Consider the following 144179-nt stretch of genomic DNA (forward strand, 5'->3'; position numbering starts at 1 on the left):
GAGACTGGTGGAGGCTTAACCTCTTCCCAGCCATGACCTTGGGCAGGTAATTTTACCTTTCTGAGACCCCTTTCCTCGTACATAAATAATAGTATTTACTTCTCAGATTTGTTGAACAGATTTAATGAGAAAACATATTAAATACCATATAGTAGAACCTGAAAATCCTTCCCTTCCCTTCTTTCTTACTCAGAGGTCAACCATTCTATCCTTGGTAGAAAGGAAGATATTACTTATCATGCTCAATATAATATGTTCTTACAGGAATATGATGTTCATCGTTACCCTTCCCATCTGCCAGCCCAGTTCCTCAGACCTCAATATCACCTGACCCTCACCCCAACATCCAACTCACCCTGCCCCCCAATCTCACCATGTCCTTGGTCAAAGCCACTGTCATTGTTTATGTGGGCACTGCTGGACCCTCATGACTCCTCACTTCCACTTGGGCCCCCTCAAACTAGTTTGCTACACAAATTGGATCATTTTGCACCACTGCTTAAAACCTTCCCTTTGCTCTTGGAATTCAGACCAAATCTTCTAAAGACACCCACAAGTTCAAGTGCTATCAGCTGGCCCACTTCCCAACCTCGTTCTCACCACACTCCCCTCTGTTGTGGCACTCCAGCCACTCTGGCCTTCACCCAGACCCTCCACCACAGGACCTTTGCATGTGCAGTTCCCTCTGTTTGGATCATCTTCTCCCCCTTCTTGCCCTGGTTACTTCCTATTTATTCTTCAAGTCTTTCTCAGAGAAGACACCCTGACCTCCGTGACTAGGTCAGGCCCCTTAGAACCACAAACCTCTTCTTCAAAGCCCTATAACTCAGCACAATTTTCCATTTGATCTGTGTGGTGATGATTTGAGTGTTGCCTGTCTCCCCGACCAACGGCAGGCCCCATAAGAGCAGGTCCCTGGCTGCTTCTGCTCACTGGCACTAGGCACGGTGCCTGGCACATAGTAGTTGCTCAATACATATTTGCCGAGTGAATGCACACAGGCGTGAATGGGTGCATGGATGAATGAGTGAGTCAATTCAGGCGTCACTCCTTATTGGAGTCTTTGCAGCCCATCTCCACCCCTGTCTCCACTCCCACTTAGCCCTGGGAGAACTGTCTACCCCCTTCTCTGAGCCCTCCTCCAACCATGGCAGACAGGCAAGACTCTTGCTAGGGCCAGATGCATCTCAGGGCCCACGCTTGTCTCCTCCCTCATCTGGTCTGTCAGCTCCTCATTCATTGGCCACTCCCTGCCCCGTCTTGGGCCAGCAACCTGTGAGCCCACCTGGAGGCTTGGCAAACAAATGCATGCATGGACGGTAAGTGTTCATAGGTTAATTCATTCAGGCATCCCTGTACAGGGTCTTCAGGGGAATCCTGGGTGCCCATCTTTGGGCTCAAGGGCGCTCTGAGCCGTCAGCACTTCCCTCTTTCTCTCTAGAGACCTGCCCCCCAGGGCGTTGGTCTGGACAGTGTGGACTTCCCATTGCAGTGACCTACAGCCAACCCTACTAGGCCTGGGCTGATGGCCAAGGGGCAAGAGTGGGAAGCCAAGTACCGAGGGAGGGCTGCAACTTGGGCATGGTGACAGAGGGAGCAGCAGCCCCTGAGGGTGACTGAGAGTGAGAAGTATGTGCTTCCAGTCTCCCTTCATCAGGGCTAGAATTTGCCAAGGAAAGCAATCCCTGTTGTACCCCTGAAGGCTGGCACCCAGGGGTCATGCATCCCCTTGCAACAAGTTTCACTCTGTAGGACCTGAAGCCCTCTCCCACCTTTGCAGCAAAAAGACACATAAGCCTGATTGGCCTAATCTCTACTCCAAACAAAGAAAGAGGCCCTGCCTGGCCCATCGTGGCCTTTTCCTGTTTGCTTTGGACACAGTCCGTGGGCCCAGCTGGCTGGGATCTTTACCCTTTTGGAAAGGGCCTCTGGTCTTCAAAGCTGGCACAGCAGGCAGCCCATTGCCCTGTAATGAGAGGTCCCTGTTCTGGGTACTGTGCCAGCCCAGGCTGGGGGCACATAGAGGGGCATGCTCCACAGCCCCCACATTCTCTAATAATAAAAAGGGATCCCTCTTCCAGCCCCCTGCCAAGGCCCAGGCATGGCCATCTCTACACCCCACTGGGTAGCAGTAACCATGTTCTTCTCCCCTGTCACCCAACGTGCCCACACACCTTGGCAGAGGGATCGTCCTCTCCTGCTTGAACCTGGTCTCTGGCTCCTCACTGCTTGTGGAATGAAACCTCAGCTCTGGCTTGAGCCTGAAAACCTTCTGTGGACTTGACTCTCTGGCCTCTCCTCTTTCCAATGCCCAATGTGGCTCCAGTTGTGGGTATTTCCCCAAACTCCCTGGACTTTTTCATACCTCTGTGCCTTTACCCATCCTGTTTCCACTGCCGGGAATGCCTTTCCTCTCCCTCCTGTCAAACTCCTACTCATCTTTCAAAACCCAGCTCAAACATCACTGCCTTCTCATGAACAGGCAGCCCCTTTCCCCCGGGTGCTTCCCTGGCCTCTGGTTCACACCTCTATCACAGCACTTAAGGCCATCTATGTGTTCAAAAGCTTCTCACTAGACCTAGGCACCTCAAGGGAAGCCTCTGTGACTTTGTACACCCCTCCATGCCTAGCACAGGGCAGAAGCTCAACGCTGGCTAAATGAATGACAATGTCCACAATCCCTGCCTTGGCTTATAGGTCTAGTGTGATCTAGCCTCCAATGATTCTCTGGTCTCATCCCAAGCCTTCTCCCCCTGTTGCTCTGCCCCACTGGCCTCTTTTGGTTTCTCAAGCCCACCATCTCTTCCTTCCTCCACCCCCCACTCCACCCTCACCCTCACCCTCACCCTCACCCCCACCTCACCCTCACCCCAAGCTTCTCTTTGGGCCTGGACAGCTTCTGTCTTTCCTTCACACACCACCCACTCATCCTGGAAGCTCACTTCAGCGATGCTATCCCGGGGCAGCTCTCCCAGCACCCCCAAGACTCAGCGCCATGAGGATGGTATCCTCCATACCAGGCAAGCACCTAGTACACAGCAGGCAGGTAACACATGCTCGCGAAATGGAGCAGCCATAAGAAAGCGAGAGGCAGTGGTTAAAGACCGAACTCGGCGTTAATTCAGACCCTGGATCCTCGGCACAGATTTCCCCTCTATGCCTCACGTTCCTTCTTGGGCTCCTAGATTGTGCATACAAACCACTTTTGTGAGTTTTGCCATATCTGTGATCCTCCTGTACATTATTTAGTTAACATTTTTCTTTAAATAAATTCACTGTTTACTCTCCTTCTGAGCAATAACGACCAAGAAGTCATGGTTGGATGTATTACGTTATATTTTTTCTGATACACATTTCAATTTATGACTATTGATTTTAAAACTATTCATCTAGGTAGCCACTACAATCATCTTGTTTAGCTGCACTCACTTGGGGAATCACTGCTCCACCTTGTATGATTCTGGGGTGGCATCACCTGCAGACTGTCTTTGGAGTGGAAGATTTCTGCAGGCGAGCAGAATGTGTGCATTCCTTTTACCATTCATTTCTTGATGGGGGAGAAGCTGAGTACCCAGCCCCGGTCTCAACCAAAGCAGCCTTCCCATCTATGGGTTTATTTATTTCTGCCCTGCCTATGTTTTGGTCCGGGAACAAAAGTTCTAAATTAAAAAAAAAAAAAAATTAAGGTTGACAACAATCATGTTAGAGAATATTTGAGGCATAGCCACTCGTGTAGAAGACATTAATTGAATGGGAAAAGTCAGCTTTATCTCAGATATGGGGGTACAAGTTGCCTTGAATTCAAACATGACAACGCCAGGAGCCTGGGAGGGGCTGTAGTGGGGAAAGCCAGGACCAGCAGTCAGGCAAACAACTGTGCAGTCCCAGCTCCCTCACAGATCGCTGGGTCTTGGGGTAAGCTGCTGCTCATGCTGCTCAACACCTCCCCGCCCTATCCTCCTCAGCTGCAGGGCTGTGCAGGCTGGGAGCTATGGAACAATCTGAAGCCCATCTGTCTGCTCTGAAGGAGCAGCGAGTTAGGAGCAGGGATGAGGCTGGGGCCCCAGTGCAGGGCACATTCTGGCCCCTCCAGCCCCTGGCCTTCTCCCAGACTTCTGAGGTCTCCACCCACAGCTGCGTGAGGCTGGGCCTGGGCCAGCCCCCAGGGTGCTTCCTCTGGGAGCCTTGGACATTGTCCATCCTGTGAGAACCGCAGAAGGCCCTAATGGGAAGTCAGCTCCTGTTTTGGCCTTTGGAGCCCAATGCAAGGGCACTCAGGAGCAAAGGAGCAGAAGGGGCCCTCTTGGAGCTGGGGAAGTACACCAGCCTCGGAAGGGCCATTCTGGGCTGTGGATCCTGTCTGGAAACTCCCATCTGTGTAACTGAACAGATAATCACCATCAGGATAATCACCACCATTTGGCTGTTGAGAAAACCAAGGCACAGAGAAGTTAAGTGACTTGCCCAAGGTCACACAGCTAGTTAGTGGCAGGTTCTATTGCTTAACTATATGTGCCTCCCAAAGCATCCTCTCATACAGCTCCCCACATTTCCTACTAGGCAGTGCCCAGGAGGGTTAAAAGACCACAGGAGGAGACACACACCTTTTAGCATAACAACACATGACAACAAGTTAAGGAAGGCCAATCTGGGCAGGATGAGAGACCTGATCATCTTTTAGGGGAACTGTGTGTCCCTTCTTCTGAATTTTAGAGGCACACTAAGGGACATGGGGCAGGAGTGGCTGCTGCAAGGAATAGCTGAGAGACTGGCAACCTGGTGGAAGTCAGCTTGGGGGCTCTACAAAGGGACCATGAACTCCCTGCCCCCAGACCAGGACTGGGAGCAGGGGCTGGTTCTAGGAAGTGGAACTTCTTATCAGAGGGGGAGCACTGTGCTACCAGACACAGGTCTCTGTGGAGGACCCTGGCTTGCCTTCAAGGGTGCACCCGAACCACTGTAGCGTCTCCAATGATGGACACCCAGGGTTGGGCCCAGGCTGGAAGTGACGGCTGTTGGCCTGTGTGAAGGAAGGCACCCAGGGTACTCAGTGTGAACAGCTGGCCTACTGTCCCTGCCATCCCTCCTAGACTCTCGAATAGCCCCCAGCATGGGGTCCTGGATTTTCCACCAGAGCCAGAGGCCCAGGAACTAGGCCCCATTCCAATACCCTGATTGATGCCTTCCCACGTGGGGACCCCCCACCTGTCTTCTCAGAATGCTTAGCAATAAAACTCTTGAAGCAAAGTGGCTGGAGGACTTGGCTTAAGGGTTGTGGAAATGGGAAGGAGCTTATGCCCCACTCCCTAGAAGGCTCTGGGGGAATCACAGGGCAGGTGGCCGGTCTGCCTCACACAGTTGAGCCTGTTTCTCCATCTGTGAAGTGGGAGCAGCTCTCTGGGGTAAGCTTTCTTCCACTGATAGTCTAGCTTTACTCTAGGGCTTTTTAGGGAGGTGGACTAGTGGAGGATGCCAGTCCACTGCCAGAGAGGGGCGAGGCACCCTGCCTTCCCCACCTCCCCTGCCCCCAATGTGTCCAAAAGGGATCTTTGGTGGATTGGAGGCCCATTTCCTCTTCCGTGTGACCATGCCCTCATTTCTCCCCTCCCCCACCTCACATATCTACAGCCAGCTCCTCAAACACAGACAACCAACGGAAGGGCCCATCTAGTCCAAGACTCTGCTTTTACAGGTGAATAAGGCAAGGCCCAGAGAGGTCCAGGTCAGTTAGAGACTCAGAGACTAAGCCACAATCATACCTTAGGCCTGACTGAGAACAGTACTCTGACAATTCAACCACACTGCCTGGTTGGTGCAGTCCCTGGGCTGGGTTGGAGGGAGAAGGCGGATTCAAGTTACAAAACCCAAGGCATGATCCAACTGGGGCACCCGTGCCCACTGCACTGCTGGGGGTTTGGAGGTGCAGAGTTAGGGCCCCACTGGCTCATCTGGAGGACCCCTCCGCAGAGCAAGTGCGGGCTGCAGTAGGAGCATTGCTCTTCTCGGCTTCCAGGGAGTGCTGGAGCGGGCGCTCCGTTCCTGCCTCAGGAGAACCCGCGAACTATGGGGTTGTAAGGAGCAAGGGAGACGACGCTTGTTCAGCGGGAATTCCCTTTAAGCGGTCGGGGGGAGGGCTTTGGACGGAGGCAAAACGTCCAAGGTTAGCTAAGGGGGACTCCTACTGCGGCCTTGACCCTGGACCCCCCCCCCCCGCTCCTCCTCTGGGGGCTGTATAGACCCCAAAGGCTGGCCGGGATTCCGTTCATTTTTGGCTCCGCCCCACCCACTACGAGTCTGAGCTGCGGTGCCTCACAGTCACCACGCTCGCACCTCTGTCCCCACACCACCCTGCCTCAGACCACAGCGGGGTAGAGTCCGCTGCACCAGCGGGGTCTCTCCATCTGCCCTCCCCCAGAGGCGCCGGCAGCTGCCCTCCCCGCCCTGGGGACCACCTCCCCAGGTGGACGGCCCCCTGCCCGGCTGATAGGCCCGCTGCGGAGCCAACTCGGCCGCGAGATCATAGCGGGATCTCAGCCAAAAGAATTCTTCGCTCTCCTTGGACCTCAGTGTACCGGTCTGAGAAGGGGGCGTCGGCAGGGACGTCGGGGTCTCTGCGCGCGCTTGCGTCGATGTCCCTTCCTCACTGTGGCTGCCGCCCCGCAGCTGCCCCGCAGCCCCTCCGCGCCCCGCAGACCCTCTCCACCGCGCTCCACTTGCCTGTGGCCGCCAGGGCGCCCGACACTGACCTGCTCGGAGCCTCCTCTCCCGAACGACGAGCCGGACCAGCCACGGCCACTGCCCACTAGGACCTGACTCCTCCTTTCCCCTTCTTTGTAAAGGGAAGTAATCTGACCCGACCACTACTCCCGGGTTAACCTCTGCCCCCCCACAGCTCCGCCCGGACTCCTCCCCGGCCTGCCCGCAGCCTCCCAGGAGCACCCCTGATAGGGAGCCGGTCCAACAACGGCCGGCCCGCAGGCCCTGGAATTGCTCTTTGGTTCCAGGTCTCCCGCTTCCACACCCCACCCCACTACGCCCCCCAGCCCCGCTGTGGCCGGAGCCCCAGGGCCCCGCCCCCCCATCTGGACAGCATCTGCCCTTGGGGGAGGAACACAAAGCCTCGCCCTTCGAGTTGGGGCGCGGGGGGTGGGGGGAGCCCCACTCATTCAAAAAAATAAACTGGGCATCCCCCGGAGATGGCTGTTCCCGATAATTGAATGTCGGCAGCACAGAATTTAACTTTTGTGATACCTGGGGCTCATCATTAAGAAGGCAGAGAAGCAGCAGGACCTAGCAAAAAAAAAAAAAAAAAAAAAAGACCAGAGCCAGGAGTATGTTGCTTCCAGAGGCTGTGCAGCCAGGGGCAGGGCACTCCTCTTCTCTGGGTATCTTTTTTACTGGGCAGTACCAGATGATATTTGTATTCCCTTCCTATGGCTGCTGTAACAAATTAACACAAACTTAAAACAACGCGCTTATTATCTTACAGTGTTGTAAGTCAGGTCCAAGATGGATCTCACTAGGCTATATTCAAGGGTGTCCACAGGGCTTCCTTCTAGAGGCTCTACAGAACATCCATTTCTTTGCCTTTTCTGGCTGCCCACATTCCTTGGCTTGTGGTCCCCTACCATTTTCAAAGCCAGCAGTGGCCTATCCAGTCTTTCTGACATTGTATCACTCTGACATTAACTCTTCTTTGGCCTGCTGCATCTGCTTTTAAGGATCCTTGTGATTACATTGTGTCCACCCTGATAATCCAAGATAATCTCCCTATTTTAAGGTTAGCTGATAGCAATTTTAATTACTCTTTGCCACAAAGCAAAGCATCTTCACAGAATCCAGGGATTAGGACAAGGGCATCTTCAGGGAGGGGGCGTTAGTCTGCCTACCATAAAGTTCAAGATACCTTCCAGAATCTCAGGTTTAGAAGCAAATTTCGAGATCACCCAGTCTAATTGACTCTCCCGCATCCATTACTGGGATCTGTGGGACAGTTTAGCACTGCATCACCATGGTCCAAAGTGGTTGCTTTTTGACTGACATGCACTTTCTCTTCCTTTAGAAACAGCACAAGTGGGCTAGGGTGCTCTTAGTAGCAGCCTTGCTTCCCCTTTCTCATTTGTTCCTGTGCTCTGAAAAGACAGGTCACAAGTTTACTGGAGTATAGAATTGTATGTAAAGTAAAAGTTGGCTCTGAGTGATACCCTAGCAGCTACTCTGGGCCTCCAGTCTCATGCTGCCTGGTCCCCTCCTCTAGCATATTTGACATAATCCTCTCTATGGCTGACAAGTCAAAGAAAGGCTCAATCAGGCCAGGAGAGAATCTTCCATTCTGGGTCCCTGCCTTTCTGCTTTAGGCTCTGAGGGCATTTTGATAGTAATACACAAGCCACTGTGGGAGAAATGCAGCCCGACTTTCTGGAGAGCAGTTTGGGGATGGAAATGAAGTTCACTTTCAGGAATTTAGCCTGATGAACTAGAATATTCATGGACAAGGCTTTTACTGCCTTGTATTATTTATAATTCAGGAAAAATCAGAAATAGCCCAAATATGCAGCTATAGGTGATTGCTTGAGTAAATTATGGTCTTCCCATATAATGAAATACTATCCCACCATGAAAAACAAATCATGTTTTATAACTACTGAATGAAACCATGGGAGAATTTTTTTTTAAATCCCAGAGTGGGGAAGTCCTTTATAAATATTATGCAAAACCTGAAGCCTCAAAAGAAAAGACTGATAAATTTGACTACAAAAAAAATTTTTTTTTCTGCAAAACAAACCACCACAAGCAACGTCCATAGGAAAACTTCATACTGGGGGGAAAATTAGCCTTATCTTGATCACTGTTGGAGCTCAGAGGTAGGTACACTGGGAGTTCCTTATATCGTTCTCATTAATTTTGAGTATGTTTTCAAATTCCTGTAATAAGGAGTTAAAAATCATTTAAGCATATATAAACTGCTGTATGGCAAAAGACGATTATTACATGGGATTATAATATTTGCAACACATACAACAAAGAATTAATATCGATAATGTTTAAAAAGTTCCTACAAGGTGATTTTTTAATTGAAAACTGGCAAAAACTCACAGAAGAGGAAATAGAAAAGGCCAGTCAGGGCTTCCCTGGTGGCGCAGTGGTTGAGAGTCCGCCTGCCGACAGGGGACATGGGTTCGTGCCCCGGTCTGGGAAGATCCCATATGCTGCGGAGCAGCTGGGCCCGTGAGCCATGGCCGCTGAGCCTGCGCGTCCGGAGCCTGTGCTCCGCAACGAGAGAGGCCGCGGCAGTGAGAGGCCCGTGTACCGGAAAAAAAAAAAAAAAGGCCAACCATTGCATGAAGAGATGTTCCACCTTAGCTGTATTCAGGAAATGCAATTTCAAAACAATGAGATGTCATTTTTTGCCCATGATACAGGCAAAGGTTTAGACTATTGATAACATCTAGAATTGGCCAGGGTATGGGGAACTCACGTTTTCATACACTCCTGGAGTCTTGTGAATTGCTCCGACTGTTTGAGAAAGTAAAATGGCAAGACCTATTAAAAATTCACATGCATATCCCCTTTGACCCAGTGACTGCTTTGGGGGCTTTATCCTAAACCCTGGAGAAACCCAACCAGAACTCAAAGATGTGTAGAAGGAGGCTTATTGCAGCATTCCTTGTTACAGAAAAAAAAAAAAAAAGGCCAAAGTGTCCATAGAGTACCATTTAAACAAAGTATTAAACATCCACAGGGAACATTACACAGCAGTTGGAGAGATCAAGTTAATTCTATTTATATGACCTTGGAATGATGTCCCTAGCATATTTTTAAGTTAAAAAAGCAAGAGCCGAAGTAATATATTTACTATTATTCATCTTCATAAGAACTTTCTTGGTGCATGTAGACTTATATAGAGTCATGAGTGTTGGGGTGGTGGAAATGCACCTGCCAAATGATTAACCTCATTGGCTTCAGTGAGGTCAACTTGATGCAGGGGGCTGGGGGGAGCAGGGCCGGGAGAGACTACCAGTTTTTCCTTGTACACCTGTGCATTCTTTGAATTGTTAGAACAAACATACATCTGTACTATTTTTGGAGCAACCACCACCAAAACCATTAAAATACTACTTTAAAAAGAAAAGGAGATAGAAAAGCTTTGGGGAAGGGGGAGCTGGAAGGGGTTAAGGTTATTCACTCACTCATCCGGTTGGTCATTCAGTCAACAAACATTTAAGGAGCACACACTGTCTGTGGGCACCAAGCTCATCTCTGTGCAGGCAGGTGGCACCTGTCCTGGGGGACTCACGGTCTACCTGGGCAACAGCAGCAGGGATAGTAATGTCCACCGGGGCAGAGGCTGGGCCGGTACTGTTTTCTGCTCTGTCCCAGTGCCTAGCATGGGAATGGACACATATCAGATGAATGAATGAACCAGGTTCCACCCAGTTGTCATGACAGTGGGGAAGAAGGCCACTCTGTTGCCTGGGGAGGGCAGGAGAGGGCTATCAAAAGAGGGAACTAATTGGGTTGAGTCTTGAGGATTGAGTTGAATTATCCTGACGGACAGGTGGAAGAAGGGTGTCCCAAGCAGAGAGAGGGACCAGCATATGCAAAGGCAGGGGGTCAGGTGCCTGGTGGGGTATGAAGCTGGGGCAAGCAGGGACTGGACATTGAAGCCTTGAATGCCGTGGTAAGGAGTTAAGACTCTATGAACTCTGAGTAAAGGACACTGATGGGGTCAGATTTGTCTTTCAGAGTGAGCCTCTGGGGAGAGCATGCACAGAGGGGACCAGCATGGAGGGGAATCAGACTGGAGGCTGGAAGAGCAGATGGGAGGCGTAGAGCCTCTCCAGAGGTGAAGGATCTCAGCAGCAGGCAGAGACAAAGGGGCTAAGGGATATTTAGGAGGCTTGGTACCAGGAATTGTGCATGGGTGGGTGGAGGTAGGGTTTTGGGGGAGAGAGGGAAGGGAACCAGTGCTGCAGCTTGGGCTAGAGAGGATGGTGCTGGAGTCAGCACTTCCTGGAGCTGAGAGTTTTTTCTTTTTTTATTTCTCATTGCTGTTGTTTTCAAGAATTCAGTTTGGGTTTTATTATAAAATTGATCAAAAACACATTTTTTGAAAAAAAAAGAAAAAGGACAAAGAGCAGTTTTAGAGCTGACTCTCTTGGCAAGGCCGGAAGTGGGAAAGAGCCTGTTGTTGATGCGAAGTTGAGCCCAGCGGGGTCCCAGGCATGGAAGGGACAGAATGGACTGGGAGCCTAGCGGGAGGGACAGCGGTCCCTGAGGCAGGGTGAGAGGGAGGGACAGGCCAGGCGGGGCAAGAAGGCAGGGTGAGCGCCGCTCCCCTGGGCTGGCTCCCATCCTAGTGCTGGCTCCACACCCCAGTCAACCACGCACTGGCCACAGGCTGCCCCCAGAGCCTCCCGAGGGCAGAGCAGGATGCTCAGGAGGCCAGCTTTGCAGGCAGACACGTGGCTTCCAGTCAGGGTCTGACACTTACAAGCTGGGCAACTACCTTACCCCTCGCCTTCGCCTTCCTCGCCTGTAAAATGGGAACAAGCCCTCCTCGAACTGTTGTGAGAGTTACACGAGAAAAGCTGTGCACGGCGTTTCCCAACGGACGGCCCACAGGAGCCCTCAGTAATGATTCCTTCGTGGATGATATCGGTGCAGTGCTCGTCTTTGACCCACTTGGCATAGCCCATGCCTCCTCTGGGCATGCCTCTCCCTGGGCATGTCAGCCTCTTTGTCTAGAAAGTCTCAGCTCTGGGGGTTTCCCCATCTGCCTTCTCGGCCACCCCTCCCGCGTCTCTTCCCAGGACCTGCCATCTCCTGAAAGTGCCCTTTTCCTGACCCCCCTCCTGGACCCTGGCTCTCCCATCCCCCTGAGAGCTCCAAGCTTCTCCCCACCTCCCACCCATCCGTCCCCCTCTGCAGGCCTTCCTTCTGCCCACCCAGCCTGAGCCCACCACACTCCACCTGCCAGTCTGTGAGCCTCCTTTCCCGCCTGGCACTGCCCCATGCAGTGGAGGAATCTCTGTAACATGCCCGGTTTCACCCCCACCGATGGGTTTCCTAGGGCTTCCACAAACTGGGTGGTCAAAAACAACAGAAACGTATTCTCACACTGGTATGGAGAGTCACCAGTCTGAAATCACAGTGTCAGTAGGGCCATACTCCCTCCAAAGGTGCTGGGGAGGATGGTTCAGTGGCTTTTCCAGCCTCTGGTGGCTCCAGGTGGTCCTTGGCTTGTGGCTGCATCACTCCAGTCTCTGCCTGGAGTCACGTGGCCTTCATCTCTGTGTATCTCCTATAAGGACACTTGTCATTGGATTTAGGGCTCACCTGAATAATCCAAGATGTTCTCATCTCCAGATCCCTAACTTAATCACATCAAACACCATTTTTCCAAATAAGGTCACATTCACAGGTTCCAGAGATTAGAACTTGGACATGTCTTTTTAGGGGACACCATTCAACCCACTACACTCAGCAGGGCCCTGGGGCCCTCCTCAGCTCCCCCAGTCTCTTCCAGGCCAGCCTTGGTCCACTCCCCATGTGGCTCACCTGAAGCACACCCACCTGTCACCCCCAACCCTGCACTGCAGCCTCCCTCACCTCCAGCATCGGAAAGAAAATCACAGGCATCCTTCCCACCAGCCCTCGGGGCACTGCCTTCATGGCACCTGGGAGACCTGCTCCAACCTTCTGGCCTCCCAGGGCTTCCTCCTCTTGCTCTGGCAGCCTGAGACCTTTTCCAAGACTCTCTTCTCTGAAACTCGACTCTGGACAGTCAGCCCCGTCTCAGTCTCAGGGACATTTGCACTCCCAAGCCTTCACTTTCCTCACATATGAACAGGAAGATCTGAGAGGAGGATCTGAGAGGCCCCTCAGGCTGCAGCATTCTGGAATTTCTCCTCTTCAGAGCCCTCAGGAGGCTTCAGGGCTTCTACCAGCCCAGCTTGTCCCCTAGTGCTCCAGGGCCCCTGAGAGGCGCAAACTGTTCTGGAAAGGGGTCAGCCTGCCCTTGGCCTCGGTCGTGGGAAACGGGTCAGTCCTCTCTCTGGTACTCAGTTCTGCACAAAACGTGGCCCCCAAGACAGGCTGCCCACAGGAGAACTGGGGCCATGGGCCCAGTGGTCACTGAAGCCTACTCCAGGCTCCTAGGGACCTGGAGCCTGTGCCTGGCTGGAGGTTTCAGGAAAAGGTGGGACCAGACCCTGAGTCCAACACTGCTACTTTCAGGGGGCAGAGGGTGTGTGGACAGTAGCAGTTAAGGGTCAGGCTTTGTAATCCTGCCTGTGACACTTACTAGCTGAGCAACTCTGGGCAAGTATTATATCTTCTCGGCTTCCTCATCTGCAGGTAGTAATAGCATTTTACCTCTCAGGGTTGTGGTGAGGATTAAGGGAGGGAATTCACAAAAAACTTGTCAGGCAGCTAGGGTCGAATCAGGCTAGCCATTTCATCACCGCCATTATAGGCGGCCCCGGGGCCTCCAGCCTCTGTCTGTACTTGCCTCTCCCTTCAGCCCCAGACCTGAGCCTCCTGTCCAAGACCCTAGGGCTCAGTGATGTGATGATTAAATGTTTAACAATCCGCAGGGGGTGGGCTTGAGGGGTTAGCACTGATTTAGCATTTTTCCCATGTCCATGGGGTAAATAATCCCACCAGTCCAAATTCAAGCTATCACAGGAGGCAGAGCTGGGAAGAGACCATCTCCCCCTAATAGACACAATGGTGTGCAGAACCATAAGAGCATAAACACCAGCCAGAGTGGGAACATAATTAGGAGGCCATGAGTTTTGAGTATTATAATCTTTGTTTTTCACATATTTTGTTTAATTGTAAGCATATATGATTTAATTTTTAATAACGGCTATGTTTAACAACTGATTCGTGAAATTCCTGAAATTTTAACAGCCGGCTCTCCCATGTGGGTACCAGCTGGCTCCAGAACCCCACTGCTGCCATGCTGTGCCTACTCTTCCAGGAGACATGGGGCTGCTCTGAAAACTGTGGGGCCTGGCATCTGCCCACCTCCTCTCCCCCCACAAGGTGACTCTTGGGGAACACTGTATTTAAGCTGGGGCTGTCTCTGGGGTTCCATATGTAGCCCATATTCATGCCTGGGGGCTCTCACCCCTGGACCCTTGGCCTGCCACTCAAACTCCTTTAGGGTTAAAAGGTACAGGTTTTGAATTCAGGCACACCTGGTTCAGATTCTGGATCCAGCCTTTAAGAGCTGAGTGACCCTCAGCAAGTAATTTAATCCCAAAGAGGTTCATTTTCCTCACCTGTAAAATAAGGATAAGAATTTTATTAGAATTCTAGTCCAACAGAGTTGAGTTTTCTATAAAAACAGTTTATTGAGGTATACTTGACATACAATAAACTGTACATATTTAAAGTCTGTAAGATCTGACATGTATATACAGTCACGTAACCATCTCCACACTTAAGATAGTGAACATATCTGTCACCTCAAAACTTTTCTCATGCCCTTTGTAATCCCTCCCTCTTGCCCCCCTCTTTCCCAGCCGGTTCCCAGGCAGCCACTGATCTGCTTTTTGTCACTATAGATAAGTTTATGTTTTCTAGAATTTTATAAAAATGGAATCATTTGTGCCTGGTGCAGAGTATACACTCCAAATCCACGAGCTGCTGTAGCAGTCAGCTGAGGCTATGTTATACTGCAGCAACAAACAGCCCCCAGATTTTAGCATCTTACAACAAGGTTTATTTCTGACTCACATTACATGTCCGTCATGGGTTGGTTGCCGCTCTGCACTAAGCCAGCTCCACTCCAAGACCCAGGTTGAAGGAGCAGCCTTTATCTGGGACACTGCAGGTCTCCTGGCAGAGATAAGAATGAACGTGGCAGCACCATGACTCCTGAAGTTTCTTTTTAGAAGTGGCACACCTCACTTATGCTCAGGTTATTGACCAAAGCAAGTCAGGTAGCCAAGCCTGATGTCAAATTATGGGAAGTGTCATGCTCCCCCAGGGAGAGGCAATAGATACTTTGAACAGTAATAATGTCTACCAGAGCCACTTTCACTATTACCATTGATATTGTTCTAGCTGGAGACCATGCAGAGGCTCCACACACGCGATCTAGCCTGATGTCCCCTGATGCACCACCACCCTGGGCTGGGTGCTCTCCTCAAGGGTCAGGGTCCTCCCATTCACCAGTGCCCACCTCATTAATTTGGAAATTTAGAGACTAGCTAAGCCCACCAGGCCCCACATCTCTGTCATCCTTGGCCCCGGCTCACTCTGTGCACCCATCCCATCCCCCTGTCAGCCCTTCCCCCCCTTCTCACTGAGCCCCAGAAACCCTGATTCCATGGCCCACACTCTCCTAATCTGGGCCTCTCCTCTGAGCTGGCTGCCTAAACTGGGCAGTGTCCCTGTAAGCCAGGGGTTCTCTATGCACACAGCTTCCCTTCCCTCCCACAAGCCCACCCTCCACAGGCATTGCCCCCTGCGTCTCAGTCTCTTCTGACTCTGCTCCCCAAATCTAACTTACACTCACCCCAAATCCAGCTCCTCCATGGTGCCAGATAGAGCAAGACCTATCATCTGTGGGGCTACTCAAGCCCCTGGTCATCGCCTGCCTCGCCCATCCCCATGCTTCTCTCTACGCTGGATGACGATCCCCAAGTCCTATCAGTTCTAATCCTAGAATGCCCCATGAATCCTCCAATTCTCTCCACCTCCATGGTCTCACCCTGACCTGGTCACCACCAAAGGCTTCCTAACTGGACTCCTGGAATGTTTTTTGCTCCCTTTTCATCCATTCTCCTCACTAAAGCCACAGCCAAACTGGACACATACACCTCTCCTATGCCCAACACAGGCACACACAGACTACTCCTACCCTGGCTTCCTACTGTCCTCAGGATGGGCTCCAACACATTCCCTGCCTCCGAGGCCCCAGCTCCCCATCACCTCCCTGATCTGTCTCCACTCCTGTCCTCAGCTACTTGCAGGCCCTTTGTTTGCCCAGTTCTCACTCCCTCTGGCCTCCCAGCCTCTGCAGGAAGTGGCTAATTCCTTGAGGAGTGAATGGGTTGTGCTGAGCCAGGAGGTTTTCCCCACCACTCACAAATGAGCTCAGAACCCCTGTGCTTGCAGCACCAGCTCTGCCTACTGAATGCATTTGAGGGTTGAGAACACAGGGGTCTCTTCCAGCCTGGGAGGACAGTGTGTGTGAGGATGGGGTGTGTGGGGTGGGAGAGAGACCAACCAGTGACAAGGACGATGGTAACAACAATGACCTAACATTTATTCATCTCATACCATAGGCACTATCCCCAGTGCTTCCCAGAGACAAATTCTTTCTTTCTTTCTTTTTTTCTTAAACCCATATTATTATTATTATTATTTTTGCGGTATGCGGGCCTCTCACTGTTGTGGCCTCTCCCGTTGCGGAGCACAGGCTCCGGACGCGCAGGCTCAGCGGCCATGGCTCACGGGCCTTGCCGCTCCGTGGCATGTGGGATCTTCCCGGACCGGAGCACGAACCCGTGTCCCCTGCATCGGCAGGCGGACTCTCAACCACTGCGCCACCAGGGAAACCCCGTATGTGATTTTTTAATTGAAGTATAACAAGCCTAGAGAAAAATACAAAATCATAAATGAAGAACTCAATGAAGGTTCACAAAGTGAACACACTGTGAAACCAGCACCCAGATCAAGAAAGTGAGCTTTCTCAGCACAAGGAGCCCCACTCCTGCCCCTTCTTCTCTTGTCGTTCTAGGACACCCACTATCCCAGCTTCTAAAATCATGCATTCACTTTGCCTGTGTTTGAAGTGCAAATAAATGAAACCATACAACCTACATGGTTTTCTGCCTGGCTTCTTATGCCTGGTGTTGTGTTTTAGATTTATCCACATTGTTACATATAGTTGTAGTTTGCTCTTTCTTGTGGCTGTGTAGTAGTCCAGGGTACTTATTTATTCATGTGTTCCATTCTCGATGGGCATCTGGCTGTTCCCAGTTTTTGGTGATTACACAGAGTGCTGTTAACATTTTTGTCCCCGTCTTCCAGACACGCACACTAGTTTGACATCACTGAGTCATAGGATAAGCGTGTTCTAAATCCAGCAGATTCCACCAGGTTTCCCACTAGCTGTGTTCGAGGTTCTGGATTAACTCTAATCCTCAGGACAACCCTCTGCATGTGATGTGGTGGACAGGCGTCTCTTCCCTGCTTGGCAAGCTCCTCACTGTGTGATGCTGGGGCCAGCCTCCTCTACTTGCTGCCCTGACCCCTGGATCTGAGTTTCACAAATCAGAGGCACTGCCTAGGAGTCGGTCTATTCAGGGAAGGCCAGCAGGGTCTGTGGCCCTGGGGTCCAGTGTTGGCAGTGCTGGTGGCATGCTTCAGAGAATATTTTTCCTTGTGTCCTGGACAGCTTTGTTTTGGGCTTTCCACCTTTCCGTTGAGCCTGTGAGAGCTTCCCTATAGCCCTTTAGTAAGCTTCTGGGTTGGTGCTATTGTTTGCAACCAAGAACCTTGACTGATTCAAGGAAGCTGTTTTACTCCCATTTCACAGATGAGGAAACAGAAGCACAGAGAGGTTAGGTATGTTGCCCAAGGCCACACAGCTAGCAGGTGGTGGAGCCGGGATTCAAACCAAGTTTATATCCCATTCAGGGCTTTATGTCTCTATGATAAGTGCGTTCTCATACACTATTCCTACAACTGGAAGTAGGCAGCTAAACGACTCACTCAAGCTCACGCAGTGAATTGAGAAGCCAGGCCCCATGACTCCCACCCCACAGAGCTTCCTGCCCTCAAGCCTGGAGTAGGTGTGGAGCTCCATGCATGTTGACAGGGGAACAGCAGAAGTGTTCATTCATTCATTCATGAACAGTCACTTATTTAACTGACAGCTAAAGTGGGTCAGGCACCGTGCTAGGCACAGCAAAATAGCAGCAAAAAATAGTGAAAAGAATAGAATTTGACATCACAAACACTATGACGTCAGGTGATAAGTGCCATGAGAAACAGGAAAGGGCAGGGAAGTCCTCTGACAGCAACATTTGTGCAGAGACTCTCCTGAAGTGAGCGAGTGAGAAAGACCTGAAGACAGGCAGAGGGGTTGGCCAGGGCCAGGGCCTGGCACAGCCTGGAGTCTGAGGCCTTTCTGGGGCCACAGGAGCCAAGAGCAGCTCATCAGGTCTGGGCTGGAGCTGGGAGTGGGTGACCTGATAGGAAAGGGTTGTAACCCTGAGCACTGCGGCTCAGGGAGAGGCCTGAAAGGATGGCCCACTGCGGGCCACCAACCTGTGCCAGGCACAGCACGATGCCAGGTAGCATCACTGTATCACTTGCCTGTTTGGCACAGACCTTGGATCCAGGGATTTCCTTCCAATCTTGTAACATCATCGTGCACAATAAACAGCTGGTGGGTTGGTTGGCACTTCATAGGGCCCAGGTAGGCCCCAGTTGGTGGAGAAGAGGCAGGTAGAGGCTGGGAAACTCAGCAAAAAACGAGAAGGAATATCAGCAGAAAACACCCCAGAGTGCACAGTCCAGCATCTGAATGGGAGCCACCTCCTCATGGACCAGCTGTACCTCCCAGACACACAAAAGAAGTTCCAGAAAAGCTGGCTTAGCAATTAGCAGTTCAAATCCTAGCTTGCCTCAGTTAGATAAGCACTTTCCTAGCAAGAAAGGATTACCTTCCAGGCTGTGCATATTGCCATCTTTGGCATGCAGCGACCTCAGGCCTGCCAGCCAGAGTAAGATTCGTGTAGCCTGCGGCCAGCTGGGGAGCCACTGGGAGGCTTGGAGAGGGGTCAAGGGAACGGTGCCCAGTGCCAAGGACTCAGAACTGGGAGGCTGGAGGAAAGCTTCAGTGCCAGGCTGCCCAGGGCAAAGACGGTGATCTTCTGCGGTGGGCGTGCCCTGGGCTTGTGTCTCTTGGCCTCCAGTTTCACTTGCAGCTTGGAAGGGTCTAGGGGTGGGGTACGAGGAGGCTCCTTGCCCCTCCCACCTCAGGGCCCCAGCGGGAAGGGGCACACTGACTCACCAAGCCACAGTTGCCATCAACAGGGCCCCACGCAGGCCAGCAGAGGAGCTAACTGCAGCAGCTGCAGGTGTGACAACCTCCTGGGTTCTCCTCTCTGTTACCACAGGAGAGGTAGGGCCTAGTGGCAGAAGCATCATGGACCACCAGTAACACCCCCAAGCGCCCATCTGGTACCTCCACTTGTCGGTGCCTGAGACAGGCCTGTTGGTAAGTATTTTGAATATCACCTGAGCCTGGGGAGTCAGTGGATCCCAGTCTTTGAAAAATTCACCTGGCTCCCTCTCCTCAGCTGCCGCTAAGGTGCTCAGTCCCTCTGAGGAAGCTTGGGTCGCACTGGGGTGAGGCCCTCACTTCATCCGGCGACTAGCACCACGCCCGCCTCGCATTCGCTTGTACCATGGCCTCCATCTCGGAGCTCACCTGCATCTACTCGGCCCTCATCCTGCACAACTATGAGGTGATGGTCACGGAGGATCAATGCCCTCATTAAACAGCTGCTGTAAATGCTGACCTTTTCTGGCCAGGATTGTTTGCAAAGGCTCTGGCCAATGTCGACATCGGGTGCCTCATCTGCAAGGAAGGGGCTGGTGGGCCTGCCTGTCAGCTGGGGTGGCACCAGCAGGAGGTCCTGCCACCTCCACCACTGCTGCCCCAGCTGAGAAGACAGTGGCAGTGAAGAAAGAAGAGTCTGAGGAGTCTGATGATGACATGGGCTTTGGGCTTTTTGACTGAACCTCTTTTGTAACATGTTCAATAGCTGAACTCTTAAAATAATAAATGAATATTTACCTGTACCTCCTTTCTGTCATTTCAGCTGTGCCTTTATCCCATGGGTTTGTAAAGGGCATTCATCATCACCAATACAGAAAATAACCCCCAACCTGCCCTCTTGAAAGTGTGGTCCAATCCTAGGTGGGAGGGGAGGGCACCCCTATACCCAAGCACTCTCAGGCCAGGCTGATATCAGAGCTGGAAAAAAATGTAAGGTTTGCTCTTGAGAAAGCCTAAAGATCCCATTTCTCACAGGAAGCGTGGAGTCCCTATAGGAACCCAACCCTCGGCCAGGCCTGCTTGGCCAGAGGCCCTCACCCCCGTCCTGGCCAAATGCTGACTCCTCCCACTATGTCTTTGGGACTTCTCCGTTTCCCCCTGACTCTGGGGGAAGGGAATTCCAGGCTCTGTCCCCCACCCTTCCGGTCCTACCAATCCCAAGCTCGCTCTTCTATGTCTTCAACCTCCTCACTGTAAGGGAAGCTTCACTGTCCAGAGATTCCACCACTTCCCCTACAGCTTTATCCACCAGCGGCCTATAGATATGGGCCACTGGTGGGGCCAGGCCAGTATCCACTGTCCCCATCATCCCTCTGCAGCCCCACCTTTGAGGTCTTCTGCCAGGACTTGAGCACCGCAGACATCCATCTCTCCTTCCCAGCACCACCAAACCTCTCCCAGCTAATTGCATCTACTTCAGCTCCCATTTCCTCTGCAAAAATCCCAATGATGACAGCAGCCAGTGTTTATGGAGTCCTTTGTGGTCTTCATCAATTCTCAGTTAACCCTCAAACAGCCCCCTAAGGCAGGAGTTATTGGTACCCTTTTATGGATGTGGTCACTGACCTTCCGAAGGCTCTGTACGTCACAGAGCTAGCTTGTGACGCACACTCTTATACAACCACCTTGTGGGTGAGACCCACCCCACCACTAGGCTAGAGCCACCCCTTCCAAGTTCCCTCATTTCGCTGCCTCACTTAGAGGGCTTGGGGTGGAGGGGCAGTGGCAAGACCAAGAAAGGTCATCTCTTCTAAGTCCCACCCCTTGGCCTCTCAGCAGGGGCCCTTCCCACTCAAAGTCCTCCATCGACTTAAAGTTGCTCCTCTGTCTAGACTCTCATCTCCCTTTCTCTGCCCACAGGCTGAGTCCTCTTGGCCACATCGCTCGCCCACATGGCTTCAACCACCATCTCTCTGGGCTGGACGTTCATTTCCTCTCTGCCCACTCCCAGGTTCCCAGCTGGCTGGTGGACATCTGCCCCAGATACTCTCAGGCAACGCCAGTGTCACATGTCCACATCCAAACTCTGGTCTTTCTCCCTCGCTGGTCCTCTGGTCATGTGGGCTCCACTGTCATCAACTTTGCCTTTCTCCTCTCCCTCATCCTCCACAGGCCATCACCTGGTCCCTCTCTATAGGCTGTTCCCAATGCCATTATCCAGGTTCTTTCCCCAAATGCTGACTGAGCACGGGGCCCTGGAGAGCATAAGCTACAAGTTGCTGTTAGAATGAGTTACCATTTGTCTCAAGTATTCACTCATTCAATAGTTATTTATTGAGAAGTACATACCAGGCACTGGTCATAGCAGCTGGGACACAGCACTGAACAGGAGAGACAAATCCCTGCCTTTGAGGGGCGTACGTCCTAGTGGGGGAGATAAAAACTACAACTCAAACACACAGGACATCAGAGTGCCATGGAAAATGGAGAGGCAGAGCAAGGATGGGGTGGTCTGGGAGGCCTCTCCCTCTACAGAGGATGGCAGGATTGTAGTGGGCTGTCAACCAAGGTCAAATGGAACAGAACTCTTTGAGGAAAGTACACTCAGTTTCAGTAATAAAAATCCAGGGGCTTTGTTTCTTAATCTTTTAAATTGGAAACACTTGTTGCTTCCAGGGATGGGGGTGGGTGCTCCGTGGTTTGGGGGAACAGGGTGAGAGTCTGGCTGAACAGCCTTTTGTCACCTTAAATTTTGAACCACGTGAATTTCCTTTTCAAAACATTAATTCATTGAAATAGGAAAGAACTTGGACAGTCTTCTGGAAAAGATTAATCATTTCCATGGAGCTACTGCCTTATAGGAGGCCTGTTTGTCTATCTGCCAACTGCTGCCAGACATCGCAGATGTAGCATCCTCCAGTGCTCCCTAGTGGGCAACATCTTAACCATGAGATCAGCCATTTGTCCACCTGCAGGCACTGGCCACGTGTACACACAGGTATGTGGACACCAGGCTCACGATGACCACAAGGAGATGGGTAGGGCAGGAGACTCGGGAAGCTGAAGACCAGGATATTTGCTAGGAGCCGACACCCCCACCCCACCCCAGGTGACTCCCCTACCTCACTGGCTCTTGTCATGGCCATCACACTCTCTCTTGACCTTTATCGTCAGGCACTGATCACAGCTGTATCCTATTTGGAAACCCATGGTCCACACTAAGGATTTAATCCCCTACTAAAGACTGGTCCACCAGACAGGACTTGGCCAGCAGCCTGGTTTCAGCCATACTTCCCTGGTTTCTTTCCTGGTGAAGCTGGGGCCCGAGAGGTCTTCCCTAGGTTGGCTCCATGGAGGTGGAGGTGGTGGGGAGGAAAGGCTGGCTCTGTAAGTGGCAGAGGCCTGAATAACAGGGACTTGAGAACACTCAAGATAGCTGACTTAATCCTTAATGTGACAAGCACAGGGCCATGATCTGTGCAGAAAGGTGGGTACACATGGACTGAATGTTTGTGTCCTCTCCCAAATTCATATGTTGACATCCAATCCCCAATGTGATGGTATTTGGAGATGGGGCCTTTGAGAGGTAATTAGGTTTGGATGAGGTCACAGGGGTGGAGACCCCATGGTGGGATTGGCACCCTTATAAGGGGATGAAGAGCCCAGAGCTTTCTCTTCATTATTTCCGGACAGAGCAAGAATATGGCCCTCTGTGAAACAGGAAGTAGGCCCACACTAGGCACCAAATCTGCTGGCACCTTGATCTTGACCAGCCTGCAGAACTGTGAGAAATGTTTGTTATTTAAGCCACCCAGTCTATGGTATTTTTGTTCTAGCAGCTTGAAGACAGGCTGTTTGGAGCACAGACAGCAGAGCATGATGGGGTCAGCTGGGGTTGGGAAATGGGTTACTGTCCTTTAAATATTCCATAAAACACAAAGTCACTGACTCTAGCCTCCACAAATTCAGGCTGCCAGTCAGATGCAACCTGAGCACTCAGAGATGCACAGCAGAGACAGCTGCAGGAGGCAGGGCCTCACTGCTCGCAACCTTCAGTGCCCAGAACTGAGCCTAGCATCCACCAGGCACTGAGAAATTGCAGAATGGAGGAATATTAGATTTTTGTCAGTGGCAGTGAACACTGAAAACCCAGTATTCTGTACCACTTCAGGAAATCCTCATTGTAAACCATCCAGGGCCAAGGGCTCCCAAATTCAAACCTGGTCCCTATTTTCATTAACCAACATCTCTCAGCAGCAGTATTTGTATCCCTCTCCAAAAAAAGGCCAATGAGGATTTCCTCTTATTTTTCAAAAACGTTTATGGCTTTGCTGATAACAAGCAAGAAAGGTACCTGGATTTGCAGGCAACCTCAAGTAGTTAATGAACAATTACTGTGGCTCATCCAAAGGGATCAAGTGTTCCAAACAAAAGACCAGGCTCAAGTTTTATGTCATTTTTAGAAGCAGTATGAGGGATGATGTTGCGATGCCCACTGCTGGAGTCTCTAGGACCGGTCAGTGGCTTTTGGGAATCACTGGTTTCTGGCAGGCAAAACATTCAAAGACTATTCCAGGAAATCCAGAACATGTGGCAGCAATGCGATAAGCCATGAAACAAACTCAAGAAAAACAACTTGATATGTATACGTATAACTGATTCACTTTGCTGCACACCTGAAACTCACACAACATTGTAAATCAACTCTACACCAATAAAAAGTTTAAAAAAAGAAAAAAGAAAACTGACTTGGTTCTAGCTCTGTGACCCTGGACACAACACTAAACACTTTGGGCTTCTGCTTCCTAACCAGTTCAATGGAGGCATGTGGAGGACCCCCCAGCTCACACTCTTTGATGCTCTCACTGGCTACCAAGCCAGTTTTTAATCACAGTTTCTGAGAAGCTACCTATACTTTTTGAGGTTTCCTTATCCATAAGAAAGAAAATAATATTGGGAGAAGCCATTTGAGCAGTGAAAAAAAATGAACTGTGGATTTAGGCAAACAGACAGTCTCAATTCTTAGCCCTTGTGACCTAAAGCAGGTTACTTGACCTCTCTGAGTCTTACTTTCTTGACTTGCAAAATGGAGATGATAGTGTCTGTTGTAAGGATTGTGGAAGGATCTCGCTCATGCCACCTTACAGGAGGTGCAAAATAAATATCGTTTTCCTTCTTTGTTCCCTATATCACTTTCAGCAAATGTGAGAGGGATGTGAATATACTGAAATGTCTGTTAAAAATAAAAATTAAACTCTTTAAAAGAATATCAGAGGTTTTAACATCAGACAGATATATAAACCTACATTTCCCTCTTCCAACATAAGAGGGCCTACATTCTGATCAACACTGCCCATCTCTGAGGTTATCAGAGATGTTCCAAAAGACTGAGGTTAAGAGGCTACAGGGAGCAAAAGGCACCAAGCACAGGAAGCATTATTCAAAGTGGGAAAAGATGTGGTCCTGACCATGGTCCTGCCGGGCACCATCTCAGATGGGCTCTGCGACAGCATCAGGAGGCCTGAGGAAACAGTTTGAGCCACTGGCCGGCAGGCACGGAAAGTCCCCACGCCGGGAGACTTTACCATGATGGTGCGGCGAGCTCCCTAATCTCAAGGCAGCTCAACATCATACCCGAGACCTGGCCCCAAGGCAGCACAGGAGTAAGAGGCACTACTTCAAGGAGCAGCTTCAGCTCTTAAGTTAACCATAGGAAGAAAGGCTCTTACCGAATGTAAACATTTACAGGTTTCCACAGCTAGCTCTAGGGGACTGTCATCTGAGGGGAACAGGGCGTGCCCAGAGTGAGCACAGGCAGGGACCCCTCGCACACTGGGGAGAAGATGCTGCACTGCCACCGGTTTCAGCCAGCAGGATGCCCGTGTCCCCAGCCTTCCCCTGTGCCAGGTCCAGAACACATGACCCCAGCTCAGGCTCTCATGCTCCAGAAGCTGGTGTAGACAGCAGCAGGTTTCCTGTACAAAGAAGACTCATCATTCATAACACAGCAACTGACCCGTCTGCTACTCGGAAGGAGAATGTATTTTAAACCTGGAAGAGTCATAATTCTTAGATGTTCCACATGTTGTCAGCTTTGCTTTCTACAGACACAGGGCCCCTCCCCTTTGAGGGGGACCCCTCTGGCTGTGGGGGGTGCCCTCCCTATTGGCAGAAATGTGGGGGGCAGGCAAACAACAGGCTTATGATTTGGATCGTGTCCTGCACATAAACACCTGGGAGAGCAGGGCCAGGACTGTGGCAGTGGGGAGTGTATGCTGCAGGAGGTGGTGATGAGACAGCGTGGCTATACAAAAGGATTCTGGGTGTGCCAACTCTAGTAGAGTCAGTAGGCAACTCTGGATCTCATAACATCCTGCCCTTGTTTGCCACTCACCACATCCCCACATCTAGAGGGTCAGCCTTTTTCTAGCTATGGCACCTCACCAGGAAAGTCAATGCTACAGGACCTCAGGGAGCCTCGTGGTGCTAAAGTTGAAGACTCACGTCAGAGAACATCCTCGTGGTGGGGTTCTGGGAGCAGGGGGGCCTCTCACTACAGTCTGCAATCCCTGGGAGTGGCTGCACGTGGCAGGTAAAGGGGGCGAGTGGCTTGGGCACCTGACCCCTACTGAGGAAGCCAGGGCCCCTCACATCTGCAGTGGCTGTGTGTACAAGAGACAGGCAAGGCCGCACATGTGAGAAGCAAGCACACAGGCTGCCAGTGGACATAGGACTCCTTCCCACTTCGGGACAGCAGGGGCCACGGCCCGAGGCAGGACTCCTCTAGGGCGCAGAGCGGGCTTTGCTGCAGAACTGGCTCAGCTTTGCTGGTTCCAAGGACTCAGTTCAGCCATCTTCCACTCTCAGACAAACTGGGACAGGTTTGGGACTTTGATGTTGAGATCACCAATGTTGATATTCCGAGGCATCTCCGGCAGGTTGATGTTTTTCACAGCGGACACGGCCCGGGCGGGCGCTGCTGAAAGGCCACCCTGGGGAGACGAGAAGGTGGGTATGAGAGAAACCCTCAGTGTCATCTGCTTAAGGCTTAAATAAAAACAAGTGAAAGAGGGCTAGAAAATGTCCAAACCGAGCACATGCAATGCACATTTTGATTTTTCCCTCCTTATGCCTCAAAGGTGGCCAACACAACAATCTTTAGGTTAGTAGGTTCTATAGTACAGGGACCCAATCTGCACTCCTAAAGGTGGGTTGTGTCTTATGCAGTTTTATAGCCCCCGTGCCAACAGTGCCTGGCACACAGTAGGTGTTCAGTAGATGCCTGTTGAAATAACCAAGGAAGTTTAACCAAGTCATGTTCAGCAACAGGTTTATGAAACAAAATTAAACAAAACCCTCTCCTCAAGAGACTGAAGACTCTTACAGAGGAGTGCAGTCACAGGGAAATTCTTAAAGGGAAAAGGAATGTCACAGCTTAGGACAACCGCTTGCCAACTAATACCATGGAATGGACAAGAGCTGGCTTTGGAAATGTCATGTGGCCACAAGACGGGAAGAAGGACACGTAGGAGGTGGAATGTACCCACAGACACAGAAGGTCTGGGAGCAACAGAGAGGAAAGGTGCCTGCGGTCAGCCCTCACTCTCCAGGCTCGGCCCCGGTGTGCGGAGAGGGGGAGAAGTCGACGAGGATGTTCTCAAAACCATTTCGTCCTTCTTGACTACTTTTCAAGATCCTGACTCCAATTCCACCCTCGCCCAGCAAGTCTCCATTGCTTCTAGTTTCCAAACCCCTTGCCTCTGACTCACTTACTATTCCTGGAAGCTTCCCAGCCTACATTTCTAAGAGAACTATAGTTGCCACAATAGCTGTGGTCTGGAAAAGCTTCTTCAGCAGGACTGCCAGTCCTCACAGGAAGCATTCCTGGTTTCGCAAGATCAAGTTCCGTTACACAAAGCAATGAAGCTCTTTAAGACACTCAGATAATTGAAGAGGTAATTTGTTCTGCTTGTTCTGCCACGTGTGAAGGTGTATGCCTGTAACCTCTACTCCCTGGTAAGGCTGATGAAGGTGACGGAGAGACCTCAGGGGAAAAGGATGGAAATTTACTGTGAGCATTTGTATCAAACTCAGCACTATGTGGGGGTGGACCTGGGGTATGCTATTTTCAAACTCAGCCCAAACTCTACTGTAGCTTTTTATAAGGCTAACTGGAAATAAGGAAATTGGCAACTCTGAGGTCTGAAACCACGAGAAGTGCCTGCTGGGAGACCACTCATAGGCACACAAACTTAAGAAACCACACTGGAATCAGAGAAGGGGATTCTGGGTCCCTCCAGGGAACACGTGGCTTTGAAGGAGGAATTAGAAACCACAAACATTGGCCATAACCTCCCAAGCCAGAAGCTGTTTGCCTTCCCGTGCCACCTGGCTTTTACATTCACACTTTTAGCCTTTTTCTTACCTTTTTAATCTTCATGGCTGGCCTTCAAACCAATGAGTTTCGACAGACTCAAGGAAGAAAGAGGATGAGTAGAAAACCCTGCTAAGGATCCACAGCAACCCAAACCCACACATTAGCCATTCCTCCTTCTGCCCACGTCTTCTCTAACCAGCCAGGGCAAAATTACAGCTGCATCTCACCTCAGATTTCTCCAGCCTGTTCTGAGCTTCAATCTGAGCCACAATTTCATTCATGTTTGTTTCCAACACCATCCCACCCATCACCACCTCCTGAAGAATGTAGTGCACCTGAAGGGGAAACAAAAATAAGAAGGGTTAGAGCCCTTTGTGGGAGTGACAGTGTGGACCCAAAGGAAACCTTGTGGGCTTTCTTGTAGCAGCAGGGTGGTCATACTTGACACTGGCACCTGATTCACAACAAATGTCTCAGAGACCACAGGGGATTCCCCCCCACATCCCGGCATATCAAGACACAAATCTCTTTCAAAAGCAGTGCAGAAGGGCCTGGCTACACACAAGGTGGTGGCTGAGAGCACAGGCTTCATTTGAAGTTAGACTGTGTTTAAATTTCAGCTCTGCTCTTTGTTATTAGCTGGGTGACCTTGGGCAAATCATCCTTTCAGTGCTTCAGCTTCCTTCCAGGATTGTGGTGAGAGCTGAAGGAGACAACCTGTGTGAAGCACCTACCCGGTGCCTCGCACACATTGGGTTCTAAAAAAATAATGATGCCTTTCATTACTAGTGTTATCATCATAAACACCGACTGGCATTAAGTCAGTCCAGCTATGACAGAACAATTCCTGTCCACGCACATTTCCATGTGAAATATGTTATCCCCCAGGCTTCATAAGATCCTCCAGTCTGTGCTCTGCTGGAGGCAAAACAGGCCCGTTTCTTGGCACCCGTCCTCATCCCATATCTTCCAGCTTTAGATAAGAAACCATGTTCAGGGTGAATACTTTTTTGGTCATGAGGCTCACACGTGGGCCTTCCATCTAGCTAGTACTTCTCCCAACAAAGCTGAGTCTCAGACTGCTGTGACAGCCGACTATTGCGCTGACTAAACCACTCTATCCCACAGTGGCAGGAAAGCTGCCATGGGAAGCCCCAGGTGGGTCAAGGTGCCCACTGGGGTATGTAAGGGGTGGTACTTCATATTTCAAATCAAGTCCTATCGACATGGCCTTCAAAGCACTTTCAATTAAGTTGGAAAGAGAGCAAGTACCACTTTGTATTGTTAACCAATTGCCAGATTAGTGGGATAGTCCTACAGGAGGTCAGAGAAGGAAGAGAGCAGTGGCTAGAGAGACCAGAGCCAGTTTCACCGAGACAGTGAGAGAACTGAAGCTGGGTCCGCCATCAGAGAAGCAGGGAGGAGGATTTCAGGTGAAAGGCACTGGAGGAAGCAATTCAGCTGGTGTATGGTCTGAGGAGCACCTGGGTCTGGCTAGAAGGTCAGGTTTATGCAAAAGAGAGGCTGAGGATGATGCTGAGAAGGTAGTTTGGGTCTAAGGCAAGGTCTCTCAACTTGGGCACTATTGCCATCTGGGGCTGGAGGGTTTTCTATTGTGGGGAGCTGTCCCGTGCATCGCAGCATGTTTAGCAGTATCCCTGGCTCTGCGCACTAGATTCCAGTAGCACTCCTTCACCTGTGACAACAAAAACGTCTCCACACATGATCAAATATCTCTGGGGGAAAAAACTGTCTTCAGCTGAGACCCTATTGGCGTAAAGTCCAGACTAAACTATGGAGGATTTGAGGGCCAATATACTCCACAGGCTATGGACAGTCAAGAAAAAAGACATCTCTGCAAGTTTGTGCACGTGTATTTTTGACACATGAAGTTTTCTGACACATCAGTTCTCCATATTTTGCCCATAGTAAGTGAGGGAAATACACTAACAGATGTAACTAGGGTATTTCTTCTGACCTCGAGGAGGGAGTGTAATAAAGCATACATTCAAATACAAATAAAATATGTTTGCTTACATTAATTAAGCCTTATTAACCACTTTTATGTCTACATATACACTCACATGAGGTGTTTTAAAATTTTACACAATATGAACTATTTCATTATCTATATGCAATGGCAATTTAATAGTGAAACTCTCATATACAGATAATTTACAAAATGTTAAACAAGACTGGTCTTAAAATTATGCCCTGGGGGACTACACTGTTTATACTTCCCCATCAAGAAATAGGCTTCCAAAAATAGTATTGTGTTTCCTTAAAAAATTAAAAATAGAATTACCATATTACTTCTGGGTTTATACCCAAAAGAATTGAAAAGAAGGATTCAAAGAGATATTTTTATACCTATCTTCATAGCAGCATTATTCACAATAGCCAAAAGTAGGAAGCAACCCAAGTGTCCATCAATGGATGAACAGATAAACAAAATGTGGAATATACATGCGATGGAATATTATTCAGAAAATTCTGAAACATGCTACAACATGGATGAACCTTGAGGATATTATGCTAAGTGAAATAAGCCAGACATAAAAGGACAAATATAGTATAATTCCATTTATATAAGGTACCTAGTAGTCAAAATCATAGAGGCAGAAAGTAGAACGGTGGTTGCCAGGGACTGAGGGGAGGAGGGAACGGAGAGTGCTGTTTAATGGGTATAGAGTTTCAGTTTTGCAAGATGAAGAGCTCTGGAGATGGGCTGCACAAAAATGTGAACACATTTAACACTACTGAACAGTACATTTAAAAATGAAGACAGTAAACTTTGTTATGTAAATGTTACCACAATTTTAAAAAATAGGTCTCTATACCAGTACTCCTAGTATTTATTCCCTTTGTTTAATGAACCCCTTTTTCATGGGGGAAGTAGTACTTGTTGAGCATCTACTATGTGCTGAGCACTTTATACGTAACTTATTTTAATTTTATAACATCCATCTGAGGTAAAACGATACATGGAAAAGTCAATAAACTATCCCAATGTCACATATTTAGTAGCAGAACTGATCACTGAATCTAGGTCTGTCTGACTCCAGAGCTCATGTTCTACCCTTTCCACCATACTCCCTCCTCAAAATCCCAAACTAAGTCTTCCACCCTCTTCATCTGAACAGGGTGTGTCAAAGGTCTAGTAGAAAGTCTTCCATGCTTTATCCCCAAGGCCTAGAACAATGCCCAGTGTGGAGTAGGCATGTTGAATGAATAAAAGGTTGTTTTTTTTTTTTTTTGCTGTACGCGGGCCTCTCACTGTTGTGGCCTCTCCCGTTGCAGAGCACAGGCTCTGGATGCGCAGGCTCAGCAGCCATGGCTCACGGGCCTAGCCATTCCGTGGCATGTGGGATCTTCCTGGACCGGGGCACAAACCCGCATCCCCTGCATCAGCAGGCGGACTCTCAACCACTGCGCCACCAGGGAAGCCCAATAAAAGGCTTTTCATAAGTCTGAAAAGCATCTTCAGTGAAGCATCTTCCGTGGGCTTCAGGTGCTTAAAAGATGGATGACAGTGTGGTGGTGGAGGCTTTATGGAGAAGGTGTAGTAAAAGGCCTAACAGAGGATATCATGGGGACCAGCAGTTGGTTAATAGATAATGTCAGTTAAGACTTTTGATTTGAACACTGCATCATGAAGTCATAATTTTTAAATGCTATTCAAAATGTGTTTCAAGTGCAAAAAAGGAGAAATAAATAAAAATGCAAACTCCATTTTCAACAAAATTAGAAGATAACCACAGGGCTTCCCTGGTGGCACAGTGGTTAAGAATCCGCCTGCCAATGCAGGGGACACGGGTTCGAGCTCTGGTCCGGGAAGATCCCACATGCCGAGGAGCAACTAAGCCCATGTGCCACAACTACTTAGCCTGCGCTCTAGAGCCCGCATGCCACAACTGCTGAAGCCCATGCGCCTAGAACCTGTGCTCTGCAACAAGAGAAGCCACGACAATGAGAAGTCCGCACACTACAACGAAGAGTAGCCCCCGCTCGCCGCAACTAGAGAAAGCTTGCGCACAGCAACAAAGATCCAACACAGCCAAAAATTAAAAAATAAATAAATACATTAAAAAAAAAAGGAGATAACCACAATCCCAGGCACCAATAGGTGTAAAAGCTGTCAAAAGCAGGGAGCTCAAGCAAGGGCTCTTTTCCTTTTGAGAAGAAGAAAGGATGCTACTGAGAGAGGACACGGGAGCTGGAGAGCTCAGGAAGATCTGCAAAAATATACTTTTTGTAGGTAAAGAACACACCCTCTGGGACCAAACAGATTCCTTGTTTTTGGAAGACAGGAACTTCCTTGGACCTGGAGTTGGGGCTAAATGAGAAACCACCCAAACAAGCTCTATTTGCCTCACAGAGCCAGTCTCTGTGGCAGCGGAGAAGATAGCCTTTGCATGGTGGAAAAATTGCAGACACCCACCTCTCTTGGCTAGGTAGAAATAAAGGGTAAAGGAACTCACCCGGAACCTGAAATCATGAGAACAACTGCAGCCAGCCTGGAACACAGACTTGGGACCTCCCCTAAACAAGCATCCTGCAAATAGCTGGTTCCTGAAAAACTCACCTATTTAAAGATGAGTTATAAAAATGAAATCTGCACAGGATCTATATAAAGATGAAACAAGAAAAAAATAGGAAACCCAAAGGGAAGACTAAGACTACACACCAGAAAAATGCTGTGATACAGCAGATAAAATGTAATAAAATACTTTACAAAACTGAAAAAAAAAAAAACTATGAAGCAAGAGCTCAAAGCAGAAGTGCAAGAGTTTATGGGAGAGGCAGGGAGACAAGAAGAAGAGAAGACATAAGTGGAAGGGAAAAAACATACAGAAAAGAAGATGAAACTGGAAGGAAGAAAAGGCAGGAGAGACTGCTGAAAATATAGGGAGGAACAAAAAGGGGAGAAATTTTTAAGAAGCAACTAAAATGAAATGAAAAAAGAATTAAAAGGAATAAGGAGAAAATGAGTTACAGAAGACAGCAAAGGAGATATAACATATGCATAAAAGAAAACTGTAACATAGAAACAGAACAAATATGTAAAGACTCAGTTCATAAAGATGATGTAAAAATATAATTCAAGATGTTCTTGAAAGGGCACATTGTATCGCAGGGAAAAACTGACCCAGAACAGTCAGTGCCAAGACAGACTTTGAAGGTAAGATTTCTCAATTTCTGCAACCAGGCAAAAAGATCAAATCACTTAAAAGAGGGACAAAATCTTGAAAATTTCAACGGTAAAATTCAATGCTAGCAGAAAAAGGAGCAATACTTACAAAACTTCCCAAGGAGACAAAGGGTAACCCAAGAATTTTACACCTAGGTGACTGTCAATCAAGAGTAACAGAATAGGAAATATTGTTCCCATGAGTCTTTTTTGAGGAATCTACAGAAGAAAACACTTCTGCTAAACAAGAGGTGACTGGAAAAATCGTGGCAGAAAGACTGGCGGTTAGCACTGAATCCCCTTAATGGTAGGACTAAGACAAATGGGATTAGAGTGACAACAGAATGCCCATGCTATATGTTTTGACAATGTAGAAAGCTACAGCTAGCCAAAAATTAGGAAGACGGGGGGAAAAAAAGAGGGAGGCAGAATAATAACACTGTTTTCCTTACCCTCAATGGATAGCATTTAAAACCGACAACTCATGTAATAAAGATAAGTTATTTTGACTTTTATTGTGACTTTTTCCCCAATGTCCAAGCCCATAATCATCTGCTACAAACACTACCTTGAGAGCCATCAAATTTTTGATGTAGAGCCCAAAAGATCTTTTCTGCTAGCGAGAGATCTATGCCTTTTTTCTTGTATAAAATTCACTCATAATGTATCATCCACAATTTCCAGTTTCTCTAAAGGAGAGGGAGAACTCAGACTCCTGTGAAACAGGAAGCACAGAATTTTTCTAGATTTTAAGAGTCCTCCACCTCTAGTCTCCTACAGTTATCCTGTCCAAACCTAATTCAACTTCATTTCCTTTTTTAAGTAACTTGCCTTTCCAATGCAAGTTACTTTGCCTTTCCAAAGCAAGTTAAGTTTTCATAGAACAAGTCTCTTTCCTCACTCATGGTTTAGTTGTATATTATTAATTAAGTTACTTATTTACAATACCAATATAACTAGCATCAACAGGTCTGAAACAATCACAACTGACCTTTGGTAAGCACAGTGACTCGTGCAGTGTAAATGAGCAAAGGATGAGCAACTAGGGATTAGCTCACCAGCTGCCCATGTTAACCTGACAAGTCAGTGAAGACTTCCTTCCACTGACTATGAAGTGGACCATGTAAGATGGGTGACATTTCTTTGAGTGGAGATAGAGGGGCCTTGAGAAAGCTGGAGGTTGCCAAGCATGAGTGTGGGGAGAAGGCAGCCAAGAATCAATACCAAACTCATGTACTTAAAAAACTAGAAAAAAGGGCTTCCCTGGTGGCGCAGTGGTTGAGAGTCTGCCTGCCGATGCAGAGGACACGGGCTCGTGCCCCGGTCCAGGAGGATCCCACATGCTGCGGAGCGGCTGGGCCCGTGAGCCATGGCCGCTGAGCCTGCGCGTCCGGAGCCTGTGCTCCGCAACGGGAGAGACCACAACAGTGACAGGCCCGCGTACTGAAAAAAAAAAACAACCTAGAAAAAAGAGATCACAAAGAATGGTTCTGTTAAATGACAGGAGCTGACTGATGGACTGATCTTAAGGATGCTAGCAGAAATGTAGGTAAGTACCTCAGAGAACACTGAGGGTTAAAGGATCAAACCAACAAACCAACTGATATGGGGGAAAAAGAAATCTGAAACCTGAGTCATGTAGGTAGCAATAAAAACCACAAGAATAGAAGATAGCAAAGAGGTAAAGGTCCTCAAGAGCCCTAAACCCAGCTTAACGCAGTGTGCACTGAACAAATATCAATTATCAAGTAATAGTAATTCATAGCTCTCTAGCAAAATTCATTCAGAAGTGTTTAAACAAAAGTGCTACTGATTTCTTAGTTCCTGGCAAATCCCCTGGTAATTTGACCCAAGAGTAATCACAACAGGGAAGAGTTTAATCTGAATAAAAAGATTAAGATAACCCTAATAAACAAATAAGTTATCTTGATGTGAGGGGAAGGCAACAGAGGAAATACTTTGGGTGATGAATCTGAAATGTTAACAGGTAAAATGCTGGTTGGAAACTGTGTTTTACAAGATCAAGATACATAAATTTATGGCCACACTTTAATGAGTGAAAGTTGGTATTTATAATTCTGTCTCTTAAAACCCCTTAAAGGGACTTCCCTGGTGGTCCAGTGGGTAAAACTCTGCACTCCCAATGCAGGGGGCCTGGATTCGATCCCTGATCGGGGAATTAGATCCCACATGCATGCCACAACTAAGAAGTCCGCATGCCACAAGAAAGATCCCACATGCCGCAACTAAGACCTGGCGCAGCCAAAATTTAAAAAGTAAATTAATTAAAGAGAAAAACAACAACCCTCAAAACAGTCCAAAAGTAGGAATGATTACCAGTCAAGATGTCTATTCCTCTGAAGGCAATCTAACCTGCTATCGAGACTCTATTCTCTCCTCCCCACACATCTGGACATCTGTCTCCTTCATTTTTCTTTTCCAGGAAGCTGTCACATCATCCTCCCTCTGTTGAAGGTACTTGCTTCTATAACTGGATCCACTGGGCATCCAATGTGGCCCCTGTATTCTTTTTTGTCAGTATAAGCTAACTGTTTGAGACCTTCCCCATCTCATTCCCTAGAGGCAATATGAAATGTCCTGATCAGGATAGAGACCTATAAGTTTGTACCCTGGGCTCCCTCAGGAAGTGTTCCTGTGACCCAGTTTACTAACAGATGAAATAAGAATAAATCTGGTGCATGTTGAGCATTCAATAGAGCTTAGGTACAGCTTTGGGACTCCTGGAAGGTGTGACTCTCCTGTTCTGAAGAGCTTGAATCAGAGGTTCTGTGCCAACAAAGGCTTGGTAAGCAGTTCCACTGTGAAAATGCACAGAAAGGTGAAAATAACACTGGGAAGCATCGAAGGAGAGAGTTAAATGACTGTTTAACCTGCTGGGACTTCCTGATGGAAAGAAAGCACTTCTCTAATTGAACAAGGGCTTGTAATGCTGATGACTCTGCTGAGAATTGCTAATACTAACCCTCACTACCTTCTACCATTCTTCATGCTGATCCTGTTAAGCAGTTCTGTAAAAATCAGAGACTGCAAAACCATTCTTCCAAGATTTGAGGTGATGAATACTTAAGACTTGGGCCGAGTAAATTCAAGAAAGACTAAGGACCTCTCTAGGCTAAGATAATCACCCTCTTCTCAGTGATACTGCTGTGCCTAGTATGCATCTCTCCTGAGGCACTCAATTCAGTGCACTGTCATATTTTTCACTTGTCTGTTCTTCTCCTCCACCATGATTTTCCTTGAAGGCAAAATCTGTCATATTCTTCTCTGGGTCTCCAGTGCCAAGCACTGTGCTTCGTAACAGCGGTACTTCATAAATCTGGCTGCATGGATGAAAGAGGCTCATCTGGTTCACAAGTTCTGATTTTGAGGAGACACAGGCCTTTTGAGTTGGCCTGGCTTCCCATTCTGGCACTGAGAAGAACACTCTAACTGCCTGGGACACAAGAGTTAACCTCCACAGATAAAAGTGGGTTAAAATGAGCTTGCTCGTTTCGTGTCAGGATTGATACAGTCTAAAAGGGAAAATAAAAGTGTCACTTCAAGGACAGAGGTGCTCCTTAGGGACACAGCTCTGGAACTACAGGGGGTGGAGACAAGTCAGTTTCAACAAACCTGTCCAAGAATAGAGGATTCCAGGATCTTCAAAAGTTCATCCTTGGTTATGTTTCTCACTGAAGATAAAAAAGTTCTGAATCCAATCCCAGGTCAACAGAAGCCATCACTGTCTATGGCTGTTAGCATAACTGATGCCATCTTGGGCACATACAGTTCCTCCTGTCCTTCTGCTGATCCTACCCGGGACTGTACTGTGCAGTAATCACTTCTCTGTTGTCAGGGGATTGGTATGTAATAGATATTGTTTAATAATCATTCTGACCAGGTGGCCTCTATGCTCTGTTAGTTCCCAAACAACGATGAAGACCTTTGCTGACATATACCTGGTTACCCATTAGACTAGTAACCCATTCATAAATCTTGACTTAGGAATGCATGTCCCATTTCCAAGCACATACCCCCCTACACTAGGTTAACTATGAAACTGTCCCAAGGGCCCCTCGGTAGTGTGGAGTGTAGCTGCAAATGCTTCCAGATCACTGCCTGATCCCACCCTGTGAGTGAATTACCCTATAATAAACTGATCCATCGATTATATAGAGCTGCCTGTCTTGTCTTTCAGTCTCAAGATAGCTTCTCAGTTCACTGGGCACTTTTCGTTCCCTCTGTCCTCCAGCAATCACTAAAAGCAAACTGACCTGGAGCCTGAAGATAACAAACATCACTCTTTTTCCTCCAGTAAAAATACAGTCTCCAGACATTGCTGGCTATGTTCCAAAAGTTTATTTTTAAATATTAAAGTTACAGTGTATTTTTCTATATTTATAATAAATAAGGTTCTCATGCAAGCAGGACACAAAAGCTGACTCAAATCCATGTTACCTAGAATGTGATACCATAAAGCACCCCTGCATCTACAACTAAGTACCATGAATAATACTGTTTCTATAGTAAAATGCAGTTCTATATTGGGATGGCAGGAACCCATCTAGCGGAACTCCACGGGCAGAAAGGATAGTGACATGTCAACACTCACCACACTCCAAGCTCAATCATATCCACAGAAATCTCTAAACTAGATCAATCCCTCTCCAGGTATTCTGCATTGGAGGATGAAAGCCTGCTGTATCACACAAGACAAGGGCTCACATTCCCACTTCGTATCCATACTCTCATATCTTTTTTTATTTTTATTATTTTTATTTTTTATTTTTATTTGGCTGCGTTGGGTCTTCATTGCTATGCACGGGCTTTTTTTTTTTTTTTCTAGTTGTGGCGAGTGGGGGCTACTCTTGGTTGCAGTGTGCGGGCTTCTCATTGTGGTGGCTTCTCTTGTTGCAGAGCAGACTCTAGGCACGCGGGCTTCAGCAGCTGTGGCACACGGGCTCAGTAGTTGCGGCTCGTGGCTCTAGAGTGCAGGCTCAGTAGTTGTGGCACATGGGCTTCATTGCTCCGTAGCATGTGGGATCTTCCCGGACCAGGGCTCGAACCCGTGTCCCCTGCATTGGCAGGCAGATTCTTAACCACTGCGCCACCAGGGAAGTCCCTCATATCTTTCTTAAAGCAACTATTACGGGGCTTCCCTTGTGGCGCAGTGGTTGAGAGTCCGCCTGCCGATGCAGGGGACACAGGTTCGTGCCCCGGTCCGGGAAGATCCCACATGCCGCGGAGCTGCTGGGCCCGTGAGCCATGGCCGCTGAGCCTGCGCTCCGCAGCGGGAGAGGCCACAGCAGTGAGAGGCCCACATACCGCAAAAAAAAAAAAAAAAAAACAACTATTACCACAGAGAAGACAATAAAATGCTCATCAAATACAAAAGAGCATGGTCACAGTGCTTGTACTGGAACAGGAGGATGCCAATATTGCAACATTCAAGTTTTAAAAAAGAACTGTTAATCACTAATAAAATATCTAGTCTACTATATAAAATCTAAGTGCTAATAACTTTTTCTACCCCAAGTCAAAAAGCTTGGTTGGTTTCATCAGTTCCGAGGAAAGGCCTCCAGAGAGTAAGGAGGGAAGAGATTCTTGGTGGGATGGGGTATGCATCATCTCTTTGTCTATGCTAGAGGGTGTGGTGGCTATTAATAGGCCAAAGGATAGGAGGATGCTCCAAGTGGACTCAGTACTGATAGGGGAAGAGAAAATCATCTGAGAGTCATTTTTTCCAAAGTAAGTCTCTAGTTCCCATATTACCCATTTTAGAAAGAAATGAAAAGGGGAAGAGGGCATAAAAATGCCTTCCAGAAACCTGGTATGCTCTGCTAAAGTAAAGAGAGCAGGCAAAGAAAGCAATCTGCTTTGTAAAGTTCTGTTTTTCTCTTTTCCTTGCTATTAGTGTCTCCTGAACCACTTTCATGACCTTCCTTGGTTTTTAGACTAGACGTTTTCCACAGTTTTCTCCAGACGTCTTGTCATGAAATTCCATAAGACCCAATCCCTAGCCCTTGATTTTCTGTCTTTCTCTTTCACTCACATGATCACACAATGAAAAAATGAGAAAATAGTGGAATCTCATCTTATATAAGGTTTAAGTTCTAAAGTCACCAAGTAAGATGGAAACTATGCATAGCCAAAATCCCTTAAATCACCAATGCAGTCCAACCTGGCTAGTCTTTCCTCTTGATTACTTTTTTTTGTCCTCAGTTAAGTACTAGATAAAGTGGCTGGCTTGTTGTTTAGGGACCACACAGATTGAAAATCTGTATTGTATCTTTAAGGATTAAAATCACTCTAAACACAGTAAGATGCTCATGGGAGGCACATGACAGGCACATGAGAGGAGAGGCAAAGAAGAGAGGATTCAAATCTTCCCTCTCACACTCATTCCAGGCACAGACTAAGGGAGTAGAATTGTGGACAGAATCATTCTGTATTTAGAATTTAATTCTCTTTCTTCTTGCCAAATGGTTAGAGATGAATCTGTATATACTAAGTATGTATATGTGAGCCCACTGTACCCCCACAAACAAGATAATGTATTACGTTCAAGTATTCACTCATTTTCACTAAAAGAATGTGATCTGTAACAATGTCTATTTTTATTTTATTTTTATTTTTTTTAATATTTCCTTGGCCGCGCAGCACGGCATGTGGATTTTAGCTCCCTGACCAGGGACAGAACCCGTGACCCCTGCACTGGAAGTGCTGAATCATAACCACTGGACTACCAGCAAAGTCCCATCAATATCTGTCTTTAAATATGCTTAACATCACAGAATGTTAAAGCCGGAAGGAAGAAATGAAGATAAGATTTGGACCCTGGCCTCAAAGGGCTTAGTCAAGGAGGGAAGATAAAACATGCATGGAATTAACTATAATAAAAGGAAGACTGTGACCCAAGTACAAAATGCTGTGGAATTTTAGACAAGGCTGGGCCTTAAACTAACCAGTAAATGGAAGAGAAGCTATCCAGGCAAGGGAAATGGCAAATCACTCAGTAACTCATTAACTATTCTTCAGGGAATTCCCTGGTGGTGCAGTGGTTAAGAATCTGCTTGACAATGCAGGGGACATGGGTTTTATCCCTGGTCCAGGCAGATCCCACATGCCGTGGAGCAACCAAGGCCATGCGCCACAACTACTGAGCCTGAGCCCTAGAGCCCACACACCTCAACTACTGAGCCTGCACACCACAACTACTGAAGCCCGTGTGCCCTAGAGCTTGCACGCTGCAACTACTGAGCCCACATGCTGCAACTACTGAAGCCCACGTGCCTAGGGCCCATGCTCTGCAACAAGAGAAGCCTCTGCAATGAGAAGCCCACGCAGCGCAATGAAGAGTAGCCCCCACTTGCTACAACTAGAGAAAGCCCATGCACAGCAACGAAGACCAATGTAGCCAAAAAATAAATAAAATTAAAAAAGAAAAAAGAAAAAAATCATGGTAAAGTCTCCAAACAAAACAAAACAAAAAACTATTCTTTATGCTCTCCGAATAATTCTTCTTCTTTAAAAAGGATTACTCACTTGCTGGTTTTATGTTTTGTGCTCTTTTAAAAAATAAATTTATTTATTTATTTATTTTTGGCTGCATTGGGTCTTTGTTGCTGCGTGTGGGCTTTCTCTAGTTGCGGCGAGCGGGGGCTACTCTTCGTTGTGGTGTGCGGGCTTCTCATTGTGGTGGCTTCTCTTGTTGTGGAGCATGGGCTCTAGGCACACAGGATTCAGTAGTTGTGGCACACGGGCTCAGCAGTTGTGGCTCACGGGCTCTAGAGCACAGGCTCAGTAGTTGTGGTGCATGGACATGCTCCGTGGCATGTGGGATCCTCCAAGACCAGGGCTCAAACCCGTGTCCCCTGCATTGGCAGGCAGATTCTTAACCACTGCGCCACCAGGGAAGTCCTGTTTTGTGCTCTTGAGTATGTATTGTTGACTGTAGCCAAGTATACTCATTGCATTTTACTCCTTCCTTAAAAAAAAAAATTCCTATAATGAGTCAGAGTTCTCTGTGAAGTAATTTTTTAAAAATGTTCTAGCAGGACTTTCTTTTTTGTCTACTGTTTCATCCTCCCTCATTTCCTGCCTGTTTGCAATATTGGTCCCAAATGCTAAGCACAACACTTTTTAAAGAAAATGGTCCAGGCTTTGTTCTCTTGAATTTTATCCTCTCTCTGGCTGGTTATCTGTTAACAAAACATGAGCTTAATACATTCTTACCACATTGAGGATGCTAAAGCAGGAGAGGACACTAAGGGAGTATAGCTGTGTGGAGAGTGCAGGCTCTGAAATCAGAGTCCAGGGTCTGAATTCTGTCTCTGCCACTTACTAGTTGTGAGACTTTGGAGAAACTGAGGCATCCTAGCTCTAAAGCTCAGTTTCTCCATCTGTAAAATGGGGAGAACAAGAGTTCTTACCTGACATACCTATTTAAAGATAAAATAAAATGATGCAGGAAATAGGGCTTCCCTGGTGGCGCAGTGGTTGAGAGTCCGCCTGCCGATGCAGGGGACACGGGTTCATGCCCCGGTCCGGGAAGATCCCACATGCCGCGGAGCAGCTGGGCCCGTGAGCCATGGCCGCTGAGCCTGCGCGTCCGGAGCCTGTGCTCCGCAACAGGAGAGGCCACAACAGTGAGAGGCCCGCGTACCGCAAAAAAGAAAAAAAAAAAAAAGAAGAAGAAGAATCACTGCTATGGGGGGATACAGAGCCACTGAAAAATTCAAATGAGGGAGTTAGTCAAAAACACACTTTTAATATGTCATTAGGCAGGTGTGTAAAGGGTGAAGTTAAGGGGGTAATATTGAAGGCAGAGAGAACTGTAGGAAAAAAGTAAAAATAAAGACAAAAATCATCATTTATTGAGCTAAGCAGTTACCCATTAACTCCAATCCTCAAAATAACCGTGAATGCATGCCGCGGAGCGGCTGGGCCCGTGAGCCAAGGCCGCTGAGCCTGCGCGTCCAGAGCCTGTGCTCCGCAGTGGGAGGGGCCACAGCGGTGAGAGGCCCGCATACTGCAAAAAAAATAAAAAATAAAAAAATAACCGTGAATGGTAGATGCCAAGACTCTTTGATTATAAATCACACCATTATTTTATGTATCACTAAAAAGGAAAATGTTGAAATGCTAATTAAACTGTGAAATGCCATTGACTGTAAGACAAATCTGGATTTGATATGTAAAGTTATAAATATTACCAAAAAAGGGAGTCTAAGAATCAATTAAATATGGTATCATCCCTGTTTTACAACTGAAGAAACTGAGGCACAAGGAGGTCTTTAGGAGGGATGACTAAGTCACAAAGTTAGAATCTAGTAGAGCCAGAACCCATGAAGCCAATTCAGGCAGAATCCCACTCAAGGAACACAGGGCTCCTCCTGAGTCCACCCAGATGTTATCTCCCAAGGGAGCAAAGGCAAAGCTAAGTGATAGACTGATGTATGCCCTGAAACTAGTGGGTGTACACAGCTCATAACCTTGAAAGTTGAGGTCTAATTAGAATCTAGTTTTTAAAAATAGGCCTCTAGGGCTTCCCTGGTGGCGCAGTGGTTGAGAGTCCGCCTGCCTGCTGATGCAGGGGACACGGGTTCGTGCTCCGGTCCAGGAAGATCCCACATGCCGCGGAGTGGCTGGGCCCGTGAGCCATGGCCGCTGAGCCTGCGCTCCACAACGGGAGAGGCCACAACTGTGAGAGGCCCGCATACGGCAAAAAAAAAAAAAAAAAAAAAGGCCTCTAGCTGTGTTAATCAGACATTATATCTGAAAAGTGCTTTGAAAATTAAAAAAATTTAAAAACCACACAAAATTTGGACAACCAATCAACTGCAACAATTAACTACCAACTATATTTGAGTGCCCTGTACTGTTCAGATAACTAACAAACTATTACATATTGACACTATTCCAAGAGTTTAAAACCTATTGGAAACAATTAGGAATAAAAACTTTAAAGCAAGAGTAAGAAGACAAATAACTTGGAGACCTACAATACTGGAGTTCAGAGAAGACTTCATCAAATGTAAAACTTGAGCTGGGTGCTGAAATCTTGAAAGCTTGTTAGGGAGAAGATGAGGGTATTTCAGGGTGGAGACAAGGCATAGGCAAAGGCAAAGAAGTGGGAATTGACAAGGTATGTATGAAAAACAGAGGAAGACTGTCTGATTGGCCTGAGGGGTCTCCGTTCCAAAGCAGAGACAGCCTGAGGGACAAGAGGATCCACAATCCAGAGATCCTTTGAGGTCAGAAGGAAGAATGTAGACTGAAGGGAAAATGGGAGAAATGTTTTCTATGGAAGATTAGACTGAGTGAAAAAGGTTGGGAGAAATACTGGATATAGCTGCTGTAGTTACCTAGAGCTGATATATTAGTTACCCAGGAAGGAAAAGGAAAGGAAAGGGGAAAGGAAAAGAGAAGGAAAGGCAGAGGTGGGACTGAAGCGGACCCTGAAAGAAGAACCAATACCATTTTGCGACCACTTGGAAATAGAAAGCAAAGTACACATCCGAGATTTCATGCCTTGAAGAAAGATGATATCGCTGACGGAATAAGGAAAGTTAAGAAGAGAAGACCACAGCTGAGTGGGTAAGTGGGTGAGGGGTAGGCAAGAGAGGAGGTGAGGAAAGTAGGAGAAAATGAGCGGTTTGGTGTACACTAAGTTGGAAGTGATGGCAGGTCATCCAGATGGAAAGGTGCTGTACACTCCCATAAACACAAGCCTTTAGCCTGGGTCAGAATGAGATGTAGATCTGTCGCCCATCTGTATCAAAGCAGACGAGTGCCCAAGGATGAATGTAAAAAGAGAAAGCCAGCAGGGTGCCAGGGACAGACCTGTGTGGAATGTGCCCATTTCTCTCATTCTGTAGGTAGGAAAAGAAGCAGCAGTCTTAAAGCCCAAGGGGGTCAGGCCCAGTCAGCAAGGAACCTTCCATTCCTTCCCTGAGGTTTCTAAACAACATTAACATGATTCTTCTAGGGTAAATTCAGATATATTGATTCTGAAAATCTAAAGGGATGCACTTTATAGTGACTGGGCAAAAAAACAGGAAGTGCTCAACTCCAGGCTTTGACAGGATGACTTCCCTTCAGTGCTATCAGGAGTTCAACTGCAGGCGGATGGGTCTGGGCATCCCTCTGCCCTAACCTGCTAAAAATGTCTCACGGTACAGACCTGGCTAACTTCAGAAACAGATGGAGCAACTTGTTCTCTACAGAATATGGACCTTAATTCTTGGGGTCATAAGCAGATAAGGCCACAAAGATTCATCAATGACCAAGATGTCAATGTAGCAAATTGTTTTCCCCAATCTAGATGGATGTGCTTTCAGACTCATAAATGTGTCCTGAGGTGTACTCTGGGCCATTACCACTACTGTGCACACACTCCCTTGGCCCTCCCACTTGTACTCCGGAGTTAATCACAGTTCCTAGGCTAAGGTGAAGGGATAATGTGTAGACAATCTACAACTTATCTAGCTTCAAGCTCAGACTTTGCCTCAGAGCAGGAGACAGCAATTTAAACTGTTTACTGTATAAAGCTTACATTAAGAGAGGGCTGTACTCTTTCTTTAGTGCACTGGACCTAGAAGACCCAGGGTGATAAAGAAGCTATATATGTATATGCACATGGTACAACATTTTTGAAAAGTTAGTCCCCACACTTACCTAGCTCCCCTCTCCAGAGGCAGTGATGACTTTTCCGCTCCTCTTTCCCCATCCCTACCTCATCTCCTATTATTCCCCCCGCTTTCTCACTTCCATTCGGCTATACCAGCCCCAAGGCCTTTGTACTTGTTCCATTTACCTGGAATGTTCTTCTCCAGGGAAGAATCTATCTCTCTTCTCTTACTTTCTTCTGGTTTTTGCTCAAATGCCATCTTATCAGGGATGCGTTTCCTAAGCACCCTATATAAAATATCAAGCCATACCTACCCACCCCTCAACCTGCTTTATTTTCTCTCCTGCACTTATTACCACCTAACATTTGTTTTATTTTGTCTCCCTCTAGTAGATATAAGATTCATGAAGAAAGGAATTTTTGATTAACTATTTCGCTGGTAGTAGATGGACAAACGAATTCAACAATGAATAACCAGTATGTGCCAAGTATTGTGCTAATATCTGGAAATACAGTAGTGAGCGAGACAGTCTGATCCTTACCTTAACAGTATCTGGAGGTGGCGGGGGGGGGGGTAAACAAACAAAAGAATGAAATAAATATTTACTATGTCCTAAGCACTTTCCATATATTTAATGCTCAAATCCACCATATAAGCTAGGTGCTATCACGATTTCCTGTCCACACATAAATTCCTAAGGCACAAGCCATATGGTTCTTAAGCGGCAGAGCCGGGAATCAAGCCGAGACATGCAGGCTCTGGAGTGTGTGCTCTTAAACAGGCAAATAAGCAAAAACAACACACTGTGTTAAATGTCACGGCAAAAGTAATTGAAGGTGCTCGGGTGGAAACAAGACAAGTACATCTATTTCAGTCTATGGGCAGTGAGGGGAATGCCAAGAAGTTTTCCTAAAACCTTTCCAGAACTGTCAGTCTGGAAATACAGGGGGATAGAGATTCAGTTTTGGACATAACTGAGTTTGAAGTGAAGTGAGTTCGGATGGTACTTTAGGAATCACTAGCAGAAAGATAACTGAAGTCATGGGATTGTGTGAGATTTCCTAAGAAAAGAGTGTCTAAAAGAAAAGAGAAGAGGGATCATTTAAGAGGTAAGAAGCTCAAAATGCCAGATGAAATGGCCAGAAAGGTAGATAAAACCTAAAACTAGAAACAAAGAATGCTTTAAGAATGAGGAAGTATCAAAACTGCTTGGTGAAAAGGGCACTGGGGAGTGTACATTGGACTTAGAAACAGAGGACAAGGTTCTCCACAGTCTGACCATTATCTACTTCTTCAAACTTCTCTCGGCCTAATCCCATACACACACCCTACTCTAACTCAGTGCTCTTCATCTAGGATAGCACTGCTCCCACCCCAGAGGGCATTTGGAAATGTATCAGGCAGAGGACCTACTAGCATTTAGTAGAGGGGGTCAGGGATATCCACAGTTCAATGAACAACTGCACTGCCCAAAATGCCACTAATGCCTCAGCTGGCAGACCCTTTGTCTAGCGGCAGTTTATGCAAAGTTCCCAATCTTCGGTGGCCTTCACCCCTAATGTTCCCATTCCTCCCTACCCCCTGCCATACCTTTAGCCTTTGTTCCTACTGTGTGGTTTCCTGGAATTCTGGTTTTGGAATCAGAAGTCAACAAATTCTGTAAATTTTTACATATCATATTTATTATAATATTCATGCATTTAAATTCTCAAATTCTGTAGTAGAGTGGAAAGAACATGTTTTGTGTTTTTTTTGGTTTGTTTGTTTGTTTAAGTTTTAGGCACTTTAAGCCTCAGCTTGCTGATCTGTTACACAGGGATGTTACTATCTACTGTATTAAAGATGACTGGGCTTAAAGTACCTAGCACAATGCCCGGCACTTGGCAGCTGCCCAATCAACATTAATTTCCCTTTCTATGATTACCCTCCCCTTGAATGATTACAGTCCACCCATGGTATCTGTTGGGGGCTGATTCCAGGACCCTGCCACCAAATACTGAAACCCGTGAATGCTTAAGCCCCTTATATAAAACGGCACACTATCTGCATATAACCTACGTACATCTTCCCATATACTTTCAATCATCTCTAGATTACTTATAATACTTAATACAATGTAAATGTTACATAAATAGTTACAAATACAATGTGAACGCTATATAAATAGTTGGCAGCATGGCAAATTCAAGTTTTGCTTTTTAGAACTTTCTGGAATATTTTTATCCCCCAAGTATTTTCAGTCTGCTGAATCTGCAGATGTGGAACCTTCAGATCCAGAGGGCTAACTGTATTCTACTCAGGAATTCATACAGACCTCACTGCTCTTCTCACTTGGCAGTGATCTTCTACCTCAAGTTGCTAATGGTTTTCTCCAGCTACCTGACTTGGGGCCGTCACACCTGCTGCCCAACATGCTCCATATCTAGGACCTAGGCTCTCAGGCAAAAGCTATAGATGGGCCACCATCTATCCTGCCCCTCCTCCATTTCAGAGACTTGCCCCAGAAACAGCTATTTCTTTAAAGTTCCATTCTTCTTTCTCTACCTCTGATTAAATATCATTAAATAAAAGAGCTCACGATTAGGCACTATGTTATTCTGTATAAATAATGTATATACATTTTAGTTTTATGAAGTACAATATGCAGATATACTATATATATTTGACTAAATGCAGTGCTTGTGATCACTGCTATAAAAAGTAGTACAAAATGAGAGCTCCCTCATATAACAACATGCCTCCTAAAAAATTGCATTCAACTTAAGGCTCCTTCTCCAAAAATGTTGCTTTAGTCCAAGACCCAGGAATGTCTCTATGTGACCCATCTTTATAGTTGCACCATGAACCTCTTGAGGACAGAATATTTGTCTTTTCCATCTTTGTATCTCCATATCTAACACAGTGGCCTCCTCATTAATAAATGTTTGCTATTTGATAATCAGAGAAAAAAAGACAAAAACATTCTCAACAGACATCAGTACTTTACCAAGGTCAGAAAGCCATCAAGGTAAGGATAGGTAACTGGAAGCCTCTGTAAGGAGAGAGGAACCTGCCTCTCAGATATGGAAGCAATTTATTCTATTAGGGAATTTTAATTTTGTAAACCACCTTAAATTCATATGGGAAGCATATAAGACATAAATGCCAAGTATTTCATTAGAGAAACTGAAAAGCTGCTACATGAGATGCCTTTTCCTAAGATTCAATCATGTTTCCTTTTTACAAGTGTTCCTCGATTTTTCTGATACTAAAATTTCTAAGTTTCCACCTATAAATTGATACTGAAGCATACGTCGGATTTGTTTTGCCTCTAAGAAAATAAATGAAAACAAAACAAAACAAAACTGTGGTAGTCATTAGTAATATTCAAAACTATTTCAGGTTTTCCCCCATCTTGGGCACACTGTAGGACTGCACTTTCCTAGGCCTTTAAGTGAGAGCATGTGACTTGCTTTTGGCCAATGAAATGTGAGTGCAATGGATGCGTCACTTTAAGAGCCAACACACTTTAAGCGCCCAGGTGGAAAAGTACACGTTGATGAAGATTTCCATCAGCCTGGACCCCCGAGTGACTATAGTTAGCAGACACACACCACGGCCACACAGCCTGAGTGAGAAATTAACCTTTCTGCTACTGAAAATTTGGAGTTATGTTATTACCTAGTCTACCTAGATTGATACAAACACCAAGTCTGGCAAAGGGTTTTCAATTGGGGATCAAGAAATTCTGTTTTTTATCTCAGAGCAGGCCAATCCTCTTTTGCATCATAAATAATAATAGCAAGAAGTGAATCTCAATTCCAGCCTTTTAGGGCACCTACACATCAGCAATCCAGGTGATACACAATTTGTTTTATCTGCAACACAACCAAGTAACATCATTGGTAATAAGCTTTGCTATCACTACAGTCTTGACAAACACTAGGTTTTATTGAAAAGGCCGGATAACAAACAGCTCTAAAGGTCAAATTTTGCTGTTCTGTGTACAGTATCATCCTAATACCCTAAACCAGTAATAAGGAACGATTAAACAAACCAAAAAGGTTCTCTGTAATTTCAAGTGGCAATCAATGAGACTGTACATTGAAGCAGTGCAAAGTTCAAGCGCAAAGGAAAGTGAGAGTGTATACTGTAGCAGATATTACGTATAGTTTGGAGCAGTCTGAGCTTTTCTTTCCTTTTTTTAAAACAAAGTATAGCAATGTTAGAAATTTAAGAAATCATTATTGCTAATCTCTGAGCTGTCCTGAGGGAATAAGATACTGGCCTCTGAAAAATATTCTGCTACAAAATTCTTCTCAAGTCTCAGCAGAGAAGGGCTTGGAACGCGATGGGACAAAAGGCAGGCCTCGGCTCCCCTCCACTTTCTCGGGAGCATTCAGAGAGAAACACAGGTAGCCAGAGACGGTTAGACATGCCAACTATCACCTTTCACAAGAACTAAAACTCAAACAGAATGTCTTGTTCTTTTAGGCCCAAACAGCTCCTCCCTCCTCACTAAAAACACACAAAACGTGTGTCCTTTACTCTTCCTCCATTCTCTGAAACAGAAATCAGGGTATCTGCTTCAAACATCACTGGGGTGTGGAGGGCATTAATGAGCTTTCTTATCACAACCTCTGTTCCCAGAAGGGACACTTAACAAGCACCATCATTTATTTATGATCCTTTCATCTTAGGTCTCAACAGTTCATTTCAATTTTGAGCCCTCAGCATTTTCCCATTTCAGCAGCTTATACTTAGCAGAGATTTAAATTCCATACTACAGGGTTTCTTGGGCTCAGACCTGCCCCAAAGCATACGTTCCAAATTTCCTGAGACAGCCCATTGCAGATTGAAATCTATAAAAAGGCTGGATGAATTCCCTTGACACAGGCACTAAACCATGACTCTGATGACCAAATCTTGAAAGCCCAATTGAGTTCCAAATCCAGCTTTGCTGTTGAGGCACTGGTAGAACAGAATGTTAGGCTACTCACGTGACTGTCTTTGAACAAAACTCAATTCACCAAAATCAACACCAATACCCACCTCAGCCATGAAATTGAGCTGTGTTTGGGGGATTTCTGAAAACAGAAGGGAACCAACTGCCCCAGGCAAGATAAGCTCCAAATGGCACAGTCTGGAGAGTTGAGGACTATGCCAGAGCCTATGAAATCAAACTTTATTCCAACCTGCAGCATTTTAAATCATGAAGAAGCTTATGAGGCTAGAGACGTGAGAACTCTTTAGTGACACTCACCTGTAGACAGCTCACTCAGTAAAAGGGGCCATGCTAGATCCAGGGAGGGAGACAAGGGCAAACACAAAGAAAAGAACAGTCTAGTCAAGTAGGGAAACCATACAAACTCACATAAACTAAGGTACATAAGGTCAGAAATAGCACTACATATTGTCCACAGAGATGATGACAGGCCAGGGTAACCAGGACAAGCTTTAGGGTGGTAGGATTTGAGCTGAGCTTGAATGACAGACTGGATTACAAAGAGATGTTGAAAGGCAATTCAGGCAGAGGCTCTGAAGCACGAATTACAAAGAGATGAAGACTGGTCCACTCTGGCTAGAGCAGAAGGTATCTGGCTAGAAATAATGGTAAGTGAGGACAAGACAGAATAGGGACAAACTGTGAACAGCCTTGAATGCCTGGCCAGGGGGTCAAAGCTTGATAATGGGGGACCAAAACAGGTCTGTGATCAAGGGACCTAGTCTAAAGGGTGCTTTGGAAAATGAATCTAATTCCAGTGTGCAGGATCAACAAGAATGAAGAGAAAACAAGGTTAGAAAACCCAACAGACACAACTGAAATCAAGAGACACCATAAATGAAGACAGTGGCTCTCCTTGACTCATAATTGAAACTAGGATTATAAAATTTATATATATATAAAGGACATTACTGGGTCAAATGGGGAAAATTAAATATGAACTATATATTGGATAACAGTATATATTAATGTTAAATTTCCTGAATGTTATGTTGTGGTTAATAATTAATTATACTGTAATTAAGTATATTAGAGAATTATGCACAACATATTATATAAGACAATGTCTTTGTTCTTAGGAGAGGTCTGCTGAAGTATTTAGGGTTGAAAAGTTATGATGTCTGCAACTAACTCTCAAATGGTTCAGGAAAAAAGTATGTATCTAGAGAGATATAAAAGCAAGTGTGACCAATGTCAATAACTAGTGAATCTAAACACAAGATATAAGAAGGACTCTATGGAAAGAAGCACAGGTTTTAGTGACTGACTGGCTGTTGGGGGCAAGGAAGAAGGAGGAAAGGTTTTGCGTGTACATGACACAGAATACTGGTAGCACCACCGGAAAAGGGAAGCTAAGGGAAGAAACAGTTTTCAGGAGACATGTGCTGAATCTGGCTACGGATAAGAAGTGGCAAGAAGAAACAAGATACTAGAATGAAATGAGAAAGAAATGTCTTCGAGCAGTTGGGAAAAATAAGACTCAGGCCACACATCAGGACTAGAAATACCAATTCACGAACTACCTAAGTGGATAATAGTTTAAGTATGAGAAACAGATGAGATCTAAGATAGAAGCAGGACAGGGAAAAGAGTGAAGTGAGAGATGACTGACATCATAATTTACTGGTAGAAGGTGGGAAGAGAATAAGAGAACCAGGAGGGTTCTATGTGACAGAAACAAAGGTAGGAAAAGGATTAAGGCAGTGCTTCATGGAATGATCAACGGCATCAAATACTGCAGAAACACTAAAGAAGGTGAAGATTGGCAAATAGAATTAGGAAATAATCAGTGAATTTGGGGTAGAAGTGAAAACCAGGCTATAGGCTCCAGAAAAGGAACAGACGAAGTAGAAATGCAAGACTGGGTATAAATCACTCACACATGAGGAGGTTTACCTTAAATGAAATGGAAATGAAACGACAGTTAAAAGGAGCACTAGAAGCATGGGGAGAGCTGTATTCTGTAAGAGATTGGGACAATCTGGCGAAATTTGTAGTTATAGGAGAAGGAGCAAATAAAGACACCTCGGAGACGAGTTGAAGAACCGAGATTATGCTGCATATTAGGGAGAGATAGGAAGAGGACTTAGTTCTAGAAATGGAATGGAATAAACCTTCCTTTAAGACAGGAAGAAAGGGTGAGTGAAGAGGTGAAGAGAGCAGCGGTAATAAAAAGAGGACATTGACAAAAATAATTTAGAAGCTGAGAAAGAAATCTCAAGATTAGAAAAAAACTGCCAGGGCAGCAGGAATTGAGTCATTTCTGGACCTTACACAGGCCTGCTACTCCAGCCACAACTGCTTAGGGGAATGGGGCAGCTATCCATGACAACCCAACGCAGAGTGTAACCGCCTGATGGGAATTCCTGACTTAAGGTGGAGACTAATTAAGAAGGACTGTGTTCAAGGTGACATTCCTCCTGTATTATGACTGGTCCTTTGCCTATATGAGTAAAAGACCATTTTCTACTATCAATAGAAGATATGCCTGAATTAGCAACTGCTCTACATGAGGGCAAAGGTAAGCTTGAAATCCCACTGAAAGAAAGTCCGCTGTTGGAAGACACCTTTAGACATTCTACAGGCGAGTACAGTGAGATTTGGTCCTTGCATCGTCACTTTTCAAAAACCTTAGGAGATATGGACAGCAATTTCCTGACATCATAGAGCAACTAAAAATAAACAGTTCTATAAACTGTAAAAGAAATGTGCAGCAGCAGCAAAACACTTCATAGAACTCATGTGAAGATAAGACATATGAGAAAGAACAATATTTTTATGGCCTTTTATTTCCTTTAAAAGACACGTGCAATAAAATAGTTGGGACTGGAATTACTTTACTGCTTTAGCAGGTATCCTCACAAATATTTAAAGAACAATATTAGAATGATAAGGCAAAAAATCATGATTACCCCAGGAGATGGAGAAAAAGCTTTTGATACATTTTAACACCCTTTCATGACTAAAAACTCTTTGCAACTAGAAAAAGAAGAAACTTCCTTTAACTTGATAAAGAATATTTACCCAAAAACTTGCTATACTTCAAATACTATATATACAGCAAATACTGACAAGATGAAGACTTCGCTTTGAAATTATGAACAAAATGAGATGCCCACTATCACCACTTCTATTCAGCATTACACTGGAGTTCCTAGTCAGTAAAGCAAGGAACAGAAAGAAAGCTACAGGATTGAAAAGAAATGGGCAAAATGTTTACAGATAAAATATCAGAATTAGTAAGTGTTTAACACAATCTCTGAATTCAACATCAACTTGCAGAAATAAAGTGATGGATATATTATATAGCAACAATAAACAAAAAATGAATATTTAAAACATCATTACATAAAAAAACAGGTATCTAGGAATAAATTTAATAAAAGATATGTAAAACCTCTATGGGAAAAATTGTAAAAGTTCACTGAGAAACCTCAAAGAAGACCTGAAGAAATGGCTATACCATAACATGGATAAAACTTGATATTGTAAAAGTGTAAATTCTCCTGAAATGTTTTATAGATTCAATGCAATTCCAATCAAAATCCCAACAGGTGTGCGTGTGTGTGCATGTGCGCATGTGTAACTTACAAATTGACCCTAAATTGCACAGGACCAAGCTCAACTTCCCATAGGACCCGCAACTGCCTCCTCCAGGTGTATCATCCTATAGGCCCCCCAAGTTTTCAGGTGTTAGGCATCTGGCATCCTGAGACAACTTCTAGAGACAGCTGGCACCCAAATAACAGACTACCTGGTATCCAGGCAGTTTGTCTATCTCCTCACTGGTAAGTCTGCTCCTGCAGTTGTCTGATAAATACAGAGGGCAGGGCTTCCCTGGTGGTGCAGTGGTTGGGAGTCTGCCTGCCAATGCAGGGGACACGGGTTCGAGCCCTGGTCTGGGAGGATCCCACGTGCCACAGAGCAACTAAGCCCATGCGCCACAACTACTGAAGCCCGCGTGCCTGGAGCCCGTGCTCCTCAACGGGAGAGGCCACCGTGATGAGAGGCCCGCACACTGTAACGAAGAGTAGCCCCTGCTCGCCTCAACTGGAGAAAGACCACGTGCAGCAATGAACACCCGATGCAGCCAAAAATAAAAAAAAAATTTAAATAAAAAAGAATATAGAGTTTCTTTTAAAAAAAAAAAAGAAAGGGCATTGGGAGAAGGGGGCGGGAAGCCACTCTACCAGAGACAGGCCCTGACACACCTTGCCATGGTGACAATGGGAGGATGGGAAACCTGTGCCTCCTCTTCTCTTGCTTGGGAATTCCCAAGCAAAGCCTATCCCTTAATCCATGAGCTGAGAATGTCTTGGTAAGCAACAGGTGGCATCCCCAAAGGAATCCACTTTGAAACCAGGTGTTAACCCCAAGGTTAACACCTTGTATTTCACAATTTTAAAAAAATTGTTTTAAAATAATAATAGGGCCTATAGAAAGCATTCCTCTGTTCCCTCCATATTCTCAAGTCTCTTTAAGTCTTAACTTTTTTTCCCCACTAGTACAGAAGGAAACTAGAGCTATGGCTCTCCTTGACAGAAATTACCAGATAGCAGCACCTTTAACAACTGACAAGCCTAAAACCACTCTAATTGCCTGCAAAGAGGAGGTTGAGAGGTCTCTGAAGTTTCTAAAGTCCTTTCATATGAAAAGGGAGAGTAACCACCTCAAAAGTATCAGTCAGTCCCGGAAGTCTTGTGAGGCTATCAGGGAGCCCCAAGTCAAGTATCTATAAAAGGAATGGGGTTCTGTGATTCTCTTGCACCAAGCTGCTCAGGGAGCCACACAGCCAAGCCACATGTTGAGAGAGAAAACTGTACTCCATTCCAACACCCATTGCATTAGCCCAGAAAATGCTATCTGAGAACCCTGGGAGAGTTAACTGAGACTGAAGATCCTACTGGAAAATGAAAGTGCTCTAGATGGCAATGATGGATCTAAAAATAACCTATCTCGTCATGATGAAAACAGATTAATAAAGGATCACGGCATAGCAATGGGTAGTAGTCTCCTAAACATCATTATCTCCCTCTAAGGGCCATGGATCATTGTGACAATAATCAGTGGAAGAAAAACCAGGACCAAGCAAACCTAAGATGCACCAACCTCCACCAATGAACAGCACTGGGTAGAGCATGTGCCCAGCTGGATAAAATAAATGTGGCAGCTCCTATCCCCTTGCTGGCTATCTCCCATATTTAATTTGGCACATGAGGACATAAGCCATGTCACAGTTATGGTAGCAACACAAAACTGAAAACGTGTACTTCGGACCACTTCAGTTCTGCCTGGCAGGCTTCCCTACAGAGTATCACCTGACCTCAAACTATGTTACTGATGTCTTAGTCACTATATTACTCTTTAGAAAAAGGGTACATTTTACTAGCTAAGTTCAAAACCATGATGTGTTTATTTCAAAGCTTCACTGTCACTGGACTATGCCTGAGAAACTCATTTCAAAATCAATACAAAACTATTTGTCTCACCATTGGCCTGGTAGCCATCATTGCCCTAAACCAAGAAGTCCGTCTGTGAAAACATGAACCATAATATAGGCCCAGTAATTATCCTGTGTGTGTTAAAACTGGTAACAAATCTCAGCAAAATACTCCCAAAACTATTAAACTTATGTTATTAAGTTTAATAACTTAGGTTCTAGGACTATCCCTAGAGTAAAAAAACCAAAAGAAAGAACATGAAGGTGTACAGATGGCTAGAGATGTCCAAAGTTCTTAGTTTCCTAGTAACCCTGGTTTGGGAGAGAAGGTTACCTTATCCATATGGAAGATCAAATCCAATTCACAAACATTTTCGAAACACTTATCCAGAGTCTCCACAAAAACCTAGGAAACAAGGAGAAATAGATACACAAGTCACATCTTCATAAATGTCACATCTGAAAGTAAAGGGGGCAGTCAAGATACTATTTACCTTATGATAAATCTCAAACCCCCGCCCCCCCCCCAAAAAAAAAACCCACCGCAAACCTCCCAGCACTAGCTGATCACCCTACTTATCCCAATTTGAAGGGGACAATTGAGGACAGGACAATCTTGTTTTCAGTATAGCAATACAACCAGCAGACACATGAGGCTTTCTTTCCCCCTTTATAAGATGCCAGCTGATATAAAAGAATAACGATCAATAAGAATCTGTTCCCCTTGTAACAGGACACAATTGGAAACATTGGTGGTTATATTATCAAGGCTTTGACTGGAATGTCATATTTGAGAATGATGTGCATGGAATCAGATATGACCTGAGAGCTTTAAGGAACTAAAGTTGACTTTATGAAGCCAATGTTAATAAAAATGTTTTGGAAAAAAAAAAAAAAAAAAAAGAATAACGAAGTAACAGCTACTTATAATACTATGTCCTTTCCCCAAGCCTCCACATATACATATAAAAACATTTTTCATTATCATGGTGCTAACATAGCTCTGTCCTGCTAATTTCAATGAACATTAACTTCAAAACACTTTTCCATGAATCAACTTAATTAACATGCTTACGATTTTAATTTACTTTAAATATAACATTTAAACAGAAAATTTATATACAAATTTATAATTTGTATATTATAAATACTTTATAATTAAGCTATAAGGGTATAGCTTAATGAATTTTCAGAATGAGCATATCATGTAACCACCATCCAAATATTGAAATGGAGCACTACCAGTTCCCTAGAAGCCCCCTTCATGCCCCCTCAGACCGTATCCTCTCCAAAGGTAACCACCATCCTGACTCCTACCATCACAGTTTAGTTTTGCCTGTCCTTGAATTTACATAGAAGGCGTCACACATCATGTACTCTTTTCGTTTGGCTTCTTTCACTCAACAATGTTTGTGAATTCTTCCATGTTGTTGCATGTCATAAAATCTTGTACATATTCACTGCTGTATAGTATTTCATTCTTGAATTTATTTATCCATTCTCCTATAGACATTTGAGTTTTTTGTTTTTGACTGGGTACAAATTGATATAAATGGAAACTATACTTCCAACCACTCTGGAAAACTATTTGACATTATTTACTAATACTCTGTGATCCAGCAATTCTACTCCTAGGTACATACTCAAAAGAAATGCATACAAATGTATGCCAAAAAACACATATAATAATTTCATAATAGCATTATTTATAACCCTATACATTTTTAACAATGACTGAAAATCCACTGTAAGGATAACATACATAAATATGGGTTTTCAGTCACTGTACTGGGCAGTGAGCCCTTAGAATCCGGCAACTCAAGTCCTTCAGTTTGAGGAAATTTCATCAAATAATTTTGTTGAGAATTTCCTCCCTTCCATATTCCTCATCTTTCTTTTTTTGGAGCTGTTTATATTGGGGTATTCGACCTCCCATTTTCTTATCTTTTCTGTCTCATTTTCCTCTCATGTTTTTAATTTTTAAGAGATCATTCTGCTCTGTGTTTCCTGTTTATGAGCCCATTTTTGTTTGTCTTCCTTTATTTCTCTGTGGCTTAGAGATAGGGGGCTGTTTGCTTTATTGTTAAAATGAGTTGAATTTTACTGTTGGTTTTAGTCTCCATTTTCCATGTCAGAGCCTTTCCTCAGATGTCTGATTATCCTTGTTTTTTATTCATAAGAATTAAAGGCTGATTGGAAGCTCTGTAATAATGGCTATTTGCTGGGAATCCTACCCTCCACCACGGCCCTGGGCTTTTAAATTTCATTTTCCTTAGATTGGTCAGATTTCCCAGAGGAATTTTACAATCTCCTGCCTAAAGAGTAAAAGACTAGCTGTCAGAAATTTGGGAGCTGAGTGGCAGGAAAAGGGTTGGAAAGTTAGTATACAACATTCACAAGGCATATGTTCACTTAATCCCCCCGACTTGTACCATCGACTATGTCTAGAATTGGAGAAAGGACTCAGGGATCTAACTGGTTCTCAGCTTTCCTTGACCACTCCACACCCACACCACAGTGAGACTCTGTACAGCTAGCTTTGTGCCTTTTGAGGGTTCCACAGTGTGTAGCAGGTTGGCTGTCAGCTTTCTCTACTGCTGGCCTGGGGTGTGACCTCCTTGGACTAGCCAAGTGAATACCAGGCATTCATACTCTTCCCTTCTTTCAAACAATTCCTTGCTACTGTCTTCTCTCCTGTTCTCTCTGTCCTTGTGGGTATGTATGTTCTTTTAAAATTCATGTTCTATAGTTTTAAAGGAAGAAAATGAACTTAGAAGTGTGGGAGCTCCCAAGAGGACTTTTTAAAACATGAAACTGACAAAATCTAAAATTCTTAAGAAAATAAAATGTGAAAGAATACCAAGAACATTTGGACAAACAATGATAATAAGAAATGACTGGTCTTACTAGGTATCAAAATTCATTGTAAAGCTTTGGTAATTAAAGGAGTGTAATACTAAGATAGAAATGAAAGTATGGATCAGTGGGACAGAATATAAAATACTGAAACATATACATGTTTATAAGAAAACAATTTTTTTTTCTGGATGGGATAAATCATTTTCATTACTATCAAAGGCATAAACACGAGTTGGAAATTTGTTAAAAGGTCAAAGTTCATTAAAAAAAACCTACTGTAAATTAAGGTAATGTAGATTAAAATGATGTAGATTAAAATGCATCATCTGTCTCTTAAATAAAGTAATACTTCCCATAAAAAGCAAAGGTGGGCTTTTGCCTTAATGCTGAATAACGCTGGTTCTAGAATCCTGTGCAAGTCTGAGCAAAAATGCATTCTCTGAAAATTGTTTTCCACTTATTGTGAATGTCAATAGATCAAGTTCAAAGACAAGGCATGATTAAAAACTGCCATTGTCTTAAATTCTACAGGCTATGAATTTCAGATAAGTTTCACCAAAAAGTCACAGTTGACAAAACCAGTGAAGCACAGGGACACAGCACAGACACTTTGGGTTTTGAAGTTTGAGAAAATTGAAGTAGAAAGTTGATTTTGTGCAGAATACTTTTACATGCTCTAGGAAGACCCAGAATCACGACAGCTGTAGCAGTCTGTGAAAAAGTCACTATAGCCTGCTGTCACCAAGTTGCCTCCATATCTGTAGCTCCCATACCGGGTGCCAGCATTCATGTAGCCTCCAATGGTTGGCACCACCAAATCCTCTTCCTCTCCCTCTATTGCAGATGTCCCCTCCTCTGCCCTGCCCTGGTAGGTCTGGGAGTAGAGGCACTTCATTTTGCATGGAGCCTCCCATGCCAAGAAAATACAATTTTTGATAAAGATGGGAAAACTGATGGGAAAAAGATGATCTAGACAATAAATAGTGTCAGGACAAATGGCTATCCTTTGGGGTAAAAAATATTGTACCTGGGCTTCCCTGGTAGTGCAGTGGTTGAAAGCCGACCTGCCGATTCAGGGGACACAGGTTCGTGTCCCGGTCCGGGAAGGTCCCACATGCCGCGGAGCAGCTGGGCCCATGAGCCATGGCCGCTGAGCCTGCGCGTCCGGAGCCTGTGCTCCACAACGGGAGAGGCCACAACAGTGAGAGGCCCGCGTACCGCAAAAAAAATATATATATATAGTACCTATCTCAATACAGATATATAAATACCTTAAAGATATTGAGCTAAATGTAAAAAAAACAAAAAAAACTAACAAAGCAATGGCAGATCCATTTTATGCCATCTGGGTCTCTCTTGGAAATGATTTAGTCATTCTGTGGGATGCTTCTGGTTAGCTGACACTGTTCAAAGCAGCAAGTGGAGATGCTGCCTAGCACCAGGACACGTGAGGAGAAGCAGCCCATATTTCTCAGCAGCACTGTGCCAAGGGGCTGTTTTCATTAAAGAGGGTTAATGAAATTAAGATTGGTGTATTAGGGGCTTCCCTGGTGGCGCAGTGGTTGAGAGTCCGCCTGCCGATGCAGGGGACACGGGTTCGTGTCCTGGTCCGGGAAGATCCCACATGCCGCAGAGCGGCTGGGCCCATGAGCCATGGCCGCTGAGCCTGTGCGTCCAGAGCCTGTGCTCCGCAACAGGAGAGGCCCCAGCAGTGAGAGGCCCACGTACCGCAAAAAAAAAAAAAAAAAAGATTGGTGTATTAGTCTGCTTGGGCTGCCACAACAAAATACCACATGGTAGTAACTAAGTCTGTGTGGCTTAAACAACAGACATTTTCTCACAGTGTTGGAGGTTAGAAGTCCTAGATCAAGGTTTGGCAGGAGCAGTTTCTCCTCCTGGCTTGCAGACAGCTGCCTTCTCCCTGTGTCCTTGAATGGCCTCTCCTTGGTTTGTGCATGTGGAAAGAAAGAGATCTCTGGTGTCTCTTCCTCTTCATAATTATAAGAACACCAGCTGCATGAGATCAGAATCCCACCCTTAGGCCTAGTTTAACTTACTTCCTTAAAGGCCCCGTCTCCAAATACAGTCACATCGGGGGTTAAAGGCTTCAACATACAAATTTTGGGGGGACACAATTTAGTCCATAACAATTGGGTTCTCAGTAGGCTAGTGATCCAGAATAAGATGGAACAGCTCCAGAAAAGACATCCCCAGATAGAGATCAAAATGAACAGTCAGATGTATCTGTTTCTCCTAAAGCTTTCTCAAAACATCATTATTCAAGATCATAATCAAGGTCAAGAGAAAGGAAACAAAAGTCACATAATGTAGGAAGAAACCGCAGGAGCCAGAACATAATAAGCAAACAGCATGCTAATGCATGAAGGGACTGAAACGAAGGTGCTACAGACTCAGATGGCAAAATAACATGACATGAATCTAAAACTAAATTAAGAAACAAATCTGGGGAATAAAATGACAAGGAACATTCTTCTCACAAAGGAAAAGAGCAACTAAATTCATCTGCAAATGGTGAGAACAGACACAAATACAAAGAATGAAAGTCACCAAGAGGCAAAAGTCATTCAACATCTAAGTCTCATAAAAGGCATCACCTTAGTAGAAGCAAGGAATGGAAAAGGTCTTGATCCTACAAGGTTGGAAAGGGCAGACAAATTACAAGAAAAGGAAATGGTGTAAAAACAAAAACAAGAAGAAACAGCTGCAGCTACTGGAGATTCTGTTCTCAATGTTGCTGCCCTGTTGCCATCAAGAACACAAGTAACTCCTCAGGTAGCTACAGAGGCTCAAAGGGCAGCCCCACAAGCTAAACCTTTGGCAGAGATCAGAATAGCCACATTTAGCTATTATAACACAGCAGCTGTGACTCCAATGAAATTCGCTGAACAGAAATAAAAAGGAAAACACTGGATATAGTTCAGCTGATGAAGAAAGTTACAAGACTCTGAAGCAACAGGAAGTACTATGTGGAAATCTAGATGCTCAGTATGAAAAGATCATAAACTCATACACAAAGAGGAGTAGGATTGGGTCTCCCTCTTCAACGCGAGGAATGGATACAGGTTGAAAAAGATCACACATTTAAAGTATGGGAGGGACTTCCCTGGTGGTCCAGTGGTTAAGACTCCATGCTTCCACTGTAGTGGGCATGGGTTTGATCCCTGGTTGGGGAACTAAGATCCCGCATGCTACAAGGCGCGGCCAAAAAAAAAAAAAGTATGGGACTTACAGAGTTCTTGTTCTGAAGTCAGGTCCTTGTGCACCAAACAGCTAGCATTCTAATTTGCATGGATGTCATGCTGACTTTAGTATATTGAAAAATGATTTTTACCACAAAAAAGAAATGATAATTTTGTGACATGATAAAAGATGTTAGCTTGATATGGTGGTAATCATTTTGCAATATATAAGTATATCAAGTCAATACACTATACATCTTAACTTTACACAATGTTATGTGTTATACATCAATTATACCTTGATAAAGCTGGGGGAAAAAAGAAAAACATCATTTTTTGTAACTATTAAATCAATGATACTGGTGTTAGTGTTGTAATCAGGTTAAATCTACTTCTATCAAACTTGATAGGCGGGGACTTCCCTGGTGGTGCAGTGGTTAAGAATCCAACTGCCAATGCCGGGGACATGGGTTTGATCCCTGGTCCGGGAAGATCCCACATGCCATGGAGCAACTAAGCCCTTGCACCACAGCTACTGAGCCTGCGCTCTAGCGTCTGCAAGCCACAACTACTGAGCCTGCGCACCACAACTACTGAAGCCCGCGTGCCCTAGAGCCCACATGTCACAACTACTGAGCCCACATGCCACAACTACCAAGCCTGCGTGCTTCAACTACTGAATCCTGCACACCTAGAGCCCGTGCTCCGCAACGAGAAGCACGCGCACAGCAACAAAGAGTAGTCCCTGCTCACCACAACTAGAGAAAGCCCACGCGCAGCAACGAAGACCCCGCGCAGCCAAAAATAAATAAAATTTTAAAAAACAAACTTGATAGGACAATATTTTTTAGCTCATGAATTCTACTTTTCAAATATATAAAAGCTGCACATGGGATAAAATCTCACACAAATTTTTTTGCATCCACTGTCTTGTGTACCTTTGTTAACTTTTTACAGTTATTTTCATCTCTTGAAACATGAAAGAAATGTTATGTAGATTTCTTTAGACAATCTGGCCAATGTGCTACATAATCAAGCACAAATAAGCTGGGTGGCGATAATAATAAAAATGGTTTTCTCAAAAGAAAAAAAAAAGCAATGGCAATACTGGAGAATATTTTTATATACCTTCAAGCTACAAGAAGAAAGACAAGCAAACCTAACTATATAAAGTTAAAAGACAAATGGACTAGGAGAAAATATCTGCAATAAATATAACAGAAAAGGATTAGTATCCATAAAGTTAGGAAAAAAACAAACGCTTACAAATGAATAAAACAAATGAGCCAGACTTCCCTGGTGGCGCAGTGGTTAAGAATCTGCCTGCCAATGCAGGGGATACTGGTTTGAGCCCTGGTCCGGGAAGATCGCACATGCCATGGAACAACTGAGCCCATGCGCTACAACTGAAGATCCCACATGCCATGGAGCAACTAAGTCCGTGCGCCACAACTACTGAGCCTGCGCGTCACAATTACTGAGCCCACGTGCCTAGAGCCCATGCTCCACAACAAGAGAAGCCACCGCAATGGGAAGCCCACACACCACAACGAAGAGTAGCCCCTGCTCGCCGCAACTAGAGAAAGGCCGCGCACAGCAACAAAGACCCAATGCAGCCAAAAAATTTAAAAATAAATAAATAAATAAATAGATTTAAAAAAACAAAAACAAATGAGCCATTAGAAAAGTGGACAAATGCTATGGTCAGACATTTTCAAATACAAAATGACTGGTAAACAGTAAAAGATATGTGGCCTCACTAGTATTCAAGCATGCTAGGGAAAACAACAAATTTCTATTTTTTCACCCATAAGACGGCAAACATTTGAAAATATCCTTAATATTTAAAGCTGGTAAGGTTATGGGGAAATAGGACTTTGGGGAGAGGCAATTAGGCACTATCTAACAATTTAAAAAGCACACATCTTTAATTAAAGCAGCAATTCCAATTTTAGGAATCTATCCTAAAGAAACTAACACACGTGCATACAGATGCATGTGCAAGGATATCATTGCACAATAATTTGCAATAGGAAGAAACTGGGAGAAACCTGAATGCCCACAGGTAGGGTACTGAATAAAAGATTATAAATAAAAGACTATGATATATTAATATTGTGGAAAATCATGCATCACTAAAAAGCATATATGAAGTGGAAAAAGCGCCAAGACTTCTAAGTGATTAAAAAAGCAAGTTGCGGAACTATGTATGTAGTGAGATTACTTTTTACTTAAAAATTAAATAATGTATGTGACATGTGTGTCTGTGTCTGTGTGTGTACATGCATTAAAAGGCTTAATAGTGGCTACCTCTAGAAAGAGGAGTGGTATATGAGAGGGGAATGAATGCTAAGGGGGAGGACTTCTCCATTATACTTAATATATTTACTTAATATATTTAATGACCTATATGGGAAAAGAATCTAAAGAGTAGATAATATGTATATGTATAACTGATTCACTTTGCTGTACAGCAGAAACTAACACAACATTGTAAATCAACTATACTCCAATAAAAATTAATAATAAAAAAAAAAGGAATGGAATACTGATACATGCTAAGGGAATGGAATACTGATACATGCTACAACAATAGATGGATATTGAAACTATTATGCTAAAGAAGCCAGTCTTCTGTGGTCCTTCTGTGGTCCAGAAGGACCACATATTATACAAATCTATTTTTATGAAATGTCCATAATAGGCAAAACTATAGATACAGGAAGTAAATTAATGGTTGCCTAGGGCTGGAGTTAGGAGGCAGTTGGAGGGAAATGGGAAGTGACTATAATGAGTAAGAGGTTTCTTTTTGGGGTGATGAAAATGTTCTAAAGTTGGTTGTGATGATGGCTATACAACTCTGTGAATATACTAAAATCCACTCAATTACACACTTCAAATGGATAAACTGTATGGTATGTGAATTATATCCCAATAAAACTGTTTTAAAAAAAAAAACCTTACTTTTTTAAATAAAAAGAATATATCCAGGTACTACTTGTATAATTTAAAAAACCCAAAACAATGTACTTGAAATTCCAAAAAGGGGCCTACATTTATACAGAAATTTAAGTTAAACTAGAAGTAGCAAAACAATGGGAGACTGAATAATTTGAAGAAACTGGAACATGATACAGAGAAAAAGAAACTCAGTTCCATATCTCAGAATATACTGAAATAAATCTTGTGTGTGTTAAAAAGATTTAAATAATCTTTGTGCTAAAAACTTATTAAAACATTTTTTAATTGAAAACAAATGATTTGGAATTTTGTCCCAATTGGAAGATAAACTTATGACTAGTGAAGAAGTAGAGGAGATAAACATAAAGTGGATAGTTTCAACTATGCTGAAGTGCAAATAATGAAGAGCGTAAAGTAAGAATTAGAGGGACGGCTGTATAATGGTAAAGAAATATTTGTGAATATAATGATGAATAAAAGCTTAATATCCTGGGCTTCCCTGGTGGCGCAGTGGTTGGGAGTCCACCTGCTGATGCCGGAGACATGGGTTCGTGCCCCGGTCCGGGAGGATCCCACATGCTGCTGAGTGGCTGGGCCAGTGAGCCATGGCCGCTGAGCCTGCGCGTCCGGAGCCTGTGCTCCGCAACGGGAGAGGCCACAACAGTGAGAGGCCTGCGTACCGCAAAAAAAAAAAAAAGCTTAATATCCTAAAACTCCAGAATAAACCATGGGATATTAGGACCTTTTCTGAAAAACAAAACAAAACTGTACTGTAAGATTTGAAAGGAATGAATAAATGCAAGGAAATGCGACTTTAAATTCACTTCTAATTAAAATCCAACAGGGACTTTTGGGACCTTTACAAATTATTCAAAAATGTATAAGGATGAATAAATGGTTATAACTATTGGAGAATATTCTGAAAAAGAACCGCACCCAAGGGGAATAACCGGTCTTACTGGGATATGAACCTATATTAACAACAAGTAAAACAGTGCAAAATTAACACAAAGAGAAACATAACTCAGTGGAACAAAGTGAAGAGTAAACACTAAATAGCGAGTGATTACTGTGCACTAGGCATACACGGGTGTACTCTGGGGATACCTCAGTCAGCAAGTCACATTCTTGTCTGGGTTATGTTCTGGGTGTGAGAAGAATGAGGCAGATAAACAAGATCTTTTCCATTGTCACACATGCTCTGAAGGAAGTAAATAGGATGATGTGATGGGGGTTACTTCAAACAGAGTGTCAAGAAAGTCTCTCTGAGGATTAACATTTGAGCTGAGTCATGAATGAAGAAGCCAGTCTTTTAAAGAGCTGAAGAGGGAAACACCTGGGAAAAATCACTCCCGTGGATAGAACAGGTGCAAAGGCCCTGAAGCAAAAATGTACTTGGACCTGAGGAGCAGAAAGGCGGCTGGAATGGCTACAGTGAAGGTGACAGTGTATATGGTGAGATCGGACAGAGAGAGACAAAGGAGCCAGACCATGACGGGCCTTGCAGGTTGTGATAGGGAGTTTGGATTTTACTCTAAACTTAACATATTATACATTAAGGTTTCTTCAACAAGGGGAGGTATAAATGGATTATTCACATTTAATAGAATCGTTTAGAAAAAAGTTAGTTTTAAAATAAACAAAAATATACAAAGAATTACTTTTTCATTGACTATAAGACAAACCATTATTTTTGTATTAACAAAGAAAAAAATGCTGTCAATTGTAACTGTAAGATATCATCTACTGTAATATACATCCTCATGTTAGTTATTAAAGTGTGAAAAAAATGTGTATCTTACAATAGATGAAATACAATATTATAAACCAGGAACTAGACTTAACTGGACAAATGTTTCAATTATATTACAAAAGGTTTACATGAAAAAGAACATTGTAAATTCACACATGGGGGGTTCCCTGGTGGCGCAGTGGTTGAGAGTCCGCCTGCCGATGCAGGGGACACGGGTTCGTGCCCCGGTCCAGGAAGATGCCACATGCCACGGAGCAGCTAGGCCCGTGAACCATGGCTGCTGAGCCTGTGCGTCTGGAACCTGTGCTCCGCAACGGAACAGCCCACAACAGTGAGAGGCCCATGTACCGCAAAAAAAATAATAATAATAAATAATAAATTCACACATGGGAAAAGTTGGCATGATTAATAAAAATAAAAATTCAGACATTTCTGAGGTACCACTCACCTCCAAGTAGAAATTAAAAATGACGTATTTCAATGCTGGAGTTAGGAAGAAACATAAACTCATATACTTCAGGAAGCATTATAAATTAATATAACCTTCCCGAATATCTATCTAGCAACATGAATTATAATTAGAAATATTAATCCCTTGACCCAGGAATTTCATTGGGGTGTGAAGAGACACAACAGTTTGCATAAAGACTTACAGCAGTTATATTTGGGTTAATTTAAAAAAAGGAAAATGAAAACAATCAAACTAATAAAAAAAAGGAAAATGGAAACAATTAAACCATCTAGTATCTGTTCTACTGCTCTGCCACCTGGATCAGCTGAGAATACTCATTTTACCCATCCCCCATTGAAATGTTCTGCTTTGATTTACTCTTGAAATACAGAGGTTATGAAAAGGTGAGAAGCAGAAAATGCACAGTGGTCCATTCCTCCTGTCCATGTTCCTCCAAGACAGCCAAAGGCTAATGCCCCAACTACGGTGAGCTCTAAGTTTCCCCAGAATCACTCACATGAGCTTGCCCTCAGACTTCCTCAGAAAGGCCTCTTGTAAAACCCTCAGGGATACTGAAGTCAGATGGTGACACTGTTCAGCTTATCTTCTTGCGGGAGCTTTCATCTAGTAGTGGCAAATTATCCTTTCCTTACACAACTACTTACACTCAGTTTTTCCAAACTAACAAAGTATCATTTAGGGAATATACATCACATGATAAAACTATAAAGAGAAGCAAAGCAATGATCAACTTAAAAGTCTGAAGAAAGGGACTTCCCTGGTAGTCCAGTGGTAAAGAATCCACCTTGCAATGCAAGGGATGCAGGTTCGATCCCTGGTTGGGGAACTAAGATCCCACATGCTATGGGGCAACCAAACCCATGTGCCACAACTACTGAGCTCGAGTGCCTCAACGAGAGAACCCACGTGCTGCAAAAACTACAAAGCCCACTCACTCTGGAGCCCACACGCCAAAACTAGAGAGAGAAAACCCACACACCACAAGTAGAGAGAAGCCCGTGAGCCGCAATGAAGACCCAACACAGCCAAAAAAAAAGAAAAATAAAAGAAGGAAAATAAATAAATAAAGTCTTTAAAAAGTCTGAAGAAGGATGCAATGAACAAGGGAGACGGAACTGAGGAGGGACATACGGGGGCTTTGAGGTACTAGCAATGTACTATTTCTTAATCTGGGTGAGAGTTTCATTTTATTGGCATTCCTCAAACTGCATAGGCATGTTTTCCGTAGTTTTTGTATATACGTTTCACAATAAAAATTATTTAAAAAACAGCAATAATCTTATTGGGATTCTGATTGGGTTTTCAGTAATTTATAAGCTGGAAGTACAGCTGACACTTGACCAACACAGGTTTGAACAGTGCAGGTCCACTTACACTCAGATTTTTTTCAATAGTAAACACTATAGTACTATACAATCCCCAGTTGGTTGAATCTGAAGACGCAGAACCACGGATATGGAGGAACCGTGTACACGGAGGAACTGGGTATACTGTATACTGGGTATACTATAAATTATATAGGGATTTTCGACAGCACGGTGGGTCAGCACTTCTAACCCCTGTGTTGTTCAAGGGTCAACTGTACTGACAGTTTTAAAAGTTTTTTCCACAGGCAAAGCATATGTTTTATTCATTTATTTTGCTCTTTTATCATATTTTCAGTAGAATTTTAAAGTTTTCTTCATATAGATCTTACACATTTTTTACATTTATTCTTGGGTATCTTAAGGAAGGTTTTCCTACTGTGAATGGGCCCCTTTTAAATATTATATTTTCTAACTTATTATTGCTAAGGGAAAGCTATTAGTTTTTATACATTAAACTTGTATCCAGTCCCTTACTGAACTATATTGCTCATTCTAATTGTTTTCCAGTTGATTGTTTTGGAATTTCTAGGTAGATAATAATTTCATCTGCAACCATTATATATTCTGAAGCCTAGTGAAGCCAGTCACTCATTACTGCCCTTCTTCCCTCAGAACATACTTCTGCATTTCTTGGCCATTCACTTTTCCTCATAAACTTTCTCTTTACCAAGTTCTATACAATCTCCTGGATTGGGACTTCCCTGGCAGTCCAGTGGTTGAGACTCCGTGCTTCCACTGGAGGGGGCACGGGTTGGATCCCTGGTTGGGGAACTAAGATCCTGCATGCCATGTGGCATGGCCAAAAAAAAATTTTTTAAAAAAAAGATCTTCTGGATTTATACTTGGTTCCCCATTTAATCTATTGATTACTACTGTCATCTTTGCTCAACTCTTCCCAATAAGGGGCTTATAGCTCCACTGATTTCAAGTATTCCTTTATGTTTTTCCTTTAAAATTTTACAATTGTAGGGACTTCGCTGGTGGTCCAGTGGCTAAGACTCCATGCTCCCAATGCAGGGGGCCTGGGTTCGATGACTGGTCAGGAAACTAGATCCCACATGCACCAACTAAAGATCCCACGTGCTGCAACTAAGACCCAATGCAGCCAAATAAATAAATAAATAAACAAAGATTTTATAATTTTATTGGAATCAATATCAAGTATTCCATACTAAGTTAATTTCTAAACACTAAATATCCTTTGTCACTACTGTAAGTGAAATTTCTTTAATTATGAATTTCCTAGCTGTTTTCACAAAAAATAGGAAATTCAATTTTGACGAACTGATCTCATATTCTGCCATGTTGCTCATATCATTCATTACTTGCCACAATCTCCCCCCCTTTTTTTTAAGGTTTACTAGGTACATAATCAGGCTCTCTTACAGTAATAACTTACCTCTCTCCTCCTTTACTATGTTACTTCTTCATTTCTTTTTTAATCACTCATTACAAATGTTTGCTCAAATTAGAATAACAGTAAGAGACACCTTGTTTTCATAAATGCCTGTAGATTTCTCCCCTGAGATAACACTGGCTCTGGCTCTTGGTTTTAAAACTAAAATTGGCTGTTTCTGGGTGACTGGGGGAGAAGAGAAGAAAGATGTTTTCCACTGTATACTCTTGGTATTCCTTTTGAATTCTGAACCACATAAGTGTATTATTTCTTCAACAATAAATAGTTTATACTGAATAAAGAAAACATGCACTAAATAATCAAGTAAAAATGCTTCCTATTCCAATTTAAGAGTATTTCAGAAACATAATTTGGGTAATCATTTCTCTCCGCACGTACTGATGAAATTATATTAGTTATATTTTTCTTACTGTTGTAATAGAGACTCTAAGAATATGTCATTGTTAAACTGACTTGTATCCTTGGAATAAAGATTATTTGGACATAATAAATAATTCTTCTAGTATGCAGTATTCCTGAGAAAGAATTTTAGAGCTAGAAAGAACACCTAGTATACTTATAAATAAACACACATATACACACACACACACACACACACACACACACACAGAGCCAAAACATAAAACAAAAACCCTAACGCCAACAAAACTTAAATGATTTAAGACCATGCTGCTTGCTAACAGGAGAGTCCAAAACAAGAGCCAGGTCTCATGACTCCTTGGTTCAACTGATTATTCGCTAAGATTTTATTTAATAATTCTGTCCAATAAAAATATGCAATATCAGGGACCTCCCTGGTGGTGCAGTGGTTAAGAATCTGCCTGCCAATGCAGGGTACACAGAGTCAATCCCTGGTCCAGGAAGATCCCACATGCTGCAGAGTAACTAAGCCTGTGCACCACAACTACTGAGCCTGTGCTCCAGCCCGCGAGCCACAACTACTGAGCCCACGTGCTGCAACTACCGAAGCCCGCGCACCTAGAGCCTGTGCTCCGCAGCAAGAGAAGCCACTGCAATGAGAAGCCTGCGCACAGCAACAAGGAGTAGCCCCCGCTCTCCGCAACTAGAGAAAGCCTGCGCACAGCAACGAAAACCCAACGCAGCCAAAAATAAAATAAATTTTTTTTTTAAATGCAGTATCTGACTCACATTTTCTTTGTGAGAAGCTTTTGGATCATAACCAATTTACTCCATAAAATACACTTAAGCAGTATGATTTTTTAGTCTGAGTCTAAAAAATAACTTACATAATAGAGGTCTTACTGTACTAAAATCTACTGAGTCTATTAGGGAGTCAGTTTTTCATTTTACCTTTCTTATTTCATCCTGATATTGGATTCAGTGTCTTTGGATATTTATTTTTTGAGGTCAGCTATTTCAAATATATTGGCATTATAACTATGTATATCATCCGCTAAAACATTTTAATGTTTTCTACTTCTGGCTTTTATCCTCTTTATATTAGGATAATTATTTACTGATTTTATTGTCTTCTCAATGATGAAAACTCTTAGTTCCTATTATTTTTACCTTTTCTTTATCTATCTTCCCAAATCCAGTGCATGCTAAGTATTTAATAAATGTCCACGACATTATAAAGTTACACTTCTCGTTTTGTCTTGTTAATATGCATTTCTCTTTTGTCTTGAAGTGCATCTCCTCTAATAACTGCATCTCAATTTTAAAATTACCACTATATATTTTACCTTTATTTTCTAATACACTTATTATATGCACATTTCTATAGCATTCTACAGTGTATAATAATATAAAGTACATTGTCACAACTGAATTCTACAACCTAGTATTTCGGGTTTTTTTAGTTGAAATACAGTTGACATACAACATTATGTTAGTTTCAGATATACTACATAGTGATTTGACATTTGCATACATTATCATACAATCACCAAGGTAAGTCTAGCAACCATCTCTTTCAAAACAAAGTTATTAAAATATTATTGACTATATTCCTTAAGCCGTATATTATATCTTTGTGGCTCATTTATTTTATAACTGGAGGTTTGTACCTCTTAATCCCCTTCACCTATTTTGCCCTCCACCTCCATCCCCCCTTCCCTCTGGCAACCACCCATTTGTTCTCTGTACCTGTAAGTCTGTTCCATTTTTACAACCTAGTAGTTCTATATCAGATGGTGGATCCATGATTCAAACCCAGGTTTTCTGACTCTAGATCTTGAGCTCTTTCTGTTATGCCACATTGACTCTCAATGTCCAATCGAACTCAGGTGTTAAGAAAGCATTTAAAGGGACTTCCCTGGTGGTGCAGTGGTTAAGAATCCGCCTGCCAATGCAGGGGACATGGGTTCAATCCCTGGTCTGGGAAGATCCCACATGCTGCGGAGCAACTAAGTCCGTCCGCCACAACTACTGAGCCTGAGCACTAGAGCCCACACGCCACAACTACTGAGCCCACGTGCCACAACTACTGAAGCCCATGCACTCTAGGGCCTGCGTGCCGCAACTACTGAGCCTGCATGCTGCAAATACTAAAGCCCGCGCACTGCAACTACTGAAGCCTGCATGCCTAGAGCCCATGCCCTGCAACAAAAGAAGCCACTGCAATGAGAAGCCCACTCATAAAAGTAGCCCCCACTCACCGCAACTAGAGAAAGCCCACAGGCAGCAACAAAGACCCAATGCAGCCAAAAAAAAAGCGTTTAAAATTATCTCAGAGATGAATCTTTTTTGGATGTTTCTAGTATTTATTTATATTTTTATATATGATAAGTGAATATACTATATGAAAATTTAAAACTAACCATTTTAAGTCATTTTCTGAACGTGAATGGGTGTAAATAAATAAATAAAACTTAAGAGAGGGGAGACAGCAGAAGCAAGAACTACAATCCTGCAGCATGTGGGACGAAAACCACATGCAGAGAAAGATAGACAAAATGAAAAAGCAGAGGACTATGTACCAGATGAAAGAATAAGATAAAACCCCAGAAAAACAATAAATGAAGTGGAGATAGGCAACCTTCCAGAAAAAGAATTCAGAATAATGACAGTGAAGATGATCCAGGACCTCAGAAAAAGAATGGAGGCAAAGATCGAGAAAAAGCAAGAAATATTTAACAAAGACCTAGAAGAATTAAAGAATAAACACCTAGAAGAATTAAAGAACAAACAGAGATGAACAATACAATAACTGAAATGAAAAATACACTAGAAGGAATCAATAGCAGAATAACTGTGACAGAAAAATGGATAAGTGACCTGGAAGACAGAATGGTGGAATTCACTGCTATGGAACAGAATAAAGAAAAAAAAAATGAAAGGAAATGAAGACAGCCTAAGAGACCTCTGGGACAACATTAAATGCAGCAACATTCACATTATAGGGGTCCCAGAAGGAGAAGAGAGACAGGACCCAAGAAAATATTTGAAGAGATTACATTTGAAAACTTCCCTAAAACTTCCCTAACATGGGAAAGGAAATAGCTACCCAACTCCAGGAAGCACAGAGAGTCCCAGGCAGGATAAACCCAAGGAGAAGCACGCCAAGACACATAGTAATCAAACTGACAAAAGTTAAAGACAAAGAAAAATTATTAAAAGCAACAAGGGAAGAACGACAAATAACATACAAGGGAACTCTCATAAGGTTAACAGCTGATATCTCAGAAGAAACTCTACAAGCCAGAAGGGAGTGGCACGATATATTTAAAGTGATGAAAGGGAAGAACCTACAACCAAGATTACTCTACCCAGCAAGGATCTCATTCAGATTTGACGGAGAAATCAAAAGCTTTAAAGACAAGCAAAACCTAAGAGAATTCAGCACCACCAACCCAGCTCTACAACAAATGCTGAAGGACCTTCTTGTGGGAAACACAGGAGAAGAAAAGGAGCTACAAAAACAAACCCAAAACAATTAAGAAAATGGTAATAGGAAAATACATATCAATAACTACCTTAAATGTGAATGGATTAAATACTCGAACCAAAAGACACAGGCTCACTGAGTGGATACAAAAACAAGACCCATGTATATGTTGTCTACAAGAGACCCACTTCAGACCTAGGGACACATACAGACTGAAAGTGAGGGGATAGAAAAAGATTTCCCGTGCAAATGGAAATCAAAAGAAAGCTGGAGTAACAATGCTCATATCAGATAAAATAGACTTTAAAGAATGTTACAAGAGACAAAGAAGGACACTACATAATGATCAAGGGATCAATCCAAGAAGAAGATATAACAATTATAAATATATATGCACCCAACAAAGGAGCACCTCAATACATAAGGCAAATGCTAACAGCTACATAAAAGGAAATCAACAGTAACACAATAATAGTGGGGGATGTTAACACCTCACTTACACCAATGGACAGATCATCCAGACAGAAAATTAATAAGGAAACACAAGCTTTAAATGATACAATAGACCAGACAGATTTAATTGATATTTATAGGACATTCCATCCGAAAACAGCAGATTACACTTTCTTCTCAAGTGCACACAGAACATTCTCCAGGACAGATAACAGCTTGGGTCACAAATCAAGGCTCGGTAAATTTAAGAAAACTGAAATCATATCAAGCATCTTTTCTGACCACAATGCTATGAGATTAGAAATAAATTACAGGGAAAAAAAAGTAAAAAACACAAACACATGAAGGCTAAACAATACGTTACTAAATAACCAAGAGATCACTGAAGAAATCAAAGAAAACAAACAAAAGTCCAGGACCAGATGGCCTAACAGGTGAATTCTATCAAACATTTAGAGAAGAGCTAACACCCATCCTTCTCAAACTCTTCCAAAAAATTGCAGAGGAAGGAACACTCCCAAACTCATTCTACGAGGCTACCATCACCCTGATACAAAAACCAGACAAAGATGTCACAAAGAAAGAAAATTACAGCCCAATATCACTGATGAATATAGATGCAAAAATCCTCGACAAAATACTAGCAAACAGAATCCAACAACACATTAAAAGGATCATACACCATGCAAGTGGGATTTATCCCAGGGATGCAAGGATTCTTCAAAATACACAAATCAATCAATGTGATACACCATATTAACAAATTGAAGAATAAAAACCATATGATCATCTCAACAGATGCAGAAAAAGCTTTGACAAAATTCAACACCCATTTATGATAAAAACTCTCCAGAAAGTGAGCACAGAGGGAACCTACCTCAACATAATAAAGGCCATATACGACAAACCCACAGCAAACATCATTCTCAATGGTGAAAAACTGAAAGCATTTTCTCTAAGATCAGGAACAAGACAAGGATGTCCACTCTCGCCACTATTATTCAACATAGTCTTCAAAGTCCTAGCCATGGCAATCAGAGAAGAAAAAGAAATAAAAGGAATACAAATTGGAAAAGAAGAAGTAAAACTGTCACTGTTTGCAGAATACATGATACTATTACATACAGAATCCTAAAGATGCCACCAGAAAACTACTAGAGCTAATCAATGAATTTGGTAAAGTTGCAGGATACAAAATAAATGCACAGAAATCTCTTGCATTCCTATACGCTAACAATGAAAGATCAGAAAGAAATTAAGGAAACAATCCCATTCACCATTGCAGCAAAAAGAATAAAATACCTAGGAATAAACCTACCTAAGGAGGTAAAAGAACTACTCAGAAAACTGTAAGACACCGATGAAAGAAATCAAAGATGACACAAACAGATGGAGAGATATACCACGTTATTGGATTGGAAGAATCAATACTCTGAAAATGAGTATACTACACAAAGCAATCTACAGATTCAATGCAATCCCTACCAAACTACCTATGGCATTTTTTACAGAACCAGAACAAAAAAATCTTAAAATCTGTATGGAGACACAAAAGACTCCGAATAGCCAAATCAATCTTGAGGGAAAAAAAAGGAGCTGAAGGAATAAGACTCCCTGACTACAGACTATATTACAAAGCTACAGAAATAAAGACAATATGGTACTGGCACAAAAACAGAAATATAGATCAATGGACCAGGACAGAAAGCCCAGAGATAAACCCATGCACCTATGGTCAACTAATCTATGACAAAGGAGGCAAGGATATACAATGGAGAAAAGACAGTCTCTTCAATAAATGGTCCTGGGAAAATTGGGCAGCTACATGAAAAAGAATGAAATTAGAACACTCCCCAACACCACACACAAAAATAAACTCAAAGGGGCTTCCCTGGTGGTGCAGTGGTTGACAGTCCACCTGCTGATGCAGGGGACACAGGTTCGTGCCCTGGTCCGGGAAGATCCCACATGCCGCGGAGCGGCTGGGCCCGTGAGCCATGGCTGCTGAGCCTGCGCGTCCGGAGCCTGTGCTCCGCAACGAGAGAGGCCACAACAGTGAGAGGCCCGCATACAGCAAAAAATAAATAAATAAGTAAACTCAAAACGGATTAAAGAACTAAATGTAAGACTGAACACTATAAAACTCTTAGAGGAAAACATAGGAAGAACACTCTTTGACATAAATCACAGCAAGATCTTTTTTTGACCCACCTCCTAGAGTAATGGTATTAAAAACAAAAATAAATAAATGGGACCTAATGAAACTTAAAAACTTTTGCACAGCAAAGGAAACTATAAACAAGACGAAAGGACAACCCTCAGAATGGGAGAAAACATTTGCAAATGAATCAATGGACAAAGGATTAATCTCCAAAATATATAAACAGCTCATGCAGCTCAATATTAAAAAAAAAACAACCCAACCAGAAAATGGGTCGAAGACCTAAATAGACGTTTCTCCAAAGAAGACATACAGAGAGCCAAGAGGCACATGAAAAGCTGCTCAGCATCACTAATTATTAGAGAAATGCAAATCAAAACTACAATGAGGTATCACCTCACACTGGTTAGAATGGACATCATCAGAAAATCTACAAACAATGAGACTGCCCTGGTGGCGCAGTGGTTAAGAGTCCTCCTGCCAATGCATGGGACACGGGTTCAAGCCCTGGTCCGGGAAGATCCCACATGCCACAGAGCAACTAGGTCCATGAGCCACAATTGCTGAGCATGCGCTCTGGAGCCTGTGAGCCACAACTACGGAGCCTGCATGCCACAACTACTGAAGCCCTTGCACCTAGAGCACATGCTCCACAACAAGAGAAGCCACTGCTGTGAGAAGCCTGCGCACCGCAACCAAGCCCCCGCTCACTGCAACTAGAGAAAGTCCATGCACAGCAACGAAGACCCAACACAGCCAAAAATTAATTAATTAATTTTAAAAAAAAAGAAAGAAAGAAAATCTACAAAAAAATGCTGGAGAGGGTGTGGAGAAAAGGGAACCCTCTTGCACTGCTGGTGGGAATGTAAACTTATATAGCCACTATGGAGAACAGAATGGAGGCTCCTTAAAAAACTAAAAACAGAATTACCATAAGAGCCAGCAATCCCATTGGGCATGTACCCAGAGAAAACCATAATTCAAAAAGACACATGCACCCCAATGTTCACTGCAGCACTATTTTCAATAGCCAGGTCATGGAAGCAACCTAAATGCCCATCGACAGACGAATGGATAAAGAAGATGTGGTACATGTATACAATGGAATGTTACTCAGCCATAAAAAGGAACAAAGTTCGGTCACTTGTAGAGACGTGGATGGACCTAGAGAGTGTCATACAGAGTGAAGTAAGTCAGAAAGAGAAAAACAAATATCGTATATTAACGCATATATGTGGAATCTAAAAAAATGGTACAAATGAACTGGTTTGCAAGGCAGAAACAGAGACACAGATGTAGAGAACAAACGTATGGACACTAAGGAGGGAAAGAGGGTGGGATGAATTGGGAGATTGGGATTGACATACATACACTAATGTGTACAAAATAGATAACTAATAAGAACCGCTGTAGGGCTTCCCTGGTGGCGCAGTGGTTGAGAGTCTGCCTGCCGATGCAGGGGACACGGGTTTGTGCCCCGGTCTGGGAAGATCCCACATGCCGCGAAGCGGCTGGGCCCGTGAGCCATGGCCGCTGAGCCTGCGCGTCCGGAGCCTGTGCTCCGCAACGGGAGAGGCCACAGCAGTGAGAGGCCCGCGTACCGCAAAAAAAAATTAAAATAATAAAAAATTTTAAAAAAGAACCTGCTGTATAAAAATAAATAAAATTTAAAAGAAAATAATAAAATAAAATTTAAAAATTGCTATGTCCAAGTATATAACTTTTTGGAAGAGTGTAGTATATCTGAAATAAAAATACACATTTAAAATTTCCATTTATTTGTCCCAAGGTATATTAAATTTAGCTTCTTTAATTTTATCTTAACAAAATAAAATATAGTTATAAGCATGTAAATTTTATAATCTATAGCTAGAGTTTTCTATAATTGTTGTTATTAGGTTTTAATGCATGCTCCTTCTGAGTGCTTTCAACTTAACTTGTTCAGTCACTTAAAGCCTATCTAGAATATCATGTACAAAATGACGGAATTGTACTAAATTAATAGTTCCCAGTACAGGGTTCCTACATATCTCAATTTCCATGAAGGTAATGAAAAGAAATCTGTAAGCCATTTCTAATTTTCAAAAAGCCTAAAAAAACATGTTTACCTATGTCAAGATTGCTCAGACTAGATAAAACATCAAGTTTCTTTGCTTTAGGCTAGAGTTACAAGTGAAAATACAAAGTATGCATTTTTAAATGTCATTTAGTTTGATACTTGAAAAAAATCTTAAAACATGATGTGACACTGTAACTTATAATGAGAAATATTTGGTATTCATCCTTGTATCTGGCACAGGGCTCCTAAAAACCTTGGAACTTCCTAAGTGATAAAGGTACCTTTTGTTCTGTTAATAAGGTGACTTTTGGAAAGCACCCAGGAATGGGGACTGGTTGCCAGAGGAACCAACCATGTGATTGTGGGAACTTTCAGTCCTACTTCCAGACCTCTGGGGAGGGGAGAGGGGCTGCAAACTCAATCAGTCATCAATGGCCAATGATTTAATCAATCATGCCTATGTAAAGAGGCCTCCTTAAAACCCAAAGGAACAGGGTTCGGAGAGTTTCCAAGCTAGTAAACATGTGGATATTCGAGGAGAGTTGCATGCCTGAAGAGGGCATAGAGGCTCCACGCCCTTTCCCCATCTTCCATCTGGCTGTTCCTAAGTTATACCCTTTTAAATTAAGCTGGTAAACTAGTAAGTAAAATGTTTCTCTAGAAAGTTCTGCGAGCCACTCTAGCAAATAAACTGAACCTGAGGAGGAAATCATGGAAATCTTCAAGCTATATGCTGTCAGTCAGACGCACAGGTGACAGACAACCTGGACTTGAGACTGGTATCTATCTCCAGGTAGACAGTGTCAGAATTGAGCAAATTTATGGGACACCTGGTTACTGTCCACGGAAAACTGAGTTAATTGCTTGGGGTGGGGGTGAGTACACACATTGGAACTGGTGTCAGCCTCGTATAAGAAAACTAAGGGAGTGAGAGGGCTGGAGAAGAATCTCTAAGAATTTTTAAAGGTTGCTAAGGAGCGTTCTCATAGCACCATCTGGTGGACATCTAGTAACTTTCACCAAGTATCAAAAAAGAGACTGACAAAAGGATCTACAGATGGTTACTCAAAAATCCCATGCAGGGCTTCCCTGGTGGCGCAGTGGTTGAGAGTCCACCTGCCGATGCAGGGGACATGGGTTTGTGCCCCGGGTTCGTGCCCCGGTCCGGGAAGATCCCACATGCCGCGGAGCAGCTGGGCCCGTGAGCCATGGCTCCTGAGCCTGCGCGTCCGGAGCCCGTGCTCTGCAACGGGAGAGGCCACAACAGTGAGAGGCCCGCGTACCGCAAAAACAAAAAAAAAACAAAAACAAAAACAAAAAAATCCCATGCAAACTCTCTGAAGTGGCTGCCATCATTACCTGCTACACATACCTGGATGAGGTCCAAGATCCCAAGTTCACTCTCTGATGAATCCACACAAAATACAAAATAGAGGGTAGCATAATGCCGATAAATCAGTTTGTAGTCAGAGCCACCAATCAAACTGTGGAAAATGGGAAACATTTAAATGCCTATATCTTAACTGAATATATCAAAGACAAACTCTGTGCCAAGGGAGGAGAAGGGGCCCAACAGAAAGGGGGAGGACAGGCCAAACAATAGGCCATTTCTACCAGGTGAATGGCAACCAAATTTGGCAGAGGTGCCTAAAGCCATTTTACCTCCCCTTTTCTTCTGCCCATCCTCCCAGGCACCAAACTTGTAAATATCTGAAGCACAACCATTTAGCAGCTTACAGAACAGAACTGGGTCTCTCCCTGAGCAGATTCAACTCAGCTCAGCTCAAGTTGCATCAGGTACTCACCTGACACTTGAGTACTGCCTGAAGAAGCAATAATGATGAAGGTCACCCAAAAGTGGATGTATGGGGGTCTTCCCTGGTGGCACAGTGGTTGAGAGTCCACCTGTTGATGCAGGGGACCTGGGTTCTTGCCCCAGTCCGGGAAGATCCCACATGCGGCAGAGCGGCTGGGCCCGTGAGCCATGGCCACTGAGCCTGCGCGTCCGGAGCCTGTGCTCCGCAACAGGAGAGGCCACAACAGTGAGAGGCCCGCGTATCACAAAAGAAAAAAAAAAAAAAGTGGATGTATGGGGAGAAAACTGATCATTTACCTTCCACCCTCCAAGAAGTTACAGATGTTGTCATCCCGCTTGAGAACTAGATGGAAGGTCTCTCGAATAATCTGCTGTTGAATTTCTTCTGGCTATGGAATAAAAGAAATAAAGTGAATCAGTGGGAAAGTCTGAAAAACTACATCCCATCAGTGAGGATGGACAGGAAGGCAAGGGCTTCCAAACTAGGAATGATTTGAACATTTGGTACCAGTTTACAGAAAAGACAGAAATGATGAGTAGAGAAAAAGTAAAAGAGGAATCTATGGAAAAATTGATGACAAGTCTCTGTTACAGGAATTAAAATAGGGTATATTTACCTAGATATCTAGTCCCTAACCATTACCATCCTGATAGGTAAGCTGAGATTTCTTTACTGTGAATAACCAAGGAAAGGAGAACTGACAAACTCTCATACAAGGTCAAAGAATAACTAGAAGGCCTGGTTCCGAAATATTTTGTCTTACTCTAGAAAACATCTATGCCAGGGCAAATAACAAACGTTAATAGGTCTAACCCTTTAAGGAAGTCAAGATGTAATCGTGTACGTGCTTTAAAAACCTGCATTTGCCATCTTCTGTACTGGTAATACAGACATTACATATAAGATGCTGTGTTACCAACAAAGTACTACAGAGAAAGACAGAAAATGTTCTATTTACAGATTAGAATCTTGAACAATTACAGAGGTATAAACACCTTTTTTCACTTACTACACTCCAGAAAGCTCAACTGTGATGGAATCTCTTGATAACTCACATTTGATTTCCATTTATACATATGAAGTTCATAGTAAGTATGGTTTTTAAAAAAGGATAGTGGGAGGGAGAAATCAATCATTAAGGCAGAAGTAGGGATTCCCTGGAGGTCCAGTGGTTAAGACTTGGCGCTTTCAATGCAGGGGATTCAGATTCCATTCCTAATCGGGGAACTAAGATCCTACATGCTGCATGGCCAAAAAAAAAAAAAAAAAGACAAAAGTAATTAAAAGCTCTAGACCAGTGCCCAATGTATAATGGGACTTCCCTGGCAGTCCAGTGGTTAGGACTCTGCACTTTCACTGCCAAAGGCACAGTTTCAATCCCTGGTTGGGGAACTAAGATACTGCAAGCCACGTGGCAGGGCCAAAAAAAATCTCAATGTATAATGAATCACCCGGGAATGTTGTTAAAATGCAGATTTTAATTTAGTAGGTCTGGGCTAAGTCCTGAGACTGCATTTCTAACAAGTTTCCAGGTGATAACAATGCTGCTGGTCTGAGGACAACATTTTGAGTAGCAAAGCTTAAGAAAACCTTCAGATTGGACTTCCCTTAAAGAGTCAGAACATAGATTCAAGTAACATTAACCCCTTTCTTCCTACAGCATTGAATTTAGACTTGAAATGGTTAGTTATTTAAACGAAACAGGAAAAAACAGGGAAAATGTCATTGTGGAGAAATTACTTTTCATAACCTTGACTTACACTGGTATACAGTGGCTCTCTCATTTACCAAATGGATAAATGAAAACTTGCTAATAACTGGTCACTGTAAGTTTGAGTAAATCAATCACTATTTTCTGGTTTCCATTTAAAGAATTCAGAAAGCTCACAGACGCCAGGATGCTGTAAAGGATTAACTCTGTGTACCCAGAAATACAAAACATGCTAAGCATCAGCACTTTTTTAAACTGACCAAAACATCTTGCAAAGCCTTTTATCTGATTCTACAGGGAAGTGGTGATAGTCAGTGGGTAAGCACTATGAAATGGTGAGGTTACCTAATTTCTAATTCAACAAAATAGCAAACTACCAATTGCTTACATCTCTCAATCATTTTAATAATCCTTCATATCTTTTAGTACTCTGCAGTTTTCAAGGTAACTTTCACTTAGGAATTAATTTAGGTCTTATAAAAATCCTATGCTCTCCAAAGAAGATAAACAAATGGTCGATAAAGACATGAAAAGATGCTCAACATTATTAGTCATTAGAAAAATTTTTGAAACCGCAAGAATCCACTTTACACCTACTAAAATGTCTTTAATCAAAGAGATAATAGAAAATGTTGATAGGGAGGTGGAAAAATTGGAATTCTTATATATTGTTGATAGGAATGTAAAATGGTGCAGCCACTTTGGAAAGCAGTTTGGCAGTTCCTCCGAATGATCACCATAAAGTTACTACGTGACTCAGCAATTCTACTCCTAGATATATACCCAAGAGAAATGAAAATACATGCTCACACAAAAGCCTGTACATCAGTGTTCACAGCAGCATTATTCACAAGAGCCACAGGTGGAAATATCAACTGATGAATGGACAATCAAAATGTGGCGCATCCACACAATGGAATATAATTTGGCAATAAAAAGGAATAAAGAACAGATACACACTCCAACATAGATGAACCTTGAAAACATTATACTAAGTAATAGAAGCCAGTCATAAAAGACCACATATTGTATGATTCCATTTTATATGAAATGTCCAGAATAGGCAAATTTAGAGAGATAGAAAGTAGATTAGTGGTTGCCTAGGGCTGGGGGAGTTGAGGGGGAAACACAGAATGATTGCTAACGGGTAGGGGGTTCCTTTTTGGGATAATGAAAATGTTCTAAAATTGTGGTGATGGTTGCATAACTCTGTAAAGTACTAAAAACCATTCTACCATATAGTTTTAAAAGGTGAACTGTATGGTATGTAACGTATCTCAATAACACTTTAAAAAACCTGAGAGAAAAATATACACACACACAAATGCAAATACAAGTTGAATAGTGTTATTGAATGTTAATATAAAATCGATATAATAAAATGTAACCTAGCTAAAAAATTCTACGAAAAAGGTAAAAAAAATTTTTTTTCATTTCTACTTGACAAAAGAGGAAATGAAGTCTGAAAAAGATTTTTGTTAACTTGACACAAGGGTAAAATAAGGTGTTGCTGAGGCCTGAACATAAGTTTTCTGACACTTTCCACTCTACGTTAAGTACGTAATTTTCACAATTACGTACTTAACATTTTGAAACCTAGCCACGAAGAAATAAAACGTCGGGTGGCAGGAGGCAAATAATGATGTTTATTTTTTCCAGAGTAACGCCTTTGGAAAATTCAAATTCACATTATCACGTATAATTTCTCAACATTTCCCACTTTCAAACTGACTTTTTCTTCAACTCTACGTAGTGAAAGGTATCTAGCTCCTGGGCGGTCCCAGCCTACACTGAAGCAAAATAATTCCAAGAAAGCACTTTTCCAAATCCGTTAGCTAAAGCAAAATAATTAAAAAGCTGCATATTTCTTCCTCCTCGTGAAACTGCGTTTAACGGTTTAATTAATTTGAGATTCATTTGATTTCAATCATTCAAGTTGTCCATGAGGCACACCCCCTCCACACACACACACACACCATTTATAGAGCCCTGAGACTCTGCGAGAAGTGTCACAAAAATGGCACAAAAATGCCGGGATCCAGGAAGGGGTGGAAAAGAGCGGGGGTAGCGGGGCGTGGGACACAAGGCCTGACACTGGCCCCGGTCTGGGGAAGATCACATATACGGTGCAGGAGGCCTAGGAGGTCAGCGGGCCATGCCCGCGTGCGCCGTACGGGACAAAGAGAGAGAAGGGGCGCAGGTGCCCCGAAAGGATGTGACGAAGCTCGGCCGCACTCACGAAACGCTGGTAGAAGCGGACTAGCCGCGGCTTCCCGTGGTTATTGAAAACCAGAATCGCCTGAATCATCTTTGCCCGCCACGCTCCTTTCACCACCGGCTGCTTCCAGAGAGCACCTCCTTCCGCCACAACACGGACGCTTCCGGTTGGTGCGCTGCTGAAAGTAGCTCCCGGAAACATGTCCCGGAGCCCAAGGGCCCGACCACCAAGAGTCCGGTTTCCCGGCACGCCTTGGAGAAGGCTCCAGGACTGGCGGCGGGTTGCGGGGGTAAGGCTGGTGCAGACACCGAGGCTAGGGCCGCAGAATCCCGGGCCTGGCGCAAAGCCGAGCACACCGGAAAAGCGGATCAAGAAGCAGAAAGCCCAACAGCAGCCGCGCTCCCAGGTGAAGCGCAGCGGGAGTCTCCCTTTATCGTCGTCTGCCTTAACACATGCAGTCTTACCTTCCCCTTAACACTGCAGAACGTTGCGCGGTGTGGAGATGCAGGCTAATTTAGCCATTCCCCGGTTGGGGAAAGTTAGGTTCATTTTTATTTTTTAGTATTACATACAATGCTGTAGTGAATTATATATGTGCCTCCTCGTGCAAAAGGGCTCTCTCTCCACGGTAGATAGCGAATGGTGGAATTAAGGGATCTTTAATGCAATTCCTTTTAAAAGGTACCGGCGACCCCAAATTAGTAAAGTTTTTGTATTTTCTTTTAATGACTTAGTGCGGGTGAGGTGGGGCACGTCCTTATATCACAGATAGAGCTGCAAATTGGAATCACCTACCCAAAGGACAGTTGACAATATTTATCAAGCCTTTAAAATATATTGAACATTAGACCCAGCATTTCCAGTTTTAGAATTTATAATAAAACGATGTGGGTGTGTGAAAAGATTTAGCCTCAAGAACATACCTCTCAGCAGTCTTATTACAGGGGAAAGTGGGAAGCAAACTAATTATTCCAAAATGAGAAACTGGTTAAATGCATTGATCCACATGCATATGTATGTAGAGGGACACTCCACTTTGTAAAAGATTGGAAGTATATACACCAAAATATGAATAATAATTGTGTCTGATGGAATGGCAGCATCATAGTGTTCACCACAGGCCGGTGGAACCACACTGCTCTGATCAAAACCCTGGCTCTCTCCACCACCTGTGCACCTTGGGCAAGTGTCATCATTTGTAAAACAGGCATAATATCAGTTTCCTTTACTGTAAGACTAGTTTATTTCTACTTGAAAAAAAAATTCTACTTACCTAAGACAGTTGGTATAGCACAAAAAGAGTTAATATTTGTAAGTACTCAGAGCAGTGCATGGTATATGACTGAGTACTACATAAGTGATTTTAAAAATGGTGGTGGAATTATATTTTTTTCTTATTTTAAATTTTCTAAAATAAAATGTATTACTCTTGTAGCCAGAGTTTTTTTTCATTTAAAAGAATCCAAAGGCAATAAATATGCACTGAAACTTGACAAAATATTTCAAATGTTGAGGAGGAATACCAAAAAAAATTCTGAAACAGAAGAATAATAAGTGAGACCTAGCTCTACCAACTATTAAAACCTACTCTGATAGTTCACATTGTCATTAAAGGGAGACTTATTGAAATATAATGGATAATTTAAGTATAAGTGATTTTAATATGTGATGTGGAAGACATCATATCTTGACAGTGGGAAGGAATTCAGTGTGTTGGGATAACTGGTTAGCAATTTGAAAATAAGCAATTTAGTTATCTCCCTTCATACGCTCTCAAATTAAAGGCAGAGTGGAATACAGAGTTAAATATAAAACCAAGTAATAACTAGAATGGAAGAAAATGATAGAGAATCTAACATCTGAAAAGAGTATATAAGCTTAGAAGCAATAAAAATCATAAAAAGTCAAGATATAGCTATACAAAAATTTTACGTTTGTAAGTCAATTTTTTTAAATGGAAAAGTTTTTTAAATATGGCAAATGGTTATATTTAAAATATAAATAACTGATAAACCAAAAAAACCTCCCCCCCCTCAGTAATAAATGGGCAAAGGAACTGAGTAACAAATGAGGAAATACATCTAGAAAATGAACATGAAATAAAATGCTTAAGCTCACTATTAATGGGGGAAAAGGCTAATTAAAATTAAAGTATTAACTTAAAATTAAAGTGTTATTTTTACCTTATCAAATATCAATTTTTAAAATATTATCATACCCAAGTCTAGCAAGAGTAGCATGAAAGTTGTCCTCTCCTACCTTGCTGGTGAGATTATAATTTAGAACAACCTGTTTGGAAAGCAATTTGGCAATATAACAAGACCTTTACAGCTTCCAATGCAGGGGGCATGGGTTCAACCCCTGGTCAGGGAAGATCCCACATGCTGCAATGGCGTGGCCAAAAAAAACAAAACAAAACAAACAGAAAAAAAAAAAAAAACCCAAGACCTTTACAAAGAATTCCTAGATTCCCAGTAATCTGACTCCTAGGAATCCATCCCTAAAGAAATAACCCTGGGAACTTCCCTGGCGGTCCAGCGGTTAAGCCTTCACCTTCCAGCGCAGGGGGTACAGGTTTGATCCCTGGTCCAGGAGCTAAGATCCCACACGCCTCGCACCAAAAAAAACAAAAGATAAACAGAAGCAATATTGTAACAGCTTCAATAAAGACTTTAAAAACGGTCCACATCAAAAAATCTTAAAAAACAAAACAAAACAAAACAAAATATAGTGGCGGGGGGAGGCAGGTGAGATTGAGGGAACTATGTAATTTACAATAGTTTTTGACACAGATAGCTCCAAAGAGGGATCAATTAATTACCCAAATTCTGGAAAATAATAGAGCTATTAAGGTAGTCAATCTTAAAAACAATGACATGAAGACTAGTGATATATTGATAGGAAGTAGTTATATAACATCAATTGAAAAAGGATTATCAAATTTTATGTGTTGGTATAAAATTGCAATGACCATGTACAGAAATTGCATATTCCAAGATCGGGCCACTCCCCCACCTCCATGGCCTTGCAGGTCCTCTTCTCTTGCTGGAAAGTCCCTTTCCACCTGTCTACCTGAATTTCTTTCCATCTCCTCTGCCACTGCTATAGACTAAATCACTCTAGGCTCTCACCCCCACCACTGCAGCAGTCTCCTAGTTGGGCTCATTGCCTTCAGTTTCTCTGCAGTCAAGTGATCTTTGAAATATACAAATCAGATCTTACTACTCTCCCGGGGATCACTGGCTTCCAAGGTATTAAGGATAAAGTCCCAAAATACTTAACATGCTGAAGATGCCATGCCCAACCTCCCACCATTCTCTAAGCTCCAGCCACCATGGCCTTTTCCTTCCAGGAGCCCATCCCCACCCCACCAAGACACCAAGCCTAGTTGTTGCCCAGGGGCTCCCCCATTGACACGCTGTGCCTCCTCGTTTAGAATGGTGGCCTGCCCACGTGAGCTTGCCATACCCTTTGGCCACAGTGCTTTGGGCAACAGGATGCCCTCACTGGGTGCCTCTCCCCATGTCAGTGTCCCCAGTCCTCCTCCTGTTTAACCCCTCCCCTGGCCACCACATGGTTGAGGTCCCAGCATGCTCAACAGTGAGCCAGCCCCATTCAGACACAGGACACTAGCGAGGCGGCTTCTATAGTAGCTGAGGTAAGAGAACGAGTATGTGAACTAAGAAAAGGGCAACAAGAACAGAAGAGACCCGAGGGCAGTCCAGTGACCTGTGACTTCAGGTGGCCTAAATGAAGTGTTAACCCCAAGCCTCACAGCCATATTGTTGAGCCCAGGCTCAAATATGCAGGAAGGCAAATGAAAGTTTGAACCCTGATAATAAACGCTGGGACCTCAACCATGAAAACCATATGAAAAAAAAATGGAGATAATGATCACATGTGCCTCTTGGGATTACTGTGACAATTAAGTAAGATACTGGAAGTGCTTGGCACAAGTAATAGAACCAAGAGGCACTCAACAGTCAGGGACTATAATTATCATCACGGAAAGCATCTAGTGCTGTGTTTGACACATTAGGGGACTCCATAATTGTTAGTTTACCACCACCCCTCTTTTCCCTGAGAGAAGCAGGATCCACATTCCACCAAGTCCCTACCCATTCTTAGGACGTGTAGATTTCAACTCCAGATCTCTTCATAGATGTGGGTGTGGGCATACTACCCAGCAAGGCAATGTTCATGACCAAAAAGATACGGCTTTCTTCTTATAGGGAGGTTGCTCAGTTTATACCTAATGATAACACAGTCAGTGTAGAGGAATCCTTCCTGAAGATTTACTCATTCGTAAAAAGTTCTCAAGGTACAAAACAAGAAAAAAGGTGTTGTCCAAAATGTGGCCTGGCAGAATGAGTCAGAGCTGGAGACCAGCTGGCCACACCTGTGAACGCTCTCAGCCTCCCCGAAAAGAGCATTCCCAGGAAAGCCGCCAAAGGAGGTCAGGAGACAGGAACTGTCAGGGTGGCAGAGAACCAGAGGAGGAATAAAGAAGTGGCAGCTCTGGGGACTGAAAAGGGCACAGGGGACAAGGAGGCTTGAGCAGGAGGGCAGAGGCTACAGCACAGAGTGCTAGGGAGGAGGGCAATTGCAGAAGGAAAGCAAGAAATACAACAAGGACAGAAGAAGGAGGCCCCGCTAACTTCTCCTCTGAGCCACTCTGCATGCAGATGAGGGATTCCCCACCAGTTCTGCACCAAAACCAAGTCCAGTTCTTCTGACTGCCCTGGGGGACTTGCCCCCTGCCTGCCTCCAGAAACAAGGCTGCCACTCAGGGTGAGGGCCACCATGAAAATGTCTAGGAAGGCTAGACTCACATCCAGGGAGGGACCCTCCATGAGCCACAGGCTGGGGCCCCACGTCTAATGTCAGGCTCTTGCGTTTGATTTTAGCAGAGTTTGTTCAAAGGGTATTCCACAGTGGCTGTAGGGAAGAACCAGGCAAGGCTTGGTGGACCTGCTCTCTCGAGCTCCAGAGTGAAAGTTGATGGAAGAAACGCTCAACAGTGGGCCCCGGAGGCACCCCATCTCTCACTGACCTCAGTCGTCCTAGAGGTAAAGTAAAGAGATATGAACGGAGCACATTTCGTAAAAGTCTTCTACCGTCATCAGACAAACAAGGGTTCGAATGAGTGGTACCGGGGGGCCCGTGGCTACCTGCCTTGGCCTCATCTCATTAGTGTTGGCCCAGGGAGCCAGCCTGGCAACTCCAATTGTTTTTTAGTCCAAGACTCACTCTATTAAGACAAAAGGGAATCCACTCCCTCTATCTGCCCTGCTTTCTCTGGCAAATATCATCATCTTCATCACCTAGATCAAGAGCCCATTTTTCTGAGACTTTGTTTTAAACGTTCAATCTGGGGCCTTTTGACACCAATTCAAATCTTCAGGTGAAATATACCTCAAAATACCAAATCAACCGTGAGTAGGCTGAGGATCAACTAGGAGGCTGAACTTTGGGCCAAAATAACTATTAAGGACCAGGTCAGCCATTTTCCAGCCACTCTGGGCAGGAAGCCGAGAACAAAGGGGGGGAAAATGCTCATTCAGCTGCTCAACATGGCTAATGTATTCACTTGAAGTAGAAATGTTTGGAGCCTTAATGGAATTAAGTCTCCTTGGTTCCCCTCTGCACTCCCTTCTTTCCATCCCTTGCTTTCATAAATCTTTGGGGCTCTCTTGTTGATTGGCACAGTTCAGACCCACCAAGAAGAAAGGTCCCTTCACACCTTGAGGGAATTTTCCTGATGCTAACACACTCTCAGGAATTCCACCAAAGCTGGGGAGTAAAGTTTATGCTGCTGTCCTACACCCAACCACAACCAGTGCATACAAAACTCCTGCCAGGAGATGAACCACACCAACTCCAGGTCCACGGTTATCTCCCCGGACTTACCCACTCCTCGTCCTCAGCGCCGTCCCCCTGCTCTCGGGTCTCCACTGCAGCCCTCTCTGAAGACTTTTGGGCCATGATGTTGTCTGTCCAGGATGCCCCCATCTTCCCATCACCAGCGAAATTACACTTGGTCACTGTTCCAGCCTCGAGTTTGGCTAATGAATCTGAAATGAGAAGTTAAAGGCCTCTCTCCGTGTGGCAGAAACATAGTGGGGGCTGGCCCGTTCTGCTGGGGTCCCCTAGGCCTGAGTGTGCTCAGGGAGGCCCTGGATGGGACCCCCAAGGCAATGGATAGGAGAGGTCACCCACAGGAACCATGGGACTGGGCAGCACCCCAGGATCCAAAGTGTTCAGGCTATTGGCCCCAAAGCACTTGCCCAGGGACTTAGGAATAAATCTCAAGGGGTCTTGTCCACGGGGAGGCCAGATGTGGCCTGCTCCATGAACTCGAAGCAGGAGGGGTGGGTAAGCCTCAGACAGGAGGCCAGGAGCCCCCACAGGCCATATAGGAGCATCAGGCCACAGTGAGGGCTGCACTGCTCACCCAGGAAGGGGCCGTCGCCTCGAGTCTTCAGCCGTACCCCAGCCCCCAGCTCGAGCTCCACGGCCTCCATCTCCGACTCAGGCATCCAGAATGCCACTGTCTGGTCGGGGGTGAGGCTCTCCGTCAGTGCAAGCAGCTCTGGCTTGTTCACCAGCCCCTTCAGTGCCTCAGGCGTGAGTCTGTCGGTGTTCCCCTTGGCTTCCACCTCTGCAGGCACACAGCACGAGACAGTCATTACCACTGTAATAGCAAGCACTCTAGGAGGGCTTTTTAGGAGCCAGGTGAGGCCTCAGTGTTGTACACGCTCACAACCACCTGAAGGTAGGGGCTCTGAGTTCCCATCCTGCCAGTACTCAAGGAACGCATCACAGAGGAGTTATGGCTACGGTCTCTGGAGCCAGGCTAGCTGGTGCAAATCTGCTTACATGCTGTGTGACCACAGGCAAGTTACTTAACCTCTCTCTGTGCCTGACAAATAAGGATAAAAGAGGTACCTACCCGATGGGACTGACGTGACATGTGAAAGAAATATCGAATGCACGTAAAGCACTTAGCATGGGGTCTGGCACTCAGCAAGTGTCAATGTTTTTACTATCCCTATTCACAGATGAGAAAATTAAGGCTTAGACAGGTTAAGTAATTTGCCCAAGGTTACAGAGCTAGTCAGTGGAGGAGGCAGGATTCAAGCCCTTCACACAATTCTGCCTTCCCACTGAGACCCCAGTGACCAGGCAGGGTTCTCTCTGGGCTCTCAGGGACTCCCTGGCTGGGGTGGGGTCTGCTGGAACCAGCAGCAAACTTTGGTGGTCCTCATACCCTCTACTGGCCTGCTCATCCTGGCTTGGGCAGAGCGCAGAGGCTCAGGGAAGGTTCCAACAGCCTGTCACCCGCCTACCCTGAAAGTCCCAAATCCGCTAATCCCAGGGCGGGGGCAGCATGGAGGGGGAAGTCCCGGTCCCAGACTAAGAAGTGAGAACTTGCAGCGTTGAGAGTATGGCAACCCCAGTGCCGTCCACTGGCTGCCTTCCCCACACTGATACCCAGGCGGCCGCAAGTCCCGAACACCAGACCATGCTCCATTTGTGGTGTAAAACCTCTGCCAAGCTCCGTCAGGGATGCCTTCTGGGATTCCCTAGACACCTTGCTCACACAGAGAACTTTCTCCTCAACCCTCACCCTGCCCACTGTCCCCCAGACAAGCCACCTCATCTCCTACTTCGCAAGATAACAGAAGCCAGAGGTGGGGCCACCACCTACCTGTCCAGTTACCTAGAACCGCAAGAAACCTCTCCTCCTTCCCATCTGTCTCAAAGGACGAGGTGTCTCCCCTCCTGCCTCAGGCCAGCTCATCTGGGCCCCAGAGCCCACCCCCTCCCACCTCCTCCAGGACTTGCCTCTCCTTCTCCTCTCTTGGATCTTTCCTTACCACCTTCCTGCGTTCCGGCTCTGGCACCCACTACTCTAGACACTGTTCACCCCCCACCAGTCACTGGGGAGCATGTCACTGTGAAGCCACTGGATGCTCCGCCGTCCCGACTTACCTGGGCCTTGGGCACCGCCTGACTCCACTGCTACTCCTCACCCCTGGGCTTCGCTGGGCTTCAGAGACACACACCTGCCCCACCCCGCTCAGACCCCGCCAGCGTTCCCGCCCCTGCTCCTTACAAGGCTCCTTCCCTGTCCGCCCCCGTTGTTGCTGTTCCCCAGGACAACTTCCTGGCTGACCCTGTCCACTGGCACAGCTTCAATACGACCCATGTGTGATGACTCCGAAATACCTGCTGCCAGCCCAGCCCTCTTCCTGGGTTCTAGAACTGTACCAAGTCCCTAGAGCACATCTACCTCTACCTGGAAGCACCACCACGTGGCTAATGCCATGTGTCCCAAACAGATATCTTCTCCCCAAACCTCCTCCTCTTGCACCTCCATTCCGCAAACCTGGCACCTGAGCCCGAATCCTGGGGTCATCCCTGACTCCCCCCATATCCAAACAAACACCGAGGCCATGGTCCCTCCTCTATCTTGAGTCTGCCCAGTCTCTCCATCCTCACTAACCAGTCCTTAATCCTGGGCCCTCCTAGATGCCATCATGGCCTCCTAATAGCCTTCTGGTCTCCAGTCTCTTCACTTCCCCAGGGATTTTAAAAAGCAAATCTGGACTTCCGTGGTGGTGCAGTAGTTAAGAATCCGCCCGCTGATGCAGGGGACACGGGTTCGAGCCCTGGTCTGGGAAGATCCCACATGCCGCGGAGCAACTGAGCCCGCGTGCCACAACTACTGAAGCCCGAGTGCCTAGAGCCTGTGCTCCACAACAAGAGAAGCCACTGCAATGAGAAGCCCACCCACCGCAACGAAAAGTAGCCCCCACTCACTGCAACTAGAGCAAGGCCACATGCAGCAACGAAGACCCAATGCAGCCAAAAATAAATAAATTCATTTTCAAAAAGAGCAAATCTAATCATATCACTCACCTAACTTAAAACCACTCACGCAGAGCTCCCCTGCACCCTCGACTGAGTGCCCTCTCTGCAGGGCTGCTCTTCACCTGCCGGAGCCCTCAGTTCCCAGAATGCCCTTGGCACCCTGCCCCTTCTCTGAAACACCCTTCCAAGCCCTGGCACCCTGCTGATACCTGCATGTCTTTCAGGATCCAGTACTGGCATTCCCTCCTCCAGCGCACCTCCCCCAACCACGCCTGCCTGGGCTCAGAGCCCCCGCTAGGGCTCCAGTCATGGCCTGTCCATCTCCTCTACCAGCCTGAGAATGGCTTGTGTGCAAGTCCGAGTCTTGCTAGTCCCTGAACCCTCAGCATGCAGCTCAGAGTCTGGCACATGGTGGATTCTCACTAAATGTTCAGATACTCAATGAGCAACTGAAAGCATGAATGGATAAAATGATAGAGGGATGATGAGTACCCACTCAACCTCAAAACCTTCTCACACGGGGCAGACAGCAAGAAGGTCCTTCTCCAGCCAAAACTGGGAAGAGGAATAAGATCACAAAGGGCCCAAGAACAAAGTGAGCATTTTGGCAGGAAAATGGAGGCCACCTGGCCTGGGCTCTGCACTAAGGCAGGTTCATGGACGATTCTGCCAGACTGCAGGAGATGGCAGGAGCTGGGAAGGCACCCAGGTCCTCAGCACTGAGGTAGGGCACCAGGGATCCTCTGAGTGAATGGGGGGCAGGAAGAGTCCAGCCAGGGGCCCCTCAGGCCAAACATGGACTTCAAGGCCGACCATGCTGAGAAGACACTTTCTAGGGACCAAGAGACCTCTGGAGACAAAGGAAGACCACAGTGTATGAAGGCTCTGAGGGAGAAAGGGCGAAGGGTACCTACTATAGGATGACATGAGGAAGCCTGTGTTCACCTTCCTGGTGGCGCTGAAGTTGGGCTCGATTTCATTTCCCTTGGGGTCGAACTTACGGCAATGGATGTGACTAGGCCGGATATACAGCACGTAGTAGCGCTCCTGGGACCAAGCAGAGAGGCAGTGAGGGGCTGCTTCATTCCCTTCAGCCTCCAACACAACACACACTCCCCAAGTGCTCCGGCTGCAGCCCCCTCAACCTCACTCTCTACCCCAGAATCCCACCCCACCTCCAAAAGATATTCAAGCTGGCCACAGGCTTCCACTCCCAATATTCATTCATTCATTCATTCATTCATTCATTCATGTGTTTAGTAGAGCACTTGCCACACATAATGAACCATGGCTAGACATCCATGAGAGGGCGGGCTCAGAGCCTGACCCCAAGGCCTCCACATATGAGAGACAGAAAGAATATACAGAAAACCATAACCCAAGCACCAAGGAGCCCAAATACCATAAAGCAGAAGCAGAAGCAGCCAAGATGCCATGGAAAGGGCACTGAAATGGAGTTCTGAGTGAGGACAGCTACTGTGCCTCTTCCAACAGATGTGAGTCCTGGAGCAAATCACCCCTAGCCTCAGTTTCCCCTGTTGTCTGGAGACAACGTGATGTCTACTTTCAGGCACGTTGTAAGGGTTCAAGGAGCAAGCACAGTATAAAGCATGAAATGTGCTGTAAATTCTTTGCCAGCTGTCCTAGTCAAAACAGGAGACTGACGACACTGTAGATCAACTATACATCAATACAAAGTTAAATAAATAAATATTATAATAACACACACACACACACACACACACAAAACAGGAGATTAAAGAGAAGGAAACCACTTCCTGGGAGAAACAGAGAAGGCAAGGTCTCAGAGTGGGGAGAAACCTGCAACTGTGGGATAAGGGTGTAGGAAGAATATTAAGAGCCTGGACAAGTACATAAAATAAAAGTCAAGGTCCTGTGTGGATGTTTGAGCAATGCAGGACCCTGAGAGGTCTCATGGGAGTCCAGGCTGGGGAAGCAAGTGGGGGATCAGCCTTGAGTTGGCATTTGGAGTTTGCATTTTATGTGGTAGACTAGAAGGAATCCTGAAAGGTTTTTGGACAGCAGCGAGACCCTGAGAGGTGTCTTTCAGGAGACAAGCTGGCAGCAGGGCAGGAATGGGCGCTGGGTGCAGCCAGAAGCCAGGAGAGGGGGTGCAAGGTTTAGTCAGGACAGGCTGAGTTCCTGAGGGCCCATGTGAGGTGAGCAGACATGGAAAGAGGAAGGGAGGGGAGGGGAAAATGGTCAAGGTAGGAGGCCTGCAGGACTAGACATTACTCACCTGGGGGAGGGGGGAGGGGAGACAGTGGAGGTTTGCAGGCTGGTGGTCGGGGGCGTCTAGTGCACTATCATTAGGAAAGAAGGAGTTGGAGAAGGCAAGTTTGTAGAGGGGCTAGAGGACACCCTGCCTGTGGAGGACGGCCGAGGCGGGCCAGCTCCACTCAGCTACTGCTGGGCTCTCCCAGGCAGGGTGGCTAGGGCTCCAGACTGCTGTGCTCAGCCTGCTGACCTGCGTGCTAAGCAGGGGAGGGCGCAGCAAAGCATCTCGTGACCTGAAACTAGTGCTGAGCCGGAGCTGAGGCTGTTCACATGGAGTGTGGGTGAAAAAACAGCTGTGTGTAGCCCCAGGCCTCTGGCCTGCCTCAAGAAGGGATTTAATGAGCTCGGTTCTACAGATCAAGGAGATAAGGTGGTCAGCACATCTGGGTGGGGTTATTTGGGGGGGGGGTGGAGATTTAGAATTAGTGCTCAGGAAAGAAACACTGGCTAGTACAGAATGGAGAATGCCAGGAGTGTCCATGGACATCTGAGATGGGCGGGTGATAAAGGGCATAACCCCAGGAGGCTCAGAGGACAAGAGGAGAAGGGCATGGACATGGGAACCGAAGCCCCGGGCAACGTGGCTTGACACTCAGGCTGGAAACAAAGGCCCAGCAACCCTCCTCCCACCTCAAAGCTCTCACACCCCTACACACGTGGAGGTCCAGGTCCACACCAGTGACCTGCTTTATAAAAATCCAACATTCCAAAACACCCAGCCACACAGTGATATTAAAAGATGTGCAAGGGAATGCCCTGGCAGTCCCGTGGTTAGGACTCCGCGCTTCTACTGCAGGGAGCCAGGGTTCGATCCCTGGTCAGGGAATTAAGATCCTTCAAGCCTTGCAGTTCAGCCAAAAAGAAAAGAAAAGAAAAAAAAAAAGATGTGTAAACCCATGCTAAGATATTCACCACTCTGCAAATGCAGTCACTTCAAGGCGCCTTCTAACAGCAAACTCCAACCGTGCATTTAAAGTAATTCAATTTTAAACAATCCAAAGTACACACGACTTTCCAGCTACAGAGCTGGTACCCCTAAAGCGGAAGGTCACTGTTGACCTTGCACCCACACAGGCAGATAACTTCACTCTGACCTTGTCCATCAGGTCCGGAGGCAGTGGGAACCACCAGGCCAGAGGACAGGAGCTGGACCTTCAGCCCCAGAATAAAGAGCCACTCATCCTGCCTACCCAGCAAGCTTCCCAGCACTCTAAATTTGTTCCATCAGAAGGTGACAGGACCTCTTCAGAAGGCAGGCCTTCCAGCCCACTCAGAACCCACAGCCTGAGGCCTGAACCACTCACCTCACTCCCAGTCCTGACCCCAAACACACCCCTCGGGTTTAGGGCCTGGTCTGTCTTCTCAGCAAGAACCCAGGCCCTTCCATCAAACCCAGCACAGCCCTAACTGACCTCTTCCATCTGTCGCCCCTTTTGGCTGCTAATCTCCCAACCAACACCCCCCCACCTGCCCTGTGAGCCCCTCAGGGAAAGAGCTGGACCCCAAGTCTTGGCACTGGCAGAGCCAAGCAGAGAGATGCTTTGGTGGGTGAGGACCCTGAAGCCAGTGCCCTGCGGGTGCCCCCAGGGAAACATCCTCACCTTCCTGCCATGGTCATCCAAGATGCTGTGCCGAGATACATCGACCAGTTCTCCTTCCAGCAGGACGCCATTCCCCCTAAGGATGAGAGAGAATGAGGGCTCAACTGGTTCTGTCAGTCCTCAGGCAAGAACCACAAGTGCAATGGCCCAGGTCAGGGTCTGCACTAGGACAGAAGCAAGTCCCAGGTGTGTCTCCCATTTACCCGGTCCCTGGGCAGGCCCAGTATGATGCAGCCCCTTTCTCTGGGCTCCCACACTGGGCCCCCACTCCTCTGAGGGTCCCAAAGGCTGGGGCACCATCTGGAGGGTAGGAAGGAACATTGACAGGCTGCAAGACTGAGCTATGGCCCCTCCTGCAGGGGTTGCTGTAACCAGAGCCTCAGTCTTCTTATCCACCAAATGGGAGAGTAATAGCCACCTCACTCTGCTTCTATGACAATAACATATGATCATGAATATGAAGGCGCTTTGTAAACTATTGTGTTTACTAAATATAAAGGACTTTACTTTTTTTAAACATCTTTATTGGAGTATAATTGCTTTACAATGTGGTGTTAGTTCCTGCTGTATAACAAAGTGAATCAGCTATATGTATACATATATCCCCATATCCCCTCCCTCTTGCGTCTCCCTCCCACCCTCCTTATCTCACTCCTCTAGGTGGTCTCAAAGCACGAAGCTGATCTCCCTGTGCTATCCAGCTGCTTCCCACTAGCTATCTTTTATACATTTGGTCGTGTATTTATGTCAATGCTACTCTCTCACTTTGTCCCAGCTTACCCTTCCCCCTCCCCGTGTCCTCAAGTCCATTCTCTACGTCTGTGCCTTTATTCCTGTCCTGTCCCTAGGTTCATCAGAACCTTTTTTTTTTTTTTGGATTCCATATATATGTGTTAGCATACAGTATTTGTTTTTCTCTTTCTGACTTACTTCACTCTGTATGACAGACTCTGGGTCCATCCACCTCACTACAAATAACTCAATTTCATTTCTTTTTATGGCTGAGTAATATTCCATTGTATATATGTGCCACATCTTCTTTATCCATTCATCTGTCGATGGACACTTAGGTTGCTTCCATGACTTGGCTATTGTAAATAGTGCTACAATGAACATTGTGGTACATGACTCTTTTTTTTAAATTATTTTTTAAATTTATTTATTTTTGGCTGTGTTGGGTCTTTGTTGCTGCATGCAGGCTTTCTCTAGTTGAAGGGAGCAGGGGCTACTCTTTGTTGTGGTACGCCAGCTTCTCATTGTGGTGGCTTCTCTTGTTGCAGAGCACGGGCTCTAGGTGTGCGGGCTTCAGTAGTTGTGGCACGCGGGCTCAGGAGTTGTGGCTCGGAGGCTCTAGAACGCAGGCTCGGTAGCTGTGGCACACCGGCTTAGCTGCTCCGCAGCATGTGGGATCTTCCCAGACCAGGGCTCAAACCTGTGTCCCCTGCATTGGTAGGTGGATTCTTAACCACTGCGCCACCAGGGAAGCCCCATGACTCCTTTAGAATTATGGTTTTCTCAGGGTATATGCCCAGTAGTGGGATTGCTGGGTCATATGGTAATTCTTTTTTAGTTTTTCAAGGAACCTCCTGTTCTCCATAGTGGCTGTATCAATTTACATTCCCACCAACAGTGCAAGAGGGTTCCCTTTTCTCCACACCCTCTCCAGCATTTATTGTTTGTAGATTTTTTGATGATGGCCATTCTGACCGGAGGACTTTACTTTTTTATTTCACCGAATTTTGGGGGGGGGGGGCGGGGTCTAAGCTGCTATAAAGTATCTTCCCTTTGCATCTGTTTTAAAGCATTTTCATATTCCTGTTCTCATTCGTATCCACTTTAGAAGTGGAGAAACCCACTCAGAAGTTTCGTGACAAGCCCAAGATCGCAGGGTCCCTCACTGAGAGGAACTGGACCCCCGCTTCCCAATTCTAGTTTTCATAAAAGCAGAACCTGGGGACTTCCTTTTCTGGAACCACGGAAATGGGAGAGGGGTGGGGGCAGCTGAAGGGATGGGGATGAAAAGTGAAAACACCCTGGACCTTACTTGCCCCTACCGCACCCCGCCCCTTGCGCCCTTCATTCTTTAGTGTTAGTAATTGCAAATTGAATTGTCCATTCGTTCTCGACCTCGGCGTCCGTGATGGCAGGGCCTGGCCCTCCGGATCTAACACGCCCTCCAGACAGGCCCTGCCCCTCCCGCGGCCCTGCCAAGCCAACTCCCACCCGCTGTTGCCGTCCAGCAGGACACTGTCCCTTCCGGAGCGGGGTGCAGCCTGTGCAAAAGCCTGAAGGCAAGGCAGCGGGGTGAAGCTTAGAGTCACCGGGGTGGGGTTGAGACAAAGGCTGACGTGAAGTAAGCACCGCCTTTTCAGCCCTGCTTGGGAGTCGGGACCGACCCTCGGTGAGCTTCACGCCGATCAGTGTCTCAGGGGGGTGCGCTCCGAGGGGAGCGCAGGGAGGAGCGGTCTGGAGGCCAGGGAGGTCTTTGGCGAGCCCCGCCCTTCCTCCCACCCGCACCCGACCCCGCTAGCGCACCCCCTCCCCCTGCCAACCAGGGAGCCCGGATTCAAAGCTGAGCCTCGGGAGCCAACGGAGGCCGGGCCCGGGAAGCGGTGGGGAGACGCGGGCGGAGCCTACCCCTGGTGGGCGGCGGGGTCCCAGGCCCCGGGCAGCCGCGCGCTCTGAACCGCCTTGTTCCGGAGGGCGCTGTCGTGATAGATGCGGCTCATTCTCCCCACGGCCGCGGCGCCCTCAAGGCCTGGCGCAAGGAGCCTGCACGCTGGGCTGGGGGCACCGCGAGGTGGGGTACAGCGAGGGGAAGCACCGGGAGGACACGCGGAGACCAACAATTCCCAGCTGCAGATCCGGGACCGGCGCGGCCCGGCCCCGGGCGTTCCCGCGCGGGATTTAAAGGGGCCGAGCCCCATTCCTGCCCGTGGGACCTTGCTTGGCGGGAGGTGGGCTTCCCTGAAGACCCGGCTAGGACCTTAGCCCCGAGGGTGGGGATGGGGAAGGGAGCCACTCCCTTCTCTTTCTCTCCCTCTTCCTTGTTACTAGAAGGAAACCCCTGCCCCACACACGCACAAAGGGGAAATTGAGGCCCAGAGAGCCTATAGGATCAGCTCTGAAAGGATGAGTTTCCAGAGAGCAGGAATGGGAAAAAGGGAACAACCCTCAGGGACGGCGGAGTGCTAAGTACAGACTTGCTCTTTATGCCCGCGCGCGAGGTCGCACAGTGGCTGAGGGAGGGGCTCCAGGGATCTGTAACGAAGGAGCCTGGTCTTGGGTGTCAAGATCTACGGCCTAACAAGGTTGGAATCCCAGCTGTGTGAGCTTGGGCAAGTTCCTCAACCTCTCTGAGCCCGTGCTTCCTCCTCTGTAAAACGGGGTCAGTATCAGAGGGGTTGTAAGGATTTAATAAACTCATTCTAGAAAGGAGCATTGCCCCTCGCCGTCTTCCCGCACATTCTTGGACCCCTTCCCAGCTCCCTACTGCCCTGTGCCCAAGTATGTAACTAAGGATGCATTTCCCAAGCCCGGGTGCAGGGGTCTGTTTTGACCCGGGGATTGTTGAGAGCCTTGGTTCTCTTGTTTGACTCCTTTGCGGCAAGCCCTGGGGCAGGTGGGCCCATTCATGGAGTCGAAGTGTAGCCTCTGGGGGACACTTCAAAGGGGAGGTGGCCAGGTTAGATACCTGGGGGCCCAAGCTGAGCTGTCAGTGGTAGAAGAAGCACCCCCTCCGCCCACACATTATGACTTTTGTGCATTTTTGGCATTTTTGTTTTCAAGGGCTCCCTCCTCCATAAAAAAAGTGTTTAACTTATATTTTATGACTGGGTTGACATAAAGATGAATATATTAATATATATTAAGACATTTTCTTTGGCCTAAAAATTCTTTTTTTCCTTCTGATTTTAAAAGAAATTAATATATTTTCCTGTGCCTTAGGCATTGTGCCTAATGGATTAGTCAAACCCACCCCTATCTGGCCTACCTGACTGCTCCCTAAATTCTAAGCAGGAAGGATGTAGGAGACCCTCTGGGCAGAACTGTCCTTTGGTTCTGTCTCTTCAAAATTCCCCAGGCTGATATAAGGAACTCTCATAACTCAATAGAAATAGAAAAAGAAAAAAAAAACACACACACGATAAAAAAAATGGGCAAAGGAACTGAATAGACATACAGAAGACATACGGATGACCAACAGGTATATGAAAAGCTGCTTAGCATCACTAATCATCAGGGAAAACCTCACAGCTGTTAGAATGACTATTATCAAAAAAACAAAAGGTAAGTGTTAGCAGGGATATGGAGAAAAGGGAACACTTGTACAGCATTGATGGGAGTGTAAATTAGTACAGCCACTATGAAAAACACTATGGAAGTTTCTCAAGAAATTAAAAATAGAACCACCAAATGATCCAGCAATTTCACTTCTGGGTATATGTCCAAGGGAATTGAAATCAGGATGTCAAAGGGATATCTGCACTCCCATGGTCCTTTCACAATAGTCAAGATGTAGAAGCAAACTAAATGTCCATCAGTGGATGAATGGAAAAAGAAAATGTGGTATATGCATACAATGGAATATTATTCAGGCTTAATAAAAAAAGGAAACCCTGCCAATCTGCAACAACATGGATGAACCTGGAAGTGAAAGAAGCCAGACACAAAAAGACAAATACTGCATGATCTCATTTACATGAGGAATCTAAAATAGTCAAACTCATAGAAGCAGAGAGTAGAATGGCTGCCAGGGGCTGGGGGGAGTGAGAAATGCACAGGTAGTAGTCAAAGGGCACAGAGTTTCAGGTGTACAAGATGAGTAAGACCTAGACATCTGTATAGTAGAGTGCCTGTAGCTAACAATATTGTATTATATGCTTAAACATTTACTAAGAGGACAGTTCTTATGTTAAGTGTTCTTACACACACACACACACACACACACACACACACACACAATAATAATAAAGAGGGCTTCCCTGGTGGCGCAGTGGTTGAGAGTCCACCTGCCGATGCAGGAGACGCGGGTTCGTGCCGCAGTCCGGGAGGATCCTGCATGCCGCGGAGCGGCTGGGCCCGTGAGCCATGGCCGCTGAGCCTGCGCGTCCGGAGCCTGTGCTCCGCAACGGGAGAGGCCACAACAGTGAGAGGCCCGTGTACCGCAAAAAAACGAAGAAGAAGAAGAAAGAAAGAAAGAAGGCTTGGGACTTCCCTGGTGGCGCAGTGTTTAAGACTTTGCTCTTCCAGTGCAGGGGGACCGGGTTCGATCCCCGGTCAGGGAACTAGATCCCACATACCACAACTAAGAGTTCACATGCTGCAACTAAGAAGCCCACCTGCCATAACTAAAACCCAGAGCAAGCAAAGAAATAAAGTATTTTTAAAAAAAAAGAAGGCTTGAAGAAACTTTTGGAAATGATAAATTTGTTTACAGCATAGATTGTAGTGATGGTTTCATGGGTGTGTACTTATCTCCAAACTCATCAAGTTGTATACATTAAAAACGTACAGCTTTTTGGGACTTCCCTGGTGGCGCAGTGGTTAAGAATCTGCCTGCCAATGCAGGGGACACGGGTTCGAGCCCTGGTCCAGGAAGATCCCACATGCCGCGGAGCAGCTAAGCCCGTGTGCCACAACTACTGAGCCCGTGCTCTAGAGCCTGCAAGCCACAATTACTGAGCCCATGTGCCACAACTACTGAAGCCCACGTGCCTAGAGCCTGTGCTCTGCAGCAAGAGAAGCCACCACAATGAGAAGCCCGTGCACCACAACAAAGAGTAGCCCCCACTCACTGCAACTAGAAAAAGCCCGCGCGCAGCAATGAAGACCCAATGCAACCAAAAATAAATAAGTAAATAAATTTATTAAAAAACAACAACAAAAACAAGCCAAAATACTCCCCAGGCTGGTCACAACCTCATGGCCAGAACGCCCCCCTCCTCCTTCCCCATTCTGTGTCATCTTCCCCCTCAAATGGCTCCAAATCTTCACTTTCTTTAATTGCAGTCACTAGCCATATGTGGCTATTGAAATTTAAACTTTAATTAATTAAACCTAAATAAAATTTAAAGTTCAGTTCTAAAGTCTCACTGGCCACATTTCAAGAGCTCGAAAGCTAGCAACATGTGGCCAGTGGCTACCAGTTTAGACAGTGCCGAGAAGAACCATTCCATCATTGCAGAAAGTTCTATCAGACTGCACTGCTGTGAATCCTTTCTTAAAAAGAGTAATCTGCTTATTGGGCTCTGTGACTTCACCCCATCAGCACAATTGGCCAACCAGGCACCAGCAAGACAGGCAACTAAAAAGAACAAGAAAACTTTTATTTTTTAAGGTTTTGATATTTGTTTCCTAAAAAAGCATCAATCATCATGGGGAAAAAAACAACTTTGTTGGACTTTCTTACACCTATTTGTGGATTATTGATGTCTCTACATTAAATTATAAACCAGGAGGTACAACATGGAGACAGTTAAAGCTTCCTCAGTTCCATGGTCCCTTTTTTGTTTGTTTGTTTGTTTGTTTTTTGCAGTACGCGGGCCTCTCACTGTTGTGGCCTCTCCCGTTGCGGAGCACAGGCTCCGGACGCGCAGGCTCAGCGGCCATGGCTCACGGGCCCAGCCGCTCCACGGCATGTGGGATCTTCCCGGACTGGGTCACGAACCCGTGTCCCGTGCATCGGCAGGCGGACTCTCAACCTCTGTGCCACCAGGGAAGCCCCATGGTCCCTTTTCAGGATGGGTTTGAAGGCCCCTAACAATGTGTTCACGTGGGCATTTGGTTTTGTAAAATTTTCATAGGTAAGACAGTTTTGGTGCAGTCAGTTAAGACCACTATCTTATTTTGCCCAAATTCTCCTTTGCCTCATGTTAGATGATGTTGGAATGAACCTGAGCGAAGGAAAGCGAAGGAAAGCTGATACATTTAGTTTGGGTTTCGCAGAATAGATTTATGTGGTCTGTAGTCGTTCCCGCCTATAATTCAGTTTTCGCCGGCCGTCCTGGTGTTGGAGTGCCCTACCACCCTCTGTGATGGCTTATCTGTTGTAGGGAACAGAGTGGGCGACACAGAAGAGCATGGCAAGGGGTCACATCACAGGAGAAACGTGCCCTGCAGTGCCCAGTGCCTGGACTGTGTGGGGAGTGTAGGAGAAACAAGGTGTGAAACCTAGGAGCCGGAAGCTGTTATGAAGAAAATTCTTCCGCTTACCAGACAGGTAAAACTGTAAGCAGAGGATTTGGTTCTCGTTAACTCTAGTCAAGGGAGTTCCCTGGCGGTCCAGTGGTGAGGACTCCATGCTTTCACTGCCAGGGTCCTGGGTTCAGTCTCTGGTTGGGGAACTAAGATCCTGCATGCCGCACGACCAAAAAAAAAAAAAAAGTCTAGTCAAAATGGAAGCAGTTTCAGGAGTGTTCTCACTAAAGTTGTGCACGTAATTATAAACACACCAACTTTTTTTTCTCTTTTGATGGAAAGCAAAATAGAATTTATCAGGATTTCTGTCAGGCACGAATACATAACAGTAAAAAAACCAGGAGCAGGCATGCATGTGGACTCTTAGCTTTTATGCATCAGATCATATCTTAGCATATCTGACACATCTTGTCCTGATAAAGTTTGGTGGTTTCAGAAGAAATAGCGTGCTAAGTTGCCACCAATGCAGTGAAATAGCCTGAAGAAAACACACATACACAAAAGATTGCAAAACAAAGGAAGCATTCAAGAGAGAAAGCATAACATAAAACATGATGCCAGAATGAGAGCTAAACCTATCCATCACATTACATCAATACATGCAAATGGGGTAAACCTAGTTTGGAAAGAAAACCTGCGATGTGCCTTTGTAGCAAACATCTCTTAATGCCATATCTGAGTCTCTTGGCCTCCAGTGCCTTGGACCTATCCTGTCCTAGCCTCTCTGTAGTGACCCACCTCCTCTTGGGCTCCAACTGACTTCACGCAGAAACAATCCCCCACACCTCATCTCAAGGGCACACTGCACCACTTGCCCCCAAAGATAATTGTTTCCAAGGGTGGTCCTCAAAAGAAGACTTTCAGGATAGGATTGTGAAATTGGATTACCTATATTGTTTTGACAGCAGTAGGGACACTATTGCTAGTGGTAAGCGGGTGGTGATAACTCTTGGCATGAAGTGGCATCAGAATGACTAAGGTTTTCATCTGTGGTTAATTGGGGAGAGGTGCAGGCAGAAGGTGAAATTGAGCTGGAAAATGGAATGTAGCATTTGATTGTATGGGGGCAATGATAATTATAAGAAATGTAGAGTAGGCTAGCTTTTAGTAACAGCAAAAGAAACCTTGCAGAAAAGAAAATGATAGGCTTAGAGTAGCTAACAGCCAACTTAAGATACATGAAAGCCACAGGGAGTTTTATGGCAGTTTTTAAGGAGACTCTCATCTTCTGCAGCTTCAGGGCAAACTGCTAAAAGTCAGGCTCAGCAGCTGATTGTAAGGGTGACAGAGCTGCCAAAGGAGGCTGAATGTGCAGGTTTGATAATCTCCAAATAGCATGGGACCCTGGGATGGGGACATTGGGTGGATGAGCATGAAAACCTTGATCCCCTAAACACAAATTCCCCTAAACTCTCCTGGCCAGCAGAAGCAGCCCCTCCCCTAATGTGGAGACAGTGCAAAGTCCTCACTGGAAGCAGATGCCTTGCAAAATGTCATTTGCTTTTCTTAAGATCTGCGTCCTTCACCACTCATTGCCTCCAGGCACATAATCAGAATCAGGGCTCACCACAACCTGAGCAGGAGGGTACAGTCCCTCCTCCCAGAGGCTCAGCTTACACACCCAAGGAATTGCAGGGCCTGGTCAACACGTGCCACCTGGAACAAAGGGAAGCCACATGGCAGTGGATCTGAGGTGATTGACTGGGGACGGGGTGAGTGGAACATAAGGCTCAGTTGGAGAGAATGTATTGACATGGGGCATTCACCTGCGACGTGGCCTTCAATATTCTAGCAAGGATGCCTGGAGCTGGTCTCAACTGTGTGTGGAGATGGCTACGAAACTTGTACATGACAGTGAGGTAGAGATGCCAGAACCTCCTTGACACAATGTTGAGAAAGTGATCACAAGGCTCAGGGAGAGTGGAATGTAAGAGGGATTTACTCTGTAAGACCTGAGAACCCACCATTTGACTAGGGGCAGGAAGTCCCAGAGGCACTGAGGAAGGACAGGGCCACCGGTATCTTTGAGATGCCCCGTGGGGTTGATGGGAGTAGATAAATAGGCACTACCCTGGAACTAGACTCTCAAATAAAAGTCTTTTCAGAGGTGTGTGGCTGGCCACCACCTTGAAGGGAATCCTGAGACTAAGGAATCTTTTTCTCACAAAAATGGAGGTCCCATGTTGTAGTACAGCAGTCAGGTTGGGTGGGGGCAGCTGAAGCAGATCTGAGTGATGGTGCTTGTGCTGGACCTTTCGCCCCACTTGTCTCTGGGGCCTTTGGCCGCTTGTTCCATTCTAGCTGTTGCTGTGATGACAAACCATGTGTGCTTCAACTCACTTCACGTGGGTACAACCTAACAGTGCCTCAGGTGTCCCTGTGTCACTTGTCTCCCCTTCTTGCCCTGGGGCGTCCTTATTGAGGCTGAAGCACGAGACACCAGGGCCCTCTGGGCACCAGGGCTTGTACAACCCTAAGTGCAGAGGAGTGAACACCTGTGGAGAGAACCTTTGACCAATGGGGGACAGAAGCTGGCAGATAAATTCTTCCTCCTTTCTCTCCCTGTTCAGACTGTTATGAAATATAGTTAAAAGGGCTTCGTGGGGCTTCCCTGGTGGGCAGTGGTTGAGAGTCCGCCTGCCAATGCAGGGGACGCGGGTTCGAGCCCCGGTCCGGGAAGATCCCACATGCCATGGAGCGGCTAGGCCCGTGAGCCATGGCCACTGAGCCTGCGCGTCCGGAGCCTGTGCTCTGCAACGGGAGAGGCCACAGTGGTGAGAGGTCCTTGTACCGCAAAAAAAAAGGGCTTCTTGGAGGACTTCCCTGGTGGTCCAATGGTTAAGACTCTGCCTTCCACTGAGATTTTTCTTTTTTTGTAGTACGCGGGCCTCTCACCGCTGTGGCCTCTCCTGGTTGGGGAACTAAGATCCCACATGCCGCTTGGCCCAAAAAAACAAAAGGAAAGAAAGAAAGGGCTTCTTGGAAGATGGGCCCATAAGACCAGACAAGCACTCCCTCTTAATTGCAAGTGGTGACCAGTTGAGTAATGCACCCTTAGATTTGCTCTCCCTCATTCCCTGCTCGTCAGCTCTTTCCTCTGGCGTCCCTGGGATTGCACTCCCTCATTAAGTAATTAAGTAATGGCAAGGAAGATTTTTGTCTCTGGCTCTGCCTTTTGAGGAACCCAAGCTAATACAATCACATACAAAAATTCTCTGAAACAAAGTGAGCCAGAAAGATAAATGCAAAAGGACTTGGCAAAGACGGAGTAGAAATATGCAAACCAAAATGGAAGAGGCACACTTTTAATACTAATAATGGACAAGGTTGAACTTAACAGAAAAGGCATTAAATCACATATATTTTAATTTTTTTTTTTTTTTTTTTTTAGTTGGGTCTTCATTGCCGCGCATGGGCTTTCTCTAGTTGCTGCGAGCCGGGGCTCCTCTTCTTTGCAGTGCGCGGGCTTCTCTTGTTGTGGAGCACAGGCTCTAGGCGCACGGGCTTCAGTAGTTGCAGCACGTGGGCTCAGTAGCTGTGATGCACGGGCTCAGTAGTTGGTGGCTCACCGGCCCTAGAGCGCAGCAGGCTCAGTAGTCGTGGCACACAGGCTTAGTTGCTCCTCGGCATGTGGGATCTTCCCAGACCAGGGATCGAACCCGTGTCCCCTGCATTGGCAGATGGATTCTTAACCACTGCGATACCCGGGAAGTCCCTAAATCAGATTTTTAAAAAGGGAACTTCATAGTGCTAAATGTTACAATCCACAAAGAAACTAAATGAAGGTAATGTTAATATGTCAAATAAAGTAGGATTAAAATTCAAAAATTAAAAGCTATAGGAGGAAAGGCAAATTAAAAGCACAATGAGGTCCCACTTCACACCCATTAGGATGGCTATTATATAAAAACAAAAAGAGAATTAACCAATTTTGGCAAGAATGTAGAGGACTTGGGGCCTTTGTGCATTGCTGGTGGGAATGCAAAATGGCGCAGCCGCTGTGGAAAACAGTACGGAAGTTCCTCCAAAAACCAAAAATAGTACTACTGTATGATCCAGCAATTCTACTTCTGAGTATTTATCCAAAAGAATTGAAACAGGATCTTAAAGAGATATTTACACACCCATGTTCATAGCAGCATTATTCACAAGAGCAAAAAGGTAGAAACAACCCAAACGTTCATCAGTGGATGAATGAATAAACAAATTGTGGTATTTACATACAATAGAGTATTTATTCAGCCTTACAAAGAAAGGAAATGCCGACACACAGCTACAACATGGATAAACCTTGAAGACACTATGCTAAGTGAAACAAGCCAAACACAGAAGGACAAATATTACATGATTCCACTTATATGAGGTGCCTAGAGTACAGGCATACCTCATTTTGCACTTCACTTTATTGTGTTTTTTTACAAATTGAAGGTTTGTGACAACCTGCATCAAGCAAGTCTATTGGCACCATTTTTCCAACAGCATTTGCTCACTTCCCGTCTCTGTCACATTTTGGTAATTCTCACAATATTTCAAACTTTTCCATTATTATTTTATTTGTTATGGTGATCTGTGATCTTTGATATTACTATTGTAATTGTTTTGGGGTGCCATGAACCATGCCCATGTAAGACAGAGAACTTAATAAATGTTATGTTGGTGGGAACAGCTCATCCGACTGGCCGTTCCCCATCTCTCTCTCTCCTCAGGCCTCCATATTCCCTGACATACAACAATATTGAAATTAAGTCAGTTAATAACCCTACAATGGCCCCTAAGTGTTCAAGTGAAAGGAAGAGTCCCACGTCTCTCACTTTGAATCAAAAGCTAGAAATTAAGCTTAGTGAGGAAGGCATGTCGAAGCTGAGACAGGCTGAAAGCTAGGACTCTTGCACCAAATAGTTAGCCAAATTGTGAATTCAAAGGAAAAGTTCTTGAAGGAAATTAAAAGGGCTACTCTAGTGAACAAATGAATAATAAGAAAGGGAAACAGCCTGATTGCTGATATGGAGAAAATTTGAGTGGTCTGGATAGAAGATCAAACCAGTCACAACATTCCCTTAGGCCAAAGTCTAATCCAGAGCAAGGCCCTAACTCTCTTCAATTCTCTGAAGGCTGAGAGAGGTGAGGAAGCTGCAAAGAAATTTGAACCTAGAAGAGGTTAGTTCATGAGGTTTAGAGAAAGAGACATCTCCGTAACATAAAAGGTGAAGCAGCAAGTGCTGATGTAGAAGCTGCAGCAAGTTACCCAGAAGATCTAGCTAAGCTAATTAATGAAGGTTGTTACACTAAATAACAGATTCTCAGTGTACATGAAACAGCCTTATACTGGAAGAAGATACCATCTAGGACATTTGTAGCTAGAGAGAAGTCAATACCTGGTTTCAAAGTTTCAAAAGACAGGCAAATGCAGCTGGTGACTTTAAGTTGAAGCCAATGCTCATTTACCATTACATAAATCCTAGGGACTTAAGAATTATGCTAAATCTACTCTGCCTGTGTTATAAATGGAACAGGAAAGCCTGGATGACAGCATATCTGTTTCCAACATGGTGTACTGAATATTTTAAGCCCACTTTTGAGAACTACTGCTTAGAAAAAAAAAGATTCTTTTCAAAATATTACTGCTCATTGACAATGCATCTGGTCATCCAAGAGCTGTGTTGGAGATGTACAATGAGATTAGTGTTGTTTTCATCCTGCTAACACAGCATCCATTCTGCAGCCCATGGATCAACGAGTAATTTTGATTTTCAAGGCTTGTTATTAAGAAACATATTTCATAAGGCTATAGCTGCCATAGAGGGTGATTCCTCTGATTGGTCTGTGCAAAGTTAATTGAAAACCTCTGGAAAGGAGTCCCTATTCTAGATGCCTTTATTCATGATTCATGGAAAAAGGTCAAAATATTAACAGGCAGGAGTTTGGAAGAAGTTGATTCCAGCCCTCTTGGATGACTTTGAATTCAAAACTTCAGTGGAGGAAGTAACTGAAGATATAGTGGAAATAGCAAGAAAACTAGAATTAGAAGTGGAGCCTGAAGATGTGACTGAATTGCTGCAACCTCATGATAAAACTTTAAAAGATAAGGAGCTACATTTTATGGATGAACAAAGAAAGTGGTCTCCTGACATAGAATCTACTCCTGGTGAAGATGCTGTGAAGACTGTTGAAATGACAACAAAGTATTTAGAATATTACATAAACTTAGTTGATAAAGCAGCAGCCGGGCTTGAGAGGATTGACTCCAATTTTGAAAAAAGTTCTGCTGTGGGTAAATGCTATCCAAAGCATTGCCTGCTACAGAGAAAACGTTTGTGAAAGGGAGAGTCAATCAGCGCAGCAAACTTCACTGTTGTCTTCTTTTAGAAGTTGTCACAGCCTCCCAGCCTTCAGCAGCCACCACCCTGACCAGTCAGCAGCTATTAACATTGAGGCAAGACCCTCCACCAGCAAAAAAGATTAGGACTTGCTGAAGGCTCAGATGATGGTTAGCTTTTTTTTAGCAATAAAGTATTTTTTAATTAAGGTAAGTCCATTGGTTTTTTTTTTAGACATCAAACTATTGCACACTTAATATAGTGTAAACATAACTTTTATACGCACTGGAAAACCAAAAAAAATCATGTGACTCACTTTACTGCGCTATTTGCTTTATTGTGGTGGTCTGGAACTGAACATGCAATATCTCTGAGCGTGCCTATAGTCAAACTCATAGAGACAGAAAATAGAATTGTGGTTGCCAGGGGCTGGGGGAAGGGAGGAAGAGGAAGTTGTTGTTTAATGGGTATAAAGTTTCAGTCTGGGAAAATGAAAGAGTTCTGGAGACGGATGAGTCACAGCAATGTGAATGTATTTAATGCTACTGAATTGTACACTTAAAAATGGTTAAGGGCTTCCCTGGTGGCGCAGTGGTTGGGAGTCCGCCTGCCTATGCAGGGGACACGGGTTGGTGCCCCGGTCCGGGAAGATCCCACATGCCGCGGAGCGGCTGGGCCCGTGAGCCATGGCCGCTGAGCCTGCGCGTCCGGAGCCTGTGCTCCGCAACGGGAGAGGCCACAGCAGTGAGAGGCTTGCGTACTGCAGAAAAAAAAAAAAAAAAAAAAGGTTAAGATGGTAAATTTTATGTTATATATATTTTACCACAGTAACAAAAAACAATAAAAATCAATATACACTGTAGAAAATATGGTAAGCAAAAAGAAAATATTTTTAGAAATTGCACTAAGGGGGAAAAAAGAAACAAACTGAGTCTATATCTAAGATATATGTAAATTTAAAAAACAAACACATACATACTCCAACCCTGGATGTCTTAGTTTGCTGGGATGCCATAATAAAATACCATAGATGGGGTAGCTTAAACAGACATTTATTTCCTCACAGTTCTGAAGCTACGAAGTCTGAGATCAAGATGTCAGCAGGGTTGGTTTCTTCTGAGGCCTCTTTCCTTAACTTCTAGATGGCAGTCTTCTCCCTGTATCTTCACATGTTCTTTTCTCTGTCCACATAAATATCTGTGTCCAAATTTTCTCTTCTTAAAAGGACACCAGTCATATTGGATTAAGGCCAATCCTAAAAGACCTTGTTTTAACTTAATTACCTCTTTAAAGACCTGACATCCAAATACTGCTCATTCTGAGGTTCTAGGGGTTAGGACTTCAATGTAGGAACTTTGGTGGGAACACAATTCAGACCATAATACTGTATGTCATTTGACGAGACATGCATAACCAAGGACACATAGTTAAATACCTTAGTGGGCACCAGGGGACGAGGGTGGGGGAAGAGTAGAGCTGGAATGGGAGTGGAAATGGTGCATGAAGGGGAAATGTCATTAAAAAAATGTGTGTGTATGCACAGGTGTGTGTGTATGTGTGTGTATTAGAAATACAATAGAAATGGGAGATTTTAATTTACCTCTCTCAGTCCAGAATAAATGAAAAAGACAAAAATTATTTGTTAATATCCTAGTACAGTATCTTGCTATGAGTATGCTTTACCATTTTTTTCTTCATCCTTATTTACCAGTTTTTAACTTTTTCTCTCCAAAAATCATTCTTTGAATATATTTATTAGTTCTACCATTTTCCTGTTTTCTAATTCATTATTTTATCTTTTTAGCTTTACAAATTCCTTCCTTTTGTTTTTAACTTATTTATTTTATTTACTTATTTTTGGCTGCATTGGGTCTTCATTGCTGCTCGCGGGCTTTTTTTAGTTGTGGCAAGCGGGGGCTACTCTTCGTCGCAGTGCGCAGGCTTCTTATTGTGGTGGTTTCTCTTGTTGTGGAGCATGGGCTCTAGGTGCGCAGGCTTCAGTAGCTGCGGCACGTGGGCTCAGTAGTTGTGGCTCACGGGTTCTAGAGCGCAGGCTCAGTAGTTGTGGCGCAGGGGCTTAGTTGTTCCGCGCCATGTGGGATCTTCCCGGACCAGGGCTCGAACCTGTGTCCCCTGCATTGGCAGGTGGATTCTCAACCACTGAGCCACCAGGGAAGCCCCGTTTTTGTTTTTGTTTTTTTACATTTATTTTTCTGTTTTTTTAAAATGTCCTGAATTGAATGTTAACTCCATTTATTTTCATTCTATCTGGTTTAGTAGTCTCAGTTTATAAGGTTGTAAATTTTCCAAGCTCTAACACACTTAGGCCTTGCCATCTTCCTGATGCCCTTGAGATAGAGGGTGAAAAGTGCCCCCCGCACCCATCAAGAGCCCCAGATTTCTGTCCTCTTCATAGTTTTGAGAAATATTCCTTTCTTGGTACTGTCAAAGGGACTTGCCTATTTTCCCTCCACATAGCATATGCCTCAAGATTCTTAGGCTTCCCAAAAATAAAATCTCAAGGAAGGCAACTTTATACATTCATGTGTGACTCCACAATCCCATGGTGAGGGTGTAGGTGGACATATAAAACACCAGTATATGATAAAGTTGCCATTACAACTTAGCAGAGAAGAGACAGACAGGTCGATAAATGGTATCAGGACAATTGAATACCAATAAAGATAAAATGTTTTTAATACTGTAAAAACACCAGAAGAAAACAGAAAAAAGTCTCATAATTTCAGTGTGGGATAGCTTTTCTAAACAAAACCTAAAGTCTCAGCCATAAAAGGAAAGACTGATAAATTTGGCTCTTTGAATTTTAGAATTTCTGCACTGACATGCCAATGACATGAAAAAAGCGGTGGGGGAAACATTGTTCTAGGTTTATAAATTGCTTGTGAACATGTTAAAAGATGCTCAACCTCATTCATAATTAAAGATATGCAAATAAAAACACTGAGTGGGGTTCAGCATCTTTTAACATGGTTTTTTTAATCATTTTTTTTGGACTTTATTTTATTTTTTTAATATTTAACATGTTTTATTAGCAGTTCATATTTATATTTTCTATGAAAGCCGATTTTTGCTTTCATCCATACTTTCCCCCAGTTTGTTAAAGATCAGGACATTTGATAATACAAATTTGGCTATAACAGATAAAGAGACACTCACATACATTTCTGGGGAAAATATGTTGTGTGAATTGGTGCAACTTTTTTGAAAGGACACTTGACAATGCTATTAAAACTACAAACATATAGATCTTAAAAGTTCTCATCACAAGAAAAAAAATTCTGTAACTATGTGTGGTGAAATGCTAATTAGACTTATTGTGGTGATCATTTTGTAATATATACAAATATTGAATCATTATGTTGTATACCTGAAACTAATATAATGTCAATTATACCTCAGAAAAATAAAATAAACCATACATACACATACCTTATTACTCAGCAGTTCAATTTCTAGGAATAGAACTATTTCTATGAATATATTCCTATATATGTGAAATAACATATATGTGAGCAAATAGCAAAATACTAGAAACACCCAAACAGTCCATCAATGGGGGACTGGCTCAATAAACTGAAATATCAATTCAAAGCAATACTACACAGCCATAAAAAAGAATGAAGCATATATATATACATAACATATATAGATGTGTTTGCATGCAATATTGAACTCTCTTACTTAAGTAAAAGCAGCACAGTAGAGTACACTGTGCTCAACAACCACTCATTCAGCAAATATTAATCGAGGACTTGCTCTATGCCGAGAACTGTCCCAGGTACTGGAGAAATAGAGGTAAACAGAACAGCTCAGATCCAAGCTGTCATGAAGCTTGCATCCTGGTAGAGAAGAGAAGCAATGAACAAATAAAACCACCCAGAAATGAGATCATTTCCAATAGTGCCAAATGCTATGAAGGAAACTCAGGAAAGAGATGTGACAGTGAGAGACTGGGTGCAGTGGGGCTGCTTTAGAACAGGTGGTCAGGGAAGACTTCTCTAGAGGTGCTATCTGAGTTGAGGCAACAGGGCACAAGAAAAAAGGCCCCAAGACAGGAAAGAGCTTAGGATGCCAAGGGCCACAAAGATGGCCACTGCCGTTGGAGAGTGGTGACTGGTGGGGAAAGCTGTACAGATGAGGTCTGAGCCGTAAGCAGGTCAGGGAGTTTGTATTTCACTCTATGGGTTTTAAAATGGAGAATTATATATGGGTTTTATGTGTATTAGAAATACAATAGAAATGGGAGACTTTAATTTACCTCTCTCAGTCCAGAATAAATGAAAAAGACAAAAATTATTTGTTAATATCCTAGTACAGTATCATGGGTTTTAGACTCATGGGTTTTAAAATGGAGAATTATATATGGGCATAAATGCTTTTCTTCTTGCATGTGTGCTTGCTTATGTACATAATATTTTTGGAAGGAGAAACAAGAAACTGATCGTGGTGGCTGCCTCGGGGGGACTGGGGCTTCAGGGTGGGAAGGAGACTTATTTCCTAGTGTATCTTTTTATGCTGTTTGATATTTTTACCATATACATGAATTGTTTTTTCAATTAAAAACTAGTTAATTTTTTAAACTATGGAAACATCTTAATATTCAATCTCAGTTGTAATCAAGGAAATGCAAATTAAAACATCACGGAAAAAAATTTTTTTAGGAAGGATTTAAAGACTCATAAAGCTCATAGTTGATGAGGATATGAGAAATGGACTTGTGTATTGTTTGTATATTTTCTTGGTGGGAATGAGCCTTGGTAAACCTTTCCTGAGGATCATAGGAAATTTTTTATATCAAAGGCCTTAACTTTTTTCCTATATCTTTGCCTCAACCATTCCATGTCCATGAATTTCCCCAGAAGAAAGTATCAAAAACAGGTACAAAGGGAATTCCCCCGTGGTCCAGTGGTTAGGACTCAGTGCTTTCACTGCGGTGGCCCAGGTTCAATCCCTGGTCAGGGAACTAAAATCCCACAAGCCGTGGGGTGCAGCCAAAAACAAAAACAAAACAAACAAACAAACAAAAAACAGGTACAAAGATTAAGCTACCACGATATTAAACCCAGTGTGTTAATAATAGGAAAATTATAGAAGCAATTTAAATTCTAACAGTAGTCATTTACTTAAATAAACTATGGTATATCCATACAATGGAATTTTATGACTATATTTTAAATACTCTTAAAGAATATTTAATGACATGCAAACATGTTATCAATTTATCGTTAGGTGAAAAATAAAGTTACAAAAGAGAGTGTTCCATTTTCCAATTTTAGCACAATTATATGTATGTATATACACACGCACATATATATATATAAAGACTGCAAAAATATTACAATAGTAAATTAAGAGTGATTTATAGTCTCTTCTTTTTGATTAAAGTGCATTTTAAAAATGATTTTTACTGTTTGGACTTCAAATGCATGTATTTAGATTATAATTCTTAGACAAGAACACACTGTCATTGTATAATCCATGCATGGTCACTTTCATTTTATTTACTTTGATTTGTTTATGTATGCATTTCTGTAATGAACTCCCAAGAATCCACCACCCAGCTAGAATATTGCCAATAACTATTTGGCTCCTTTCCCATCCCCATCCTTCCACAACTAAAAGTAAACACTATCCTGAATTTTGTGCTTCTCATTCCTCTGCTTTTTTTCATTCTTTAAATTGTGGTAAAATACACATAACATAAAATTTAACATCTTAACCATTTTTAAGTGTACAGTTCAGAGGCATTAAAAACATTCATGTTTTTGTGCTACCATCACCACCATCCATCTCCAGAATGTTTTTCATCTTGTAAAACTAAAACTCCGTACCCATTAAACTGTAACTCCCATCTTCCCCTCCCCCCAGCCGCTGGTCAACCACCATTCTATTTTCTATCTCTATGAATTTGACCACTCTAAATACCTCATGTAAGGGGAATCAGACAGCATTTTGTCCTTTTGTGACTGGCTTATTTCACTTAGCACAGTCTCCTCAGGTTTATACATGTCGTAGCATGTGACTGGATATTCTTCCCTTTTAAGGCTAATATATATCCCATTACATATATATATGTATATATATATATATATACACCACCTTTTGTTTATCCATTTGGTTGCTTCTATCACAATTTTGGCTATTGTGAAAAATGCTGCTATGAACATGGATATACACATATCTCTTTGAGGTTCTGCTTTGAATTCTTTTGGATATATATACCCAGAAGTGGAATTGCTAGGTCACATGATAGTTCTGTTTTTAATTTTTTGAGCAACTGCCATACTGTTTTCCATAGCAGCTGCATCATTTTACATTCCCACCAACAGTTTTTAAGGGTTTCAACTTCCTCACATCCTCACCAATACTTATTATTTCCTTTTTTTTTTTTTTTTGATAATAGCCATCCTACTGTGTGTGAGGTGGTATTGCTGTGGTTTTGATTTGCATTTCCCTCATGATTAGTGATGTTGAACACCTTTCATGTACTTGTTGGCCATTTGAATATCTCCTTTGGAGAAATGTCTTAAAGTCCTTTGCCCACTTTTTAATTAGGTTGGTTTTTGTTGTTGTTGTTGAGTTGTAGGAGTTCTTTTTATATTCTGCATATTAATCCCTTATTAAATATAATTGCAGAATTAAATATAATTGCAAAATTGCATTGCAAAAATTTACTCTTAATCTATGGGTTGCCTTTTTCTGTGTTTTTTGGCCATGCCGTGCGGCTCGCGGGATCTTAGTTCCCTAACCAGGGACTGAACCCGTGCCCTGTTTGCTTTTTCACTCTGTTGATTGTGTCCTTTGATGCACAGAAGTTTTCCATTTTGATGTACTTCAATTTATCTATTTTATCTTTTGTTGCCTGTGATTGCCTAAACAATGTATTGTTTCCCTTGTTTTAGAGTCTTATAAAAAGTATATGGTGGGCTTCCCTGGTGGTGCAGTGGTTGAGAGTCCGCCTGCCGATGCAGGGGACACGGGTTCGTGCCCCGGTCTGGGAAGATCCCACATGCCGCGGAGCGGCTAGGCCCGTGAGCCATGGCTGCTGAGCCTGCGCGTCCGGAGCCTGTGCTCCGCAACGGGAGAGGTCACAACAGTGACAGGCCCGCGTACCGCAAAAAAAAAAAAAAAAAAAAAAAAAAAAGAATTTGACCGTGGCCCAGGTTCAATCCCTGGTTGGGGAACTAAGATCCTGCAAGCCACATGGCGCGGCCAAAAAAAAAAGAAAAGAATTTGAGTAAGACATTCTTTAGCTTCCACATGGCATTGACAAGGGTCACTGGGTGTTATTCAGGTGGCAACTGGGCTAGGCTGGAAGGTCTAGGAAGGCTTCATTCACATGCCTCGTGCCTTGGGGAGAACAGCTGAAAGGGTGGGCTCAGTTTGGCCTTTCTACCTCTCCAGCTACTCTCCAGGTTCCCTCCACATAGTCCTCCCAGCAGGATAGTCAGATTTTACATGGTGTCTAAGGGCTTCAACAGAGAGCGTTTTAAGAGAACAAGGCAGAAATTGCAACGCTTCTTCTGACTTAGCCTTGGAAATCCTACAGCTTCCCTGTTGCCACAATATACTGGCTACAAGGCTCAGTAAGAATGTCTGAATTCTGGAGGGATCAGGTAGTGTCTTAGGCTGGTCAAAATGCTATAACAGAATACTATAGACTGGGTGGCTTACAAACAACAGAAATGTTATTTCTCATACTTCTGGAGGCTGGAAAGTCCAAGATCCAGTTGCCAGCAGATTCGGTGTCTGGTGAGAACCCACTTCCTGGTTCACAGACAAGTGTCTTCTCATGTGTGCTCATATGACAAAAGAAGAAGTGAGAGATCTCACTGGACTCTCCTTTTATAGGGCAGTAGTCCCATTCTTGAGGCTCCACCCACATGACCCAATCACCTCCCAAAGACTCCCACCTCCAAATACCATAACATTGGGAATTAGATTTCAACAAAGGAATTTGGAGGGAACACAAACATTCAATCTATAGCAGACTGGGAGAAAAATTAATGGGTTTTTTTTAAGTCTTTTATTTTTTAATTAATTAATTTTTATTTTTGGCTGCATTGGGTCTTCGTTGTTGCACATGGGCTACCTCTAGTTGTGGCGAGCGGGGGCTACTCTTCCTTGCGGTGTGCCGGCTTCTTATTGTGGTGGCTTCTCTTGTTGTGGAGCACAGGGGTCTAGGTGCGCAGGCTTCAGTAGTTGTGGCATGCGGGCTCAGTAGTTGTAGCTCACAGGCTCTAGAGCTCAGGCTCAGTAATTGTGGTGCACAGGCTTAGTTGCTCCACAGCATGTGGGATCTTCCTGAAACAGGGCTCGAACCCGTGTCTCCTGCATTGGCAGGCGGATTCTTAACCACTGCGCCACCAGGGAAGTCCCAAAAAATTAATGTTTCATTTCTGTTTACAATGGTATAATTTATTGAATTGCTATAAGTTATAAATAGCTTATGAGAAAAGAGAAAAAGTGTCCCTTATATCGAGAAAATCAAACATTAGAGAACTAGCAAAGTTTTAAACAAAAATGCCATAAAAATTTTATAATCATCCTCATCAGTTTATTCTGTCCTATATAGTTAATTTTTGTTCTGCTTGAACTTGAGTTCACAGTTTCATGAATGCATCAGTTTCTTTACTAGAGTTCTGGAAACTCTTACCCAGTCCAGTGGTATAATCTTAAAGTTATCAGAAACCTGTGTTCCAGAGTATTTGTCAGAGTCTTTTCTATGAATCTCTTTGAGGATTAAGTACTTTTGGATTGTAGGTGATTGTAAAAGATTTCAGGAGAACATCAAAGTAGAATTTGATTTTGTAAAGTTTGTCAAAAATGCCAAAAGGTTTGAGCACTTGATCACAGATCACTATGAAAGAATATTTATTCATTTACCAATGTGACAATAAAAGATTTCAAAGGCAAATATAGGAGGTAACATACTTGAGAAAAAAAAAAAGCCTTAGCTCTTTTAATATTGAGAAGTTTTGGTTTTCATAACTAATCAAAGACCTAATGAAGTCAACAAGAAGCACAGGAAATTATCTTGATAAGACATCGAATCTATATTTCCTAGGAAAATTATTCATCAGATTAAAAAAACAAAAACAAAACCCTTTTACAATCTCTCATTAAGAACAGACCAATAATCCAAGAAACCTGTAACCTTGTAACAGAGAAAGAAAACAAAATTCTACTTTTGCATTGGTACACTATTGCTATTAAAGCTCATTTAGCCCTTACAATAAAACCATTCAATTTTAGCCAGCTTGACCCCATGAGATATTCTCTCTCTCTCTCTCAGCCACGAGTTAGGTATAAACACAGGAACATAAATTTCACTAATTTTTATGAGTTGATTCTCATGCTTGACTTATTTTTTCTTAACCTGAATTATGTTTCCGGCAGGTAGAACAAGTTAAGTTTACCTGCTCATGAGGGCTAAAGCTTTTTACCAGTATTCCTGGAGAAGAACCTTATGATTTTTATTTGCCCTGATATGTAGTATTATGGAGAGTGTGGACTAAATTTAGGGCCAGCGGTGACTCTTTGGAAGCAGCAAGTAACAGTTTGTTTCCAAAAAGCCTCTTTTTCCCTCTTTTATTTCTTTTAGTCTCAGATGGCTCTGTTAGCTAAGAGTCATCTCCTAGGATGTTTATATTTCAAAGATAAGTAAGATTTATATCTCAAAGGGACAGAGAAAGGATGTAGGTTTCCTCTAAAAAGGAATTCAGGGGTGCTATTTGCCTATTATCAGAAATCTAGGGCAATCACTATTTAATTCCCCCCCTCCTTTTCTTCTTAATTATAGGACAATTATTTTTCCAATGTCCTGGCTTTTTACAGAATCTGAAAGTGTCCTGACGTAAATAAGAATGATTCTGTGGTTGATGAGGAGATTTTGAGTCATTAAAAAAAAAATTGTGCACTTTATTTTTTAGGGCAGTTTTAGATTCACAGCAAAATTAAGTGGGAAAGCACAGAGATTTCCAATATATCTCCTGTACCCACACAGGCATAGCCTCCTCCACTAACAGCATCTCCCACCTGAAGGGTGCATTTGTTACAATTGATGAACCTACACATCATTAACATCCAAAGTCCATGGTTTACATTAGAATTCACTTTGGTGTTGTACATTCTGTGGGTTGGGACAAATGTATAATGATATGTATCCACCACTACATCAGAAGAGTTTCCCTGCCCTAAAAATCCTTTGTGCTCTACCTATTCATCCCTCACTCCAAATCCCCGGTAACCACTGATCTTCTTTCTGTCTCCATAGTTTTGCCTTTTCCAGAATGTCATATAGTTGGAATCATTCAGTATATAGCCTTTTCAGATTGGCTTCTTTCACGTAATAGTACGCATTTGTTGGAGAGTAAAAGGTATTCCTCAACCTTCTTAGGGTCCCTGGCTGGATCTGAAAATTAGACTGACAAAGATAGATTAACAGGAGAAAAGCATACACATTTCTTTAATAAAAGTTTTACATGACACATGAGCCTTAATGAGTAAATGAAGACCCATGTGTTTTTATGCAGGTTTTGAAGCAGAGTAATCACTTGTGGAGGAATATGCTAGATTAAGGAGTATAAGGTAATTGCAGTGAACTAGGGGAAACTTAGCAAGGCCTGTTTCTTAGGATTCCTCTTGGCTTCCGTTTGTCTTCAGAGATAAGGATGCTCCTTTCCTCTGGGTATAGGGAAGGCACCTCTTTCATGAGGGTTTTGTGACATATTTCAGGGAAGAAGAGCAAGTGGGGGAGGAGGTCAAAGTGACATTCCTGGGGACTTCCCTGGTGGTGCAGTGGTTAAAGAATCCACCTGCCAATGCAGGGGACACGGGTTCAAGCCCTGGTCCAGGAAGATCCCACATGCTGCGGAGCAACTAAGCCCCTGCGCCACAACTACTGAGCCTGCGCTCTAGAGCCCACATGCACAACTACTGAAGCCCACGTGCCTAGAGCCTGTGCTCTGCAACAAGAGAAGATATTGCAATGAGAAGCCCGCACACCGCAACGAAGAGTAGCCTCCGCCTGCCGCAACTAGAGAAAGCCCGTGAGCAGCAGCGAAGACCCAAAGCAGCCAAAAATATTTAATTAATTAATCAATCAATCAATTAATTAATAATTTTTTTAAAAAAGACAAAACAAAGTGACCTTCCTGTTTCCATCATTTTCTCAAACTCCTTCATCTTAAAATAGTTAATATATGCCAAAGTGTCATATTTTGGGGTAGCATGCCCCTGAGCCCTATCACATTTAAATTTCTTCCATGTCTTTTCATGGCGAAATAGCTCATTTACTTTAGTGCTAAATAACGTTCCATTGTCTAGATGTACCACAGTTTATCTATCCATTCACCTAGTGAAAGACATCTTGGTTGCTTCCAGGTTTTGACAATTATGAATAAAGCTGCTATAAACATCCTTGTGCAAGTTTTTTCGTATGGACATAATTTTTCAACTCCTTTGGGTAAATACCAAGGAACATAATTACGAGAGCATACAATAAGAGTACGCTTATTTTTGTAAGAAACTGCCAAAATGTCTTCCAAAGTGGCTGTACAATTTTGTGTTCTACACAAATGAATGGGAGTTCCTGTTGCTCCACATCCTCACCAGCACTTGGTGTTGTCAGTGCCCTGTATTTTGGCCATTCTACTAGGTGTGCGGGAGTGTCTCATTGTTTCAGTTTGTATTTTTTTTGATGACATATGATGTGGAGAATATTTTCATGTGCTTATTTACCATCTGTATGTCTTCTCTGGTGAAGTGTCTGTAAGATTTTTGGCCTATTTTTAAATTGGGTTGTTTGTTTCCTTATTGCTGATTTTTAAGAGTTCTTCATATATTTTGGATAACAGTCCTTTATCAGATATGTATCCACCACTACATATATGTAGTGTACATATATGTATCCACCACTACATATTTGCCAAAATTTTCTCCCAGTTTGAGGTTAGTCTTCGCATTCTTGACATTGTCTTTCACAGAGTAGAAATTTTTAAGTTTAATGAAGTCCAGCTTATCAATTCTTTCTTTTATGGATTGTGTCTTTGGAGTTTTATCTAAAAAGCCATCGCCATCCAAGATCATCTAGGTTTTCTCCTATGTTATCTTCTAGGAGTTTTATAGTTTTGCAGTTTACATTTACGTCTGTGATCCATTTTGGGTTAATTTTTATGAAAGGCATAAAAGCTGTGTCTAGATTCATTTTTTTGCATGTGGATGTCCAGTTGTTCCAGTATCCTTTGTTGAAAAGACTATCTTTGCTCCATTGTACTGCCTTTGCTCCTTTGTCAAAAATCAGTTGACTATATTTATGTGGGTCTATTTGTGGGCTCGCTATTCTGTTTTACTTAGGTATTTGTGTCTTGTTTCACTGACACCATACTGTCTCGGGTACTGTAACTTATGGGGGCTCCCTTGTATGTGACAAGTTGCTTTCCTCCTGCTGCTTTCCAAATTCTCTCTTTGTTTTTGACTTCTGATAATTTAATGATAGTGTGTCTCAGTGTAGACCCCTTTGGATTCAATCTATTTGTGAACATTTAGACTTCATGAATCAAGATGTCCTTTTTCCTGCCTAGATTTGGGGATTTCTCAGCCATTATTTCTTTAAATAAGCTTTCTGCCCCTTTCTCTCTCTCTCTTGTCCCCTGGGGCTTCCATAATGCATATGTTATTTCACTTGATGGTATCCCATAAGTCCTGAATGTGTTCTTCACTCTTTTGCATTCTTTTTCCTTTTTGTTCCTCTGACTGAATAATTTCAAATGACCTGTTCTTTGTCAAGCAGTTCATAGATCTCCATTTCTTTAGAATCAGTTACTAGAACTTTATTAGCTTCCTTTTTTTTTTTTTTTTTTTTTGCTGTACGCGGGCCTCTCACTGTTGTGGCCCCTCCCATTGCGGACCACAGGCTCCGGCCGCGCAGGCTCAGCGCCCACGGCTCACGGGCCCAGCCGCTCCGCGGCACGCGAGATCCTCCTAGACCGGGGCACAAACCCACGTCCCCTGCATCGGCAGGCGGACTCCCAACCACTGCGCCACCAGGGAAGCCCTTTTAGCTTCCTTTTGTTTTGTCATGATTAACCGATTTTTTGTGATACTTGTAGACTTGCATTTGTGTCTGTGCATTTGAAGGAACAGATATCTCTTCAGTTCTCTACAGACTGGTTTTGGCAGGTAAAGACCTTCGCCTGCTGGGTCCCTGGATTGACAAGACTGCCTCCAGGATGGTGGTAAGGCCAGGCTGGAGCTGGGTCATGTAGCTGCTGCTGGGTCTGCAGTTGGGTCTGGTTAGTGGGCTTATTACCAGTGGCACAGGCAGGAGTGGTTCCTATCAGATCCCAAGGCTTATGGGAATGTTTCTGGGACCATGGTTGAGTTGGACCAAGGCCAGGTCACAGGGCCACTTCCAGGTCCATAGTCAGGTCCACAGAAGGCAGGCCTGTTACCAGGGGCATGAATGGGTTTAGCCTGGCCAGGCTTCTGCTAGATCCCTGGTTAGGTTCCTAGGCTGGCAGGACTGCCTCTGGACTATGGTAAAGTGGGGCCAGAGCTGTGTCATAAGGCTGCCTACAGTCAAGTCTGTGGTTGACACACCTGTACTAGAGGTGCCAATTGGCATGGTTCATCCTGGGTCCCTGGGTGATCAGGACTGCTTCTAGGACTATGGGTGAGCAAAGCTGAAGCCGGATCATAGGCTTGCTTCCAGATTTTCAGTCAAGTCTCCAGTCAGTGGGTCATACCAGAGGCATGACAAACACACATACAGGAGGCTGGCATGGTAAGAACTGTTACCTTTTGGGGGACTTCCCTGGTGGTCCAGTGGTAAAGAATCCGCCTTCCAACGCATGGGACGTGGGTTCGATCCCTGTTTAGGGAACTAAGATCCCACATGCCACAGGGCAACTAAACCCGCATGCCACAACTAGAGAGAGAAAACCCACATGCCACAACTAGAGAGAAGCCAAAACACTGCGACGAAGATGCTGTGTGCCGCAATGAAGACATGACACAGCCATAAATAAATAAATAAATATTTTTTTAAAAAAAAAGCATTCTTACCTTTTGCCAGCTTTTTTCTGTTGTCCCAGGATCTCATCAGTGGTTTCCAGAGCAAGTAGGGTACCCCAGCCTTTTCTGTACCTTCATGGTCACCAAAACTTTAGGGGAGGAAAAAAATGTTCTTCCTCTACCATCTGAAGTTCATTGGCTGGGGCCCTGCAAATTAGTCTGACAGAAGACAGATTAACAAAGAAATAAACAGAAGTTTACTAAGATATGTATCATGCATACATGCAGAAATACTCAGTGATGAGTAACTCAAAGAAGTGGTTGGAATTTGGGCTTTTATATCATCTTGACAAAGGAACAATAAATTATAAAGCAGTGACAAAACAAAGTAAAAGGACTTTGAGCTCCTAGGGGTGGCAAACTGTGGGAAGGTCAATACATCGGGGAGTAAGATTTGGTATGTAGGTTCCTCTGGTGACATCTCCAGAATGAGAAGAGTCTAGAGCTGTCTCTGTTGATTAAGAATCTTTCTGTCCTTCCTGGTGGGTAGGAGGATCACAGAATTTTTCTTGTGTTTTCTTCTTTTCAATTGCCTTTAACTCAAAATAATTCTTTGCCAGAGTGGCGTATTTTGGGGTGGTGTACTCTGCTACCCTTATTTGTAACTCAAAGAGTTTAAAAATCCCCAAGAATTAAGGAGATTAGGGCATTATTAGCAAATCTGACTTAATTGACATATATAGTACACTGCATCCAACGACCCTATTTGCATTCTTTTCAAATGCAAATTGATTGTTTACTAAAATTGGTCATACACTAGGCCATTAGGCAAGTCTCAACATATTTCAAAATACTGAAATCATATGTTCTCTTACTGCAGTGGAATTAAGCTATAAATCAGTTACAAAAGATAGCTAGAAAATCCACAGATGTGTGAAAATTAAGCAATATACTTCTAAGTAACCCAAGAGTCAAAGAAGAAATCACAAATAAAAATTTAAAAATATTTTGAGCTAAAGGATAATAAAAATTTGACATATAAAAACTTTCGAGATGCAGCAAAAAACTGTGATTAGAGTACATGTTATAACTTTAAGTGCATATGTTAGAAAAGAAGAATATCAATTATCTAAGTATCTATCCTTAAAAAGCTAGAAAAGAAGAGCAAATAAGACTGAAGAAAGGAGAAAAAAGGAAAAAGAGCAGAAATTAATAAAATAGAAAACAGGGGATTCCCTGGTGGCGCAGTGGTTGGGAGTCCGCCTGCCGATGCGGGGGACACGGGTTCATGCCCCTGTCAGGGAGAATCCCACATACCGCGGAGCTGCTGGGCCCGTGTGCCATGGCGGCTGAGCCTGCGCGTCCGGAGCCTGTGCTCCGCAGCGGGAGAGGCCACAGCGGTGAGAGGCCCGCATACCGCAAAAAAAAAAAAAAAAAAAAAATAGAAAACAAACTTTGTTTTCTTGGAAGAAACTAATAAAATGTGTTATCTTTGTTTCAGAAAAACAGAGAGAGAACATCAATTACCCATCTCAGAAATTGGAAAGAGAGTATAATTATGGAATCTACAGAATTTACAAGGATAATGAGAAGAAACTATGAAAAACTATGCCAATAAATTTGAAAATGGACTAATTCTTAGAAGAATATAATTTACCAAAAATAGATATAAGAAGAAATAGAAAATCTGAATACTCCTGTAACTGGGAATTGAATCTTATGTTAAATGTTTCCAAATATTTATTGAATAAATAACTCTAATCTTATACAAACTCAGAGAATAGAAAAAGAAAGCATAACAAAAAAAGAGAGAGAGAGAGAGAGAGAGAGCGAAAGAAAAAGAAAGGATACAGTTGATCCTTGAACAATGCAGGCATTAGGGTCATGGATCCTCCACACAGTTGAAAATCCACTTATAACTTATAGTCAGCCCTCTGCATCCATGGTTCCTCCATATCCATGGTTCTACATCTGCACATTCATCCAACCACAGATCATGTAGTTCTGTAGTATTTACTGTTTTTAGAAGTTCACATATAAGTGGACCTGTGCATTTCAAATCTGTATTGTTTGAAGGCCAACTGAACTTTTATAACTCATTTTATGAGGTCTACATAACCTTGATACAAAAAGGACTTTACCAGAAAGAATAATGACAGACAAATCTCTCTCATGATTATGGATGCAAAATTCTAAATCAAATCTAAAATAAAATATTAGCAAATCTAATCAGCAATGTGCAAAATAGGATATTACATCACAACCAATTCAGGAATGCAAAGTTGGTTTAACACTTGAAAATCAGTCAGTGTAATTCATAGCAGAATAAAGAAGGGAGTCATAGGATTATCTGAAAAGAGGAATTTGATGAAATCACAAATTTATGATTTAAAACTCTTAGCAAACTAGGAATAGAAGGTAATTTCTTTAATCAGATAAAGCTCCAGCAACTCTTTAATAGTAATATATTGAAAGCTCTCTTCCTGAGACCAGGAACAATTACCTATAATTACCACTCCTATTCCACTCATACTAGAGATCCAAACTGAAATAAAGCGATAATGGTAAAGATTGAAAAGAAAAAATAAAATTTTCATTATTCACAGAAAATATGATTGTGTGTGTATGTAGAAAATCCAGAAAAATGCATAGAAATAAGTAAATTTAGGAATGTTGCTGGATATAAGGTGAATATACAAAATTAATTATTCTTTATGTACTAGAAGCAAAGAATTACAAATGTCAATTCTCTCCATATTGATCTATAGATTCAATGCAATGCCAATGAAACACTTAAGAGGTAATTGTTGTTTTGTTTTGCTTTACAAAATGTGACAAGCTGGTTCTAAATTTTGTATGGAAAATGGCAAAAGTACAAAGAATAGCCAAGGCAATCATGAAGGAGAACAAAGTTGAAGCGCTGATAATACCAAGTATTAAGACTTATAATGAAGCTAAATTAATACAGCAGGTGGCACTGGCACAAGAAAAAACAGACTAATTGAACAGAATAAAAAACCCAGAAACAGATAAACAGATGAATGATCATTCGATTTATGATGAAGATGCAGAACAGAAGGAAAAAGGTGGTCTTCTCAAGAAATGTTGCAATCAACCACATACCTAAATGGAAAGTGAAAGGAAACTCAACTCCTACCTCATACAATACACAAAAATCTGTTTAAGTGGATTATAGATCTAAATGTGGAGAGCAAGACAAAAAGGCTTTTAGGGCTTCCATGGTGGTGCAGTGGTTAAGAATCTGCCTGCCAATGCAGGGAACACTGGTTCAAGCCCTGGTCCGGGAGGATCCCACATGCCGCAGAGCAACTAAACCCGCATGCCACAACTACTGAGACTGTGCTCTAGAACATGTGAGCCATAACTACTGAGCCCATGCTCCACAACTACTGAAGCCCGCGCACCTAGAGCCCGTGATCCGCAACAAGAGAAGCCACCGCAATGAAAAGCCCGCGCACTGCAAGGAAGACTAGCCCCACTCGGCACAACTAAAGAAAGCCCACGTGCAGCAATGAAGACCTAATGCAGCCAAAAATAAATAAATAAATAAATTATTTTTAAAAAAGCTTTCAGCCAATACCTGCATGTATCTAAGAAGCTCTAGAAATGTAGCTAGTCTGATTTGAGCTGTGCTCTATGTATAAAATACACACTATATTTCAAAGACTTAATACCAGAAAAGAATGTGAAATATCTCATTAAAATTTTATACTGATTACATGTTGAAATAATATTTTGCTATATTGAGTTAAATAAAATATTATTCAAGTTAATTTCACCTGTTTATTTTTTTTAATGTGACTACCAGAAAATTTTAAATTACATATATGATTTGCAGTTGTGGCTCATGTTATGTTTCTACCATTCAGCAGCTATGCCCCAGAAGATAGCATAGGACATCTTTATAACCTTGAGATAAGCAAATATATATTTTTAAAATTTATTTATTTTTGGCTGCGTTGGCTCTTTGTTGCTGCACACGGACTTTCTCTAGTTGCGGGGAGCGGGGGCTACTCTTCATTGCGGTGCACAGGCTTCTCATTGCAGTGGCTTCTCTTGTTCTGGAGCACAGGCTCTAGGGCACGCAGGCTTCAGTAGTTGTGGCACACAGGCTCAGTAGTTGTGGCTCGTGGGCTCTAGAGCGCAGGCTCAGTAGTTGTGGCACACGGGCTTAGTTGTTCCGTGGCATGTGGGATCCTCCCGGACCAGGGCTCAAACACGTGTCCCCCGCATTGGCAGGCGGATTCTTAACCACTGCACCACCAGGGAAGTCCCAGCAAGTATTTTTTAAAGGACACAAAGAAAGTACAGCAAAGGAAAAGATTAATAAATTGGACTTTATGAATATGAATAAATTCTGTTCATCAAAAAATGACATTAAATGAGTAAGAAGCATCAAAATTAAAAACATTCATGCTTTTAAGGACACCATCAAGAAAGTGAAAAGGGGACTTCCCTGGTGGCACAGTGGATAAGACTCTGCACTCCCAATGCAGAGGGCCTGTGTTCGATCCCTGGCCAGGGAACTAGATCCCACATGCATGCCGCAACTAAAAGTTTGCATGCCACAACTAAGGAGCCCATGTGCCACAACTAAGGAGCTGGCGAGCCGCAACTAAGGAGTCCTGGAGCTGCAACTAAGTAGCCCAAATGCTGCAACTAAGGAGCCCCGCGAACTGCAACAAAGGAGCCTGCCTGCCACAACTAAGACCTCACGCAACCAAATAAATAAATTAATTTTTTTTAAAAAGTGAAAAGACAAGCAACAGAATAGGAGAATATTTTTGCAAATCATATGTCTGAGGAGCGTCTGGTATCCAGAATATATAAAGAACTCTTAAAACTTAATAATAAAAGGCAAACAATCCAATATAAAAATAATCCAATATAAAAATGGGCAAAGGATCTGATAAGATATTTCTCCAAAGAAGATATACAAATGGCCAATAAACACATGAAAATATGCTCAACATCATTAGCCATCAGGAAAATGCAAATCAAAATCACAATGAGCTATCACCTGACACCCAGTAGGATAGCTATAATCAAAAAGATAGATAGTAACAGATATTGGTGAGAATCTGGAGAAGCTGAAACCCTCAAACATTGGTGATAGGTATGTAAGATGGTGCACTTTGGAAAATAGTCTGGCAGTTTCTCAAAAGATTAAACATAGAGTTACCATATGATTCAGCTATTCCACTCCTGGTGTGTGTGTGTGTGTGTGTGTGTGTGTATGAAATGAAATATATATCACACAAAAACCTGTACATGAATGTTTATAGCAGCATGATTTATAGTAGTCAACAAGTAGAATAACCCTAATGTCCATCATTTGATGAATGGATAAATAAAATGTGGTATATCCGTACAATAGGTTGAAAAGAAACAAAATGCTAATAAATGTTACAACATGGGTGAACTTTGAAAACATGCTGCATGAAAGAAGCCAGTCACAAAGGACCACATATTATGTGATTCCATTTATATGAAATGTCCAGAATAGGCAAATTTATAAAGACTGAAATTAGATCAGTGTTTCCTAGGACTGAGGTAATGAGCATATTGGGGGATGACAACTAAGAGGTGTGGGGTTTCTTTAGGGAGTGATGAATAATGTTCTAAATGACTGTGGTGATGGTCATACAACTCTGTGGATATACTAAAAGCCATTGAACTCTATGCTCTAAATTGGTGAGTTGTACAGCATGTGAATTATATCTCAATAAAGCCATTAAAAACAAAGAGTATGAAGGCAAACCACAGAGTGAGAAGATATTTGCAATAACTATAATCAAAATATAACTCATATCCAGAAAATATAAAGAACTTCAAACATTGATAAGAAAAAAATAAAGAAAACCCAATAGAAAAAAAAAAAAAAAGCGGGCTTCCCTGGTGGCGCAGTGGTTGAGAGTCTGCCTGCCAATACAGGGGACACAGGTTCGTGCCCCGGTCTGGAAAGATCCCACATGCTGCGGAGCGGCTGGGCCCGTGAGCCATGGCCGCTGAGCCTGCGTGTCCGGAGCCTGTGCTCCACAACGGGAGAGGCCACAACAGTGAGTGGCCCACATACAGCAAAAAAAAAAAAAAAAAAAAAAAGCAAAATACTTGAATAAACCTTAATTACAGAATGAGAGAATATCTAAATGGTCAATAAACGTATGAAAAGTGTTCAATAATATTCTGTAACAATCTAATTGGGAAAAGAATTTGAAAAAAAAAAGAAAAAAAAGTGTTCAACATCAACAGTCATGATGGAAATGTGTATTAAACCCACAATGAGATACCACTACCTACCCATCAGAGTTGCTAAAATTAAAGATTATTGATATCATCAAGAATTAACAAGGGAGTAACATCAGCAAGATAAGGGAATAGGTGGTTCCCAGCTGTCATCCCCCAACAGAAACAACAATTTGGCAGCAGTCCACATACAAAATTACATTTGTGGGAACTTTATGACCCAGGTAGGCGGTTGCAAAACTCCAGTGGAGCCTAAGACTGAGGAGTGCTGCTTTGAGAAGGCAGACCTGCACCCCAGTGGCAAGTCTTCCGAATGTGGTCTCGACTGCGGGTACAGAAGCAGCCCTTTCCCCCTGTAGGCTCAGCTCCAGCCCCACATGTCCACAGTCCTTCCATCAACCCCATTTGTCAAAGGAGCTAAGAGGAACCATGCGCAGTGGCACCCAGTATAACAGGCCTGCTGACCTTGGACCCTGTGACCTGAGATCCAACTGTGAACCCTGAAGCAGCCCCATGACCAAGCTCCAGCCTCACTTTTTGTGGTCCCAGGAGCAGCTCTGCATGCCCAGGGACCCACCAGGAGCCATTCCCATTCACACCTCTGGTAACAGGCCCACTGTCTATGAACCCAACTGCAGACCCAGAAGTAGTCCCATGACCTGGCTCCAGTCCCACTTCACCACAACCCCAGAGGCAGTCATCTCAGTCTGGGGACTCAGCAGGAGTAGGTCTTTACTGGCCAAAACCAGTCTGTAAAGACTGGAAGAGGTGTCTGCTTCTTCAAATGCACAGACACAAATGCAAGGTTACACAGATCATGAAGAGTTAGGTACTCATGACAAAACAAAGGAAACTAATAAAGCTCCAGTAACTGATCCTAAAGAAATGGAGATCCATGAACTGCTTGACAAAGAATTCAAAATAATCATCTTAAAGTAACTGAATGAGCTACAGGAGGACACAGATAGACAACTAAACAAAGTCAGGAAAACAATACATGAACCAAAAAAATTTATAAAGAAATAAAAACCACTAGAAAGAACCAAACAGAAATCCTGGAGCTGAAGAATACAATGAATGAACTGAAAAAAAAAATCAACAGTGAGCAGATTCATTCATGCAGAAGAAAGAATCAGTGAACCTAAAGACAGGTTATTTGAAATTATCCAGTCAGAAAAACAAAAAGAAAAAAGAATGAAAAAGAGTGAAGAAAGCATTTGAGATTTATGGATTCTATCAAGTGAAATAATATATGCATTATGGGAGTCCCAGGAGAAAAGAGAGAGACAGAGAGAAAGAGAGAGAGAGAGAGGCAGAAAGCTTATTTAAAAAAAAAAAAAAATGGCTGAGAACTTCCCAAATCTAAGAAGGGAAATGGACGTCTTGATTCATGAAGCACAAAATAAAGAAAGAACTCAATTCAGTGGCGACAATTTAAAAAATGACCTGATTTAAAAATGGACAAAGTGGGACTTCCCTGGCAGTCCAGTGGTTAGGACTCTGAGCTTCCACTGCAGGGAGCACAGATGCGATCCCTGGTCAGGGAACTAAGATCCCGTAAGCCAAGCAGCCAAAAAAGCAAAACAAAACAAACCAACAAAACAACAGCAACAACAACAAAAACTCTATATTGTTTAGGGATAAAAGTTTATGTGGCAAAGTTCTAAAAAAAAAGCAAGGAAGTTAGAAGTTATCTTTGTGGGGAAGGAAGCAGTGATTAAAAGAGCACACAAGATGGGCTTCCAGGGTGCTGACATGTGTTTTTTAACTTGAGTAGTGGTTACGTGGGTGTTCACTTTGTGATAAATCATTGAGCTAAAAATATTCCTTTTGTATACTCTTCTGTATAAATGTTATATTTTACAATAAAAAAGTTTAAAAAAGAAGAGTACTTGCTGGCAAGGAAGCATTTCTGAAGTATCATAAAGTGAAAAAGGTTTATAAAACTACTTATATGACATGGTCTTAATTTTACTTTATGAATATATATGTATACATGTTTAAATAAATTAAATGATTTGGATTGATACACAGCAAGAAAAAATGGTAGTTATCCCTGGATGCAATCACAGGTGTTTTTTGTTTCTTTGTGTCTGTGTATTTTCTGATCTTTCTGTAATAAGCCTTTATTGCTTTTCTAATGAGAAATAAAGTCATTTTGTAGTATTGGCCTGGGAAGAGCAGATCAATAGAACAGAATAGAAAACTGAAAAAGAGATTCAATAGATATAAGAATTGGATGTGTGGTAAATGTGGAATTTCATATCAATAGGGGAAAGATGGGTAATTCAATACATTGCCTTGGTTCAACTGGCTAACAGCTTGGCAGATAAAGCTGAGCTCTACCTCATACCAGATGCTAAATAAAACCCTATATGATTTAAATGCAAACAAGAAACTTTTAATCATACTAAGTAAAAGTATAAAGATTTGGAAGAAAATATAAGCAAACAGTTCGATAATCTTGGAGTGGAGAACACCTTTCTAAGCCTAGTATCAAAGTTAGCAAGCACAAAGGAACAGGTTGACAGATTTGACAATATAAAAACATAAAACTATAAGAAATATATTTTTAAACACCATAAGTTCACAATAATAACAGCTGTGAAATACCTAGGAATAAATTTAACAGGAAATGTGGAATGCCTAATAACTTTATTGGAAGACACGAAAGAATACCCGGGAAAATGGAGAGCTTGATGAGGGAGTGGAATTTCGGTACTGCATCTTTGTTTATCTTTGAAAAGAGACAGAAAGAGAAAGAACCTAAATGTTCATAAATTAATCCTTCTGACTGTGTGATGTGCCGTGGTTTAAAAGAATGTGTTAGGTCTGCACTTACTTTCAGGTTCAGGGAAGGTTTCTCTGCCACTTCCTCTCACACATCCCAAGCCTGGAGGAGGAGAAGCTGCTGGGCTTTGATTTGGCCCTGCTCAGCAGCGGGGAGGTCACTGTATCCAATGGACATGCCAATGCTTGGTCTTCCCTGTGCTGCCTCTCCATGCACATGCTGGTGGTCTCATAGCTCTCAGGCTGCCTTGGGACTGGCCTGGCCACGCCTCACCTTCTGCCCTCACCTGGGATCTACTGATCTGCTTCAGCCCCCTTACCTTGGGGCTGTCCAGATGCCCAGACTCAGTGCTGCAGTCCAGCATCTGCCCCTGAGTCCTGTATGAGGCTGTGACAGACATGGCCAGGACTGCTAGTTCACATTGGTCTTGGCCTCGTGACTCAGAAGACAAATGAGGATGCATGCTCACATGGTTGTGGTGTGACTGCAACAGGCAAAGTCTAGTCATCTCTTTATAACCAGAGGACACTATAGCAATGTGGCGTTGTGCCGTAGGAAGAAGTGATCCCATGAACCCAGATGCTAGAGCTGGATGATGTAAAAAACCAGAAGCCACTATAAACTAGCTACTGAGGTAGAATAACATACTAGTTAAGAACACAGATTTTAGACTGCCTGCTTTCAAATCCAGGTTCTACATCTAGCTGGCTGTGTGACCTTTGACAAAGTTAATTAACCACTCTGTGCCTCAGTTTTCTCCTCTGTAAAATATTATTATCCAAAAATAGTATTAAAATACTAGCTCTTATAAGGAATAACCAAGTTAGTATATGTAAAGCATACTTAGAACTATGTTGGATGTTATTATCATTACAATGGAATCCAAGAGACTCAGAAAACCCCAGCTCAGGCAGAGCTCTACCCTCAACAGCTGACTGCACTAGCACCTCTCCTGAGAGGGAACAAGGAAACTGGAGAATTTACCTTCTCGTATCTCCAGCCCATTAAAACCTAGCCATGCTGGCTGAAAGTCACCTCCTATGTGCTAATTGCAGTAAAATGGAATTGCTACAAGATGGAAGCATCAGGGCACACATTTTGTGCTGGGTCTCAAACCCAGGCCTCTCCGGTATCAGGCATTTGCTCAGCTAAAAATGAAGTGAATGGTGCTTTGATCCTCATTTGGCTGCTGGTCCCTGTACATGAGCTCCTTTGAGAACCTTTCATGTGATGGGTAAGTACAGCCTTCCAGGGTTTCCTGGCTATGGTCCCTTCAAAACCCCACCTCCACACTGCTCAGGGCTGATGTCAAAAGATGCCCATCATGTGCTGTTGAGTGAAAAAGCAAAAGGTACAAATATTGCTTAAAGCACACATGAAAATGCATGTTCGAAGTCTAGAAGGATGGATGCCCAACAGTTCATCGTAGTTGTCTCGGGCTGGTTTCCCAGGGACAGGGAGAGTGGGGGAGGAGGGGGCACTGCATTTTTGCTGTAGACCCCTTACTATTGTCTGATGTTTTCACAGCAAATATGTGCAACTTTTACTGTTTACAAAAATGAAGATTTTTTTTCAACAAACATCAAATCATGGGAAAATATTTACAACACATATGCAGACAAAGTGTTAAAGCAATATCTATGTGTTTATGAACAAAAAAAGTAGCTGAAAAGAATAGAACAACAACAGTGGTTATCCCTAGAGGAGAGCTTAATGGGATATTTAAATTTCTTTCTTTATACCCTTTCCTATATTTTCCAAATACTTAGCAATAAAAATGCCTTATGTTTTTCAAGTCAGAAAAGTATGATTTTTTAAATTGAAGGGAAATATAACAATAAACACAGATAATTAAAGAGAAGATTTGAAAGGAAACCAGAAGGCTTAAAATGTTTGAAAGGATAGAAGGTAAAATGAGATCATTTAGAAAGGAGAAATAATGGGGAATAATACAAATCAAAACAATGAAGAATATACACTAAAGAATAAAAAATTTTTAAAAAGATATATACACTAAGACAAATGAACAAGCTAAGATACTAAAAATCAATATTGAAAAAATATTAAAAATCAGTAGCCAGAAAGGTTGAAAAGAAACCACTATAATGCAGATCAGGGGTGAGTCCTTATACAGGTCTTACAGGCAGGAGACCTGGGCTGAGGCCCAGGAGCATCCTTACAAGGGCAGGGCTTCCCTACTGGGAGATGACACGACCTTTGCCAACTTTGTGGCCACCCAACAGCAAGGTGAACTTCCTGGATCCTCCACCTTATCTCAGAGTCATGTGGGCATTTGTCTAACACTCCCAGGACTGTAAACTCCACGAGGGCCAGCGCTAGATGCCCATTTGCTTCAGCCCCTGATAGATCCAACACGCCCCTGTCACTTGCTCCAGACCACTCTCAGGCTTTCCAGGCTCCAGGACTTGGCATTCTCAGGTCAGGTGTGCAGTGCAGCCCACTGTGAAACCTGGGCAAGCCATCTCACCTATCTGAGCCTCAGCTCCCAGCCCACATTATAAAACATTGCAGCACAGGTTAATCACATGATGTTTGCAAAGTGCCTGGCACACAGTAGGTGATTAGCAAATGCTTAGGGAGTCAGTGACTGAGTGGCACCCTGTCCCCCAGTTGTAGCATAGAAAATCAGAATTCTAGCCCACCAGGCTCCACTAAGTTTCCACCCTGCCCTCCCACTAAGACAGACCCCTCTTAGCAGCAGCTCCCTTGGCCTGTACATCAAAGAGAGCCCCAAGCTGCCCTGTACCAACCACAGGCCAACCGAGGAAACTCATTATACAAGACAGAATGGGGCCCCGTGGGCACAGAAGGGTGCCCTGAGGCTGGCAGCTAGCCCTCAGCAGGCCCCCACCCCACCCAGCCCCCAAACTAAGCCCCTCAGCCTGAGCAGCATCCCATGAGCCTCTGTGCAGCCCAGAGCTTTCAGCCAGCTTCACTGGGGGGCCTGAGCTGCTGGCTGGAGATGCACTTTTGGTCATCAGTTAATTTTAGGGTGACACTCCTCCTTAACTTCCATATAAGTCCTTACTTATAGCTGTGGTCAGCCCAAGACCAGCCGTTGCTGGGAGCAATGGAGGCTGTCTGGGGACATGGGCTGAGCTTCTCAAAAGGTAATGTGGGGACTTCCCTGGTGGCACAGTGGTTAAGAATCACCTGCCAGTGCAGGGGACACGAATTCAAGCCCTGGTCCAGGAAGATCCCACATGCCGTGGAGCAACTAAGCCTGTGCGCCACAACTACTGAGCCCACACACCTAGAGCCCGTGCTCCGCAACAAGAGAAGCCACCGCAATGAGAAGCCCATGCACCACAACAAAGAGTAGCCCCCGCTCACCTTAACTAGAGAAAGCCCGCACACAGCAACAAAGACCCAATGCAACCAAAAATAAATAATAAATAAAAATTTAAAAATAAATAAAACTAATTTTGTAGAAATAAAAATGATTATAAGAGAATATTATGAACAATTGTGCACCACGATTGGTTAACCTAGAGAAAAACAGATAAATTCCTAGACATATATACTTACTAAGACTGGGTCATGAAGAAATAGAAAATCTGAACAGACATACAACTAGGAGGAGATTGAATTAGGAATCAAAAACCTCCCAAAAAAGAAAAGCCCAGGACCAGATGGCTTCACTGGAGAATTCCATCAAATATTTAAAGAACTAACACCAATCCTCCTCAAACTCTTTCAGAAAGTTGAAGAGGAGGGAACACTCCCAAACTCATTCTATGAGGCCAGCATTACCTTCATATTAGAGCCAAACAAAGACACTACAAGAAAAGAAAACTGTAGACCAATATCCCTGATGAATACTGATGCAAAAATCCTCAACAAAATACTAGCAGACAGAATTCAATAGCACATTAAAAAGATTATGTACCATGACCAAGTAAAATTTATTCCTGGGACGCAAGGGTGATCCAACATTCAAAAATCAATAAATACACCACATTAACAGAATGAAGGACAAAAACCACGTGACCATCTCAATTGACGCAGAAGAAGCTTTCGACAAAATTTAACAAAATTTTATGATGAAAACATTCAACAAACTGGAAACAGAAGGAAACTACCTCAACATAACAAAGGCCATATATGACAAGCCTATAGCTAACATTATACTCAATGGTGAAAGACTGAAAACTTTTCCTCTAACATCAGGAACAAGACAAGAATGCCCACTCTCACCACTTCCATTCAACATAGTACTGGAAGTTCTATCCAGAGCAATTAGGTAAGAAAAAGAAATTAAATGGGTCCAAATTGGAAAGGAAGAAGTAAAATTATTTTTGTTCAGAGATGACATGATCTTATATGTAGAAAACCCTAAAGATTCCACACACACACAAAAGTGTTAGAATAAACAAATTCAGCAAAGTTGCAGGATACAAAATCAACACATGAAAATCAGTTGCATTTCTACCCACTAACAAAGAACAATCCAAAAAAGACTTGTACAATGAAAACTACAAAACATTTCTGAAAGAAATTAAAGAAGATGGAAATACATCCTGTGTTAATGGATTGGAAGACTTACTATTGTTAAGATGTCATTACTACCCAAAGTGACCTACAAATTCAATGCAATCTCTATCAAAATCCCAATGACTTTTTAGCATAAATTTAAAAAAATTCATCCTATAATTTACATGGAACCTCAAAGGACCCTGAATTGCAAGAAAAAACAAACTTGAAAAAGAAGAATAAAGTTGGAAGCCCCATACTTCCCAATTTCAATGCATGTACAAAGATATAGTAATCAAAATAGTGTGGTACTATAGACACAGACCAATGGAATAGAGAACCCAGAAATAAAACCTCACATATATGATCATACGATTTTCAACAAGGGTGCCAAGACTACTCAATCGGGAAAGAACAATTCTCGAGCAAGTGGTGCTAGGAAAACTGGATATCCACATGCAGAAGAATAAAATCGGACCCTTACTTTACAGCATATACAAAAATTAATTCAAAATGGATTAAGACCTAAACATAAGACCCAAAACTATAAAACTCCTTGAAGAAAACATAGAGGAAATGCTTCATGGATTTTGCGATAAATTCTTGGATATGATGCCAAAAATTCTTGGATATACAGGCAGCAAAAGCAAAAACAGACAAATGAGATATCACTTCACAATCATGAAGAAAACAAAAACTCACCCATTAGAAAAAAAAAGAGAGAAAAAAATGAAAAACCCAGAAAATAACAAATATTGATGAGGATGTAGAGAAATTGTAACCTTTATGCACTACTGTTGATGGGAATGTAAAATGGTGCAAAAGCTGTGGAAAACAGTATGGCAGCTCCTCAAATTTTATATAAAAATACCATATGGGAAGGGATAAATTAACAGGTTGGGATTAACATATACACACTACTATATATAAAGTAAATAATCAACAAGGACCTACTGTATAGCACAGGGAACTCTATTCAATATTCTGTAATAAACTATATGGGAAAAGAATCTGAAAAAAAATAGATATATGTATATGAATCACTTTGCTGTACACCTAAAGTTAATACAACATTGTAAATCAACTATACTACAATATAAAATTTTAAATTTATTAAAAATACCGTATGATTCAGCAATCCTTTTCCTTTTTTTTTTTTCCGGCCACACCACTGGCATGCAGGATCTTAGTTCCCTGACCAGGGATCGAACCTGTGCACCCTGCAGTGGAAGCACAGAGTCTTAACCACTGGACCACCAGAGAAGTCCCAGTAATCCTACTTCTGAGTAAATATCCAAAAGAATTGAAAGGAAGGAGTTGAACAGATATTTGCACACTCATGTTCACAGCAGCATTATTCACAATAGCCAAGAGATAGAAGCAACCCAAATGTCCATTGATGAATGGATGGATGAATAAACAAAATGTGGTATATACATAAAATGGAATATTCTTTAGTCTTAAAGAGAAAGGAGGGGGAAATGGGAGTTTTTGTTTAATGTGTACAGAGTTTCTGTTTTGCAAGATGAAAAGTTTTGGAGATCTGTTGCACAACAATGTCAATATACTTAACATGACTGAACTGTAAAAGTGGTTCAGTAAAGTTAAAAGTGGTTAAGACGGTAAATCTTATGTGTTTTTTACCACACACAAAAAATATATTAAAAACCATCCCCCCAAACAAAAAACAAAAAACCATCCCCCAGGACTTCCCTGGCGGTCCAGTGATTAAGACTCTGTGCTTCCACTGCAGGGTGCACAGGTTCGATCCCTGGGCAGGGAACTAAGATCCCACATGCCTCATGGCCCGGCCAAAAAATAAAAAACAAACCCCCAAAATGGGGGAAAAAGGAAAGAAAGAAAGAAAAAACCTTATCAGGTGATTCTGAAGTGCCCCAGATTTGTAAACCACTGGCCCAATGTGATCCTGGATGACTTCTGAGAGGAAGAGCAGCTTTGAGCTGGACTGTCAAAGGCAAAAATATTTTGGCTGGGTGAAGAGGAGGGTGGAAGTTACCAAGCAAGAAATAGTTCAGCAGCAGCATTGTTATCATTATCACAAACATTTTATCTAAGTGCCTATCATGTGCCAGGCATATGGTTCGCATGTGTTCTCTCACTTAGTCCTCACAACAGCAACTCTATAAAGTGGGCACAACTAGTGCCATTTTGCAAAGAGAAAGTGGATGGCAGTCTGGGGGAGCCATCAAGGGGACCAGTCTGCCTGAAGCAAACAGTGCATGTAGAGATGAGGCAGATTGGAGGCGAGGAGGCAGATAGTCAAAGGCCTTGACACAAGGCAGAGACATTCACATGATACCATGGAATGGGGAGCCACTACAGGTTCTTGAGTGGAAACAGGATATGATTCCAGTGGTGCTTTCAGCAGGTGAATCTTGAAGCAGCGTGCAGGGAAGTCCTGGCTGAGCCTCCGTGCTCTGCACCAGGGTGGAAGCCTGACCAGTACAAAATGGGTGACAAATAGATGTGTAAGTTGGAGGTCAAAGGAAATCAGCCCTGATGCCTGTTCTCCATCTCCCTCCTCCCCCAACACTCCTAGGCCTCCTCTCTGAATGACTCATATCCCCTGGGGCCGCAGGTCTCCTGGTACCTGCCCTGCTCTGGCTGAGCAGAACCAGATGGGGCAGGGCTTCATTCTCCTGCAGTTTGGTGGTTGGCATGGGGACACCTCCGGTCCCTGTGAGCGCCCTCTGCTGAAGGCTTCTGGGCGGGCAAGTGTCTGCAAGGCGCTGGGCACAGTTAGCTTTCATTTTTTATTAGAATGATAGGAAGTCTTTCAGAGCCTCGGTGGTATTAATTACAGCCTGTTGTATAACAACATGAGGTTTCATAGAGGACAGAGTTCTCTGTCCCAGAGGCATCTGGCCCCCAGAGCCACACCCCTCCCCCCCAAAGGATTGACTTCTCCAGGATTCTGGACTCCCTCCTCTTTCTGCTCCTCAGCATGAGCCTTCAGCCCTCCAGCCCACCTTCAAGAGGACAATCAGGCAGAACCCTGGGTCTCCTCGTGGGTATACTGGAAGCTCCTTAACAATGGAGAATGCTAGAACTCTGATCTAAAAGCTGGACACAGGGAATTCCCTGGCAGTCCAGTGGTTAGGACTCCATGCTTTCACTGCCGAGGGTGCGGGTTCAATCCCTGGTCAGGGAACTAAGATCCCTGCAAGCCATGTGGCTCAGCCAAAAAATAAATTTAATAAATAAATAAATATATATATATATATATATATATATATATATAAAGGACACAGATGACCATGACAGGACAGTCAATTCCTGCTCCAATGAGGAAAGATAGTGAAGTCTACTGTACCAGAATTCTTCCAAGAGGGCCTCAGCCTCATACCAGAAACACCATAATGGATTCAGGCATTGGGCTAATGGGGTTTTCAAACCTCTTTTAGCAGCCAAGCCCTGGAACCCTGCCTGCTGGGCATTCCTGGCTCTGAGGCAGCTCTGCAGAGCCCAGGATTCCTGGGGCCACAGCTACAAGCCCTAATATCCCTTCCAAATATAAGAGTCCACACTCCACTATTTTAAGTCAATCAAATAGTATTAAATGCAGGAAGGCAAGTATATTTGAAAATCCCAGACTCACCGTGAAACAGGAGGGAAGGGGGCATGGCACAACCCTTAAAGCATGACATAGCCCTTGAGGATACGACAAAAACTGGTTAGAACCTATCAGCCCAAGATGGCGGAAGATTGGACTTCCAGTAGACCTTGAGCCTCATTATAAGCTCATTGTAACGCATTAGCAAATGCTAAACGACATGCCCACAGGCGCCATGACAGTTCTGAGACTGACCGAAACCCACCGAATTCCTGGAAATCCCCGCCCCTTCTCCAAGATAGTTGGAAAAATCCTCCTACTCATTAGCCTATGAAATTATCCAGCCTATAGAAACTAACCACTCTAGGACTTCCCTGGTGGTGCAGTGGTTAAGAATCCGCCTGCCAATGCAGGGGACAGAGATTTGAGCCCTGGTCCGGGAGGATCCCACATGCCTTGCTTGCGGAGCAACTAAGCCCGTGTGCCACAACTACTGAGCCTGCACTCTAGAGCCCACGAGCCACAACTACTAAGCCTGGCGCCTAGAGCCCGTGCTCCGCAACAAGAGAAGCCACCGCAGTGAGAAGCCTGCACACTGTAACGAAGATTAGCCCCCACTCGCCACAACTAGAGAAAGCCCACGTGCAGCAACGAAGACCCGACGTAGCCGAAAATGAATAAATAAAATAAATAAATTAAAAAAAAAAACCTAACCACTCTATATTTTGGGGCCATTCTTTCTGAAACAGACCACATTCTACCTATGGAATGTGTATCTCTCTAAATAAACCTGCTTTACCACTTAGTTCTCGGAGCAGAGCCCCCTTGCCTGCCTACTCACAAGCATCCTATATTAATAAATCTACTTCTTGCCTATCACTTTGCCTCTTGCTGAATCCCTTCTGCACTGAGACCTAAAGAAACTGAGCTTCAGTAAGCCCTGAGACCAGGTGTGTGATTTTAATGAAATGACAGTGGTTGGAGACCCAGCCTCTGGGTTCAGGTCCCAATCTGTGTGTGCGGTTTCAACCCTGAGAGGGTTAAGTGTTCATTTCTGAATTAACCCAGGCTGGATTCAGATGTTCCTGAGTTTCTGATTTATTTCCCTTCTTTTGGTAATAGAACAAAAATTTAAAAAGTACGGCAAGTGAAAACAAGCCAGGGACCATACTAAGTGCTTTAAACATGTTTCTCTTTTAATCTTCACACTAACACCCTCATCCCCATGAATAAAAGGAAGCTGGAAAGTTCACAGATGATCTGCCCAAGGTGTCCCAGCTGGAGGCCAGGATTCAGCTTCAGGTCTGTCTGACACCTAAACGGATTAGCCTGCCTCCTTTCCACCGGCTCAGCCCCTGCCCCATTGAATAGCCCCAGCCCAACCACCACCTCCATCAGGGAGTTCCGCCCACGCCCAGTTCTTTGTTGCTGCCCCTCCCGCATTCCCACCACATCCCTCCTCCAGGCCATGAAACAGACACAGAAAAAGTGTGTTTAAAATGTGTAACGTGGGAATTCCCTGGCGGTCCAGTGGTTAGGACTCTGCGCTTCCACTGCAGGGGGCACAGGTTCGATCTCTGGTTGGGGAACTGACATTCCGCCTGCCAATTGGCGCAGCCCCCAAAATTAATTAAATAAAATGTGTAACGTATACTGGAAAATGGCAGGACACAAACCATAGAATACTAAGGCCACCTGGGGCAATAAGAAGATTCTGGAGAGTTTCTGAAGTGTTTCCACATTCCACATTTCATTTAATGCCCACATCCATCCTGTGAAAGAGACCAGTGTTCATAATGCCATATAGATAGGACATATAGATAGGACAACGGGCTCATATAGATAGGACAAGAGACTCATATAGATAGGACAAGAGGCTCAGAGAAGCTGTCTGAACTTCTCTCCAAGGTCACACAGTTAAGGAAAGCGTCTCACCCAGGACTAAAGGGGTCTGAGTACCTGGATGGAGAGGCACTGGCTAGAACCAAGCTCTTGGGAAACCTGGACCAGAGCTCCTGCCATCAGCTCCAGGAAGCAGGAGTCTGCGTAAAGATCTCAGGACAACATCTCTCCATGCTCTTCCTCCCCAGCACATGCCATTTTCTCTTCTTCTTTTTTCTTCTCTTCCTCTTCTCTCACCATAAATTACATCCCTTGTCTAAGGAATACTCAATGCTGTGTAAATAAAGATAACAGCAGCCTCATTCCCCTGTTCACATAATTAAGAACTGTCACTTGCATAGCCTGCCTGTGGACACACCTGAGGTGTACCCACTGCTTATTGAGCTTTGAACAATGTGCCAAGCAGGTGCATGCATAGCTTATTGCATCCTCACCACAAGTCTCTGAAGTAGGTTTCCATTTGCCCATTTTACAGATGAGGCAGTGGAGGCTCAGAAAGGTCACTCATGACTTGTTCAAGATCACACAACTGTAAGTGACAGAGCCAGACTTGAACCTAAGTCTTCCTGAAGCTAAAGTCCATGTTCTTCACCCTTTGGTTCCTATTGAAGGGTAACCAACCTGTAGCCAGCTTTGACCTTCTCTGTCTTTGGAACTCTTCCAGTTAACAGAATGCTTTAGTGTGCTTATAGGTTAGACCGGGCTTGGACATATCTAATGACAATAATAATTATTTTTTCCCATATAGTGCTTACTTTAGGCATTGCACTTTACCCCATTATGTCATTCAGTCCCCACAAATATTTTGTGAGGTGGATACTGCTATCCCTATTTTACAGATGAGATAACTGAGGCTCAGGAGGCTCAGTAACTTGCCACCAGCACACAGCTTGTGTGTAGTAAGATGAGGATTTGGACCCAGATCTGGCTGATGCCTGAGCCTTCGCCTTTAATCACCTCTCCCTACCTTGCCTACTAGGTTTACTGTTTTTCCAAACATGGCATGAATTCTCTCTGCCTCCGGAGATGGGCCTGGAGAGGTAAGTCTGGTCAATTTGGCCATCAGGAGACTCAGAGCACCCTGAGTTCCCTGTCACCTTGTTTCTGCCTGAGGCTGGCTGCCTTTCCTTGCAGGAGAACCACTCTGGGTTTCAGGACAGATGCCAGATACCAGCTAGAGTGTCTGCTGGAGCCCTAGGAACATATGTGACTTGCCTATTTGGAGGTACAGAGGAGCCTGGAGCTCACACTGTTTAAAAACAGTTCCTTTTCTTTCAGCAAGACGTGTGTGCAGTGCTTATCCTCCAAAGACAGGGAGAAGAGTCGGGTATTCGAATCAACAGTGCAGGATCCGTGAGTCTGCCATGAGGCTTACTAATGCAGAAGTAGATTGCTGTTAGAGGGAGCGCTCTTCTGGTTACCAAGTGAGAGAAAACCCCACCCAAACTGATTTAAGCAAAGTGTATTTACTGACGCATAGAGCTGAACTCCCAGTGTAGGTGGAGCTTCAGGTGCAGCTTGATCAGAGGATAGAAGGATGACTGACTCCAAGTCCCGCTTCTCAGCTCTGCTCTCCTCCATGTTGGCTTTAGTTTCCTGTCAGCGCAATATGGCAGCCATAGCGCCAAACGTTACAGCCTCTCAGGAAAACGGAAAAAGTAATCCAGTAAGTCAGACGACTAACTTGAGTTTCACTGGCTCTCGCTGGCCTGACTTGGCTCAACACTGACACACGGAAATGTGATGTGTTGATTGGTTGGGCCCTCAGGGGTGGGGCCAACACCCACCCAATAGCATGGACTTAGAGTGACTAGGGGTAGTGCCCTAGAAGCCATATTGGGATGCGTTATTAAGAAGCAGGTTAG

General features: G+C 43.9%; 2 protein-coding genes and 1 pseudogene across 3 annotated transcripts; 1 reads left to right on the forward strand and 2 right to left on the reverse strand.

Moving 5' to 3' along the window:
* The first annotated feature begins 19427 nt into the window (after positions 1 to 19427).
* LOC309818949 (large ribosomal subunit protein P1-like) lies at positions 19428 to 19774 on the forward strand (annotated as a pseudogene). Its single transcript has one exon. The product of its transcript is annotated as a large ribosomal subunit protein P1-like (transcript).
* Positions 19775 to 22942: 3168 nt separating this feature from the next.
* AP3S2 (adaptor related protein complex 3 subunit sigma 2) lies at positions 22943 to 83107 on the reverse strand. Its single transcript, XM_082647163.1, has 6 exons — positions 82978 to 83107; positions 79324 to 79415; positions 78583 to 78694; positions 54993 to 55064; positions 27638 to 27745; positions 22943 to 26025 (listed from the first exon to the last, which is right to left on the reverse strand). Exons 1-6 carry the CDS (start codon positions 83044 to 83046, stop codon positions 25897 to 25899), a joined length of 582 nt encoding a protein of 193 aa, XP_082503289.1. The 5' UTR covers positions 83047 to 83107; the 3' UTR covers positions 22943 to 25896.
* Positions 83108 to 85917: 2810 nt separating this feature from the next.
* ARPIN (actin related protein 2/3 complex inhibitor) lies at positions 85918 to 98567 on the reverse strand. The gene is made up of 6 exons (XM_082647162.1): positions 98370 to 98567; positions 95733 to 95808; positions 92748 to 92880; positions 89411 to 89617; positions 88867 to 89030; positions 85918 to 88019 (listed from the first exon to the last, which is right to left on the reverse strand). The coding sequence occupies exons 1-6, from the start codon at positions 98459 to 98461 to the stop codon at positions 88011 to 88013; spliced, it is 681 nt and encodes a 226-aa protein (XP_082503288.1). The 5' UTR covers positions 98462 to 98567; the 3' UTR covers positions 85918 to 88010.
* Positions 98568 to 144179: the final 45612 nt, after the last annotated feature.

The sequence above is a fragment of the Grampus griseus genome (assembly GCF_964374135.1).
Source record: "Grampus griseus genome assembly, chromosome: 2".
NCBI lineage: Eukaryota > Metazoa > Chordata > Mammalia > Artiodactyla > Delphinidae > Grampus > Grampus griseus.

Excerpts from the sequence above, each read along its gene's own strand:
- AP3S2 (XM_082647163.1), bottom strand. The coding sequence starts at position 83,046 with ATGATTCAGGCGATTCTGGTTTTCAATAACCACGGGAAGCCGCGGCTA. Across the intron at positions 79,416-82,977 it reads TCCGCTTCTACCAGCGTTTC|CCAGAAGAAATTCAACAGCA; the intron begins GTGAGTGCGGCC and ends TTTATTCCATAG. Across the intron at positions 78,695-79,323 it reads AACTTCTTGGAGGGTGGAAG|TTTGATTGGTGGCTCTGACT; the intron begins GTAAATGATCAG and ends CATTTTCCACAG.
- ARPIN (XM_082647162.1), bottom strand. The coding sequence starts at position 98,461 with ATGAGCCGCATCTATCACGACAGCGCCCTCCGGAACAAGGCGGTTCAG. Across the intron at positions 92,881-95,732 it reads TGGATGACCATGGCAGGAAG|GAGCGCTACTACGTGCTGTA; the intron begins GTGAGGATGTTT and ends GCTTGGTCCCAG. Across the intron at positions 89,618-92,747 it reads CTTCCTCATGTCATCCTATA|AGGTGGAAGCCAAGGGGAAC; the intron begins GTAGGTACCCTT and ends GTGTGCCTGCAG.